The following is a 120713-nucleotide window of genomic DNA, read 5'->3' on the forward strand; positions in this document are numbered from 1 at the left end:
ATAAATTCTTTTTTCTAATGGTACAATTTATTCAAATAAAAAACTGATCTTTTTTATCTTAATTATATCAATATTCTTTGCTTATGAACAATTGAATGGTCGAATCCATCAGTATTTCCGCTACTACCCACAACGTCACTTGTGAAGCCAAACCCAGACTTTAATTACTAATTAAACTCTGGAGTCTTCTGTCATCTCTTGTTTACTTTTTATTAATGTTCGTATCATCCAACCACTTTGTCATCATTGCCCAATTTATATTTTTACTGAATTCAAATATGGCAGGCGGCCAAGAACGACATATTTGAATTCAGTAAAAAATATTTCATGACGAAGACAGAAGATTAAACTGATCTGCCTTCGTCTTCATCTCAATTCACAAGCTAAGCATCACCGAAGAAGCAAGATTCCATATCCGTCGCCGGCGTCCATCCAAAACAACGCCAATTGACTGTCATTCTACGATATATATCAGTTCACACACCGCGGAAGTTGGACGGCGGAACGATTAAATTCCATAGCGTGCGTGGCCATGGAAGCTTTTACCCTGAAGCTTCTCATCCTCTTCTTCGCCCCCCTCCTCCTGCTCGTCTTCCTCAGGCGTAGCCATGGCCGACGGCGAGGCCACGGCAAGCCCCTCCCTCCTGGCCCGTTCAACCTCCCCGTCATCGGCAGCCTGCACCACCTCCTCGGCCCGTTGCTGCACCAGACCCTCGCGTCCATGTCCCAGCGATACGGCCCCGCCATGTTCCTCAAGTTCGGCCATGTCCCCACCCTCGTCATCTCCTCCGTTGGGGCCGCCGCCGAGATCATGAAGACCCACGACGTCAGCTTCGCCACGCGCCCCGTCATCCATTCAGCCAAGTTGATCGCCTACGGAAGCGACGGCATTGTCTTCGCGCCCTACGGCATCTGCTGGCGCGAGCTCCGCAAAATGAGCATGGTGGAGCTCCTCAGCGCCAAGCGCGTCCAGTCCTTCCGCCACATCCGCGAGGATGAGGTGCTGAAATTTATGCACTCCATAATGTTGGCACCCCAAAGCGTGAATCTTAACAGCGGATTTAAGGTGCTCGCGAACGACATCGCGGCGAGGGCCATCATTGGGAGCAAGTGCAAGTATCAGCAGGAGTTCCTGCGGTTGATAACGAAGGGGCTCGAAGCATCGGGGGGATTCAACTTGGCCGACTTGTACCCGTCGTCGCTGCTCCTCGGGTTGCTCAACCGCTTGTTGTCGGCCAAGATGCAGCGGCTGCACCTCGAGGCGGATGCCATCTTGGATAGCATCGTCAAGGAGCACAGACAGAGGAGTAAAACGTCTGCAGAGCAGAGCGCAGAGGAGGACATGGTGGATACCCTGCTCAAGGTTCAAGCTGAAGGCAGCCTTCCGTTCCCTCTCACGGACTTGTCCATCAAAGCTATGATTTTTGTGAGTAATCATGTTTTTGAGATCATCAATTGCATCGAGGATACTAATCTTTGTATCAAAATAGGATCTTTTTGCAGCGGCGAGCGAAACTACCTCTACGATCATGGAATGGGCGATGTCGGAGCTGATGAAGAATCCGATAGCGATGAAGCAGGCGCAGGAGGAAGTGAGGCGGGTGGTGGGAGACAAGGGGACGGTAACCGAGGACGACGTCGGCGAGATGAGTTACCTCAAACTGGCGGTGAGGGAGACGATGAGGCTTCACCCTGCTCTACCTCTGTTGCTGCCGCGGGAGTGCCAGGAAGCGATGGAGGTGATGGGCTACTGGATTCCGGCGAAGACGAGGGTGCTGGTGAACGCGTGGGCGCTGGGGAGGGACCCGCGGTACTGGGACGACGCCACGGAGTTCAAGCCGGAGAGGTTCGCTGCCGGTGGGAGGAGCTGCGGGGTGGACCTGAAGGGGAACAACTTGGAGCTCATACCATTCGGGGCGGGTAGAAGGATGTGCCCCGGTAGCACGTTCGGAATGGCAAGCGTGGAGCTGGTTCTCGCTTGCCTTCTCTACTACTTCGACTGGGAGATGCCGGTCCAGGGCGACGGAGGACCGGCGAAGAAACCGACAGAGTTGGACATGGAGGAAGAGTTCATGCTGGCGTGTCATAAGAAGACGCAGCTTTGCTTGCGCGCCATCCCTCGTAAATCGTAATCCTCGTCCCCTGCCATACGACCACACGCGCAATCCAAAGAATCCGCAGCGATCTCGATCGAACAAAACACTCGCCATGGCCGTCAATATTATCTTCTTCTTCTTCTTCTTCACGTTGCTGTTCAAGTGTATCCCAGTAATACTATTACTGATACAAGCACCACTGCACTGACGGACTCTTAATAGTTCACATGCCATGATTTATCATAGATAAAGCTGTAATTGAGATGAAATATTCAGCAACATGATAACACTACCTACCAGAATTTACAAACAATTTCCTTTCTAAAATCGATCAAGATCAGCAGCATTATGAGAGGCTAATTTGCCCTGTTTCCCACTAGTACTCTAGATTCGGAGTGCCACATGCATGTTCTTTCTTTGTTTAGTTTGGTAAGCAAACAATGCCTTCAAAGTCATGCTGGGACTTGTGAGCTAGAGTTCTATGTATCATTAACACAAGTGAAAATTACCACATTATACCCTTTTTTTGTGAAAGTACCAACAATTAACCATAAGTCCAACTGTTCGTGCGCAACACAAAACTAAACATAGCACTGTTTACCTCGAGATCACATAAAGGAAGTTAAAATACATACATATATATTATATATATAATATAATATAGCAACTATATATGGCTAGCTAAAATAGACTTTTGGGTCTAAATCATCTTCCTTCTGCTTCATCAGTTGATTATCTTGAGACGCTTCGCCGATTTGATAAAAGCCCTGCAATGAGTGTGACAAAGATCATTAAGGATAAAAGAAGTAATTAAAGAGGATAATTAAATGGGAACACTTACTCCCATGGCACATCTCCAACCAGCATCCAATCCCCTTCTTCGTCCTCATAAGTCACTTTGTAATAATTATACGCTTCTTCATCGTCTTCCTCTGTAATACATCCATCTCATAATTAACAGCTTCTTCATATACAAATGCATGTCCCAATTAAGGAATTGCTTAAAGCATATATATGGCTACCATGTTGCTTCTTAGGGAACATCGTGTATAGTGTGCGGAAAAGAGCCTGGTAAGAATCATGGAGGGAGAGGTCCACCTTCCTCCCTATGGCAATCCCCTCCATGTTCACCTTCACGCAGCTCATCCTCCTCCTCGACAACTTCACCGGCGGCCAACCAACTATAACTCTACCTCCACCACTACATACACGCACACGCACAAAATTAACTCACCCAAATCATCTGATAATTAATTAGCTTGCACAATCAATCAATTTGTGGAAATTGAACTCACAAGTTAAGCTCCTCCGAAGAACGATCAAATCCCCTGTCACTGTCGCTGCTGCCATCGTCGTCTTCCTCCCTCTGCATGAAGAGAGGCAAAGTAACAGTGTTTTCGTCGAGCACCTCATCGAAGCGTCTTTTCTTGCAAAGGAGGTACTCTTCTCCATCATCAGATCAGAGCTGGGGAGTGCAAGGCCGAGCTCCAACTCCATTTTTTGCTTCGCCTAATTGATTAAAATGTGGAGAAAGGAAATCAAAGGAGCGAGATGAGATTGCCCTGCGAGTCTATATATATAGACACACACATGTAGAGATTATGAGAATCTAGAGGGGGGACAGGATGCAGGGCTCTGAGGGGACTGGAGGCTCTGTGCCCCACCGACACGGTCCTTTTCCTGTGCTGGTCCTGTCGCGGCATTAAAGTATGGGGGGACTTCTAAAAGCTGCCCTCCTCCGGTGACTTCTCTCTCCCTAACCTATTAGTTGCTGTCCATGACTTGAAGGCCAAGTTGTCTGCCCCGTCCCCATTGGAATGTTTCGCATCCAACAGCAAAAACACATAGTCGTGATCCGCTTGGAATGGTGGTTGACAATGGCTTCATCCGTGGCCACCCGATCAAAATGTGTTCCATGACTCTGATTCCATTGGATTGCGATGCCGGCCATCTATTCACCGTAATGTGCTACTCTGTTACGTTTGTACCTTCGACAGAAAAGTACGTACGTGCAAAATGAAATCCAATAAACTGAATTCGACATCAACAAACACTCCTCCGCACCGTAACAAAACGCTCGTAAGTCGCATCCACCATCGTTTCTCTTCCCCCAAAATATGCCACTTTTACCAGTTTTCTTCTTCCGTTACATACATTAAATTGAATTGTGTTCTCCCTGCAGATAGCACCGTGCCTGCATGCATCGGCGCCATCTATGCATGGGTCTCGAGAAAAGGAAACAAATTTTATACGTATGTGTATCAGTGCATGTAGTCCAGCTTCATCACTGTACTGCCACACTGGTACTACTATTCAGTCTAGTGTTAATTAATGGATTATTTGGTATAGCAGGATTAGGGCACAGCCCTATTGGGTTGGTTGGTTAGTTTAGTGGGAGGGTGAGGGAGACAGGGGCCAATGGTGCAATATCGGGGGTCCCAAAGGGGAAGGAATCCTGGGGAGCATGTAATTTAATACTAATGGCCTTGGTCCTAGAGACAGAGTGCAGGAGTACTGTCTCTCTCTCTCTCTCATGCTCTGGGTTTCTTGTGGGATTGCAACTGGCAGCAGCTGTGCCCAACTGTGCCGAGTAATTGGCTTATGTAATCTGACCACAGCAAGAATCCAGGGCAAGAACAGGTGCTAAGCACAAGGTTTATCAGTTAACTGATGAGTATTATAGTAGAAATATTGTCTTCGCATATATAGTCGATACTTATCATAATAGTTATTAGTTAAGATATGAAAATCTGTTTTTTCTTTCCCTATAAATTCGTCCAGACATCAGTTCTGAAATATTCCATTTTGATTATTTCAATGTTGTAATTGATTTGTCAATGATGGAATGTGAAATCATATAAGGCAAACAAACAGAAGAGCATGGCCTCCATTAATGAACAATGATCACTGCCTTTAATACTCGATGAGTTGGAACATTTTATAAGTAACTGTAAGGAAGTTGTGGCAGATCTGGTTGTGATTTGAACAGTGTGATGTGTACCTTTAAGCACCAATGGCAATATGGCATGCAGAGGATGTGCTTTGGCGCTGTTTTTTTAAAGCTTACTTCAAAATTATGTGGTATAGAAAATTAACTGAAAGTGATCGATTGCTTACATGCTCGTGATTTAATGATGTGATGAGGGGTCAAATCTTGTCCCAAATGGGTGTATAGATAGCCAACATCTGAACAAAATTGGACATGTGGGGATTTTAAGGAAGGGTCCTTGCCTCCTTGGTTAACTTTATGTATTAATGGAAGGAGGTACTCTGCCAGCAAAGAGACCACTCAGAAGAACACATTGAAAACTATTCACATGCCCTGCCACCTCAATAGTTGATATGCATTAATTTAAGGCTCCTCAAATCTGTGCGTATCTATTTATATAGCAGATCTACAAGTGGGCAAATGAATACTCGAGGAAAAGAAAAAGAGGATGGAAAGTGTAGGAATGGTCCATCAACCAACACTTGATTTTGGAATTCAAAAGCAGGGTCAATTAATTAATTCGAAAAGGATGATTCTGAAGTTTCACTCTTAAGCCAAATGGGAATACCTTAACTGATTTATAAAACACACTGGAAATACTGGCGAGTGGAACAGCAGATTTAGTGAATGCATCTTGAATTTGTGATTTCTATGTTAGCAAATTTAAAGAAAATTTTGAAGGAAGAGAAGTCTATAATTAGCTGCACAAGTGAAAGTGTAGATAAGAACTGTTAAATGTGTTGGAATAAAGGAGAATTTTGTCAGTTATTTCTGACAAGTACATTGAACAACTAAGTCCTTTCAAGCAGTAACGTTCTTCCACCTAATTCCCTCATCATTCAAAAGTAAGATGATAAAGTTTTTTCACATTATTTATGTTCTCTTCCTCCTTTTTTTTTCAATGTAAATAAATTAAGCAGCGAAGTCGGATGCTTGCAAGTTGAAAATTTTAAATTTACTGAATGGCAAATCTTTCTTTTTTTTTGGTTTATTTATAGTTACAATTTTCGCTTATAGTTACTGTGTGGTTCTTTTTTTTTCAGGATTAAAGAATTATCATGGAAGGTGACTCTACTAGTTGTCGTCGATTGAATTTTGAGTTAAGTGAAGATGATTCTGAAGAAAATGAAGGCGGTTTGGTTTTTGAAGCAGATGAAGAACGTCCCATTCATGTTCAAGGTATTAATAATTTTATTGGAATTATATTGAATAGTTTGATTGAATACATGCATTGGTGATTAGTGTGTTTCTATTATTTGATTGAATCTAAAGGATCGAACATTGGAGATAATACAGTGATTTCTCACTCAGTTATTCCAGAAGAATCAATGCCAAAATTGGGTATAGAATTCCTAACAAAAGAGGAAGCGTATGAATTTTACTTGAAATATGCTAAACAAGTTGGATTTGGCATAAGAAGGTGTAGAACACATACTGATCAATCCGGGAAATTACTTGATAGAGTGTTTTGTTGTAGTGCACAAGGTAAAAGGGGAAAGGACAAACGAGATATTTATGTGAAACAAAGTCGTCCTGAAACAAGGTTTGGTTGTAATGCTAAAATGAAGATTAGTTGTCGGAATACTACCAAGTTTTCTGTGGTTCAATTTGTTAAAGAGCATAATCATTATCTTTCAAGTCCAAACAAAACACATCTCTACAGATGTCATAGGAATATATCTTCTTCTGCTGCAATACAAATTGAGATGGCTAGTGATGTGGGAATCCCCCCAAAAGCATCTCATGATCTTATGGCTAGACAAGTAGGTGGGAGGGAGTATTTAGGTTTTATTCCTAATGATTATAAAAACTACTTGCGATCCAAAAGAACAAGAAATATGAGGGTAGGGGATACAGGAGGTGTACTTGAATATTTACAGAAAATGCAACTTGATGATCCTAATTTTTTTAATGCTATTCAAGTGGATGAAGATGATTTGATTACTAATATATTTTGGTCTGATGCTAAGATGAGAGCAAATTATGGCAATTTTGGAGATGTTGTTTGCTTTGACACCACCTACAGAAAGAACAATGAAGGTCGTCCGATTGCATTATTTGTAGGTGTTAATCATCATAAGCAATCCATAATTTTTGGTGCAGCATTATTATATGATGAAACTGCTTTAACATTTGAGTGGTTGTTTGATACATTTGTTAGAGCTATGTCTGGAAAAAAACCAACAACCATTCTTACAGATCAAGATGCAGCAATGGCAAGAGCTTTAGCTTCCAGATGGCCTGAAACACATCACCGTTTGTGTATTTGGCACATTTATCAAAATGCTGCAATACATTTGAGTGGTGTTTTTTCTGAGTTCAAAGAGTTTGCTAAAGATTTTGCCTCGTGTATATATGATTTTGATGAAGAGGAAGAATTTATTTCAGCTTGGAACATGATGTTAACTAAGTATACACTTGAAGATAATGATTGGTTGAGACGTTTGTTTCACATAAAGGAAAAATGGGCTTTAGTTTATGGACGACAAATGTTTTGTGCTGATATGACTACAACCCAAAGAAGTGAGAGCATGAATAGTATGGTGAAAAGGTATGTCACTTATCAGCATAAGTTTTTGGACTTTTTCAAGCACTTCCAAAGATTACTTGATGATCGCCGATATGATGAGTTAAAGGCCGATTTTAAATCAAATTCAAGTGTTCCATGCTTAATGTTTCCAATTGAAATATTAAAGCATGCGAGTCGTACTTATACTCCTGAGGTATACAAGTGTTTTGAACAAGAGTGGTGCAAATCTCATGATTCTATTGCAGAAATGTATGAGAATGTTGGATCACATGCAACATATAGAGTTACTTCACAAAAAAAAAGTACCATCATATAGTTACACTTGATTCATCAAATGAAAAAATTCAGTGTCATTGTAGCTGTAGAAAATATGAATTTGCTGGAATTTTGTGTGCTCATATTTTGAAAATATTCACACTTAACAATATCATGAATATCCCAAGTGAGTATATTTTGAAAAGGTGGACACGAAAAGCAAAAGGTGGATACTTTGAAGTTAATGATACAATTGTGAACAAAGATAGTTTGGATCCAAAACTCCTTCACAATATGCGATATAGAGATTTGTGTGGGTTATCTATTCAGTTGGTTACCAAGGCTGCAGAAAGGGATGACACTCATTTGTTTGTCAAAGATGCTATGTTGAGCTTATGTAAAATGGTGGATGATAAGCTACTAGTTAATGAATCAAATGTCCAAAAATCAAAAGTGAGCCAAGAAGCTGATCAATTGGTTCAATCTCTAGATGACTCAAGGCAATTGAATGAAACAGAGTATCCAATTGGCGCCCGAAACAATCCTGCAATCAAAGGAATTAAACCCAAGAAGAAAACAGTTTCAGGAAAGAGATTGAAACGGGGCCTAGAACATATTTCTAAGAAAAAGAAAGTGACAAGTAAAACAAAGCAAACTCCAGCGGTTCAGGTATCATCTTTACTAATACTTAAATTTTTTATTTGGTATAGCATCTAATAATCATACAGACTTTAATCAGTTCAGATTTTTTTTAATAGGGTATAGAAGAGCATTATGAAAGTTTATCTACCATGCCCAATGAAGAAGGTCAACGGATGATCAATAAAGTTAAGGATTATTTTTTGTATGTTAAACTAAATTAATTATGTTACACTATCTAAGATTATATTTTATTGTTTTAGCCTACAAATCATATGCAAACACTTGGTAGCTTTGTTGAAGATTTGAGAATGGTCGAAACTCAATTATCTCAGGTTCACTAATGTTATAACATTCACTCATGTTTTCACATTTTAAAATTATATATTTATTAATAAATTCAAGTAACTATCGCAAACTAATTTTGATATTGATTATTGTTAGGCAACTTCCTCAGCGACAGAATTTCAGGCAACTATCTCATCTTCGGACAACATATTAAGCAAAGAGCAAGTAAGATAATATGATGATCACTTGTAACATATTATAATATGCTTCTTCCTATTTACAATATCTTGCAAATGATTTTTGATTATAACTCTTTGTTTCTCACACTAAGTTATCACCTCCCTCTTTTTATAGGGAAGATATCCACCTGCCGGATACCACCCGTCGGATACCACCTGCTGGATGCCGCCTGCTGGATTTTTTCCTCCATCAGGATATCCACCTGCTGGATACCCACCGTCGGGATATCCCCCAGCAGGATATCCATTTATCGGATATCCCCCAGCTGGACATCCACTCTTTGGGTATCCTGGATACCACGGTGAGTCTCATTCCTTATAACCAGCATTCACATATCAAGTTTATAAGTGATATGATGTTTACATGTGAGTATATTGTATTTTGGATACAGGAGGATATCAGGGGCATGGAATGTATTCCCACGGAATCGGCCAAGGAAAGTTCAAGCACCACAAGCACTACAGCAAGTTCAAGCATGGAAAATTTATGGGGAAGCAATAAGTTTTTGAGGTAGTTCTTGAGGTCGATAAGCACATTCTCTTTATACTTAGAAGTAATTGTTTAATCTTTAATAAATTAGAAGTAATTGTTTTATGAGTAGCCTACTTGCTCATCAGTTCAGATCATTAGATTAAAGATTTCACAACAAACCATCAATTGCAAAGGAAAGTAAGTCACACATTTGCCTTTTATGTAGAATTGCAAGGATACTATAATCTCGCTTAACAAGTTTTATGTACCATCAATTTGCCCACTGTAGTTGACTTGGATAGGTTTGTTTGTTTCAGTTGAACTTAATCGCTCAAGTTCTAGTTTATCTATCTCTTCCATGATCAATGATCTTTTTTTTTGTAGATGCAGGTTGAATCGCGGAACTGGTAGATGCAAATTGTTGCAAGAATGTTTGAACAGAGGTGATTTCGGTACTGGAAGGTACCGAAACATAATGGATATGAATGCAGGATTGGGTAGTTTTGCAGCAACAATTGAATCTATAAATCATTATTGATCTACGAATCTACAAGCATTCTTTTGCTTTCACCTGGCAGTTAGCATCAATGACAGAGCTGTTAGAACTGAGAAAACAAAGACACTTGGAACATTTATGTTTCTAGATACGTTTTGTGGCAAAATTGTACAATAGGGTGAAATCTATTTGAAGCCAGATTGAGATTTATTTTGTTTTGTTTAAGAAACCACTAACATGTCAATACAACCTTTTTGTGGAATGTAAGATTATTTAAATTTATATCGATGTGTGATAAACTATAAGATTATTTGAAATAACTAATTTATTTCTTAATTAATTGTAGTTTACAATGAAACTCAATGCCAACCAAACTACACCCATATTTGTAACGACCCGGCCCCTGCCCCTGTGCTTGTAGGGCAGTGGACCTTATTAACTAATTTATTTCTTAATTAATTGTAGTTTACAATTTTATTTGTTTATAGGATTCAAGGGCTTGTCTGTTTGGCCCTTTCATTACTGACATTGAGTTGGTTGCTGTTCATATACTCAATGAATGCTTGCTACCTCTTAATGTCATTCAACAAAGCAGCCAGAAAGCAGCTGGCTTGTTGAATTCATTCATTTTGAAACTCAATGCCAACCAAACTACACCCATATTGATTCAGAGTTCCAGCATCTTGTGCTCATGTGCATTGAATAGGGCAGTGGACATTAGGTAGCTTGTCACAAAGATAATCAAACATCTTATTTCTTGCTTGATGAACCATTATTGACTTCTCTCAACCAGGAAATAAAGAAAATCTTTCTCATGTGTGGTGTGTTTTGTTGATGCAGTCTGGCCTGGTCAGACTTGAGTCTAGTCAGAGAATCTGTTTTGTTGTTTGACAAGTACAAAAGATTTAAGTTTAGTCTTACCCGGACTAATTGGGCTAGACAAGTTGAAGTTTAATGAAGTTAATCATATTAATGCATGCATGCTATTGATAGCAAATGGTGATAGCACATGCCTTACCATTAGAAATCTCATGCATGCATGCATGATGTTAGAAATCCAACGATGCATGCAAGAAGCCAACTTAATTGTACTTTGTCACATTAGAAATTCATGGTTTAAAAAACAACGTAATGTGCTGGTCGATCACTTGATCGACCAGCTTGCTTTGGTCGATCAGCTGATCGACCAGCGTGCTTTGGTCGATCACGCAATCGACCAGGTCCAACGTGCAGCGTTGGAAACCTTTCAGATATTTAAAATGGACAACGAGGCTGGTCGGGTGGGAGGCTCGGTTTGCGGTGGCGAAGAGAGGCGGAGGAGGCTCGGTTTTTTGGCGCCGAAGGTTTTTGGCGAAGACTCACGTGTGATCTGCGTGCAGGAGTTTGTCGTTTCTGAGTGGCACAGGGGCACAGAGGCTTTAGCGGCGCAGAGGATCCGAACTGCTTTCAAGATCCCACCAACGCCTGCGACGAACACTGATGCCACAATGCCATCCAGCACTGATGGCACAAGGTCCAGAGTACCATTCCATGGATGCTACCACATTCTCCCCTCCTAGTCAATGGCTTCGCTACATCTTGCATCGAGTGGATATTTACGGTTTATTAGATCATATCCTTAAACCTAAGAGGACATCAACTTCCTCGTTCACAGCAATTGGAAGATGCATTTCCAAAGTTTCGAGATACCATTCCTGGGACAGGAGTGTGTCAATGCCTACAGATTTATGTCAATCTTGTCAGTAATCTTGTGCCGGAGCTGCCATCAAATGGTCTATCTGCTTACTGGAACTTACAGAATCGAGTAGAACTGGATTTCGATCCCTTCTAAATACATTACGCCGAAAGCAATAAAATCCCAGAACGTGAAGGCTAAGAATTATATGGAGATGCAACTTCAAGACGTCCCGAGTTTTATGATAGTGTGGTTTAAGATAATCTTCTGAGTAATGAGGGATCGGCGAGCGTGTTAATCGATAAGGCCAAAAAGATATTCTTTGAGGTCATTGGTCGAGCACATAGCGGGCAAGCATCTGGATTATATATAAAGAAAACTTTTGATGAAGGTGTAAGAAGTCAAGGGTGTTTTGGTTTTATTTAAAAAATTATGAGAGGTAAAGCATAAATTTAAAATATTTAGGGGAAAATAAAAAGTTGGTGAAGTAAGGAGCAAAATGAAAATTTCTTAAAATAAGAGCGAGCAGGTCGAAAAATCTCAGGAAAAAGGAACAGGATACTGTGAGAATGGCGCCGCCAGCCTCCGCCTGCAGCCACGCCGTTCTGCGGCCTCATTCGACTTCCCTGCTGGCGCTGCTGCCTTCTCCGTTCTCTCATCCTCAGCGATGGGGTGTAAGCAAAGCCTATCCAACCCCACTGCGTCGCGCCTTCAGGAGCTCAACAAGAACCATCAGCACTCCCCGGGCTTCTTCACAACCCCCGCAAGGAGGAGGAAGAGGAGACGAAGATGAAGAAAGAAGCACGAGTCCTATCGATACTTCACTCATCCTGTCGGTCAGTCTTCTCCCACTTTCCCCTATTTCTTTAACGATTTCCCCTTTTTTATCTGTGCCAATCGGGATTAGACCCTTCTCCCTCTGGCCGATCTGGTCGTATTGACTCCCGCGTTGAGAAATTAAGGAAGTTTATCAGTACTGTGGTTTTGAATCATGAATGATCGCTAACATTGCCGTTTTCCATTTAGGAAATCTTTTGGTTAGATTTAAATGTTGTGAATTTATATGCGAAAACAGTTTAACTGTTTATTCCAGTATGTATCATGGAGGATATGAACAGTAACTTCCATCAGGTTGAAGTGTTATCTTGTAGGCCTGTAAGGTATTCGATGGAATGCGCCCAAGAGATATATGTTGGTTGTTAATGGAAAGATAATCATTCCCGATATGTTGGTAAGGATAGTAAAGTGTGATATTCGGTTGCTCCGATTGTCACTTTTGGTATATGGTTACTTTTTTTTGTGCTAGGTCATGTGGTTAAGCAAAATAAAAAGAGAAAATTCGCATTGCTAGTAGATATTTTGGGCCAGTATATGGTAGAAGATTGCACGAGCTACTTCCTATGTTAAAAGTTCAAGGAATGTGGTCATGCTGATGGAAGTAAAAGAGGAACAAAGCCTGTAGTGCTCAAGTCATGTCTCAGCAGGATTGGTAACAGAAGAAAATTATCGACAATACCACATACACAGATGGGACGAATTCTGTTAGCTCTAGAGGAAGATATCTTGTCGTGGTTAGGAATAGCAATTCCTTTATAACTGCTACCGTAGACAAGGGAGAAGATAATCAAAAAGGAAGATTATTTCCTCCTTTATAGGTTTGCTTTGTGACTATGCTCCTGAAATTCAAGAAGATGAAGTATGTTCTGCGACTAGAGATGAAAAGGGATCTTGGCATCATGCATTCCTACAGGAAGCAATTGTCTTTAAAAAGTTTAAAGTATAAGCTTTAATTCTAATTGCTTTGGCGTTCCATAGAAACCTGTAACTGATGATCCAAGTCACTAGTGCAATTCATCATGTAGGAGAGAGATACTTGTCACAACTCACTTAGATGAGAGAACCGACCCACCCAGTTAGTTGTCGGAACCAACCATTGTTCCAAAATGCTTAAGCCCAAGTTAATATTAAGTAACTTATCCAAGCTGATAGCAAAGGTCAAGCTGTTATATTTTATCCTTAGTTCAGAGTATTATGAATACATACATTTTGATATCTTCAATAGTAATTTATACGAACCTATATACACACACACATACTTGGCATATATTGCACGTTTCTACAATTAGGCTACTTTTGGTGCCTACTTTTTCCCTTAATGTATAAAAGTTTACTTTACATGCTCTTTACTATAGCTCACCAAATTTCACATCGTCCTTAGTTCTAACCTGAACACATGGTCAAATATTCAGTTCAGTTCACGGTTGGTTTCAGATTCAGAGTGAAATGCTTCCTCCCCTTCATGATGCTCAGATGTGAGTTTGAACTTCCAGAGTGCGATCTCTCATTAAAGCAATAGATTCATGTTCAGAACATGTTTTGGATGAGTTCGATGCTCTTTTCTACTGCCTCGTCTATCGTTCATTTATAGTAACTTCATGGGTGGTATTCTTGATTATGTTTTTGACCTGGTTCAATCATGATACAGGATGATTTAGGGTACCTGTGGAAACTAGCTGCTGGATCAGTTGGTGGTGCCTCTCTGATAAAGTACGGAAGCGTGTTTCTTCCTGATATAACCAGGCCCAACTTAACGCAAGCTCTTCTTATGATATCTCTACCTGTACTGGTGGCTGTTGCGATTTTAGTGAGAGAGAGCAGCACGGCAAGCGAAGACGAGGATTTGATCTAGATTCTTCTTGGCTCATTAATAACTTGAGATCCTTGTAATTGTTGCATAACCAAATCTACTTGGCCTTTTCCGATTTCAGGTCTTGGTTGATCACTCGTTAAGCTAGTGCACCATTTGGAGTTTCGCAGACAAATATCCACTGACATGTATGTGTTCATTAAACTGTGAAGAAATAATCTAACACGACCAAAAACTTTTCATAAGATGATTGGCAACATTCCTACTGCAGCAGTTTGCATTTAGTAATTTGTGATGCTACTTGTAGATCTGTCTCTAACCTTTTTATTTACTAATTCTAGGCTCTAATAACATTATCTATGATACGGTGAACTAATCTAATTTATGTAACGCTGTTTTTGAGATGGATAAGAGTTAGAATTTTGATGAAATTAAAGTAATATTTTTTTTTATCATAATTAATTATAATTTTTTGATTTATCTATTTATAGAGGATTGGAGAACGATTTTGTTTGAAAAATGATAAATAATTTGTTTTTGATCTAAGCACGTGAGTGTCACGCGCGTATCAAAATGCCACCCAATCAGGAAGTCCTAATCATCCTCACCATCTCCGCAGTTCCTTCACTTTCTTTTGTATGTACTCGCTCGCCGACTTCTCAACTCTTCCTCTTCCGGCCGTCGCAATCTCCCTCTCCGACGGTTCTCCGACGGTGATCTCCAAGCTCACTCCCTCACTACCTCTCAAATATTCTCCTGCGAGTTCATCTCGTCGCCCCTCCGTACCCTAACCCTAGCCCTCTTCTGCTCTTCAAAACCCTACAATTGCAACTGAAAGCCTTGCTCATCCGCTGCCCTAGCTCACACCCGAGTCCTCCCTTTCTCCCGATCCCTACTTCCCCTATTGTCGCTTTGCCGATATTATACGCTCAACTTGCTGCTACGGATCTGATCGAACGCGTCGATCTGTAGAATGGAAGCTAAGGATTCGCCAGCCTCTCCCTCGGCCGCGGCGGCTTTAGCCGGGATCACGGATGGGCCTGCCAACGACGAAGGGAATCTCTCCGATGCCAAAGGGCTTGCCAAGGAAGCTTCTTTCTTGTTCCAGAACCGGAGGTTCCAGGAGTGCGTTGAAGTATTGAACCAGATTTTTGATAAAAAGAGGGGCGATGCGAAGGTGCGTCCGATTTATCTTTCGTTATACTGTGATTTTGTTGTCTGGTCCATTTCTGATTAGGGGGATTCGGAATACTTTGATGCTTTTGTAAACTTCTCTGATTCTTCGTTACTTACGCCTTCCATGATCCTTGGGTGTTTTCTCCTCGCCTTTTATATTATTCAAGGGATGCGCTAATACGCAATTCCGATATAACTCCTGAAAGTTGGCATATGAACTTAAGGTTTTCGAACTTTAAATATATCAGTTGGTTCTCAAATTGTTTTCCCTTCAACTTCTATGTAAAACTTTATGAGTGGGAATTTACTTGGCTGGCGCAACAACATGAATTCTCAATGGAAAGTGCTGATTGAATGATGACTTAACAGTTTGAAGAATAGAGAACTGAAGATGACAAGTCTCTCTTAGTCCAATAATTGCTTCAAGCATTTATACCAATCTTCTAGCATATGCAGAGGATACTACATATCCAAGAGATGAGCAAACATGAGCAAACGAAAGGTTGCAGCTTTGTCACTAGGACAAGATCCTTTATGATGAAAAATATATAAGATTTTGGGGCTTAAAAATGGAGGAAAGATGAACAGAGTTTGCACATGGCCTAATGACCTAAGGATATCTTATATGATGCAGCAAATGCATGATGGATGTAATTCTTCTGTGAGAAGATTTGGCAGACCAACAACTAAGAACAACAAGATTTTAACTTTCTCTATGGTCAACCTTGCATAACGGACCTTGTAGATTCCTATTCTGTGTTGTTTGCTAGTGAATTTGCTATGAAGAAGTGTGTACTGCACTCATGTGTGAACTGTGGATATGGTAGATTTCAGAGTCAAAGTCATCAGCCAGCATTAATTTTAGTGTCCAAATGTTAGATGCGAAGTTGTTAAGATTAGACACCAAGGGGCTGTCCTGACCTTTTCTTTCACTTGACTTCCCATAAGACTTCAACTTGTAGCGTGTTTAGCATTTGCATTCCAGATTCATTACTTTTCATGTGTAGCAAACTTAGAGTCTTTACAACCCATAAATTCTTAGATTTAGTGTTTTTAGCATGTTTTAGGTTCTGTGAACTGTTGTGATAATGGAACCTGTTGTCTACTTGTTTTATTTCTACACTTTTATTATCATTTGTCATTTTTTAATCTGTATTTTAGTTGAAATAGAACTCGACTTCAACTCTTAAGGATTTTACACTGACTGTATTTTAGTTGGTTTTTCTCCATACCAAAGTCAATTGATCGGTTGTTATACAAATCAAGAATGTTAAATTCTCCAAATTTGTTCTATTTTAATTGAAATCTCATTGCTTCCCAAAGATGACGGTGATCCAATGTTTCTTTGTTGGGTTCGATATGAAAGAAGAAATTGCTTATTTGGTATCCACACTTCTACTTTTTGTGCGATGGCTTTTACACTGTTTGTCTTTAGCTCTCCCTAATAGTTGTGACTCAGGGTTTTGAACTTTGATGTTGTTTCTCCATGTTAAAATGCATTGATTGGCTGCTATATGAAGCAAGTCTATTTTTTCCTCGAATTATTTCTATTTTAACTAATAACTTACTCATTTTTAAATTACATGGTGATTTATTGTTGACTTGCATACAAAAGAAAAGAAAGTTTATTTACTATGGGTAGTTCTTGTTTGAGTGAACTCTTAATCATTTGCTATTTATTTCAGGTTCTTCATAACATTGCTGTTGCAGAATACTTTCAAGATGGTTGCACTGATCCTAGGAATCTCCTTGATGCATTAAACAAGGTTAAAGTAAGTTTACTGAATCACAGGTAATTGGTTTTTTGAATTAATTTTGGAAGAAAATTTCTCATCTTCATACTAACATTCTTGAGGAAACAAACTGTTAAACATTAAAGCTATAATCATATTAAACATATGACATTATATTATATGATTATACTTAACATGTTGTATAATAAGGTTAAACATTATTTTTAGAATCAACCATTCTGCTATAGTAGAAAAGGCTGCTGTTCCTTGGGAATCATGTCTTCTCCAAATCATGGTATTTTGAATATTGCTAATATTTTATTATCTATTATATGTAATTTCACCATTTTCTCTATCTTTTTTCAAAGTTGGAAAAGATAATTTAATCCATGTTTATCCATTCAGTCAACATTCTATGATTTCTTAAACTAACATTGTTCTTGCAACTGAAAAGATATTTTACATGCATTCTTTGATTAATAACTATATTGGTAATAGGAGCAGAGCGAAGAGCTTGCACATACTTTCGTGGACCAGATCGACTCTGAGAATAGCTACCTAGGCTATATGGTTTCAGGGTCTAAAGCTAATAGTGCTTCAATTCATCAAAGTTCTGCTATAAATAGCAGCAGAGTTGTCTGTGCCCAAGAGTTTGATGTTTCAATAACAATGCTGAATACTGTATGTAGTTCAATGCATATTAACTAAAATTTTCTTTCCATAATTAGTGAATGAGTTAATAAATGGCTCTCTTCTTAGTATTTTTGTTAATTTGGTTCTTCACAGGCAATCATTCTCTACCATATCCATGAGTATGCGCAGTCATTATCTGTTCTCGAAAAGCTGTTCCAGAATATCGAGCCAATTGAAGAGGTATGCCTTAATTTAATCATCTTATGAGTTATTGATAAGATGTTGCTTTTTACTCTGCCTTACTATTTTTTTCCTTTGCAGCAAATAGCTCTTCGTGTATGCCTTCTTCTACTGGATGTTTCATTAGCTTGTGAAGATATTTCACAAGCCTCAGTAAGTTTTTTTTGTAATTGACACCTTTTATTTTTTTCCCTCAATGATGCCTCTTTTTTTTATGCACAAAATGAAATTGCTGCAATATCTGTTTAGTTGCTCAATGTGATTTAGATTATTAAACTTGAACAGTCAAACACAATTCAGGGATTGTTATCAGTAGCTTTTACATATGGGTAATTTGGCTTTGCTTGTCAATTTCCTTGCATTTGTAAATATAATTGGATCTCATTTCTTTTGGTGTCCAAATGGCTTTTTGTGTATTTTGTGGTTTTGAAGCATAGTTTATTTAATATGCTTGGTATGCTATTTAAGCTTCTCTCTGATAAATTTCCTGAATTTTCAAGAGAGTTAGCTTGTCATTGGGATGTTACATGTATGATTTTAGCACTTTTCCTGAGGTTTACAGCATCATAGTTACATTAATGGCTTTTGTATACTTATTTGTATATCATTGCTTAGCCTGCTAGTTAAGTTTTTTCTTGTGGTATATTGTCCAATAACTTTAGCTGATTGCCTGATGTAGTCTTGCTTTGTAGATCTCTCGACATATTATCTTTTGGTTTAGAAAGATACTATCTGCATCCATTTTTTTTATGAATAGTTTCAATTGGGTATTGAAGATAGGATGCTCCATGTCCATAGTCCTTCATGCACATGTAGATGGTTTGTAGTGTCTATATATTTTGTGGTTGTCCCTCTCTTAGATGACTAGTCATTTCGGAATTTTATGGTTCAAGTCTACCTGCTAACTTTTGTTCTTCGCATAGGATTTCAACTTTGTTTATCGGAGCCATAAAACTTTCATTCATTGAGCAATCTTAAACTGGCAGCTTTTCAGAGTTGTGGGGAAAGTCTTTTTGTGATTAGTTACTGGCCTTGGCATGATGATTCTCTTTCTCCAAACCCAGTAAGAAATATCACGAAGCAAAAAATATCATAAAAATTAGCTTGTTTTCTTTGAAACTAATTAATGTCATTTTTGAAATCTAGGTCTAAAATGGATAATTTATGTAGTTCCATTTGCGAAATCTGTGCACAAAGAGACCTACCAACATTTAGAACTTTCTAATATTATCACACTTGTTTGTTATAACCTATCAGAATTATGTTAATGCATAATGGTCAGTGCTGAAAAGAATCACGATAGTAGTAGGCAAAGGTAATGTAAAAGCTAAATCCTGCCTGTATCTTTATTAACGTGAAGAAACTGTCATCTGTTTGGAATGAATTGCAGCGAACTTAATGTTAGCAAACAACCTAACTTGAAGGATGGAGAATATATAGACGATAAAATGGAAGAGTATAAAATGAATCCAATCACATCCCTATTTACATCTTGGATTTGTTGAGCTGATTTACCATGTGAAATGCAATGTCTGCTTTAAGATATTTTTTCTATCCTTTCTATGTTCAAACATTTTATGCTTTTATTTCAGGATGTCATTCAGTATCTGGAAAAATCTTTGGGTATTGCTCGTGCTGTTGGACAACTAGATAGTGGTAGCAGCGCTCAACAGCAGTCTAACCAAGTACTGAAATTTTCAATTACGAGCAATGCCACTGCTCCAGATGCCTCTACGGATTCAACTAATGGAAATGCTTCTGAAAATGCTTTGGGAAGAACTTTACCTGATGAGAGTTTGGAATATGAGACGTTATATTCGACACTGGATACTGGTAGCGAAAACATGGAGAGACCCATTTCAAATGACAATTTGAAGTTATCACCTGATCAAGAAGCTTCTGCTATCAACCTTAAGCTAAATTTGCATCTTTACAAGGTCCAATTGCTGCTTCTTGCAAGAAACTTGAAGGCTGCAAAGCGTGAAATCAAGCTTGCTATGAACATAGCACGGTTTAGAGATTCATCAACAACACTTCTTTTGAAGTCTCAATTGGAGTATGCTCGTGGCAACCATCGGAAAGCTATAAAACTTTTGACAACAACATCCAATAACAGGTCTGATCAAGGAATGCTTTGTATGTTCAACAACAATATGGGGTGCATTTATCAACAACTCGGCAAATATCACATTTCAAGTTTGTTTTTCTCAAAGGCTTTGAAATGTAATGCCGCTTTTCAATCTGAGAAGTCTCTGAAACTTTCCACCTTCTCTCAAGAAAAGTCACTATTGATATTGTATAATTGCGGTTTGCAATACCTACTTTGTGGTAGACCATTGGTTGCAGCTCAATGTTTTGATAAGTCCAAACCAATATTTTACACCAGACCCATTCTATGGCTTCGGTTTGCTGAATGCTGCTTGTCAGTGCTGGAGAAAGGTCTTCTAGGAAAGTGTCGTTCTTCATCATCAGAGGGCGAAGTGGTTAAAGTTCGTGTAGCTGGATCAGGCAAGTGGAGGCACTTGGTGATCGATGATCTGAGCTCCACAAACAGATATCTTAAGTGCTCGGGAGAGGATGGTGTAGTCGTTCCAGACGGAAAACTTAAACTTTCACTCCCTTTTGCTCGCCGTTGCTTACTCAATGCTCTGTATTTGTTGGATTGTGCTGGAAAGTCACATCCAACAGCATCTCTATCGAGTCAAGAAGAGTCCAATCAGCCAAGCTCTGCCAGTGCCAAGAACATGAGCCAGAAGAATGCAGTGACGAGTGATTCTAAGGCATCTAATGTAACATCTGCCTCCATACCCATGGCTAATGGTGAACTTAGAGAAAGTAAGGGGGGTACGCTCTCAAATATGACATTACAAAGCTCTATTTCTTTGCATGAGGAAATGTGTAGGAAGGAAAGAAACATGATAAGGCAGGCTGTCCTGGCCAACTTAGCATATGTGGAGCTAAGTTTAGGAAATCCAGTGAGAGCATTATCTGCTACAAAAGAAATTCTGCAACTGCCAGATTGCTCCAAAATGTACATATTTCTAGGCCATGTATATGCTGCAGAAGCACTTTGCTGTTTGAATCGAGTCAGAGAAGCAGTTGAGCATTTGTCCATTTATGTTTCAGAAAAGAATGAAGTTCAGTTGCCTTACAGTGAAGAAGACACGGAGAAGTGGAGAATAGATAAGAGTGGGGATGCATATGAGTTTGCTGGTACTCAAAATGCGAAAAGTGGTGAAGTCCAAGGCATGATCTTTCTGAAGCCTGAAGCAGCTCGTGGAGCACTCTATGTAAATCTGGCTGCATTGGCTGCAATACAGGGAAACGCTGAGCAAGCTGATTTGTTTGTGAACAAAGCCCTGAGTGCACTGCCTGATAATCATAGAGCTGTGCTAGGCGCCATCTATGTTGACCTCCTACTGAGGAGAACGCAAAATGCTGTAGTTAAGTTGAGACAGTGTAGGCATGTCAGATTCTTTCCTGCTCATCTAACGAGCAGCTCATGATTGTACCAATCCTTAGTTTGATTATGTTACCCTAATCCTAATGGAACTTTTGCTAGATGAGAATTTTGGGTTATATGATACAACTATACAAACATTACTTTGTAGAATAAGCTTTGCTGTTTAGAATTTGGTAGCCCACCACAGTTTTCTGTTCCTAATCACATTCAATTTTTTTTAAGTTTTTTCTGACATGAAGGGTTATTCCGGTGCTAGAACTGATATTTTGGTTCCTCTACAGACTATTGTATGAAGCCCGGTGTGAACTTGTGGGCAAGAAATTAGTTTTGTACTATGTCATGAGTAATCTATCTAGCATTATTTTTTAAGTGGCAAATGTGGTGCTTTACATTTCTCTATTTGTTTCTCTTTTGTGTGGAAATTAGGATTCTGATAGGAATTGGCATATGAACGAGATCCTTTGCATCATGGAGGAGCATTCAAAGCACCAACACGGTTATGGAAGAAAAAGAACACATGGATATCTCGAAGCTTTGGTCACTAAAGAATGCATGGTAGAATGAGCGTAAATTCACAAAAATAGCCTTGGTTCATAAGATCCAAGCATGGTCTGCAGACTCAAAGGGATGGAGCAAGAGACCCAATTGTTTCAGGTCGACACGTAAATGCCGACTAATTAAATAACTAATCGAAGAACGGCTTGACTTAAATGCCCACAAACTTTGACCCTTCTTCCCAGATTCTCGCGAACTTTCAGTCAAAGACTGCCACTTGGCAACTGGGAAGAATCCATGCAATTTAAAAGCATCTGTTGACTCATCACTGGAATAGACTTTTAGTTGCCTCATCCTACTCACGGTTTGACTCGTCTTCATTCGAGTCACGTCAAGTTGATGATGATGTCTATAAACTTTAATTATGTTAGACACAAAATTAAAATTAGTATGATTTTTATAATTAGGAGGTTTAATAGGCATGAATTATCCAACACCAGCTGTTAATTATCAAGAAGGTTATTTTAGGGACGAAAACAGCTCCTCGATGGCCTCGTGTCAACGTTACTTTAAGCCAAATAGCGGCTGGTCCGTTAAAATTTCCTTTCATTTCGCTCAGTGTTATCCTGCGAAATGACAGAGATGCCCTTCTAATTTTCCTTTATAAATGCAGCGCTCTGGAGACGCAAATGGGGTTGCACGATCATCCACAGCAATTATCCAGATGGCGAGCTCTTCCCGGAGAACCACCGCCCGAGTCCTCCTGTCGGCCTCCGCCGCTGCGGACTCCTCTCCCTTGTCCGCATCCCTTTCCCATCGCCGATCCAGTTCTCCCACCCGCCTCCACCTCGCCGGATCCGCTCCTTCCGCGAAGACCCCTTCCTTCCGCTTCGCCCTTGAGCGATCAAGCTCCCCCCGCCGCTCCCTCGCGGCCGTCGACCGCCGGCCTGCCCCCGTTCGCCGCACCTGCATGTGCTCCCCCACCACCCACCCCGGCTCCTTCCGCTGCAGCCTCCACAAGGGCCTCCGCTTATCGCACCACCGCTCTTCGGCCTCGGCGGCCGCGGCGTCGAATCGCCTCAACGCCCGCCGATCCGCGATGACGAATTCGCTGGTCCGGATCGGTGCCGTGGAGGGCGAGTGGGTTAGGCGCGCACTCGCCGCCCTCATCCGGCCGTCCTCGCACCAACAGAGGCGAAGGGAGGACTTCCGACCGCGCCCCACCCGCCTCTCCGTCATGTCCACGGCCGACGACCGCTAGATTTCCACCGATCTGGACTCAGGTTTTTGCTGAAATCCGATCCCTTCTTACTCTCCAGGCGCATAATCTCCATGACGGAATCCGATCATTTTAGAAATCAGATTCTTCTGTATCCCTGTTTCCTTTTTTTTTTTTGGGTATATAATAGATGGGAAATCAAAGAAATTGAGGCAAAGACGTGTTCTTGTTCTTGGGACTCGTATCAATTCTTCCTCCATGATCTTAAAATTGAATAAAAAGGAAGCAAATACATCTCAAAACCCATCGATCTGTAAATCTCACAAAAGCCCTAAACGGATCGATCTATTATTTTCTTGCTTTTTTTATTGTTCATGGTATTTTTGAGTGCAGAGTAACGTGTTGTCCTCGCCCGTTACGAGTTGCGTGTTGCCTTTAACGCCGCACGCCGCCGTTATAAATTCACTTAATTGGAGGTAATTAATTTCATTAAACATTAATACTCACGGCTCATTTTTCAACACTTAGGGAAAAAAAATTATTGGGCTAGACATTTTTTTCAATCGAAGTGAAGCGAGAGCATTTTAATTAAAACTAACAAGAACAATGAACGAATTAAATAATTTTTTCAAGGAAAAAAACACAGTTGTGGGATTGAGTTTGAAGTCCAGCGGTGGAAGTGCACGATGAAAGATATTTGAGAAAATAAAATAAGATAATAACAATTTAGGTATATAAATCAATGTCGTGTTTACTTTAATATAATTAAAAGAAAAGCATTTTTCAATGACAATGATCGTATTCTTACAATTAGTAGCTAGTATATTAATATCTTATACACAGTTGGATCCCATTGTATATATATTTGTCAAATTCACCACTTGTTTTCAAACAATTAAATGCTGAATCGATGGCCTTTAGAACTTACCTTCAGCAAACAAGCAGCCAAAGGAAGAATTAAAGCGAGGAAAGCTGCCAGGCTTGTTCCAGTAAGAGGATGAGTCAGTAGTGAGGAGACATGAGTCACTTGGGGTGTTTTATTTAATATCACTCCTTAATTTGACTGTGGATTTGTGTGCCATTGCTTGCTAGATTTTAATTTTATCTAAATAAAGTAAAAAATCAATGGGAACTTCTTTATGATGATAAATTATACTATCACAACAATTTCTCCGAATATAAATCAAAATATAAAAAAATATCAAAGATCTAAAATAAGGAAGGCCCTTTAATGATTTCTGGTAATTGGGGCGCTATCTTAATAATTTTCTTAAAGTGAGGATTTTAACCTGATTTTTTTCTTAATTCTTTCATTTTTTTCTACATTTTTTTATTAAATGAAATTAAAAAATCGATTCGATTTAGTGGAGAGATTTTGATTGAATGAGAATTTTGATCAGACAACTTGGGAGCATAAATGAAAAACCAAGCTAATCGGTTTAGCCACCGGATTCGGCTTTGGAAACACTGATCAGGTGCTTTAAGGCAAATGAAACAGGAAGAAAGGGAAGAAGAGATGAAATGGAGACAATAAAGAGTTATTTACATGGACAAAGAGAGCAACAAGAGGAAAAGGAGATGAAAGATACACTACACATTCACGAGATTTGCTTGGATAAAGAGAAAAGCAAGAAGAGAAAAAAGGACGCACATTGAAGATATGGAAGGGACCATCCTCTCCCCATCCCACATGGTGTCAATCTGAGTCGCCTCCTTCTCGTTCCTCGCTTCTAGCATTGCCGATCTAAAAAAAAAAATCAAAGTTAATGAATGGGATTGGATAGTCTCAAGAACTAAGAACTATAAACAAATTAAATACCAAAAATCATCAATAAGATTGGCCAAATACAGCCACCCGCGTTTAGCAGAATACTGTCCATCTGATTACATAAATGTGTTTAACGTACTGTATTTGATAAGATACAGTGTGAGAATAAAAATAAAAACAAAACTAATTAAAGACTTTTCCATAAATAAACTATTACTGTTCAAAATTATGAATCCTCTGGGGCTCTGACACTCGTTGAGTTTCAATAATGACCACAAAAACTCAATGAGCTTTAACAAATATTAAAGGTTATATTAGACATCATTGATAATTTGGAACACTGCAAGGGAGAAGGATGGAATCAACCTAACCATAACTCCAAGAAACACTAAGTATGCTGGCTCCAATGGTCCAGTGGTATACGATCGAGGTAAATACAACCTATCAGGAACAACGAAGGACAGCTACGCTCCTAGTAAGCCAAAGAATTGGAATACAGATAACATGAGAATATTTTTTTAGTATACTTCACTATCTTTGATCTATCACGTTCCGCTCGTTATTCTCTCACTCATCTTGTTACTAACTTCAGCTTTAGCAAGGTGTATCAGAAAGGTAATTGCAAGAGAAGTCGAGCAGATCAGCATCAGAAAGACATTGTTCCAGCCTCTAGTTGAAATATATCCTGTAAGCAAGGGCCCCAATGCCGCCCCGACAGAGCCAGTACCATCAATAATTGCCGTGACAGTAGCCAATGCTCGCGAGTTACCCTTAATCATATCTTGCGTACCCAACTCTGCCGAAACTGCAGTCGTTATCAGTGAGTAGGGGCCGTTAACAAAGTATCCAGACAGAAACATTAAACCGATGTTGAGTTGCATTGATATGCTTCCATATGATCTGTAAGCAATCAGTGTCGGGATGGAGAAAAATAGGAAAAATATAGATGTACTGGCACGAGCATTCAGCCGATCTGACATAATTCCTGCTGATACTCCACCGAGTACACCTCCAACATCAAATATTGTTGAAAGAATCCCAGCAGTTTTATGTGATACATGCTTGCCGGCCACATCTACAATGACAAAAACAACCACATCAATGTCCATCGTGCCATGTTCACTTGGAGGGGAAAGAGAGAAATACAGTCGATTTCAATATCACTGGATAAGTAGTATATTTTTTTCCCCATGCTATTTGGTCCAATAAAACATGATAAGTAAAATTTGGCCAAGCACATTGCAATCTGCAGCCATGATATACTTACCAAGTATTATATGCCAATAGTTTACAAGTAAAACATTGTGACATTTACATAAAACCTGATTAAGGCCTAACAGGATGGGCAAGTTAGGATGGCTTGCCCAGATGTTTGATTTGGGTTAGAACATTGAACAAGAGCATGGCTAGAAAAAACTAGTCTCCTAGAGTTTGAGGGGTTGAATAGAAAGATACTTATTGATAGTGAAGTTTCCATCAGAATAAACTCGACTTCCTGGCAAATGATGATTTAGATTTGTGAGTTAAATGTTGGGTCCTAAAAAGGATGTCAAGTTTATAGTGGCATTTGCATATGGTTAAATCATTAACTTTGGTTTATAGATCTAGATATGTCTATTGATATTCACTTGAGTTTGAGCATTTTAGCCATGCACTTAGGCGTACCCAGTCTACTATTAGGTCATCAATCTCAAGTGTGCCCATGACAATTTAACATGAAGTCATGCTCTTGTTCTAAACAAATACACAACCCAAAACTCTTCCAAGTCTACTATTTTGGGCGCTAACAAAGAACACACACTTTCACTATCAAACATTTGTATGTTCTTAAGGAAATGTGGATTTGCAGGTGTATAGAATCTATGAAGATCTTTGAAATCAAAGTTCATTTGCATCCAAATCTACACTCGTGAAGTGTCATTGATTTGTTCATCTAAACTTTCATTTTAAGAAAATTCCAAGTCATTTATCCCCTAATTTGATAAAGGATTAGAGAAGAAGTGCAATACTAGGACTATGGTCTATGAATAGAAAAAAAAAAATGCTTGGCATACCAGTATGGCGAATGTAGAATGGCAACCAGTAGAGGAAAGTGAATGCCACGAGCTTAGAGAAGAATAGGCAGAATGCAAACGGCGCCACGCCAGGCAATCTCCACGCCTCTAAGAATCCAATTGCCGTCACTGAATCCACCTCAGGTGTTTGCTCAGATCCAAGAAGACCCATCTCCTCCCCATTTACCAGATCCAAAACTTCCACAGGTTCAACGCCAGGTTCATTCATCTCGACCTCCTTGGCGGCGGTTTCAAACCCTAGATCTCTTGGATCGGAGACCAAGAACGCCCAAACTAAGACACCGACGGCGGCGATTAGGAACCCCGGCAAAAGGAAGGACCAACCCCACCCAAATTCGAGCACCGAGGAAGCGATGATCGATCCCAAGATGTTGCCAACGGAAGTATTGGAGTTCCAGACGCCCATGATGAGTCCACGCCGGGGCGACTTCCCGAACCAGTTGCCGACGACGGCGATGACGCAGGGCCAGCCGATGGACTGGACGATCCCATTGGCTACCTGGACGGCGACGAAGAACCCTAGGCTGTGGACGTCCCACCAATAGGCAGCGCCGAACGCGGCCGTGGCGATGCCGCTGGCAAGCATCCCGAAGGCGAGAAAGCGGCGAAGGTCGACGCGGTCGGCAACATGGCCGGCGAGGTACATGCCGAGAGAATAGAAGAAAAGGAAGGCGAGATCGAGCTCGCCGAGACGGTGGGGGCCGCTGGGGCCGTCGAAGGGCGGCCATCCTCCGCCACCAATGCCGGAGGAGAGCGCCTCGGGGCCGAGGACGCTCTTGACGATGCTGGGGGGCTTGCGGGAGGCGTGGAAGGCGGTGTAGGCGGAGAAGGTGAGGAGGAGGACGGAGATCTGGTGGAAGAGGAGTGGGTGGCGCCGCGGGAGGGCTCCGTGGCTCGCCGCGTCCATGGCGGAACTAACCCGACCCAAATCAGATCGGGTTATGTGGTTCAGGCATATGAGACCGTGTGGCGAAGGCGAGGGTTTTTCGACATAAAAAAGGAAAGAGAAATAAGAAAAACAAAAAAACCTAATTACACAGCAGTTGGAAATGATTTTTAAAAAAACGTTTTATAATGAGTTAAATGTATAATATTTTAGATATGCTATAAAATTAAATATCAAATTTAAAATTCATATTAAATATAGTTAAAACATTGATATTAAATTTAGTTTTTTCTTTACCCACTCATTAAACTTCGACGTTTTTTTAAAACCCAAGACTCAACCCAACTCGCCAGCCGTTGATCTGTTGTGTGGGAGCCATAAAAACTATAGGCGAAAAATAGCAAGAAATAGTCAGCAGTGGTCACGATTAACGCCTACCCTTACGCTTTCGTTCGCCTCCTCATCTCGCTTCCTCTCTCTTTCTCAGACTTCTCCAACTGGTCTGGGGCGCGGCCTCACCCTCCTCGCTCCCTGCATGGCCGCCTCCCCCGTCCTCGCCACTGCAATGCCACCGCATTTCGGTCCGAGCAGAGGCGCCTCTGGGGCCGGGCTACCCAAGCAATCGACGCTCTCCCTCGTCGCGCCCTCCGCTCGCCACCGCCGCCGGCCCGCCCGCGTCCTCCGCGTCTTCCGCTCCATCTGCCGTACCCTCCCCATATTCACACCGAAATGCAAGATCCTCAATGGCGGCGCCACCCTCGGCGCCTGCTCCGCCTTCGTATCGCCACTCTCGGGCACCGAATCGCGGAGGCGGCACCATGAGCTCGTCACGGGAACCCTCTTCGGCTGCCGCAAGGGGCGCGTCTCCTTCTCCATCCAGGAGGACCCGCGATGCCTGCCCTCCCTCGTCGTCGAGTTCTCCTTGCAGACCCACGTTCTGCTTCGGGAGATGAGCACCGGCATGCTGCGCATCGCTCTGGAGTGCGAGAAGAACGGCGGCGGAAAGGCGGTGTCTTCATCGTCGAGGACGCTTCTGGAGGAACCGATGTGGGCTCTGTTCTGCAACGGCAAGAAGAGCGGATACGGGGTGCGGCGGGAGGCGACGGAGGAGGACCTGGGGGTGATGGAGACGCTGCGGGCGGTGTCCATGGGCGCCGGCGTGATGCCGGCGAAGGAGGAGGGGGAGGAAGAAATCGCCTACGTCAGGGCCGCCTTCGACCACGTCATCGCGTCGAAGGACACTGAGATTTTGTACATGATGAGCCCCGAAGACGGCAGCGGCCCGGATCTTACCATCTTCTTCATCAGATTGTGACGGCTATGAAATTATGCGTCAGTGAACAGACTGGCATGCTATTTTGATTGCATTTACGGGTGATTCGTTCAATTACTTAAATAATTAATTAATCCGGGGCGACATTGTTAATTTTCAGGGAGTTGGATTAATCTTGGTTGAGTTATATTAATTATTAGCATACATCTTCGACAATTAATTTACGTATGGTAGTTAGTTTTCTCAGTTTGTTTGAGTAATACGTTGGGAAAGATATATACAGAAAGATCATGCAATGGATGCAAGATGAACTAGTTTGTTTTCTTCATCGATATACATCAGCATCAAAAACAACATAACAATCATCAGAATATCACATTTAAGATGCAGCTGTCTTAGAAAAGAATAAGAGTTTAAATCTTGACGAAATCAGACAATACCTCTGATTAATTAATGATTTAATTATGAAACAGATGCAAGGAGACATTGCTAAGTCAACTCAAACTTTTCTTATTGAACAAGAAGGTTGTCGCAATGCTGGATTATATTGTACAAAGACTGCTAGAATATTAAAATTAAAAAAAGATTATGAATTCTGAAATCAAAATTTAACATGCTTATGTAAATTATAGAATGGAAGATGCTGGACTTTTCCTCAAGCATCTAATTTGTTAGAACTAGTGCAGCATTGAAATCTTGCTCTTATTTATCAATTAAATGGAAAAAAATTCATTACAGTTGGAAATTTTCAAAATGGTATAAAGAGAAGGCAGAAAAGAACCATGTATGAGATACTCTCCAAACCCTAAATAAACTGACCCTTTCTGATGGCAGCATCTTCGGTTAGAAAGTGTTCGATCATTACAAGTGCCTGCAAAACAGAACAAAAATACTTCACATATCCTTTGAACGAATACAAGCTACAGGAACAAAAAAAAAAAACACACACACAACTAAACGTGAGATGGTAAAACATGCCTCTAGTGAAATATCAGTTGGTGTAAGTGCAGAAACATCTCCATGCCCTTTTCTTAATGCAATATCTGCAAGGTATTGATTAAACCGCATGTGTTAATAAAATGGGGGGAAAACTTTTTCCTAGTTTGCAAAGTATTGTTAACAAAGTCATGCCTTCAAGGCGTACTCTTGCATGAGCATTGGCATATGCCTTGCCTCTTTGCTCTGAAAGTGCAGTGAGCTTCTTAAAAGCCTACAATGGCAACAATAAGATGATCAATAAAAATCACTATGATCAAGTAGTAATAGTTTTAATTTTAACTATTTGATAACAACTACCTAGATCTAGATTTACCATTAAATTCCATGCAAAATTTTATCATAAAATAATATCCATATGTCATAAATTATTTTGATTCTGTGCAAGTTTTCTTTAGACTTATCTTGGACTAAAGTCTATTTATATGAAATGAAACTATAGAATCCATTGGTCATATCTAAAATTCATGCATACGATCTTAATTTTTTTTTCTTAAATTCTTTTGGAAGTATACATAATTTTTTAAGGATAATAAATTAATAATACTTGTAGATATAATTTCCTAATTGCTCATACTGATTTTTAAAAGTATGACATACATATACAGTGCTATGATCATTTCAACGCAAAGAGACTCTAGAAGTTCCTTTGTTTTAGATAATACATCCATCAATCCCTTTCTTGTTGACAGATATTAAAGATATCTACAACTCTACTTATGAATTTCATATATGTCCATCTAACTAAAATTCTTGTAAATAATGAAATTTGATTTTATATATTCAGGCTTATATATTCAGGCTTAATCTAGTTAACTACATAGCTTAAATTTTCAATTTCTAAAATTTCTTTACAAAATTCAAATCTAATCTATTTATACTCATCGTTCCACAGTCTTTGGCTCGCCATTAGTTGTTGACTTTTCCACTTAAACCGACCTTTTAACAGTAAAATTTCTCATTTAATTTCAGAGAAGTATCTGAAATTTGGGACTAATTTCGAAGGTATTTAGTTAAGATAATGTCAAAACTAACAATAATATTGCTTCTGAGGACAAATGAATATGAACAAAGAGCCCTACTGGATAAATTACTGCTAAGCCAGTTTAAAGATTCATAAGGTGATAGTCTTCAGTTAATAATACAAGTTTCTTTTAACCAAAAATAAAAGAGAGAGAGAGGAAGCTAAGACACTATGTCTCACAGCAAAAAATTCATTTAATGAACTAAGACCATTACATGCAACAAAAACTGAGAATTAACATCAACTTACATTCATAACCTACTATCAACAACTTTTTATGCGAATAAAAGTTTTCTGGGTGGTGCAAGAATACCTTAGTGTAGGGATCACCAGGTTCTTGATGCAGGAGAGGGCGAGAAGCAGTACCAACAGCTGCAATTCGCTTGGCTAGAGCTTCCAAAGGAACATCCAACCAAGCTGTGACTCCGTGTTTCATGTGTTTCCTGGAATTACAAAAGTTAATATTTCATGTTGATTTCAAGATATTGGTACGCAACTATCACATGCATCCATCTCCTACCAGTTGATTGGCCGTATCACAGCACCACCACCAGTAGCAACAACTAACCGACTCATAGAAGACAGATCCTTCAACACTTTACTCTGAGAAGGTGACAGTGAAAATAAGATGATCTAGCTAGTTTAACAACTTGCTTTCTTGTAGCATCACTATTTCACGGGACAGCTTTCCAATTTTGTAGAGGTCCATTTAATGAGATGGGAAACCGAAAATTTTATAATGTAGTGAGCAATAATAAAAAATTCAGTAAGCCATTTTCCGACAAGGTAACTTGAACTTGCCTCATTATCCCGGAAGAAAGTTTCACTATGCTGTTCAAATATCTGAGCAACAGAAGATATGCCAACTGCTTGCTCGACCAATTTGTCACTGGAAAATCAACAAATATTCGTAGTCTGTCACAGTAGCATACATGACCGATTGTGAAATTTTATAGAGCAATAATATGCAGCATGAAAAAATACAGCATGAAAGTAACATGACACATTGCATGCAGTGGGTCCCACATCCATGCAGTGGGACCCATAGTCATGCAGTTGAGTGTGTTATGTTGATTTCATGCTACATATCATTTCTCAATTTTATATATACATGTTCACCAAGATAATGCATATTTTACTTATATATAGGAACAAACCTGTCAAAAAAAGAATAACCTAGTGCTTCAGACAAGATCTTTCCTACTGTGCTCTTCCCAGATCCCATCATTCCTGTCATAAAAATTGTAGAATAATTGATAACAGGAGATGAAGGAGCAAACAAGTTAAATAAAATAATAAAATTGCTGTAATGCCTTCCTAAATAAATAACTGACCAACAAGAAAGATACATCGTCCATTTAGGTAGGGGAGGACATCTTCGGACTTTTTCTGCAATTAAAAAACATCCGATGAGATGTGAAGTACTAATTTGCACTTCTTGTTCTCTCTTTCAGAATAGACTACTCCACAGCATGTATCCAAGCATCATTGCCTACCTTGAGTATCAATGCTGCATCAACCGAATGATGTAAACCCTCTGATCCTTCATTACAAGAAAAAAAGATGTCAATTAAAAACCTATAAAGAATATGAGATGGAACTATCAACTTGGAGAAACAAAGTAAGAACTATCTGAAATTCTTTGAAACCAAATTTTTAGCATAGAAAACATATTGGTAAATGAGAAAATTGGTCATCTAAAGGTTTCTACAAGGTCTTCATCAAACAGAACAATAAAGATCACAATGAATGAAGAATATGTCCTTTAAATTGGAAGGCCAATGCATACACACATTGGATTGTAATGCAATAACCAAACAGTGTAAACCACATTGGAGTAAATGGCACTCTACTTCCCCTCCTTTAGGTTCAAGCTATATTAAGAATAATACAGATGGAAGGGATCCTTAGATACGCAGTTTTGCAGCATTAAATAACTTCACAGTCTATAATTCACCCAAAACATTTTGCTAATACTACCAGAAAAACATGAAAATATTTAGCAGAATATTTCCTAATATCGTTGAATATAAAAATGCAAAATCTAGCATGTCTAACCATTAGTTTGATGAATGCCATAAAGTTCTTCAACCAATAATGCTTATGAGAAACTAATCATACAAAAACAGCACTTACTGAGAACTATATCAATGGATAGAACATAACAAATTAGATACGAACACTAAAGTTACGCCATGAAAATGTACAATAGGTCTGAAACTCATCTACCAAGCACTGGCATTCAGTGATCTCAAATGTTGAAAACAAGTCTTTCACATTCCAGCAACAATCATAATTTTTCAGAGCCGATCATAAGCACGCCTACCAGTTAAGGCAGATGTCTTCGGAGAACAAACAAAGGGATAAAGCAAAAGACAGATATTTCAACCAGCTCCCATTATTTCCAATTTTCCTGCTCCATTTTTTCTGAAGATTCAAATGAATCGTTTCTTTTATTCTTTGCGTCAAGCTACGTTAATGCAAAATTGGAATTTTATGATTGTGGAATTTCTTTTCATGAACCCTTTTTTCCTATCTTTACGCCCAAAAAGGCATTTTTCCCCTCAAACATAAAAATCTTTGAAGCCATACTTTTAGCAACATGGATAAATCGACAACCTCAACCAAACGAACTCACCAGAATTTTTCTTAAAACAACACGAAATCTTCAACTCCGCCCGACCGGACCGGATCGAAGCATCAAGTTTCTCTCGCCTCCGAAACCTAATGGCCGGAACCTTCCCCTGATCCAAGAATCCCTCTGTAAAACTCAAGGAGCCACCGTTTCCGCTTCCGGTCTTATCCAAACCGACGAACGAACACGAAGGCAAGCTCGACGCAGCGGCCACCGCCGCCATTGCAAACAAAAAGCCTTCACCCACTACAGATCGCCAGAAGCAGAGATCGGCCTCCCTAGGAGATCAGCGGTCGGCGACTGCACCAGGCCGTGGTCGACGGAAGGCGGAAGCGAGGGTTTGAAAGAGGGAACCCAACGGGAAGCAGTCAGGGCAGGGGTAGGTACACGCCGGCAATCAATAAGCAGCCGACAGGTGGCGCTGGATATCCTCCGGTTTTGTAAAGAAACGAAAGGGGTTGGTGTGGCTGCACAGGTGGAGCCGGTAATCATGTTAATTTACCATATCACCCCAACTGAGTCAATATATTTTCTCGTTTAGTAAATATTTAAGAGCCCAATGAATAATTGGAAACCTTCCGATCTTTATTTTATTTTTATCAATCGAACTAGGAATTTAGTAATTTTGAAATTGAAACTTTATTTTAAATTTAGCAGAAATTGAAGAGGGGTGTTTTGGGAAATTAATATTGAGAAGGTGGGATGAACTTGATCACGTGTCCCACCCACCATGGCGCGTGCAGCGAGGGTTGCTGAATTGACCGTGGAAGAAATCCAAAAGAAACCCTTACATTACCAATAAATACATAAAACTCCAATTGAAAGTCGGTTTCCCAACCTTGGAATGCTAACCATCAAGATTATTTATGCGTTATTAATTGTTTAATTGGTAATACGTGTTGCCACGTCGGATTGATTTAGTCTTATCCATAATATAATATGGAGAGACACTTTAAAATTAAATTTAAATAAGCTCTCGAGGATGAAAGTGAAAAATTCTGTATTATAAATGAATACTTCTTTCGTAAATGATCTGTTAACTTAAGATAGTTGATGGAACCCTTCTCTTTAGATGGGAAGAAATCCATTTAATTAGTTGGCATAATTATGTTTAGGATATTTAAGGTTCTATGCTATTATTATGTTCATTTGGACGGTCTTCCCTAATTCTTTACCATTGACAATGTTGACCACACCGACAATGTCTATATTTTTAAGGTTGACTTTTTTTACATTGATTACAAACATCAATTTGACGAAAGGAGATCCATGAAGGTTGCTCGACGTTGACTTACGTATGGCCTTCTCCGTGCACTATATAAAGTTTATCATGGCTCACACCTCTCGTCAGCGACCGCCCCAATCATTAGGAGCCTCGGCTCCCACTCTTCCAATCCTCTCTTTAATTCCTCAGTAAATCATCAAACGCAGAGGATAATAAGGTCGCAAATTTAGTTTGTTAGTTGATCAATAAAAGGAATATTAAAAAAAAATGGCGAAGAAGGTTGTGTTTGGCGCCTTCGCCACGGTCCTGTTGGTGGCCGCGGTGATCGGCGTGATCGCGACGGTGGTGAACAGCAACCACAAGTCGGAGGAGGAGGTGGACACATTGCCGTCCACGTCCATAAAATCGCTCTGCGCCCAGACTGACTACAGCGATGTGTGTATACGCACCGTCGGCGCCGTCAACTCCTCTGCCTCCGACCCCAAGGCGTTCATCCAGGCCGCCTTCCAGGCAGCCATAGACGAGGTCAACGGCGCCGTCCACCTCACCAACAATGTCAGCGCCGGTGCCACCGACGAGTTCAACAAGAACGCCTTCGCCGACTGCAAGTCGCTGCTGGAGTACGCCACCGAGGAGCTGCAGGCCGCCATGACTGAGTCGCACGACGTCGATGGCTTAGCGCGGCGCACCGACGACATCAAGTCCTGGCTCTCCGCCGTCATCAGCTACCAGGAGACCTGCATCGACGGCATCACCCAGCCGGACCTGCAGGACTCGATGCGGAAGGGCTTGACTACGGCGCAGCAAGTCACCAGCAACGCCATCGCCTTCGTCGACGCCCTCAGCTCGCTCTTCAAGTCCTTCGACTTGAACAGCATCAATATCACGACCTCAGGGCGGCGACTTCTGTCGGACGACGGCAAGTATCCGACGTGGTTCTCGGCGCACGACAGGAATCTTTTGGCCGCGCAATCGAGGGGGCAATTGAAGCCCAACGTGGTGGTGGCGCAGGATGGGAGCGGTCAATTCAAGACCATTTCCGCTGCGCTCAACGCCATGCCGAAGAGGTACACCGGGAGGTACGTGATCTACGTGAAGACCGGCGTCTACAAGGAGTACGTCATGGTGACCAAGGACATGAACCAAGTCTTCATGTACGGAGATGGGCCAAGAAAAACGATCGTGACAGGGAGCAAGAACTTCGTCGACGGCGTCGGCACTATGAACACGGCCACATTTGGTACAAATTAATTACTCCTCGATCGATCTTCTTCCTCGATTTGATGCTGATTAATTAAGTCATGATTAATTTCCCCTTTGGCATATCTCCTGCAGCTGTGGTGGGACAGGGCTTTATCGCCAAGTCGATGGGATTCAGCAACACCGCCGGCGCCATAAAGCATCAAGCGGTGGCGCTCCGCGTGCAGTCCGACATGGCGGCCTTCTTCAACTGCCGAATGGACGGGTACCAGGACACGCTCTACGTGCACGCCCACCGCCAGTTCTACCGCAACTGCATCATCTCCGGCACCATCGACTTCATTTTCGGCTACTTCACTACAAAAATACACTGATTTTGCGACGAAATTTTGGGACGAATTATATTCGTCGCAAATTGGCAACGTATTTTGGGACGAAAATAATTTTCGTCGCCAATCTGCAACAAAATTGGCGACGAAAACAATATTAGTTGCAATTTTAGCAACTAAAGTAATTCGTCGCTAAATTCGTCGCCAAAATCTATTCGTCGCAAAATTCGTCGCTATTTTGCGACGAATATATTATTCGTTGCAAAATAGCGACGAATAATGAATTTGTTGCAAAAAAAGACAGTATCCCGAATTATCGCTGAAATTTGGCGACGAAAATGAAGTTCGTCGCCGAATTGGCGACGAATACACTGTTTCGTCGCCAATTCGGCGACGAATAATCTGTTTCGTCGCCAAATTGGCGACGAATAGGATTTTTGTCGCCAAATTCGGCGACGAATTTTATTTTCGTCGCCAAATTGGCGACGAATATGATATTTGTCGCCAAATTCGGCGACGAATTTTACTTTCGTCGCCAAATTGGCGACGAATACACTGTTTCGTCGCCAAATTGGCGACGAAAATCTTATTCGTCGCCAATTCGGCGACGAAACAGATTATTCGTCGCCGAATTGGCGACGAATTTTGCGACGAAAAGATTTTCGTCGCAAAAAACTTAATAACCCTAGGTCCCGAATCCCCTTTTCCTTTACGCGCGCCGACTTCTCTCCTTCGCCGATCTCCTTCGCCGACTTCGCCGCCGAGCTCGCCGATCTCGCCGAATCTCGCCGGATCTCTCCTCTTGAACTCGCCGGAAACCCCTGGTAAGCTTCGTCCTCCTTTCTTTTCCTCGTGTGTTGTTTTTCGCCGTCGCGGGGAGGTGCTGGGCCATCGCCGCCGCCGCCGGAGCGCGTGCGGGCGCAGCCGTGCCCTGGCCTGGCGCGGGCCTGCCGGCGGAGCCCTGCCGGGCGCTGGAGGGTTCAGGCGGCCCCTGCTTGGCCGTGGCTGGCCGCGGGACACCGCCGGTGGGCTGGCGGCCGCTGCCGGTGCGCTGGCGGCCGCTGCCGGCCCCTGGCTGGCCCTGGTCGGGCTCGGGCCGCCGGAGGGAGAGGTGTGGGAGAGGTGGCTGGCTGCGGGAGGCGCCGGTCCGGGCAGGGAGGTGGTGGGCAGCGCGGGGAAGTGCTGGCCGGCCGCAGGGAGCACTGGCGTGCGCGGGGAGGCGCTGGTCGGCGCAGGAAAGGTGCTGCCCGGCACGGGGAGGTGCTGGCCGGCACGGGGAGGTGCTGTCCGGGCGCGGGGAGGTGCTGGCCGGCACGGGGAGGTGCTGTCCGGGCGCGGGGAGGTGCTGGTCGGCACGGGGAGGTGCTGTCCGGGCGCGGGGAGGTGCTGTCCGGGCGCGGGGAGGCACCGGTCGGCGCGGGGAGGTGCTGGCGGGGCCTAGCCGGTGCTTGCATTGGTGTAGGATACATGATGTTAATTTAGTTTAGTGTGTTGTATAAATATTACATAATTTTTAAGATACATGATGTGAATTTAGTGTTGATTAATTTTTGAATATTATTTTTGCAGGTTTACACGTTTCGTGAATTCCAGCATACTCCTGCTTTGAGGGCACGCGGTCCTACGTATACTTCTGCTTTCACTTGTTGTAAGTATAATTTTGTTATTGTTAATTGATATATATACATGATTACTACATTTTCTATTTCACTTGTTGTAGTTAAACCCTTAAATTTGGTTAACTTTAAACCTGAAAACCTAAACCATAAACCTAAATCCTAAATCGTAATCTTAAACCCTAAATCCAAAAACTAAATTCCCACTAAACCCTAAATCTTAAACCCTATGAAACCGAAACCCTAACCCTAAACCCTAAACCCTAAACCCTAAACCATAAACCACTAAATCCTAAACCCTAAACCCTAAACTCTAAATTTGTAAATTTGATTGTGCAGGTCCTACTTAGAGGTGTCCATGATTACCACCTTTTCTATTTAAATATAGTGATCGGAAGTACAAGGCATTTTTTATTTTGGAATAAAAAATGCCATGTAGCTTCCGATCACTGTAGTTAAATAGATCAAGTAATGGCCTGCCAGATAAATCCTAAATTCTAAACTCTAAACTCTAAACCACTAAACTCTAAACACTAAACCCTAAACCCTAAACCCAAAAATCTTAAACCGTAAACCCTAAAACCCTAAACCCTTAAACCATAAACCCGTAAACTCCTAAAACCCTAAACCCTAAATCACTAAACCATTAACCTTAAACCCTAAACCCTAAACCCTAAACCCTAAAAAAAGACACTAGAATTTATATACAAATTCATTTTAAATTTATTCACAAATAAAAGGCACGTCTTCTTCTTTGTGTGATATATGATATAAGATATAAGAAGGGCACATTCATACCAATTTTATCTCTAAGGTAAATGTCCACTCATCGATATCCTAATACTAAAATTAATTATTTTTATGTTACTCGTTAAATCTACAACAGATTATTAAAATTTTAATAAATTTATCACAAGTGTCACCATGTTAATGTTAGATAATTAATTAACATGACTATGTTGTTATATTCAAATATTAGGAAAAGAAATCGTTCATTTTTTAACATTAAGAAGTTTTTTTAATAACTTTAAAAGAATATTTCATCATATTTTACCATTTAATTTTGGTCAAATTTATAATCTTTTAGTTATTTAAAAGCATTAGTGAATTTCATATATATATTTAGAATCAAAATTTAAATAGAAAAAATATACTGTAGTTTTAGAATGAGATTGTTTATTCCACAGGAAAAAAAATGAGATTGAAATTAGAATACAGTATGTCAAAGAAAAATGACTGTTAACATAATTAAAATTGTTCCGCCAGTTAATCACAGAAAAATGACTGTTAGCATAACATTCCAGAACTCTGCCTCTTTACCATTGTTCTAATCCTTCTCTTCCTCTTCTGATTAACAAAAAAGCGGCAACCGACCAATTGTTTCAAGCTTCAGTTGCTGTTCTCTGTCGTGGCTTCGAATCGGTGGAGTTGAGTTCAGTATTTGAGGCCCGGGAAGTAAGTAATGCCTGTGTACTTGATCCACTGGCTGCCTTGGATGAAGGGCTCGACGGTGAACTTCTGAGCAGTTTGCTTGTCAATGACATGGAATCCTTTCCAGTTGACGCGGCCGCTGGTGCCGGCGCCCGGGCCGCGGTTGCCGTACTCGGCGTAGTACAGGGTGTTAAGGTATAGATTCCCGTCCCATGGCATCCACCCTTCTGGGCGGATCAGATCGCCGATGGTGGACTCCATCACGACGGTGAGGGAGTAGGCCTTCCATGGGCGGCCGAGGTAGCTGGGGATCTTGAACCGGTCGGGGAAGAGCTTCTGGTCGGGGACGATGCGGCAGTTCTGGATGACGATGCCGGTGGCTTCCTTGGCTTGCGTGCGGCCGTGCGCCGTCACGGTGTTCTGCTGGTTGTCCAAGGGGCGGCGCACGACGATGAGGCAGTTCTGGAAGACGGCGGCGGAGTAGCCGAAGATGAAGTCGATGGTGCCGGAGATGATGCAGTTGCGGTAGAACTGGCGGTGGGCGTGCACGTAGAGCGTGTCCTGGTACCCGTCCATTCGGCAGTTGAAGAACGCCGCCATGTCGGACTGCACGCGGAGCGCCACCGCTTGGTGCTTTATGGCGCCGGCGGTGTTGCTGAATCCCATCGACTTGGCGATAAAGCCCTGTCCCACGACAGCTGCAGGATATATGCCAAAGGGGAAATTAATCACGACTTAATTAATCAGCATCAAATCGAGGAAGAAGATCGATCGAAGAGTAATTAATTTGTACCAAATGTGGCCGTGTTCATAGTGCCGACGCCGTCGACGAAGTTCTTGCTCCCTGTCACGATCGTATTTCTTGGCCCATCTCCGTACATGAAGACTTGGTTCATGTCCTTGGTCACCATGACGTACTCCTTGTAGACGCCGGCCTTCACGTAGATCACGTACCTCCCGGTGTTCTTCTTCGGCATGGCGTTGAGCGCAGAGTTAATGGTCTTGAAGTTGCCGCTCCCATCCTGCGCCACCACTGCATTGGGAGTCAATTGCCCCTTCGACTGAGCCGCCAACAACTTCCTGTCGTGGGCCGAGAACCATGAAGGGTACTTTTCGTCTTCTTCTAGAAGCCGTCGCCCTGAGGAGCTTGTCATGTTGATGTCCAAGTTGAAGGCCTTGAACAAGGAGCTGAGGGCGTCGACGAAGGCGATGGCGTTGCTGGTGACTTGCTGCGCCGTAGTCAAGCCCTTCCGCATCGAGTCCTGCAGATCCGGCTGGGTGATGCCGTCGATGCAGGTCTCCTGGTAGCTGATGACGGCGGAGAGCCAGGACTTGATGTCGTCGGTGCGCCGCGCTAAGCCATCGACGTCGTGCGACTCAGTCATGGCTGCCTGCAGCTCCTCGGTGGCGTACTCCAGCAGCGACTTGCAGTCGGCGAACGCGTTCTTGTTGAATTCGTCGGTGGCACCGGCGCTGACATTGTTGGTGAGATGGACGGCGCCGTTGACCTCGTCCACGGCGGCCTGGAAGGCAGCCTGGATGAACGCCTTGGGGTCGGAGGCAGAGGAGTTGACGGCGCCGACGGTGCGCATGCACACATCGCTGTAGTCGGTCTGGGCGCAGAGGGCTTTTATGGACATGGGCGCCATGGACGGCGAGGAATGCTCCTCCTCCTGCTGCGACGACGACGACGACGACGACGGCGACGGCGACTTGTGGTTGGTGTTCACGACCGTCGCGATCACGCCGATCACCGCGGCCACCAGTAGGATGGCGGTGAAAGCTCCTAACATCGCTTGATTTGCCATACCTCTTTAATTATTATTATTATTTTAATTTATAAAATTATAAATTTATTAAAGAGGATTGGTACCGATGGGAGCCGGAGCTCCTGGTTTTATTGGTGGCTTTTGTGGAGTAGAATGGAACGATCGACAGTCGTTCGTTTATATAGTAGCGATCAAATGGAAGAGATGGCTACAGACACAAGGCATTTCTCGTCCTCACGTGTCCTGATTGGAAGGCCGGAGAAAACGGTACAGATTCGGAATTATTTCCCCATTTTAACATTTTGATTATCTAAGTAATTTACAATTTACTAAATAGTTAAGGCCCAATTACGGGTGCATTTAGAGCCTCACAAGAGATATAATTAAGATCACCATATATATGACGATGAACTCAACTCTTAACTGCACATGCACTTGAAATATTACAGAGACATGCACGATTACGTTAAGTAACTAACGTAACTGGCAGATACTCAACTCATACATACGTACATACATACATATACATACATACATCATCAACTGCATGCTTTAATTCATACACCAACTGCATCGCCATCGTCGTTCACAGGGAGAGGGCTGTCCTGCCTCTGCATGCGGCGCGTCTTGATGGAAGGCGACTTCTGGCTGCCTTTCTGCGACGGCTCTGACAGGTTTGGGCCGCGCAGTCGTATGAAGTTGTAGGCCAGCGCGCCTGCGACGGTGCCGATTGGAGGGCCGATGAGGTACACCCACACGGAGCTATAAATGTCGCTTGCAAACGCAGGTCCCAGAGTCCTCGCAGGGTTCATAGATCCTCCGGATATGGGCCTGCATGCACAACAACTCAATCTCTCTTCTCAGTTCGCATGCAGTCTCATCCTCCTTAGACCTTAATTGATTCTATATCTTAATTAGTTAGGTTTTTTACCCTGCAAATATTGAGGTAATGCAGACTGCAGAACCTACTGCTAAGCCAGCCAACTCTCCTACCTGCGACAAGAATCACCAATCAATATTATACACTAGTAATTGGGATTCAGCTGCTAGTAATTAATTAAATTGTATTGGGGATTAAACTCACAGCTCTCGTGTCGGTCGCCACCGCAAGAGTGACGAACATCATGTTGAAGGTGACGACGATCTCGGCCACCAAGGCCTTTCCGGCGTTGCCGGACGGCGTCGTCGTCCCGAGATCGGTGATCGGGTGGAGCAGCTCACGCAGGATGAAAGAGGCGATCGTAGAGCCGGTTATTTGAGCTCCCCAGTAGAAAGGAACCTACACATCGATCGAACATATCTCAGAGAACAGTTGTATGATCCCCTTAATTATATAGCAATTGTTAAAGTAATTAAAGTTTCTTAATTACAACTTAATAAGTACTTGGTGCTAATTCATCTCAATCATTGCGTCAACCAACTCATTACAGAAGTGTACTTGCACCGTTCTATTATGATAGAAAGAGTTCATATACGTCGTTATATATCGAATTGAGCTGGAATTAATTTTAGATATTCCGATTTTGATATCTAGCTAGTTTTCTTAATGAACGGACCTGAATCCACGGGAAATGCCTGGCGACGGCGAAGGCCAAGGTGACGGCGGGGTTCATGTGCGCCCCTGAAATGTGGCCGACGGCGTAGATCATCACCGTGACGATCAGACCGCCGGCGACAGATGCCCCCAGCTGCGACACCTGAGACGGATTGTGCTTGCTGAGTGCACCGCTGCCGCAGGTCACGAACACCAGCAGAAACGTAGATATCACCTCCGAAACAACCTGTAATATATATAATCACACTTACGCATTATCAAACACTTTGAATTCATCGTTAAAATCAACAAACGAATGAGATGAGCAGAACCTTTTTGAGAAGAAATGGTGGGAAGATGTCCATGAAGGACCTGCGCCGGGGGGGCAACGGGAGGTAGAAGGTGTCTTGAGCAGTGTTCTGCGCTTTGGCGACGTCGATGTCATGGATTTCATTGAGAAGCCATGTCGATGGATCAACTCGGTTTCTGTGTGTTCTTGATCATCAAGATCGAAATATCTCAGGTATTTATAAGGGACAACGCAAGATGATGACGATCGAGGTGGTGCTGGGAAAAAGGTCAGAGGATTCGTCCATTTGCATGCCTGAACTCTTTGAACAAATTAAGCAGAAGGAAAATGAGTTAAAATATGCAAGCATGATATATATCCTCATCCAATTAATAATAAAACACAATTTAATGCACTATTATTTAATTTATTCACTAAAAAGAATTAATAATCAAATTAACAAAACATGCATGTTTCAATTTATAAGTAATTAAGGATGTCAGCTAACTTAATTAGTTGGCAATATAATGATCGAGCTTACCCACTTGTTGCAGATTCACACAGATTCATGTTGACAATGCTTCCCCGTCAACAACTGATTCCCCTTTCTTTGTTTTGGATCCATCTCCTTCTTCTGCAGGTCCCGAGCTCACACAGATTCCTGTTGACACTGTCAAGATTTTTAATTCAAAATAAAGATTTAAAAATTTTTATATGTGACATCCAAATAACTAGGGTATATATACTTTTGAGAGGGTTGCCGTTGTTATAAACAAGCATATCATTATGATGTATGTAATCCTACTACTTCCTTTTTAATATTTAGTCAACTCTTTATGCTTAATTTAATTTGATATCCTTAATCAAGTGCATCAGGCATTGAACCAGTCTCAAAAGCTACATTAGCTAATTAATTAATCTCGCATAATGATGCTGCTGCATAATTAATTATGGTATATTTGTCTCGTGCGAGTCATGTTGTAATTACATAATTTGCTGTTGTCGTGCTTGTTTTCTTATGGAATTAATATTAGTAGATTTTTTCGTTTTTCTATTCCAAAATTTCACTCTCAAAAGTCAACACATCTGTCAACCTTCGATAGAGTTCTTTTCCACCGGCATTTCATCACATGCACTATTCTATTTACTTAATTAACAATCAAAATTTCACCATTTGTATGAGGTGGCAATGTTTTTGAACAATTTTTTTATTCACATGATCTAATTAGATGTTAATTTTAGATTTAGATCTTGTCAAATTTGTTAGTTAAACTGATGTGAGTCCACTAGTTTAAACTACAAATCTATCAATTTATTCATAAATCATGCATTTATATAAGATGATAATAAATTGATAAATTTGAAGTGGACAACATCCAATGATATGAACAAAGAGGACAGATGCCCGGGGGCAATGGTGTGGTAGAACGTCGTCTTAGTTTATCAAGCATATAAGGAACTAATTATCTTAAGATTAATCGATGTCAATTGGATGCTTGATGCCAATTAAAAATAAAATAAAACATCTGAAACTATAAACATGCAACAAAACAACCATGAGAATAGAAATTTTCTTTGGACGACTTATCCATTGAAAATTTGCTTACGGAAGAAGGTTGTTGAAGCATCAAATTCACTAAACAAACACAAACATGTATGATGTAACATGACACAGCCATAACAATTGACAATACCAACTTATTTCACTTACAAACTCTACTGATCAAAGTGACTCGCCATGATACAAGATATACTTTGACCAGGTGCAACATTTATGAACTCATAGATCCATTTTCACACTTGCAAAACATGATGTTTTTCACTTTTGATTTCCATGTTTGGCTAAATCTGCTGCAGCCTTTGCAGCTCGGCTGAGAACATCTGAAACTAACAAAGCTCCTGCAGAGAAATAGCTGCTGCTCACGACAGTGTTTGTGACAGCAGCTGCCGTTCTGCCTGTTGCACTTACAACTGTCCTCGTTGCCTCGGATACGCGGTACCTTTCGTCAACAGATCGAACAGCATCCACACCAGCATAAATCGTGTCAGTTAGTCCAACTCTTTTGCTCAGATCAGCAACTTTCGCTGCTGCAGTGGCTGAAACCTGATGAGATTCATCGAAAGCTCTGGCCCTAGCTAAGGCATCTTTGCTTAGTTGGTAACCCGTTGACAGCATTCTTACAACAACGTCCTGAGCCATAGTCACAGCTTCCCTTGGAGTAGTCCTGAAGTGATCCCCACGAGCTGTCTGAAGATTAAATTTTTAGCATCAATAAAATAAAGCTACGGCCAAAAAGATTAAATTATATTATTATCAAGACATACTAAATAGCAAAATCTTGTTTATAATGTCAAACAACCACCCTTACATTTTCACTCTAAAGATTTCCTGGAAATTTATCTGTTGTTCCATCCAAATTTGATGTTCCATTAAACAAAATTGAAATTAACTGTTAATCCTAATCTAAAATTTCAAATCCTCATAATGATAAGGATCCTCCTTTTAAGTGTTAAACTTCCACAGCAACAGGTACTGAAAGGAAGAAGTCTACATATCAAGGGTGCATTTTAAACTATAGAATTGACATGCTGCATTCACCTAAAGTCAAATATTTCTTTCACATCAAGATCTCAAGTTTAATGGTAGCTGAATTTCTGTTTCTTGCAAAATGGTAGATGGAACTATTCTGTGACATTCCAAGTTCATACCTATGGGAACTAAAACTTTAAAAGGCACATACATAAAAACTTCACCAAAACCAGTTCTAAGATTCATACCGAGAACTCAGTATCATCTTCCACTTTCCAAGATGGCTGGTCCCAGAAACTACATGCTTCATCATAATGTCCCAGGCTTGTTATACATACAGGGTGATCAATGATTGTAGCGCCCTAAGAGAATACAAGTAGTTTTAGGCAAGTTATAATTAAACAAATCAGGCAGAAGGCAGCCGGAATGTATAATTTCATCTTTCAACGTTAGCAATAATTTTAGCAGTTAAGACAAACTTAATGACGAAATTTGAAGAAAAAATAAATAAATCAAAATCTATCAGTTAATCTAACAAAACAAAATATTGACAAGAATGAGAAGATTAATACCTATGATCTTAAGATACAGTCATAAGTTTACATGTATAAAATATAAATACACACTGAACGATAAAACAGAAAGATAAGAAATCATGAACAAATTATTGCATGACAAACACCAAAGCTAATTAAAAAAAAATGTAAGAGTGAGTTAAAAATACAAAAAAATTTGGCAGCAAAGTTTCGAAAGCCAAATGCACAAGCCAAAGAGGTCATGAAATCCATATGTAAAGAACATATAGAAATAAAGGAGAATCATTTATGCATAAGGAATTAATGTCAATAACAATTGTAATCATCTATATAAACTTTTCCATAAGGAAATTACAACTTACACTTAGAAGGACAGCAGTTTGCAAGGCGTGAATCTCCTTGAAAGTTACATGTGCAGTAGAAGGATGATCCTCACATCTGTCAACAGGTTTCCAAAGTTCAAAATCTACCACCATTAGTTCAATAAGTAGAAAAGTAGCAGAAAAAACACAAAACCATGGAATCAAACTCCATTAACACTGAACTCTTCAATGTGAAAAAGATATTTTAAGCAAATCAACAAAATTGCATCAGGAAGGAATTACTACAAACAATTTTGAGTTTAACATGCATAGTATTAGTGAACGGCCACCAAGGACTTATACTTTGTTTGGCATAGTGCATGTGAGAAAACAACTATGGACAGCTATAATATGTTGATAAAACTACAGCATAAGTATTCTTTTTAGAGATTGAAGAGAGGTTTGACATAGCTATGATAAAACCGCACTGCAAATAAAAACACTAAAGGTCATGACTTAAAATGTCGATTTACAAAACTATTTATTATATTATTTATTTTCATTATACTATTAGTTTCTTTAAACTAACTTATTTTAAATGTTAGAAACTGAATATTATCATAATTAAAAATATTTAAGCTTAGATAAATAAAATTTATCATACTATTAAAATGCCATAGGTACCATCGATGTAATTTCAACTCACACAAATGGTGAAATACATCAATGAACATAATGTAAATGTAAAATAATATACACATTAACTCAAGAAAAAATCTAATGCAAACACTTAGAAATTATTAGAAGCATTATTATGGTTGAAGAAATAAATAAAAAAGGAGTAATGTACAGAAATGAGATATGAAAATATCAAAATTGAAGGGCAAAAATGTCCTATGAATGATAAAAGATTTTACAATGAATTAATAGTTCGTTAATGGTTTAAACTTTTTGAAATTTTCATTATTGTTTAAGAAAACTGGTTTCTTAACGTCATTAAACAAAATTAACAAAATAAGCTTTTGCAGGAACAGTCATTGACTCAATATTGATGAAAAAGCATGTTTCCATCTCTCTATCAAACAAGACTTGTAAATCTCCAGCATGATTAAGATAGAGTATACAAAAATGAATTGTATTAGAAGATTCAAAAAAAATAAAATAAAATTCTTGTCTGAAGGATTTTTTTTTAAAAGAAGATTTTTTCTAAAAAGAAAACGAATATTGCAAAATAAGAACATACACTAACAGATTCATAAATAAATTATCAAAAAGTTCCAAGAAAGAATAGGGATGGATATTTTAAATAAGAAATATTAATCAACCCAAGATCACAACAATCTATTATAACCTTATGATCTCAATGTGTTCAACAGCACCCGAAAAAGAAAAGAAATCATATAAATCTCTTTCAGTTGCAGCAGGAGAGAGGTTTATGACTTGCACTGTATAACCGCCAACACTCATGATTCTGCAAATGACCAACTGTCACTCATATTAACTATTGCAACAAATTATTGTTAGCAGCAATTGAATTAAAAAATTATAATGAAAAATCTTAAGTTGAGCTTAAAAATGAACTCTTATCTCAGAAAAGAAATGAAACAAGTCATTGTCATTGTCCTCATCACTCATTCATCTTAGCATTTTCATCTCAATTACATAAATTTATTGTATAAACCAACATTCCAATGTATAAAATTTGATGGGTTATAACACCCCGCCATAGACTTGTAAAATTTTCCTTTAGTCAAAGGGAGGCATGACTATCACAGAAGATTCCACAATCTCCTCTTCGTTTTAACCATTCATTCTTTATCCTATGATTATATCTTCATCCCCTTCTTGTTGAATAATAGACTTGAGATGTAGAAAACTCTTTGATGGATTTTATATTCATCCATCTAAACTATTCCGTCAATGAATGACATTGCATCTATGAAGTTTTTCTTCTACTTATCTTAAACCCTTTAGTTTCTATAGTTTTCCTCAACAAATCATATTTGAACTTAATCTAATTATACTATCACCAATTAACACAATTTCATCTACAAATAGAATATACCAATGAGGTTTATCTTAAAATACACCAAGGAACCAAGGAGGTCATTTAATTATCATTGATTAGTTCATCTATTATTAATGTGCAAAGATAATGACTTAAATCTAGCACCTGGTGCAATCTGAGTTCTATGAAGGAAATTTTTTTTTGTACAATTTCAGTAGATCTTAAACTAGTAATAACACTATAATTCATATCTTTTATCACATCAATATAATTACTAGAAACAAATGGAAATAAATGATGAAATTGAAATGAAAGAATATTATCTTGCAATTGATGAATTCTAAAACCTCATCTATAAACCCTCAGAATATATATTAGTTAGCCTAAATATCAGTTTTATGTTCAATCAGCTATAGAAAGATGAATAAATCAATTTTGCTTGAATCCATAAATAAGATGCATACTAAGGTTTGTGGACCTGCACATCAACCATTTGAATCTGCAGGATCAAGTGGCTGCTAACTAAATCATTGATATAGTGGCAACTAAAGAGCAATGATCCCAACCAGATGTCTACTTAGTTACTAGCTTTGGCACAACATTTGAAGTTATGGAGCAGTCAACCATTCAAAGAATCATCTTGGTATCCTATGCTAGTAAAATTGAAATTTTGATGACGTGCTAATATCTACTCTTGGCTACCTCTGTCAGAAGATGCTGATAAAAAGGTAATAACTTATGACGTGCTAATATCTACTCTGGCTACCTCTGTCAGAAGATGCTGATAAAAAGGTAAGAACTTTCATAAGTACATCATAAACTCTTCCACTGTCTAGAATTATTTTGGACCCGAAATTTCTTAACCCATAGCCAAATGCTCTTTATTATCTGTTTAAAAAGCACTTGAAGAAAACGCATGCATGTCAGAAATATGGAATTAGTCCATAAAAATCAAGCATCAAAACTAAATAAAAAATTAAACACTACATCATGCGACATAAGAGTGAATACTACAGCTCAAATAATAAGCACAGGGCATAACCACAGTCCCGATAGCGGAGAATCAAACCTGATGCTAAATTGGTACAGTACAAATAAGAAAGCAACCCCATTTCTACGCCAGATAGAACTCCAAAACTATAAATAGCTCACAAGATCCCAATTTTTTTCAACTATTTATGAGGAATTCTCGCAGGAGCAAGAGAACAAGATAATTTTTAGAAACAAGTCCCCAAACGTTGATCTGTTCAAGGAACCCACGACTGAAGCTTTCTCCACCCAGAAATCGATGAATCGAAGCACGAACCCTAAACCCTACACGATAAAAGGATGGAGAACACGGATGGCATACCTCTGAACTTTAGCAAACGAGATACAAGATCGGAGATCTAGGATTTAGATTCAACCTTCCGTTTCCATAGAAAACAAGCATATGCCCTGAAATTACTCGACGAAATGTTTAGGAAAAAGGCTGATTACATCGAAGCAGACGCCACACCAAGCGTGTTAAGTAACCGTCAAGGCACTATCTGAATACAAACAAAAATGTTTTAGGCGCAAAAATAAAAAGGTAGATCATTTATCATCGAAAAAACGTCCTATTCACTTTATATTTATTTTTCAAAAAATAATTTATTGTTAACGTTGGTGTAGTAAACAATAACTACTACATAATTATAATAATTATAATAGATATTTCAATTTAGTGTATGACTATTCATCTCTAACAGGTTGATTAATATTATATTATAATTATATTTTAACTCTTATTAATACTCATAATATTGTACAACTATCACAATATAATACAACGAATATTGAAAACAATTTTTTACAATTTATTGAAGAATATCAAAAAATAAACAATCAAATTCATTATTTAAAAAAAATAACATGATCATAAATTCTTATCAATAAAAAATTATTTCAAAAATAATTAAATAAAAAATTTAATTATTAAAAATATTTTTAAAATTCTATCTAAATGAAATAGTAAAAATGATTAAAATTAGTTTTATTCTCATGACATTATTCTTTAAGATGGAGAAAATTTATTTTAGGATTGCTATCTTAAGATCTCTCTCTTCTTTTGGATAAAAGTTGCAGGAACAGCAGCAGCAGCAGTAGCAGCTATTGCTACCGATAAAACTGTCAGTAGCTTAGCGGTGGCAGACGGAGATTTTATCTCCTTAATCGACTTCACAATTGAAGCTAGCTACTGGCGCATCTTTTGGCAGAAGGGTTTCCACTATTTGAAGCACTTAATTTACTGATAAACTGGACAATTAAGGCTGTCCCTTTCAAACGGCCGGTGGGATGTTCGTCTGTTTGTCTTGAGAGTTACTTGTTGAACTTTCTTGCTTCGTAGGTTGCAGCTTAGGAGAAGCAACAGCTGGTTGTGTCTTCCTTCTGCGTCGATTGTGTCCTGCAAGTCGCCTTCTACAACTTCTTTTTCCCTCGTCAACTCTTCCGCCGACAGTGCCTTCACGGGGGAATTCTCAATGTTTCAAATGTGCATCAACAACTTCTTCTATTTCATCATCACCGTATATATTACATCACCGACTATTTCTATTTTATATTTTCCAATGTCTTTCTTATAAATAAAAACTCCTTCCTCAATTTGAAAGTCCATACCAACTTCATCCACCTCATCAAAAATTCAATAGTAGTACAACATACTAAAAAATTTGAGAAGTTCAATTGAAAATTCGATATCTATGTACAATTAATCTTGACTGTGATTCTTATGATTGTGATGAATTTTGTAAAAATAGAATCTAAATTAAGATAAGAGAATTTATGATCTTTAAAATTTTACATCGTTGGATGCTGAAATGATTTCGCGACATGTCTTTGTAAATATTAAATATCTCGTTTCGAGTGCTATGATCATACTATACTGTGATAGTGTGATGCTTCCTCGGCCAAAACATACCTGTCACATTTTCTAAAATGTTTATTAAAATATTCAAACTGAATTGTGAAAAGGCCCAATCTGATTCGGTCCACGACGTTTTCTGAGCATTAATTTCCTTCTGGTATCAGTAAACCACGTCAAGAGCAGAATACAATGCATATCCAACCGACAACAGTTGAGAGTCACGCATGCATGCATCAGCATGAGTCCATTATATTCCTAACAGATCTGTTTGCAGTTGATTCTGTCATACACATATATAAATTTTTATCACACATTGATTTCTAACGGCCTTGTAAGGTAGGTACGTAGTTGTAAGTATGAATCTATATATATCATTAACAAAAAATTATATATTTAAATGATTTCTTGCCTACCTGCTGCAGCATTAATTACCTTGTCTCTCTTATGAAAGCCAGTTGGTCTCATTTAGAAACCCAAAAAAAAAATTAAAGAAACAGAAATATATATGCACATAACTTATACTAAAGAGTGGCTGCATATGTATTATGATATCGGCTATACAGCTTGATGATGATTTTTAGTTGTATAATTTTTTTAGTGACGACCACAAGTAGGTACCACGTAACAGATGCCCTGAACTTTTGTCCATGATTTTGATTATAAAAGACTTTGAATTTTTCTAAATTTTGAACAGGCCGGAATGCCAATTCAGTAAACAAAACCTGCACGTAAATTAATTATAGATAGGAACATCTAGAAAAACTTATTTTGCTCATGTACAAGCATGATTCCCATATAATCTCATACATGATCGATGCGTGTTGAACTTCTACGCGCGAGGATGATAGTGACTTATATGAAATTAACCATGCATGCTAGCTAGCTAGATCATTTGAAATGCAACTCCTTTTGCGACCCATCGCATGAAAAGTTGTAAACTGACATATTCAATTCTGGTGTCCAATACGGGAATGTAATGAGCAGAGCAATAGCTTTAATTAATTTCTACAGATCTACTATATATCATTAATTTAATTGCCCCCATGTGTAATTCATTTCTGTGTTAATTCGTCAAATGTTCCATTCCATGCCCGCAAATCACGGCCAGGCTGCAAACAATTGGAGCCCATAATATAATTCCTGAACGCAACTCACCACAGGATTTTATACGGAAGCCCGCTAGCTAGCTAGCTAGCTAGATTTGACCAGAATGATCTAATCTAATCCCAAGTTGATCATAGCTAGAGTACGTAATCATTAGCTGCATAACCAAATCATGCAGATGGCTACAAAAAAGCATTCTCGATCCATAAGAAGAAGTTCTCTGAAAAAACTCTTCTTGATTTATTGTTTTTTTTAAACGTGTGAAGAATAGAATAATCCTTCCATAAAATTTGCATTTGCAGCCCCTACAAAACACGGCGCCGGTACCTAGGTAATTGGCAAAACATGTACAGTGAGTTAATTAATGCATGCACATGGATGTGATATGGTAGCTAGGATTGCACCCGGGCCATGTATGATTGTATATGTATATGGATAGAAGGCAGTAGTACTCGGTGTACGTCTCGCTTCATCACATGGCAGCTGCGAATTAATGTGATGGCCACTGCATGCCCATGTGAGCGCATACAGAGAATTTATATCGCATGAATTAACGGTATAGATATGTTAAGGTAAGCCAACTTGAAGACTTAATTATGAATATAATACTTGAGGGTTCGTGATTAATTAATTAACTACCGATCGAGCTGACAGTTTAGTTAATAGGCCCTCTTTAATTTGATTTGCATGGCTTGATATTATATATATAGGTGATCCATATTAATTAACTAGCTATCTAGTAGATATGCCTTAATTTCCAACCAAAATTAAAGCTTCATGGAGATATGGATTAACATAGATCTCTAGCTCAACGTGGTATTGTATTATGCCCTCGAACGCATATCACATGCTCGACTTCAGTAGCCAATGTCCCACCACACTCATCAAACGCATATCACATGATCGCTCTCACGCGATGGAATCCAAGTGCCGCAAACCAGAGTTTCCCTTCCATATGGTTCTCGATCTTCATAAAGTTAATTTAGGTGAATTAGAATTGCACGGAGTTACTAGCTAGCTAGCTAGCTAGCTATTAATTATTCATCGATCATTTGTCCTCTCATGTACTGTACATAACTTGTGATCTTTGGCCTCTCTAGCTACTTCTCGATCAGTTTAAGCGTAGGCCTGCCCATCCCCTTCATGATCTCCTATAAATTAAGCTTTCGCCAGACTCAATCTTCTCCTCAGTCTTGACACTTAGTTCACCACTTTGGTCGCCATTTGCTGTTGTCAAAGGCCAAGATGTCCAGCAGAAGATCCAGGATCTCAGAGGAGGAGATCAACGAGATCGTCTCCAAGCTCCAGATTCTTCTTCCTGACACCCATCGTCATCGTCAAGGCTCGAGCATAGTAAGTATATATATATATATATATGAACTAATGAATAATCAACGTAACTGTAAAAGAGAAGAGTGCCATAAGGCTTAATTACTTGCATCGTTGCTGCCTGCTGTAGGCTTCAGCAGCAAGCCTGCTGAAGGAGACATGCAACTACATCAGGAGCCTCCACCAGGAAGTAGATGACCTCAGCGGTCGGCTGTCTGAACTGATGGCGGCGACAGATTTCAATGGCGCCCAGGCCAAGCTTCTGCAGAGCCTCTTCCGCTCCTGATGAACCGTAGTTTATTGTTACTCAAACCAGCAAAAGATCTGAATACATTAATTCATTATGTACCATGCAGATTGATGATCATATACAAGGGCTCTCTGTAGTTAATTAATTCGTAAAGCTAGCTATTTAATGTAGGAGCTCATGCAGTAATTTGCTGCTGTTTAAATTTCGTGTACAATTTCTCGAGGTCTGATCTGGCTCGAGTTGCTTGAGTATAGGCAACCGACCGGCCACAGCTTAATTAGAATTAAAGCAATTCTTCGTTTTGTCATGTTTAATGCTTTAATTGTGATCGTACGTATATGTTATTGAACATCTTAGGGAGAATCATTAATAAAGTACTGAAGCCATTTTTCAATAATATATATAACCTGTTCCTTCTGAACTTACACCCAATCTATGATCAATCTATGAATCAAACAAAGAAGAGGCTTCAACAACCACCCATATCTGGTGTAACTAGCTAGCCACGCAATGCAATAAAGTAGTGTTAAGTGGCAATTCCATTCAACAGTACTATTTCCAAGTCGACCATATAAATGGAAACAAATGGCAAGCTGATGAACTGCTAGCTGGGTATTTGCTACAGGAAGGGATCATAAATTCGAACACCATCAAATTATTAACACCAAAAAAGACACAAGTGACATGAAAGAACACCAAATTATATTCAGACTCATGATAAATGGAAACAATGAAGACGATAATATATAAAAGAGAAAAGCAAATTAAAGTCCACGCGCGGCTAGCTCATGATAAATTCTTCTGTGATCTGAAGGGAAAAGCTGGTTTGGATCTCCAAGAAACTGAAGTATAATTACATTCAGACTTGTACGTACGTAGTACTGGTAGTCCAATAAAATAAAATAAGCAGAGAAAATCCTTAAGTGGGAAGAAAAGGAAGAATAGAAAAATACATGAGCTAAAGTAATTGTGCAAGAGATTTGTACGTTCCACGTAAAGCAATAAATGCTAGTAACTAAGCAAGAAATTTACACATCCCACATAAATTCTACCACAGCTTAAAAAAAAAAAGGTTTTTTAATCATTTACCACAGCAGCTAAATTAAATGCTATGAACAAGACTTGTAGAAGGTTGTATCACAGTGAGATGGATGCCATGCATCACAGTTGCATTGTGACACAGGTGATATCAGACAAAACGATATCTGACTAATAAGCATTCAAAGCATACAGGCTACTCTGAGATCTACTATTCATTGCATGGAATCTTGAGAAAAAACAAAAAGTTAGTGACGTGACATGAAGTGATGGAATGCCATGATTGAAGAAAACTCAAAGATGAACACGCTAGAAGGCCTGAAAATTAACTGTCGAAGTCTTACAAGGAAAAAGATATACACGTACCCACATACTCAGTGTATGTGGTACAGGCCCAGTAGTATGAGGAGAAACGGATTTTATACGTGACCACAAAACATATTGAACTACTCGATGTCTGCTAAATATACCATGTGCCCGCATGAATACTCATCCAAGCCCAAGTATTGTATTTAATTATTTACGTACATATTTTATTTTAGAATACACAGTTTATTATTAACTTACCTAATAATTAATAATTTATTTGTATACTTATTAGTTTCTAATCCATCCAACGTAAATTAAAAGGATTGGTCGTCTGTCGGCCGACGACTTCACTGACCCGCCCACCTTCTTCCCGCCTCTCACTTCCTTCGCTTTTAAAATACACAGAAGAACCAGGAGCAGAGTTTGCTCCTCCATGGTAGATACAGATTTGTTCTTCGATCTCAATTATCTCGTTTGCAAAGAGCTTCTCTGGTAAATTTCTCACCGTTTCTTTCTATGTTCTGTTTCTTTATTTTCTGCATACAATTAATCTAATTGTTTCAATTTTGCCTCCTTTTTTTCTTCCTCTATCTCTCTTTCTCTTTAGTTCTTGCTTTTTTAGGTCAGCGGATCTAGTTGTTGCTTAATTTTATAAAATTGTGCATCTACTTTCCAAATCTCCCGGCCAAACAGAAAGATCTCTCCGGGTAGATTAGAATTTAGTACTCTGCGATTGTCTACCCCGTAGTTCTATGTTTCTTAATTACGCGTGCTCTTTCTCGAGCAGATTTCGTACTCTGTTCCTGTAGAATTAAATAAGGTTTATTTGCAGAATTCGACTGGATACCTGTCGTTTATGTATCTGTTGCATTTCAATAGTGATTAATCTAACTTTTCTCAATTGTCTTTTTTTAGGAGGGAGGGATTATTCCCAGCAACTGTTCTATAATTAATGGCCTTCGCCGTTTTGTGATTTGTGATTTGGGACAAGTTCATGGGGACGTACATGCCTTATCAGTCCCTTATCAGAGAACTCTAACACTGACTTCAATTTCTGTAGAAAACTAACGATCTGGATGAATGATGATTAATAGTTAAAAATATTTATTTGTAATTAGGATCATAAGTGAATCAAACGTTTGTGAACAAATTTGATATTCGACTTAATAAAAAATTTTAATTTATATTCATTCAATATACACTATATCAATTAAATAAATAAGTTTGAATAATTTATTAAACTAAATAAATAAACTTAAACACATATGTGTCTAACTTGTTAATATTTATAAACAATATTCATAAATAATATTTGTGAACAGTATTCATGAATAATATTTATAAACCATGTTAATCAATAAAATACTACTTATCAATTTGTTAAATAAAAAAATAATAAATTTATATTATCAAACTTAATAACCAATCAAACACATTTAAAATGTAAAAAGTTTTAAACAATAAAATAGTTTGAATTAAGAATTTGATAACTTCTAAATAAATTAAGCTTGAACAAAACTCATGTTCATAAAAAGGAAATCAATCAAATTAAACAATCATTTTAAAATTTTGATTCATTTTAAATTCGACTTAACTTCAGTTATCTTATCAAAGAAATAAATGTAAATATCATAAAATTTAATTCAGCTTAACTTATTTACCATCCTATTTGTAATTAAGTTTGCTGATAAATTTTATTTTTAAATTGAAGTAAAAATAAATAAAACTTTTTAAAACATAAAAAAATCAGAGAAATATTTTAAAAACTTAAAACAATTTTAAAGCAATGTATGGCTCTTAAGCATACCATATCAACAGGCGAATACAAGAAATTAAAAAGGGCGAGCGGGAGAAAGAGGCAATATAATTTGTCTGCTCCAATTGCTGAGTTTTTCAATTCTCGGACAAAAGCCCCCGTATAGCCATAGGATTCCACTAACTTAATCTCCATCTCCTGGATGGATACTGCAGCTACTAGCAAAGGACCTTAATTTCTTTGTTTGTTCAATTCGTTCTTGTGATACTTCCAGCAGGAGTACTGTAGGAGAACAGTAGCAACATCGTTAATTGGGCGTGGTGGTAAATGGAACAGTAATAGAGCTGAGATCACCATGAAACAGTCGATAGGACGTATATGATCTTGTAAAGAGATTACATAAACCCATGCATTGGAAGTACGACCCAATAAAATAAAACTGCTAACTCGATATATCGATATCGATCCATGGATATGGATGATCACGATCGAAACAGGAAGCAGAAGCAAATCGATTCTTGCTGAGTAAGTTGGAGGTCTGTGCCGTCCTGAGCTGACATGCCCCGATGGGAATGTTTCTGACGCCCTGTCGGTTGACAGGTGTGTATGTGGATGAGTTTTAAAGATTTGTCCCACAGCGTCAATCATGAGAATATCATATATGCACGTAAACCACTTAGTAATTAATATTAATCTCCAGACCAAGCATTAATTAAGCACATATATATAAATTGCCGGAGCACGGACAATTCTGGAATTCAGATCATGGTGTGAGATCGATCGATGAGTTTAATTTAGAGGCCAGTACTTACATAAATAAAGTTTATATATCATTATCATATTTTTTTTATTATATAGACTACTGCAGAGCTATTACAATGATTGCTAAATTTGCTGAGAGTTGCTACAATAACAGATATTAACATAAGAAGCAAAGAGTGCAATTCAAAACAAAAGCAAGACTATTCTCCTTGTCAAACATATTCATTCTCAATGAGCAATGCCAACCTTATCACAGTCAGTAAGATCAGCACTGTGATACGCTTTGGAAGAATACTGAATATAATCACACCTAACTCGAAAAGATGGATGATCATCTCAACTTTCAGCCGCAAAATTCTCATTCCAAAATTAAAAACTCTGATTGAAGATGGTGAATTCTAACAATACAATTAAAAAAGATAGATATGAGCAGTACTAGTTGATCTTCAATCGTAGCTGACTTATGGCATGCATGTCCATATGGATTTTGCAAGCAGCTAGCCTGCGAACGTTTCTATAATATATATAATGATTACATGTTACCACGTAATTAATTAACTTAATTGTTACTGCTCGCTCATATTTATAAATATTGAAATATTGATATTGCAGGCGTCCACACGTCAACACACAAGTTGTTAGTGGGTCCAAATCCATCGCTGGCTGCTTTGCTGCAGATCGTACCAAACTACACGTCTTTATAATCGACGCCATCGTCTTTCGTGCTCCATCGATCCATATCATATCATGATCGTGTATCATTAGTTCAGAGATCCAACACAGCACGCCAATTAAGAGCTAGCTAGCTAGCGATCGAGCTAGCATGGATCACCTCCCGCCTGGCTTCCGCTTCCAACCCACCGACGAAGAGCTCATCACCCATTACCTCGACCACAAAGTCGCCGACGCCGCCTTCCACTCCCTCGTCATCGGCGAAGTCGACCTCAACAAGTGCGAGCCATGGGATTTGCCGCGTACGCCCTCGTCTCGTCCTGAATCCTCCGTTTTTGTATCTATTTCTCTGCTGTGCTCATGCAGTTCGACGATTTGCTTGTGCAACATGCAGTGAGAACCAAGATGGGGGAGAGGGAGTGGTACTTTTTCTGCGTCAGGGATAGGAAGTACCCCACCGGTCTGAGGACCAACAGGGCCACCCGAGCCGGCTACTGGAAGGCCACTGGAAAAGACAACGCCATCTACCGTGGTCGAAGCCTCGTCGGCATGAAGAAGACTCTGGTTTTCTACCGTGGCAGAGCTCCAAAGGGCGAGAAGAGCAACTGGGTCATGCACGAGTACAGGTTGGAAGGCAAGTTCTCCCTCCACCGCCATCATCATCTCGACAAAGTAATTCTATCGTTAATCTTTCTCCATCGATCATTCGCTCAAGTTAATGATTACAAAATCACTTTCGGCGCATTAATTTTGCTGCAAATATTGTAGAACGAGTGGGTGGTGTGCAGGGTGTTCCACAAGATTCCGACGAGCATCAAGAAGCCACCGGTCACGATCAAAGCGGCCGACGTGTCGTCTCCTCCGTCTCCTCCGTCTCCAGTACCAGTGATCCACGCTAACACCAGCAACAACGCATTCGACGCGATCGACGTGACCTGCTTCTCCACCGCCCCGGCGGGGACTTTCGACGATCACTTGGACGACGACGACTACTTCGCTGCATGTCCGGCGCCTCTGTTCCTCTCCACCACAGCTGCGGCGTCGGGGTTAAACGGAGGAGGCGATCAGCAGCTGGCCGCCGCTTCTGCCTCGGCTGCCGGAGGCGGCGGTCACATTCTGGCGCTTCTCGATCACACCGTTTGGAATTGTTAATAAAGCTTGTTTTAGTTAATTAACTACTGTCTTGTAGTAATTAAGCGGCCTGCATGCAATTGCTTCATTTAATCGGACGCTGTTGGATTGGTGAAGAATGTTATCAGTGGATTAATTAGCTCGTAATTTGCCTTTGGATCATCTGATTAAAATTAAACTTGGATTTTTAGGGCGCATGATTCATCAACTTGTCGGGTCACGAGAGTTTCATATAGATTTTGTCGTTAATTTGGAGTGGCAGGGATTAAGGGGCCCTCAGAATTGCATCATATATGCATGATTTGATGCAATTATTTTAGTTGGTGTTTTGCAGAGGCAGATGCAGAGGCAGAGGCAGAGGCAGAGCTCAATAATTTAAGTCTTTGATGATTACATTTGTAGATCTCTATAAGCTTCTCCATTAATCAATCACAAGTTGGCACCTGTTTAATTAATTCTTCAGAGTCGTAGCCTCACAAGTCTTTGGTGGTTTAGTGACTTAAACCCAAATTTGTTTGAATTATTAATTGGCCATGGAGTGTCTTTTTCTTGGCTTTTCAGTAAATAATTGCCTTTTGGCCATGCAATTAATGTTTTTTGTTGTATGCAAATTAATTATGTAATGCGTAGTTGCTTGCTACAAGGCACAGAGTACTTTTGGGTGTGATCGAATTGTTAACTAACTAAGTCATGAATTAAAAGAATCATAGTTAGTCATTTATACACTATTGGATTGTATATATATACATGTAAGAATTCAATGAATTATTAATTTATCTATATTTTAATGGAATAAATTTGACATATGAGAACAAAACAAGTGGCATATGCCCACATCAATATGAGACTATAGATTTGATAAATTATTGAAAACATGTTTCATGATCAAAGACAATTTTCACAGTAACATAAGGACTAGCCTTCCTTGGTGGACCTTCATGCCTATAAAGTTCTAATTAAAAAAAAAAAAAAATCTACGATGGTTTTCAGGTTGGTGATGAGTTGATAAGATCTCTCATCCTAATTGAGATTTTAAAATATAAAGAATCAAACCTAAGTCATGCAAGGTAGATTTAATCCTAATCATTTAATTTATTCTCAAATGATTGAGAGTTAGTGAGCATAATAAATGGTTTACTTAATTAGATACACGTGATCTAATTAATTACTTGCTAATATGTGGAATTGCAAATTCAATTAACAGTAATAGTTGGCTTGTATCTAATTAATAATGTCTTATCTAATAATTAATGCCTTGCCTCTCTTGTTTTCTTCGAAAATTTTAGGATCCACTTTGTTCATCGACACTCACATCTATCCAAAACTCCAAGTCCAAGTGAAAACAAATCATCCAACTCAACCGGTTAAAGAAAAACAAGAAAAGAAAAGAAAAGAAAAGAGAAAAGAAAAGTGACTTCTGTCAAACTGATCAACTTTGGTGAAATCCCTGAGACTTTATGCTGGAGAATCTACTTTGCTTCTGGTCCAATATTTTCAAGCCACAGAGAATTAAGCTACTGCAAGAAGTACAATAACTAGCTAGCTATAGGAAAAAAGTACTACTACATTTTGGTTCCATTATAAAGGGAATATTCAATGATAGGGTACTCTTTAACTCCATGCATGTTTTTTTTTCTAGAGAGAAATGATTTCAATTTAAAGTGAATTCAAGAAAGTTATCTTCTTCTAGCATTCACAACTCTCTAACACATCCAGTAGCAGATTGTTGTCAACTCTGAAACGTACCTTGATTCCTCCATCAGCAGATGAGTCCAAGCACAAATTTCCACATCTAACGAGAGATTTGGTTTCCCTTCATTCCAAAACCAGTTGGCCTAATTCCTTCTACTTCGGCTCAATTGCACCACCTGTAATACAATTAATGTGGCACAATAAAGTTGAGTGTATTACTTTCCTCCTTGATAAAAGTAGCTCATCGATTAGTCTCCGAGGTGGGGCTCTCTTCAATGGAGAGAATCCAGCAAAGTGGAAATAGATGTGGAATAACATCAACACAGAAAAAAAAACACATCCTTTTTCTTTTCTTTGTTTTTTCTATTCTTTTGAGACTCTAATTTGAACTGTTTTTGTTTTTTGTTTTTTAAATTTCCCCGTGCTTATTGCATTTGGATTCCCTGTCTTTATAGTCAAAGAGGTTTTTAGAAAGATGATGAGCCACAGCTCATCATCCTCCTCGAGCATATATTCCTCCATCCACCAGCCAGAAATGTGTGTGTTGAGTAGGCCAGTACTACTTGTACCATAATTAGATGCTCCTCGATCGAATGCAGTTTATTCCTGTTCAAACAAGCAGCATCTTGTCCTGCTGTTCCCGATGGATTCAGAGGAAGTTCCTGAACGAGCAAGTAGCGAAGGAATTGTTGCGAAACATAGACTGAAGTGGACTCGACAGCTTCATGAAATGTTTGTCGTGGCGGTCTCTCAGCTTGGAGGAGCTGACAGTAAGCTAATCGATTCAACTCTCCTTTTGTAGTAGAAATTTCCTCGGATTCTAGTGTTTGATTCTTGGAGCACACAGAAGCAACGCCGAAATCTGTGATGCGCAAAATGGAAGTTCCTGGGCTCACACTGCACCACCTGAAGAGCCATCTGCAGGTGATTTAATTTGTAGCCCAATTCATCTTTTTCTTTCTTTTTTTACTTTCTCAGCAGCTGAATTTAAGCGTCATCACTACCTGATGGAAAGAATCTCTTAATTCAGAAGTATAGGTTAGCAAAAGATCTAGATTCAAAGATGCTACATCAAAACAGGCGACAACTAGGTTAGTAATATCTTGTTGCAGAATGTCCCTTTGGTCAGTTAAGCATCTGCATGCATTTAAATGATCGATTTAACAGATGAGTTAAGAAGCCATGATCAGGAGAATGGAGCTCAACCGGAGTGCGAGTAGGAAAACCTTGTGATGCTCATTTATGCTCGCCCCCCCTTTTTTTTTCTTTAACAAGAATAGCGTTGTTTGTGTTGCAGAACTATGCTAAGAATGCAGATGGAGATGCGGAACAAGCTCCAACAACAGATCGAGGTGAGCTTGAATCCTATTAAAGTAGTAGAAATTGAGTAGTTGATGGAGATGTTCTGTTTCCATCAGGTGCAGAAGCACTTGCAGCTCCGAATCGAAGCTCAGGGAAAGTACTTGCAATCAGTACTGAAGAAGGCACAGGAAACGCTTGCAGGATACAGTGCCAACAACACCACTGCACTCGAAGCTGCGAAAACAGAGCTCGCGGAGCTGGTCTCAGCTGTGGAAACAGGGAACCTGCGGTACCTTCACGGCGAGAGCTCCAACGAGAGTTGCCTGACTAGTGTGTCGAATTTGAGTGGGGAATCTGATGAACTCAATTCCAAGAGCATGAAAAGAATGCGGAGGGAGTGGAGCAATGAGCTCTTTGCAGTGAAAAGAAGCTGTAGAAATGCTGATGGTGAAGAAGAAGCCGAGCAGCATAGCATGCAGGAGCTGGACCTCAATCTATAGCGAGCTCATGAGTTTCAAGCAAGGCAAATGAAGCAATTCTCTTGATTGAGAGCTCATGTGGAATAACTACTATGCATTCTGCTAGTTATTGCATCTATGCAGTTTTATGAAATTTACAAGAACTTTGGGTGGATATATGCCACACAAATTAACTGATTAGGAAATGATACCATAAAATAGAAACAAAACAAATCTCTGTCTCTTCCATTAATTTGAGCTGTGGGTACAAAGAGAAGGAAGAAGATTAGAAGCATGCCTACAGACAGTCAAGAAAACAATCATGAACTCTATGAGAAAGTAGTAGAAGATCAACATGGAGAACATGAAATTCAAACAATCATTAATCCTCCTAGCTACCTCTTACTGATCATTAATACGTATATATTCACATGATCTATAAATTGCGATTCAATATAAACATCTTTATTGTTATGAATCTTTCAATATCAGACTATATATTAATTAACCCATCCAACCAATTCTCATCCATTTTATTTCAGTTTTGCAACAGTTAAGTTGTGAGCCCAAAACCAAACGGGAACAAGGGGTCGTAATTCGGGTCGCCGACGTTCATCGGCAGCTGGGCGACCGTCTTGAACCAGGTGCGTGGAAGCTTCCCAGTAAAGCCAAAGTTTCCGAAGAGGACATCGGCCACCCCTTGGCCTTCGGAGCCTGGGAGCCAAGCGGCCACAAGCGCGTCCATCGCCGGAAGGTACGACTCGATGACGAGGGGCCGGCCAGAGATGAGGACCACAACACACTTGACGGCGCCGCAAACCGTTTGGATTATGTTCGGTCCAGGTGCGGGAATGGTGAGGTTGAGGTTGTCCCCGGACGTCTCGGCGTAGGGTACCTCCCCGACCACAACAATGGCGTAAGAGAATCCTTGGCTCTGCACAAAGTTGACGTCAGGGTTCTCCGAGAAGACCACCTGTGTCGAGGGATCAACTGTGGATTTAATGCCTTGAAGGATCGTGGTACCTGTGCATGAAAAAAATAAGCTTTCAGTTATGTTTTAATCGATCACTGCTCTGCTGCTATAATCTCCCATGCTCGATGCTCGATCGGACACAGGGTCGATACTCGAAACGACCGTATCAGATCGTACGTAGGTCACGAGCTATTAATATAGATTATAAAAACAGCACGTTCTCAGTCCTGAGAGAATGAGGGCACGAGCCTCAAAAGTTCTAAAGCAAAAACAAAGCGAAAACATATAGATATGGGAATCATACACGTACCAACAGTGGTTTGTCCACTGCTCCCTTGCCAACTAATTGTCCAACCACCGCACTGGAAACCCAGGTTATCAGCATGAGTTCCGGCAACGAGGATTTTGGGGGCGTTCTTTTGTAAGGGCAGTAGAGGTGGGGAACCAGGCTTTCCATTTTTCAGCAGCACGAGTGATTTCCTCACGGCTTCTCTAGCTAAGTCTCTGTGCTCCTGTGCGCACTTAGTTAAACATGTCTGTAATGAAGCTGATGAACAGAAAGATAGAATCAAGATACCTGGGATCCAAGCTGATCAGCTAAGCTCCGATCAGGAAGAGGGTTCTCGAACAAGCCCATGATGAACTTTACCCGCAAGATCCTTTTTACTGCATCTCTAATCCTTTTCATGGGAATGACATTGGCATTAACAAGGGACTTCACGGTGTTAAAGAACCCTGAATAATTATATGGAACCATCACCTGCAAATCAATCACAGTGCAAGTGCAACATAAAAATTTGGACTCATAATTAAGAGGATACATCATACAACTAACTAGATTTGTTCGGGATGTAGGAACATATTCTCGTAGTCTATGAAATGAATATGTCAATCACTTTGATTCTTCAACACTTATATGCAAACAATCTATTAAGAGAATAGTAAATGTGTTGTCGCTACTCACCATGTCCAGACCAGCATTTATTGAAGCTTGAACTGAGTAAGTGTAATTTGCACCAGGAGGATAGGTGATCTTATCAATCCCCTGCCAGTCTGAGATTACGAATCCCTAGTAATAGATCATAGAATCATAGTCAGTAAATAAGGCAGGTAAAATCAGTTAAAATATTATAAAAACTGACTATGCTCATTGTATTTTACCTTGAAACCAAGCTTCTCTTTGAGGTAGCCAATGATAAGGTGACGGTTGGCATGCATTTTTTTCCCATTAAAACTTGAATAAGAAACCATGACGCTAGCCACACCCTTGGCAATGCTATCAACGAATGGAGGCATATGGATGCCCATAAGACCTTCATAATCAATAATAGTATTATTCTCATTAATTCCTTTTTGCGTACCACCATCACCAACATAATGTTTGGCGCAAGCTGCTACATTGTTCCTGAAGATAAGATGGCATTAAGAAAGCAATCGGCGTTGATGCAGTGCGAGAAAACTTACAAAATCAACCAAACAATCAAAGTCCAGTCCTACAATCTCAGGCTCATTTACATATCTTTTAACAGTTTCTTTTCAGCTTCTTTCACCCCCTCATACCAATAATCTCAATTCATGAAGACTTTCAAGCCTCTAAATTTTGTGTCATCTTTGAGTATGTTATGTCAATATCCTTAACCTATTTACCTCATTATTTCATATATGGACTGTGACTACTTGTTTGTGAATGAATAAGTCCAACATTGTTAAAAAAAAAAAAGGAGTGGATGCGAGAGAAGAGGATAAACTCCACACTTCAATTCACATTTCAAAAAGAGGGTTCTCAAAATAGACTTGAATACTATGAGATCTTCAACCTAATTATAGTGGTATTCTGGGTTTGATTGGAAACTCTCGTAGTCTCACATTCAAAAGGAGTGTTCTTAAAATATGATTAAATGCTAGGATATATCCCACTTAATTGCCTTTGCATTTTGGGATGGATTGGGCTCTCTCTTGAACTTCAACAAATATGACATTCTTATTTGATTGGATAACTGATTGGATTTGCAATACTTACTTTCCAGCAACATAAGGAAAGTTCCTTGGGTAGTCTCCAGGGATATCTCCTTGTAAACCAAGGACACTGTCTGTCATTGCCTGTACAACACTGTGATCCTCACTATAGCTCTCATAGCACCGTCCCCACCTTGGATCTCTGCAAACCTGAATTTGGATCAACTAATAACAAGAGAAGAGAAATTGTCCTTGTGTTTTTGAAAATGAGTTTTACATTGAAATTTTAAGACAGGAATCTGTCTTATATTTTCTTAAGATAGGGATTCCGCCTTCCTTTGCTCTCAAAATAGAAAAAAATGTATCTGCAAGCAAGTGTTCTAGATCTACTTACTGCAATACAGGGTGCAAAAGCATAAGGAAAGCCTGTAGCTCTCATTTCAAGTGCCGTTGCAGCACCAATCCTCTTTACGAGATAAGGATCCCTGCAGATTAAGATATAAGGTAACAAAAATAAGAGGTTGAATCTGCAGAAACTATATGTTTATGTTCGTAAAAAAGTATTACAACTTGCAAAAATATTTAAAAGCGATGGAGTAAAAGGTAAACAAAATAAAATCTATGACAAATGAAGGAAAAAGTGTCCGAAAACTAGAGTGAATGTACATTAAGTATTACATTTAAAGGGAATATAACCATGAAGATATCTAAATGGAAAACCAAATTTCAAATTGATGTCGCAATATGCATACCTTGTGGCCCCAAGACCAATGTTGTGTGGAAACATAGTTGCGCCATAGGCATTATTGTTTCCGTGAACAGCATCAACCCCATAAATCATGGGAATCCCCAAGCGTGTTGACAAACTAGCCTTCTGGAAATTGGTTACCATATCTATCCAAGCCTGTGCAGAGGCATTCGGAGCAGGAGCACTTCCACCACCACTTAATATGCTACCTGTAATGTAAGATGTTGATTTTATAAATTAAGTTGGCCACAGGCATGCATACTTTCTTATTGCTGTTCATAGAGATACAATCAATTCTAATACTGTTTGACTGGGATGGATTTGAATAGTCTCGATTGAGAGGAACGAACTGGTTCTAGGGAAACAACTACTCACCAACTGACCCCAAGTTGGCTAAGCTTCCTAACGTTGTGGACAGGAATAGGATGGGTTCCACCAGCCAAGCAAACCAAATATGCCAATGCAATTGGAAATCTGAATTCCATCTGTTCCCTGAATGATAAGTGTTGCTTTTGTTCTTTTCACTCTTAACGGCCCGATTACTTGGTTGGATGGAAGATATGAGAGAGAGATAAATGATAAATTTTCATATGTAATTTTGTTCTCTCCCTTATATTTTTCATCCGGGTAATCAAAAAAGCCTGAGGCATTACTGCTTAATTGTTAGACTATACATAATTCAACATTGGCACTTGGACTAATTGTAAACTCTTAATAGGAGAATTAATAGCTCTGTTCTTTGTGTTCATGTTTCTAATGTGAATACTGCTGGGTGGGTAATCTCACCTATCTTTTCCTTTTAAAAAAAATAAAATAAATAATGAATAATGTAAGAATGCATTTGTTAGCAACTTACCAATGAAATAGTCTTGCAAGACCTGAGGTGTGGCTACTGTCCTCTCAATTTGTGTCATTTGGCCTATCTTTTCCTCAAGAGTCATGAGCTTATATAGTTCTTTCACTCGAATATTCACTGGTTGACTGGGATCTTTGTATGCCATATACAAAGATGAACGTGCTTGTATGGTTATTGCCCAGGACATTAGTAGTAGCACACCCAACAATTGCATTTCGCATGTTCCCATTTTCTGAATTCTATTCTAACCTTCTTCAATTGTTGCAATAAATTATAAACCTGGCTCAACATTCACAAACTGATAAAAAGTCTGGATTTGAGGGTTTAAAACTAAAGAATGTAAGAAACATTTGAAGATAGATATACATCAAAACTAGGTAACTTCCAGCACATGCATCGCTAATTCACTTGATAAAGCAATGTGTCTACAATTACCATGCAAATAGGAGGGAAAATGTAGTTTCATAAAGAGATTAGGCAGGAAAAAGTAATAATAAAAAGAAAACAACCGAATTAGAAACACTAGTGGATTAGTAATTTGTTTCAGAAACAACAATAACAACAAAAAGGGGGACTTCCAGTGAGGTAGAAGAAATGTGCAGGTGAGCTGCGCAGAATACACATTTATAAAAAGGAGTTTAAGATAGAGATAATATCAGTATGGAATTATCCCTTCTGGCAATTGCTCATTTGTTCGGGGAAAGCACAATGTCGCTCAATACTTGTTCATCCAAATTATTGAATTAGGTTTAGATTGAGGCTAGAAATCTTTGGTAGAAAGGAGCATTGTTAAATGTAAAAAAAAGCACGAAAATCTCACGAAAAAGGAAAATGAGACTTTTTTTTTTGGCAATTGTTAGTAACATTAAATATCTAATCTTTTCAATTTTTTGCTATATACAAAGAAAAAGCAGTTTGATTAAACAACTAGGGAACAATATGAAGTCCAATAAAAGCCCTAACGCCCAATTGTCTGCTCAGAAATATCGAAATCTTCTGCCCAACAAGGAAAATGCAATCAATCACAGCGAAGATGCAGAAGTAAATATGTCGTCTTACAAACCCGCGTAAAACTCAAATCTTGCTACCAAATTCCTGAAGAATGAGACCATAAACACATGCCGTGGGAGGAGATGTAGGAGGAAGACAACTCACATGGAAATTAAAATGGCGGATTCATTATGCAAGGGAGTCCTTGCCAGGCTTGCGATCGATCATGGGGGAAGTCGAAGCTTTATATAATGGCGGAAACGACCGATATTTAGAAATTGAGAGCTTCCGAGGATGGAGGAGTCCATCAACTTTCAAGAGCGAATGAGACGGAGATGGCGTTTAGGAAATGTGTGAGAATGGAAGGTAGCGATGAGAGTCGACAGGTGGTGTTGAGTGGGAGGCGGCGGAAGAGGCGGAGGCGGAGGCGGAGGCGGAGGAGCGAGGAGACCAGAAATCTTGCAATTACCGCGCAATTTGCAATTTTGCAGCGCACAAAAATTTTCATTTCGCCTACCAAAAACTTCTGTTCGAAATTTTAAAATTATCACAGTGAATGAGAACTGAGAACGGTATTGATAATTGAAATAAAATGGCATAAACTTATTACTTGGGAAGCTAATTTGAAACTTTAGAAAATAATTTTAAAAATATGTAAATTTTGGATGGTGAAATTTTTTTTTATCTTTGTAATCTGACTGAGTGGATAATCAATCCGGTTGTTGTGGTTTGACTTGTTAAACAATCTCAAGAGTCAAGAAGCATAGATTATGCTCCCGGGGCATAGCTGAGTTGGTTACGACGCAACAGAGTTGCAGAAGAGGATAAGAGTTCGAATCCTGATGAAGTCAGGCAATACCCTCCTGCGTCGTGGCCAACTACAGTTTCCCGATTTACCTCCTCACAAATGGTCGTGTGATCGATCGTGTGGGGCCGCTAAGGTGACGGATTCCATATTTTGCCGAAGAAGCGTAGATTATAGTATTTTCTATTAAAGTAAATGTATGATATTGTATATCTATATTTTTATAGTTCAGATCTTTATTTTCCACAGGTTTCATAATCCATTGCAACTATATTGATTATCCAGCTTTCAGAAGCAGTCTGAGAACACATGCTACTGATATTGACAATGTTATTCCCCTGCAAACGATTGATGCATTAAAGAAGAACAGATTCAAAGATCTAGAGAGAACAGATTCAGAAGAATGTTTAACTGGATGTTGTACGAGCCAATGTCTAAACAATTTTAATAGTATGTAATAATTTTATTGAAAGTGAATAATTAATTTTTCACATTATAACAATTACTCTTTTACATGTTATAATCCTAAATCCTAAATTTTAAAATTTTAAACTCTAAATATTAATCTATCAAAATACCCTTTATCGATTTGATAAAAATTATTTAAACATCATTCAAATTATTTTAAAGTAATTGTAACAATTAGTTGCATGAGCTAGAACTAACTATTATAATAGCATTGGAAGTAATGAATAATATGGTAAGAATTATTTGATAATTTCTATATGTTATAATAATTATCAAATAGTTTGTATACATTGTAGTTATGGATAAGAGATATTTTGAGAATACAATTTGTAATGAGTGCTCTTTCGATTTTTTAAAAAAAAAAGAGATGTCTTTTTTATTATTTACATAATTTGGGAGCCTTTGCCCTTTCAAAAACGTTAATAGAGATATATATTTTTTGAAAATTAGTTATATTTATTATCTGATCTTAAAACTTATCTTCGGGGTTTTTTATTTTAAAAATTAAGTCTTCCCGGAACCGCTAAACCCTAACTTGGGACTTTTTCTCTTTCCGCTGTCAATTTTCCGACTGGCGTTCCGGCAGCGTTGGGGTTGGTTGCCATGCCCTCATGAAATAATGCATCGTGGAATAGGGTATGGTGTCGGTTTAGGGCGCAAGTCTGGAGCTTTATCTTTCCTATTACGGCGCTCAACCTGCGCGAGGGCTGGTGGTGTTACTTCTCGATGTTGCATTAGATGGGATAGGGGTTTCTGCGGCTATGCAGTGGAGCAGTTCTCAGACGACGAATATGAGTGCGAATTCGATAGCCAAAAGGTAAAAAATTGCTGTGATCCCAAGTAGTCTTTGAGGCACATAAGCAAGTTTAAATTTTTAGGAAATTCTGGTTGATTTTGGTTAATTTATATGCTTTGAGTATTGGCATAGTTGACAAGTTTGCCTGTCTAAAATCCTTTTCTGATGGAATTTAGGGAGTATAACATCGATGGGCACTTAAATTTTGTACTTGTTTAATTTATTTAGTAGTGAATACTAAATATTTTTTTTATTAAAAAGCTGCCCAGTGTTAATCTAGCTACTAAGAGACCACACTTATCTACAGCCTTCTTCAATGGCTAACATTGATGAATGGAGATGGAAACTTAGTTTTCTTTTACGTAACCCGGAAGAGCAAGAGATCATTTCCAGAGACAAAAGAGACAGGCGAGATTATGAACAAATATCCAATCTTGCAAAAAGAATGGGTCTCTACAGGTTAGAAATGTTACACATGAATTCTCGTGCTAGTATTCTTTGTATGTTTGCTGTTGCTAATACATTTTTATCATATGCTTAGTGAACTTTATGGAAAGGTGGTGGTTGCCAGCAAGGTCCCTCTACCTAATTACAGACCTGATATCGACGATAAGCGGCCACAAAAAGAAGTAGGTGCTGCACATTCTATAGAAACAGATATTCTTGTCTCTGAACTATCTAGCACAGTGTTTCAAGTGACATCTGTGCTTGTAATGCAGGTGGTGATTCCTCTTAGCTTGCAGAGGAGGGTTGAGGGCCTGCTGCAAGAACATGTTGATAGGATGCTGTTAAAATCTAACAAGATCAACAGTGAATTGGAAAACAACTCTTCCAGCAAGGTGGTGGAAGATGTTGAACCATATGAAAGCCAAGAACCTTTGGTGGATAGGTCAGTTATGGAAAAAATTCTACAGAGAAAGAGCAACCGAATGAGGAACTTGCAGATAACTTGGCAGGTTTATCATTTCTTCTTAGTGTGCCTATCAAATAAAATTGTTCCTTTATATGACAAGTCTCTTCTACCATTGTGTTTATCCAGTGTTTGTCCAGTACATCAGAATATTCTTGCCCAGTATAGTTGGTATATAGCTTATCTCTAGCACGATTAAGTGTTCACTTCTTTAGGAGCCTATATTATTAATTGCTTAACTTAAAATAGAAGTGTATTATTATATGGGTTGTTGGGAAGATGGCAATATGAGATATCTATGTTTCTCTTGAGCTGTGTAAAGTTTTAAAAAGTGTATGCGGGTGTTATGTAGTTGAGCCACTACATAACATATATGCAATATGCTGATGCATATTCAAGTGCACATGCAATCCACTTTTTTTTGAAAAATATACCTTTAGTTATTTTGAAATAATGTATAAAATCCTGTGCTGAGTTTGCATCTGCTGTATAATGCATCACTTCAAGTTAATCAACTTAAATAATCATTATACAAAAATTCCATCTGTCATTTAATAATGAAATCAATCATTCTAACAATGCAAGTCAGCGAACATTCAGAAAATTGACATGCTGACTTAAGAAATGCATATAAATTGTAGTCTATTTGGCAAAATTGGTTTAACCTAAACAATATTAACTTAAATACGAGTTGGTTTTTACAAGCTAGAGAGACTGGTTTATTGATATGATCTTGTGCAATCATTAGCGAATATCATGTGGTCCTTCATTGCATAAGCTTATGCCATAGTTTTCTAAAATAATGAGGTGTGTAATTAAGCTGCAATTTTATTGAATCTTTAAATTTTCTTTTGTTTAATTTATTTCATAATTCATAGAAATTAATTTTATATGGATATGAGAAATGATGTAATGACCAACCTTTGACAGGAATCACCTGAAGGTGTAAAGATGCTGAATTTTAGAAAATCCCTCCCGTCATTCAAGGAGAAGGACAGATTACTGTCTGCTATCGCCCACAATCAGGTTTGAATTTTTGGTTAGTGTGCATAATAGAAAGCATTCTCATCATAATATTTTGCAGTTCTATATTATTTTTAGTTTCTTATGTGTGGGTTCCGTGAAAAAAACTTTGTACTGTAGATGATTTCTCATTGTAGATTTTCTTTCAAACATAACCAAATTTTACTTGGACAAGACATATTGTTCTACTTCCTTTTGAATATATAGTGGATTCAAAATGGTATCATGCCCTCATATATATATATATATATATATATATATATATATATATATATATGATTTTGTATATGTTTATTAACTGGTAGCTGTTAATATGATAGTGGTATTCTTTTCAATTGAAATTATTATATTCCACATTTGAATGAGATATTAGGAGCATTTGGCTGCATTAGTTAGTTAGTAATGCCTTTGTGTTTGCAATTGACAATTGCACGTGAATACAAACATTGCCAAATCAAATGACAGCTGTAGCTAGGGTGCGTTGTAGCCCGCAATGTAATTATTATTTGCAAGAATGTTTTCAAGAATTGGGTGTGTGTACCAATTTTTTGGTGCTTATCTATCAGGTGATTGTCATATCTGGGGAAACCGGCTGTGGTAAAACCACTCAACTTCCTCAATATGTACTAGAATCTGAGATAGAATCTGGCCGTGGAGCATTTTGTAATATCATTTGCACTCAACCACGAAGGATATCTGCTATGGCTGTTGCAGAAAGAGTTTCAACTGAAAGAGGGGAGAATCTTGGTGAGACAGTAAGTTTCTCCGTGCTTCCCTGATATGCTTTGGCAAGAGATGTTTAATGATTAGTGTGCTTATTTTGAAAATACCTTTACAATCTTTGTTCTAGATGTTGGTTTTTGTGATAGGTTGGTTACAAAGTTCGATTAGAGGGAATTAAAGGAAAAAATACACATCTGCTTTTTTGTACCAGTGGCATTTTGCTAAGAAGATTGTTGGGGGACCCAAATTTGAATGGTGTAACTCATGTTTTTGTTGATGAAATTCATGAACGAGGCATGAATGAAGGTGTGCTCTCCACATTGCTTTCATCTTTTGCACAAGCTATTTGTACAATATTGCATTTACATATTTGACTTGTGCAGATTTTTTGTTGATTGTGTTAAAGGACCTTCTTCCACATCGTCGTGATTTGAGGTTGATTTTGATGAGTGCAACTCTGAATGCTGAATTATTTTCAAGTTACTTTGGTGGAGCTCCAACAATCCATATTCCAGTAAGCTTTGTTGTGTGTTAATCTTTGGTTTCTGAATGTCCATCATTCTTATATCATTTTGAAAAACTGCAAAATATTCATACTACCGAAACTTTCTTGGTCTCCCTTACTCTGATTGTGATTCATTCTGAACTACGATTTAAGATCTGTTGTGGGTGAAAAAGGAAAAAAATCAGCCTTATATTGCATATTCAACTTTCAGCACCATAAAGACTAGATAGATTATTTATAATTGCATTGTCCATGGGATTGATTTTATTAGTATTCCAGAAGCATTGAAAATATAAGCAAAACGATTTCAAACTAATTTTTGTTTTATCCCAATGAAATAAAAAAAAATCATGGTCATTCATGGCACTTTCCTTCTATTTTTGTGGAAAAACTTCAAGAAGTATGCCAGAACATCCATGTATTGTAATTTGTGCAATTTTGTAATTTTCAATTTGTGAATTGAAAATAATCGAACTTTTAGGATTGTTACTTGAAACCTATCCTTTTCTGAATGTAAATATTCATCCTCTTTTGGCATATGGTACCAATTAATTTCTACTTCATAAGTTCACCAGTTGTGGGCAAATACTTCTTCTTAACATACTTCTGTTGACATTTTTAAGAAATGCTTGCTTGATTTCGTGTTTTTTTAAAAATCATATTCTGCTTAGGGCTTCACCTACCCTGTTAGGGTACACTTTCTTGAAGATATTCTTGAGAAGACTGGATACAAGCTGACTTCTTTCAACCAAATTGATGATTATGGCCAAGAGAAATTGTGGAAGACACAGAGGCAGCTAATGCCACGGAAAAGGAAAAATCAGATTACTTCTCTTGTTGAGGTACTAGTACTGTTTGCAAGAATTTTATGCGACTGCAGTTCTTAAATGTTGCTACATTCTGTATGCAGGATGCTCTTAAAAATTCAAATTTTGAAGGCTACAGTTCGAGAGCACGTGATTCTTTGGCCTCCTGGACACCAGATTGTATAGGTTTTAATCTTATTGAGGCTGTTCTATGTTATATATGCCGGAAGGAGATGGCAGGTGCTGTGCTTGTTTTTATGACTGGCTGGGATGATATTAGTTCGTTGAGGGATCAGCTAAGGGCTCATCCTCTTTTAGGAGATCCAAACAGAGTGTTGGTACTTGCATGTCATGGTTCGATGGCTACTTCTGAACAGGTGAATTTTGTGATCATAATTTTGCCTGTTTCTTAATTTGTTTTTTAGTTGTACTTCTTCGATTGTAAATTGTGTACACAATTTTCATCCTGCCTTATCTGAGTAATTGTTTACTTCATTGTTGGGAGTTAAGAATGCAAATGTATTATGTGTAGAGAACAAGCTTTTGTATAGATCAATCACATTTAACATGGTATCATAGCAGAGTTCTTATGTTTAGATTGTGCTGTGCTAGTAATAGATCTCCAATTTAAGTTGAGTTAGTTGACATGTTGGGCCTGCCCAATTCACTCGGGGCTATCAACCTGGACCTGAGGTGAGCATTAATATTATAAATGTAGTCTTCTAAGTGATCAATAGTCAGTCAGTGGAATTCAGAATCAGTCATGTTGGACTTTTTGATTTTTTTTCTCGAAAAATTATCTGAACATTACTATGATTTAATTTCTCTTTCTGCAATGTCTCTCTCTGTGTGTGTATTTTTATAGTATCTCGGCTGTTGGATCAGAAGTTGGTTGGACACACAGGAAAATCTGGTTGGGTTGAAATATCTCAGTGAGTCTCTTAGCAAACACCCATGTTGTTGTTTATCAGAGATCCTTATAGGCTTCTCTTGGCCTCCTGAACTACAATAGTTTTCCAATAAAAAAAAAGATCATATTACACCATTTGTGAAGATTGACTGATCAATCAGTTCCATACATGTTTGCAATTCCTTTCCTATTGATTGGTGTTTTTAAATTAATAGGATATCCCATTTGCTCATTTTGATGCTCTGCATTTTCTTTTTCTAGTTTCTTATTCTACATTGATATTTGTAGAAACTTATCTTTGAAAAGCCACCACCAAATGTACGGAAGATAGTTCTGGCTACAAACATGGCAGAAGCAAGTATTACAATAAATGATATTGTCTTTGTTGTAGACTGTGGCAAAGCAAAGGAGACTACATATGATGCTTTGAACAATACACCTTGCTTGCTGCCATCCTGGATTTCTAAAGCTTCTGCTCGTCAAGTGAGATATTTTTCCTGCAAAATTTGATATTTTACATCCCTTGTCTATGTTTCATTTAATTTTTTGATGGGTTTGATTATGTTCATGATGATTTCCAACCTTATCTTGGACAATTTAAATTATTTATCTATCAGCAATATTTGGGTTTAGAATGACATGTTCTACTTGGACCTGGATTTCCATGCCTGTCAAGTGAGAAATTCCTCCAATTTTATATCTCTTATCTGTGTTCTATTTTTTTCGATGTTTAGATATGATTTTCAAGTTCCAACCTAATCTTGAATATTAAATTTCTTGCTTATCAACAACATTTGGGTTTAGTATGATAGCGTTGAATATTCCACTTGAACCTGGGTTAAAAAATGATAGCGTAGAACCATGTTTGTAAAATCGCAATCTTGGATCGTATTATCACATGATCCTACAATACGCACAATCCTATTATCCACAAGCACAAATCAATCCTGGATCATGCAGAATCGATTTTCACGGTAGAATCAGAGCAGGATGGTAGGATCGGTATGATCAGAACATGATCAGAATAGGAATGGAGCAGGATCGGTAGGATCAGAACATGATCAGAACAGGATCGAAGCAGGATCAGTGGAAGCTTTGAGAGGTCATAACTTTTGATTCGGGTTAATCCACAGAACCTATAATATCTCAAATCGACGCTCGTTCAGAGATCTACAGTTAGTTAAATCAAAAACGTTGTTTAAAGCCCTTAACCACCCAGTTAACCACCCAAGATCAAAAACGTTGTTTAAAGCCTTTTTTGAGACTTGGAATATTGTCTTTTTTATTATTTTTTTCGTCTTTGCAGAGTTAGGGTTTTCAAACTATTTAAACATCTATTTAGTTGTTTTTGAGTTAGTTTTTTATCAATAATATTCTACCGTTTCTTTTCCCAAAACGACGAGTTTACCTATTGCTTGATATTATGCGGAATCAATGGAATCAACGGGTCTTTAGAAGATTATTTTCAGCATTTGTGTTTGAATCTGTTACCAAAATAACTTAAGAAATCTTATTCCAATTGCAACATATAAGGCCCTATTTATAGTTAGAGTATAGGGCCTATTCGAGAAAATATCTATAAAAAAATAACAGATTTTTAACAGATAATTAACAGATAATTAACAGATATTTATAACCAACACTCCCCCTCAAGTTGGAGCATAAATGTTAATCATGCCCAACTTGTTACAAAGATAATCAACTCGAATCCCATAACCTTGTTGAATTTTCTCACGAACAAAATGACAATCAATTTCAATGTGCTTAGTCCTCTCATGGAACACGGGATTCGATGCAATATGAATAGCAGCTTGATTATCACACCATAGTTTTGCTGGTATTGAAATTTTAAGTCCTACTTCAGTCAACAATTGATATATCCACATTATTTCACACACAGATTGTGCCATAGCCCTGTATTCTGATTCTGCACTGGATCGCGACACAACCTTTTGCTTTTTACTTTTCCATGATACTAAATTTCCTCCAACAAAGATACAATAACCTGAAGTAGACCTCCTATCCATTTTGGAGCTGCCCAATCTGCATCTGAGAAACATTCAATATGAGTGTGCCCATGATTTTTATATACAATACCTCGTCCAGGTGCACCCCTCAAGTAACGCAAAATTTGCTCTAATGCTGCCCAATGATGAACCATTGGAGATGACATATACTGAGCTAACAACACTAACCGAATATGCAATATCTGGAAGAATCTTACAAATCTTGGTATGAAGTAAATGATGTCATCTTGAGATTATTTGGATTTCATATCTCTTGAAGTTTGGTTTTGCCATTTTGTAACATGTAGGTCAATATCTTTCAATGCTTCCAGTTGATCCAAAGCTAGGAAAGATGCTTATTATGGGTGCCATTTTTCGGTGTACAGACCCAATTCTTACAGTTGTAGCTGGTCTAAGTGTTAGAGACCCTTTTTTATTACCGCAGGACAAGAAGGATGTAAGTTCACTTCCCTAGTGGGACAACCAAGGATTATTGCTTAGTTTCATGAGTTATATTTTACCTTTTTTTAATTAAAAAACAAATAACTAATCCATAAAGCTTTTTTTTTTGTCAAACCTTATCATTTCTCAATCATTCTACAAGAGCATATGGATTGGCTTTTCTTTTTCTAATTTTTAGGATTGTTATCTCCTCTTATGCGCAGTGGGAAACTATTTAGTCTTATTTTCAATGGCTTTTTTTTTTTTGAGTACGCATGGAAGATGGATTTTGAATACTTGTAGCATTTCATGAGTAATGACCATTTAGCTTCTTTTCTTCAGTTGGCAGGAACTGCAAAATCACGATTCTCAGCAAAGGATTACAGTGATCATATGGCTCTCATCCGTGCATACGAGGGATGGAAAGATGCAGAGAGAGAAGGATCAGCATATGAGTACTGTTGGAGGAACTTTCTTTCAGCACAAACTCTTCAAGCAATTCATTCTCTTAGGAAGCAATTTAGCTTTATTTTAAAAGATGCTGGTTTAGTAGATGCAGACTCTGGCGTCAATAACAGCTTGAGTTATAACCAGTCACTGGTTCGAGCTATTATATGCTCCGGGCTCTATCCAGGGATAGCGTCAGTTGTGGTAAAAAGATGGTTACTTCTTTAATCTATATTTGTTCAGCTTTTTCCTATTTAAACTTCATATCCTTTGTTCTTTGTCCCTATGCTTGTGCAGCACAGAGAGAAGTCCATGTCTTTCAAAACAATGGATGATGGCCAGGTTTTACTTTATGCTGTAAGTACAGAGCATTCATTATAAACCAGTTTGGCTTTTCACGTATTCTAGGAACTCACGCTTTCAGATATTAACTGAAAAGCACAGCCAATGTTTATCATCGGTGACTGTAAATAAGTGGATCTGTGGATGTTTTTAGGATGAATCTTGTTCTATTGACCTTCGCCATCTTTTTTGCTTTTGGCATGTGCTTTCTTATGGAAACTGAAACTGTTACACAGAACTCTGTGAATGCAAATTACCAAACAATCCCATATCCCTGGTTGGTCTTTGGTGAGAAGGTGAAAGTCAACACTGTATTTATTCGCGACTCAACAGGTGTATCTGACTCAATACTGATCTTATTTGGTGGCTCTCTTGTGAGAGGAGAAGTGGTATTACTCTTCACTGATTTTTTTTTTCTTTTTTACTGTGACCGTTTTGTTTGGCTGATTTGAACTTTATGACTAGTCTGGGCATTTAAAAATGTTGGATGGCTACATCGATTTTTTTATGGATCCAAGTTTAGTTGACTACTACTGTAGTCTCAAGATGGAACTTGATAAGCTGGTCCTTAGAAAGGTAAAATAATTCAAATTTAACTTATCTCTAGTTGTTGCTTATAATCACTGTTAATTCCATTATTGAATTTTATTAGTTCATACAAAAAAAATCACCGGTATATCTTCTGATACATGCCTAAAATCTTTGATTCAATTCATCAGCTTGAAGATCCAAAAGTGGATATCCACAAAGAAGGCAAGTACCTAATGCTTGCTGTTCAGGAGCTTGTTTCGGGAGATTTGTGTGAAGGAAGATTTGTATTTGGAAGAGAAACGAGAAGGGCCAGGTTTAGTAGCAATGAGAGTGACAAGCATGATTTCGTGAAGAACGGCACCAACCCAAAGTGCTTGCTGCAGACTTTACTGATGAGGGCTGGGCACACTCCTCCGAGGTACAAGACGAAGCACCTGAAGACCAATGAATTTCGGGCGATAGTGGAATTTAAGGGGATGCAATTTGTTGGAAAGCCAAAGAAGAGCAAGCAGTTTGCAGAAAGGGATGCTGCCATAGAAGCTCTGGCATGGCTGACCCACACTTCTGATAAGAGACACCAGGATGAAGGTGATGAAGACTCCCAGATCGATCTCACGAACAATATGCTGAAGCTTTTAAGCAAACCAAGGCGAAAGAAGAGGCGCCGTTAAGGCTGATCAATCTTGATGGGTTGTGTTGTACTGCATAACCAAGGCAATGCATAAGGTAAATTTTGCCAAGTTCTATCGCCTCTGGGTGTCCTAGCATTATTTGTTTAGGTCAGTTGGATTAATCAATCCCAAACTGGCTGGCCTTTGAGCAGGACGTTTGGATGGTTCCTTTGAGACTCAGCAGTGGAGAGGGAATGGGATTGCAATTGGATTAATCTTGTATTTGGTATAGATATATATATTCATGTTTTTTTCCCATTATAATGCCTTAGTTTTCAAGGCAAACCAGTAATTTTGTCTTGATACTCAATTAAATTGTAATACCGCAATTTAGTATTGTACATCTTTGAGAACAAGATTTTATCTTCGTAGAGAATCATGATTGAGTATACAAATTATACTTTTGATTTTGCAACATACTTGTTAGTGAACATTTTTTATTTTTCTTGAAAAGTAAATTTAAAATTTTCAAAAACAAAAAACATTTGTTTAGACATTTTTATTTTAGTTTTTCCAAGTGGATGGTGTCAAAGCTGATGATAAAAATATTTTTTTTAAAAATAAATATTCAAAATAGAAAATATGTATACGAGGCTCTAGACCCATCTCAAGTCTACGTTAGTCGACTTGGAGACACGACGATCTATACATACAAAAAACGAACGGATCTACAGGATGAATTGAATCTCAGATCTCCACCAATTAATACTTTTACTAAGTATCGTACTAAACGTCACATTTATGAAAAGTGAATTTATAAATGGATCATATACTTTGGGCCGACCTTAGGTTAACGATCCCTTCACATTTATAATAATGATCTACTCAACAAGTTCCCGGAGCACGCACTTAATGGAAATACCAAATATTATCGTTGACATTGTTTGCAGTTATGTTCATGATTACTGATTACTAAAAGCAAGATACGTTGTCCAAATGAATGAATTGAAGGTCCAACAACAGTAGTGAAGTTTCAGTCTGTAAGTCTGTTTGATCACAAGTTCATATGAAAACCAACCCACATCGGCCTAAAAATTATCAGGGACAATTTCTGCAAGCAACTGAAGTAGACAGAGTATTTGGAAATAACTATATGCCACAAGCGCAGCCTCAAATCACTTGCTTCGTACGGAACTCTGCTCGACAAATTGTAGACCTTAGTAAGAGTCTTCTGTGGCTTGATCATCTGATAACTCCAAGAAGATTAGCGCCTCCCAGCTTAGCTCCATCAAGTTGCTGTTTCAAGATAAAAGATGTGTCGAAACATCACTGCTGGTGTTGTTAGAATGAGAGACAAGAAATCTCAGCAATAATACAAAATGACGCAATCATATTAGGGTCTACAAAATAAGAGAAGAAAAGAACATATTGACATAGTCATGTATTTTGCACCAAAATTTCAAGCCATCTGTAACATTCTTGTAGGTAGAATGAAAAGAAACTTGGATAAGAAAACTTACAGAATCACGCAAATCAACTTCTCGAAGGTAAGCCCGTTGAAGATTTGCATCCTGCAAATTTGCATTATTCAACTTGGCACCCTGTAAATAAACAAATAACATTCACATATTCCTAATGTCATTCAAATTTTGGTCTACAACTAACAGAAGAAAATATCTTAAGCATTCCACGCAGTTTAGGATTTTATTTTATTTCAGTTATTTTGAAATAAAAAATTGTTTATATTTATTAGGAAGCTGTTATAATTTTTATAAAACAAAGTTATATCTTTACAGACAATAATTTCTATTTTGAGTAAGGGTTAGAATCCCACGTATTGAAATATCTTAGCTTAATAATATTTTCCTCTTCATGAGTTGTGAGTTTTTTTAGCAGTACATTTACTTCAAGCTACAGCAGTTGGTATTATAGCCAAATCGCTGATTCGATCTCGGTATGAATCCTGCATTATATTCTGACCTAATTCGTTATGTACAAATCTCCTCTGAATCTTGGATATGATCAAACTCCGCTTCCTCCAACCTCCATTAAGTTAAGGCTCCCCATGCTCCTGATTACACAAAGAAGTCTTCCACACCCATCATCCTAAAACATCAAGCAACCTACCTCCTGAATTGAAACACGCATCTCTGCTCCTGAATTGCTAACAAGTCACTTGGAATAAAATTCTCCTTAGTAAACTAAGGCAGAGTGATGTGGTATAAGGTTTATTTTATTTCCTTTCTTTTAAATAAAATCATTTATATTTATTAGAGAGTTATCAAAATTGTTAAGATAACCAAGTAATATTTTTACCTAGAAGAGTTCCTATTTCAAGTTTATAAAATGGGTTAGGACCTCACATACCAAGATATTTGCCCTTGAATAATATTTCCCTCCATATGAGTTATGAGTTTTTTTGGGTCACAATTAGTTCGTACTGTGACAGCTTTTTTGCTAGACATTCTAGTCAATACTATTTCAAAATAACCGCCGCAGAAATGATAAAATCGGTTCATTGTTTTTCGGCAATAAATAGTTTCATGATGAAAGTATTTAGCAATGTTTACCTTCAGATTTGCTCCTTCCAGATTAGCACCTTGGAGATTTGCACCACTAAGTTTTGCACTCTGAAAATAAGTTAAATGCAAGTGAACATGGTGACTAATTAATAAGGAAAGGGTCATTGATTAAACAACAAAATAAATGGCAAAGTATTAGTATGGCAAGACAATATCTCAAGAGTCACCATTGTTTTATTTTTTTCAAACTTTAAGAAAAAGGCCGTTACTTAAGCAAAGTTATAAAAATGTTTTTCAACAGAACTCCAAAAGGTTAGATTTAAACAATGGGCAGTTTCCATTGAGATTTCATAGAAATAAATAAGCTTGGGTGCACAAAAACAAGGGAGTAAGACGGAAGAAAAATAAATATTCATTTAATATGGAGTCACAGCTACAATTTTGTCAGTAGTATGACTAGAAGGAAGAAAAATAAATATTCATTTAATATGGAGTCACAGCTACATTTTGTCAGTAGTATGACTAGAGTTATTGTGGAAGGATTCATGCTGTCATTCCTGTCAACGAGATGATCTTTGAGTAGTAAGCAACTTTAATTGATAATATCCTAAAATGCAAGATCAATTTCCCATCTGTAGCTAAACAAAAATACTCCGTGCTTTCAAGAAACTTCAACATGAGGTGAATTATTTACTGAAGCTATTCATTATAGAGACACTTGCTAACTAGAAATAACTTGAAAACTAATATTTAAGATGAATAATCAGCAAACCCTCTCATGAGAACACATTGATTAAGGTAACAAAGTTAACCAACCTGTAAATGTGCTGAACGAAGGTCTGCTTCACAGAGACTACATTCAGTTAAGCATGCATCTGTTGAATCATAAATTTACATCATTTGTTAGTAACACCAAATGACTATTTGCAAGAATTTCCTTTTTTCCAAAGAAAAAGAACCTACAAGTCAATCATTTTTTCATCAGGCATAAGTTCCAAAAGAATTAGGAAAAGGAATTATAAACCAAAAATCCTAGAAGACCCAATTTGCAGCAATATTGTGTTAGTAACTATAGGCTTTTATTTTCATAGGAAGATAATTTTGTTGATTGTATAACTCCACATCAACTAGGGAAAGTTCAGGATGCATCAAAAGCACAAAAAAGAGGTGCACATATTGACAGAGAGGAGATTTTTGTCTACAACACAAATTGATAAAGAAAAACAAAAGTACTTACAACCTTGGAGATTTGCACTTTGAAGATTAGCTCTATCCAATTTAGCTTTATGAAGGTCCGCTCCAATAAGCTCACATCTATGGAAGATAAGTCAGATAATATGAAGACAGCTCTTATACAGGCCCATAAATGAAATTTTTTTACTTCACCAAGATGAGAAAAATCCTGATGGCACTCAATGACCTCAATCTTAGACATTAACCTTTGCACTATCCAAGTATTAAAAATTAAAAGAAATTAATTTTTGTTACTTCTAGTGTTATTACATAACAAACTCTAAGAAGAATTGTAATTATTTCCTACAATATATGCCAACCTTTTTCGAAGACATCCTCTGGTTTTGTTGGTTAGAAATGACAATGCAAGGGGGACTAACAAATAATCTTACAATGAGAATTATAAACTTATTCAGACATGCACAATATGGTTAAAATTGTAACACACAAATCTAGAGTGTGAAACCAATTCAGTGCTCAAGAAATAAGCACACAGGTTAAAGAGTATTTTACACAACAATGATAAAATCCAGCCAGAAAGATTTTAAGTCTAAAACTAAACGATCTACAAGTTAATAAACTTCAACTATTAAATAAATAAATAAATAAGCAACACAAGTGTGATGCTTGGATTAAAAATTGTCTAGCCTAATTCAGACAAAGTGGTGAAAAAGAGCAGCACAGTCCATGATTTCAAATGTTGATATGGATCAGTCAACATGGCTAAAACATATTTGTTCCAGCCACCAATCAATATTAATGCTATGTTGGTATGACATTGTTGGCTCTTCTGTTAAATAAATAAATAAGCAACACAAGTGTGATGCTTGGAGTTAAAAATTGTCTAGCCTAATTCAGACAAAGTGGTGAAAAAGAGCAGCACAGTCCATGACTTCAAATGTTGATATGGATCAGTCAACATGGCTAAAACATATTTGTTCCAGCCACCAATCAATATTAATGCTATGTTGGTGTGACATTGTTGGCTGTTCTGATAAAATCATGGTGGTACTAATTGAAACTATGAATCACTTCAATCAGAAGGATAGAGTTTTGGCCACCTAGCCTCATAATAATTTTGGGTCTATCTTGGGCAATACAATTTGGAACCAATGAGATAGGATGATTCTCTTCTGACATTATTTGATTTTGTTGCCAACATGGAGTGGAAAATGAAACACCATAAAAAGAGGGGGAAGGTGAAACACCAATAAGAACACCTGCATCAACAACAAGAAGTGACACCAAAGCCCTAGAAACTGAGATATATCTATATCCTATAGTATGCCTATTCTAGTTCTAGTTGTCCCAATTCTAATCTAATTCTTAGGGTGTAAATCTCTTTATAATGAATGATCAGGAAAATAGTTAACTAAATTCTGCATGTAGAAATCACTTGAAGGGATTTAAGAAGAACAAAACAAAATGTTTGAATTTTGTTGACAAAGTCTTACTCACGCAAGTTTGCATCTTCAAAGATTGAACCCCCTGCTTCAGCATCCTATCAAGAAGAAAATATACGTCAACTGAAAGAGAGTGAAACTATTTGGCTATGAATAGAAAAAATCACAAAGACTTTTATAAGAACTAATATCCACAATCAAATATCTCTTAAAAATTACAATGTCTATGTACAACTAACAGAAAGTAACAGTGATTTGTGAAAAAACAATAAACCTACATCTCAAGTTGACAAGTGAAGAATCCTACCCCAAACTTAGCCTTATTGAGATTAGCTCTTGAAAAATTTGTTTTCTGGATGCAGGCACAACTGAAATCAACATATGATAGATCCTGCAAAGAACCAAAAGTGCAATAACTGCATTCAAAGAAACCAATTGACATGGCAAATTGATATTCTTGATTTATTTATCAGCTCTTAAGTAAGATGAAATGGACCAACATTCAACTTAAAGTTTCAGATATATAGAATGAGTTATTCGACAAAGAAGGAAATTGAAAAAGAAAACATTAATAGGATAAATAGCAGGTTGTTGAAATATAAAGAAACTTCTAGTGTCTTGTGTGATCATGATGTGCTCATTAGGGGTAAAGGAAGAATTTTGCAAGCTATAGTACACTCAATCATACTTCTAGGTCAAAGAGTTGGATAGATAGTGTACAAGAGATCATAACTAACATTACAGTAATTAGGCATAGCATTGAAAAATGATAAACGAAAGTAAATATATTAAGATGAAATGAATATGTTCAAAATCAACCAATAAATTCTACAGTTAGATAAGTTGAATTAATTAAAGACAAAATGAAAGGAATAGAGGGGCTAAAGAAAATTATTTAAGTAATTTTAACATATTTGAATATTGCTAGATTAAATGGATCTATAAGATCCATGTACCCTACCCTGCTGTCAACTATAACTTATTCTATAAAAGGGACACGTCATCTATAGACCAAAAGATAAAGATCGAACAGGTCCCTGTTTCAGTATTTTTCAACACAGAAGCACAAAGGAGCACTTTGAAGTCTTACCAATTTAGAGAGATCAAGACCAGAAAGGTTCACGCCTCGAAACCTCACTTTTTCAGATTGAATGATTTGGATGACTTCTTTACGTGTTAATTCTGTTAATTCAACCACTGGGGTATCTTCATCTTTTCTATTACACAGACTTGCGTTAATATTTTCAACCAATCCCTGCAGTGTCAATGATGCAAAATTTTGTAGATGCTTTTAAGCTCCAAAAGAAACAAAATACATTAGTTAATAGAATAACAAACCTATAAATATAAAAAGTAAAAGAGCTACTGCTGAATGCAAAATGAAGCACCATGCTCAATGTATTGTGTTTTAGCATGAGAATCTGGATATGAAACACTGTCAAGGGTCACTCAAAAGTAGTAGATACTTGTTTTGATTTTGAAACTCCCAATGAATGCAAGGCACCAACTTCAACCATACTGCATTTAACTTCATTTTTCACGTTCACATCACATGCATTATATGCAACAAAAATTTCATTAAAAAACAAGGAAAAATATTTCCAACTATACGCAAAGACTAAGCCTTGTTTAATAGGACAACAAATCTTTAAAATGTCACAGAGATAACAACTAGTGCAGTATGGTTCTGATATTTATGGAGTTGCATGTATTAACAGAAAGGAGGCACAATTGAACTACTAGATAATAGAACAAAAATCTAATTGAGAGAATAATCTAACTAAAACATTACTTTGCAGACTAAGATAATGTCACATCAAATATGTTTGGAGGTTGTATGTTTCTGTACTTTCAGTTGCCACAAGGATTCAATAAACTTAGAAAAAGTTGATGCATTGCATGATATTAAGAATGGTCAATTGGCTTATTCAAGGGGATGCTCTCACTTTAGAAGCAAAAGATAGTACTGTGCTATGGATGGAGTTATCTGATTTGCACTTGATGCTGGCTCATCGTTTCTAAAGTATCACTAAATGACTTTCTAGTAGTTTAAGGAAAACTAATAGGTGCATCTTTATAGTATCATCTGTCAACCTTCCAGACTAAGTACTGATAGAACAGAAAGGTCATCATCACTTACTAGTAACTGATAGTATTCTGCCTCTCGTATCAGCTCTTGGTAGTCAGAGTCTTGGAGCATCGGAATGACACCATCCCTTAACCAATTTAGTATATGCCTAAAATGCTTCCCATCTCTATCAATGAATATCATTCCCTGCAAAAAACAGAGCATTGTACAACATCAGAAAAACCTTAAATTAATTTTGTCAAAACAAACAAAAGCAACACTGTGTAATCCCAATTGTTTGTGGTTGGCTAGATAGATTTGACCTGATATTGCAAATCATGTAAAGCTACATAGATGGTAATAACTAGATAAACCTTAGGCTAATTTTAAACAACTACACTAGGTGTAACCCAATTGATTGAGGTTGGCTAGGTAGATCTGTTCTGATATTGCAAACCATGTAAGACTACATTGCTGGTAATAGCAAGATAAAATAAATCACAGTCGACAAACATTTAAAGATTTTCAGAATATGCCTATCAAATTATGTTTTACACTTTATAGATCGTGCCAATCATGTAAACAGCAAGATAGATCTAAGAAAAGCATAATGTAAACATTGGTAGACCACAAGTTTTCCTTTAAAAGACAAAAAAGTGATAGGCAAGCAACTGGATTAGCTTGGCATAATTTTTACAAGATGCCACAAATGGCATCAAATGAAAAAAGGGAAGTAAAACCGTGCAGAAGGCAAGTTTCTCTATAGCGCAAACAGTCATCTAGGACCAGTTATAAAGAAGAAAAATATAATATAATAATATTACCATTAAAATGATAAGAAATCAAGAAAAAATGTATAAAAACAAAAACGTACGCATAACATAAAGTTGGACGTGAAAGGGAGTATTGATCATTAAAAGCATTAAAAGAAAGAAAATTCTATAATAAGTTCTCTCAGCAGATAACTCAGATGCTAGCTTTCAAATTATTATTTCCAAGTTTTTTTATTATCTCTTTTAGCTTACAAATAAGGATAGAAACAACAAATAAACTAATAAATAGCGGAGTAAAATACATTTATCCAACTTCAAATAGTTGGGAAAAACAGTTTGTTGTTACCATTTTTTAACTTCCATTTTGCAATTAAGTGATAAGTTACCAATCCTAAAACATTAAATAGCAGAGCAATAAGATTCAGGCAGGAAACATACAAGTATAGTACAAACAAGAAACCAAGCCATAAGGCTAGCGTACTAACAATACCGTTTTATCATCAGTAGAAACTGTATGCCGCCCACTAAACATTGCTGCTAACATGGAATCAGGCTCACGCTGCGTGAGTGTATCAATTGTTGTGGCATATTTCTTACCCCCTGAAAAAAATGGTCTTAGAATGAAGGATCAGTGCGACACACAAGAGAATGAATTGTGCATCAGAAATTAAGATGGTAATTTGTTTTATTTGTCAAGCCAACTCTTAAGATAATCAAAGAATGACTAATCTAGAGAGTTATATAATAGCTAACTCTTGAATAAGTCATTGCTGACTTGTCTGAATGAACCAGCAAAGGGTTAAATTGAATTAAGGTTTTTCTGCTGAACACCAATGCCCTTCCAATTACCTTCCGAGTTATTGAATAGCCTATTAAATACACACTTTTTTTTTTACCGAAATACTGCAACTCGTTTGTAAATATAAAACTAGATGAAGCTAATAGTCATCTACCAAAAGAAAGAAATCCAATCCAAATTATCACTATGGTCAGGTTCTCCCTCGGATAACTCTTCAAGAAACATCAACGAGTAACTAATCCCACGTAGACTTGAGAATCCTTTCATGGAAATATAAGATCTCCCGTTAAAAAAACGCATTCAGTAAAAGAAAAATCCTCCCCCATCAATGTCCAAGCATATTCTCAAAAACCCTAATTAGGTAGAGCCGTCTCGGACCCCGAATAAGCCATAGAGATGGAAGAAGAAAGCAGCCAAACAAGAAAACCTGGAATGATCGACCGACCTACGTTGAGGAAGACTTGCGACGGAGGCCATGGAGTGCCGGGCTCCATTGTCGCCGGCCTCCTGCTCGCCTCCGGCCGATTTGATGCCCTGCTCTGACACCCGTACGACAAGATTCACCTTCGTCACTCGATTCACGAATTGGTATGGCCTGCTGCTGCACTTTAACCCAATTTACTCGTCTTCATAATGCCCCTAGAAATCAGCTGACGGTCAGATTCCGTCGCAAGACGGCAGGAGGCAACGGACGGTGGATGCATTACCCGCACTATGCTAACTGCTCAAGCCGCACGAACAATTAGCTGCCTGGTCAGATACAGAGAACAGCATTTGAATGATTTCGATTGCAAAGAAAGCCATAACGGTTGTGGGTCCCGCGGCTCAAAGCCAGTCGATATTATAGCCCTGTCTGAGCTAGACATCTCGACCGGCAATTTGAGTGCCGGAGAAGGTGATCGGTGCGATCATTATGTTACGTGGCGTAACTGAAAAGAACCACGTCATCGAACGGAGTTTAAATGCCACGACGTGCCTATGTGCCCTCTACGGGCGTTTTTTTTTCTGTAAAAGTGGAATCCATCATTTTAACGGCTTCATACGATCGATCCTACGATTATTTATGAGAAGGTAAATTGAAAAACTGCAGTTGATCACGACGCAAGAGGAATTCGAATCCTTGTCCTCTTCTGAAGTCTGCTACATCATAACCAACTCAGTTATGTTTTAGGAACTCTCTACAGACGTTTCTGCCGCAGAGGAAGTGGAGATGATGACGAAACATCTCTAATCTCATTCCTTGTAATAGTCGACACTTTTGGACATTCCTTAGTAGATATTATTATAATAGACAAGCGTCGATCAGTTTGATGATGACCAAAAGCCAGGAACAGACTCTGAGAATTGCTTCCAGTCACTCGACCACAGCAGAAACTTGCAACAGAAACCTAAATCATCTTAAGCCCAAGGCTGGTGAAGAAGGCAAAGTGGAAACTGAACAAACTTACAGTGAGTCCAGGCAGGGCAAGGCTCGAATGGAAGAAAGATCAAGAAAATCGAATAGATTTTTGTTGAAGCAAAAACTTTCTTGACTTCCTATTATTTCTTAAGGTGGAGTCTAGCTTTAAAAGTGGTTGGATGTTTTCGATTCTATCACATCATTATAACAATTTTCTTCTTCTTCTTCTTGATGAGTCCAAAGCGCAAAGGTGAAGATGGTGCTTCACTTTCTGGTGAAGCATCCTTCTCAGAAGAAGTAGGTATTGAAAAATTAGCACAACAATTCAGTATTTAACAATTTACTGTAGATATCTTTTCTCTGAGTTATCCATCTTCTTCAATAAAGAAGGTGTTAAATTTACTATGGATTAATTGATTAAACTTTTAAAAATAATATCGTGTTAAATTCATACTTGATTATAAATTTATACATTAATTTAGGATATTGTGTTTTGTTACTTTAGTAATTGAATAAGTTATACATTAATATCTTACTTTATTATAAATTTTTAGTTATATCTTGAATTTAAAATATGTGTATAAATTTTTAAAATAAAAAAGCATACTAAATTTAGTTATGTAAAATTTGTTAATTAATTATTTTAAAAAATCAGAAAACATTTATTTATTTATTTATTGTCATTTTTAGTAAACATTTACCAAAGCGAAGGGTCGGCGTGCCTCAGTATACCTAGCCAGATTTATTACGCCTCTTCCCCCGCCGCCAACTTCGCTCCTCCTCCCTTCGCTTCTTCTTCCTCCCTCGCACTTCGCACTTCGCACTTCGCACTTCGCAGATCTCTCTCGCTCCCTCCTGCTGCGATGGCTGCCTCCTCCTCTTCCCACGCTCTCCTCGTCCAGCAACCCCTACGCCCTTCCTCCCCTCTCCCTTGCAAGCGGACGCACCTCGTCGCGCCCCTCCGCCTCAAAACTCGACTTGCCACCATTTCCTGCACTGCCATCCAATCTCCCCTGGTCTCGCCCTCCGTTGCCACCGGACGGATCTTCAACTTCGCCGCCGGCCCTGCCACTCTCCCGGAGTCCGTCATCCTCAAGGCTCAGGCCGAACTCTACAACTACCATGGATCCGGCATGAGCATCATGGAGATGAGCCATCGAGGGAAGGAGTTTGACGCCGTCATCAAGAAGGCCGAGTCCGATCTCCGCCTCCTCCTAGGGATATCCGACGACTACGCCGTTCTCTTCCTCCAAGGCGGCGCCACCACCCAGTTCGCCGCTGTCCCTCTCAACCTCTGTGCTCCCGGCGACAGCGCGGATTTCGTCGTCACCGGATCGTGGGGTGACAAGGCCTTCAAGGAGGCGCAGAAGTTCTGCAAGGCCAACCTGATCTGGTCCGGCAAATCTGAAAAGTACACCAAGATCCCCGCGTTTGATGGCCTCGAGCAAAACCCGGACGCGAAATTTTTACACATCTGCGCCAACGAGACGATCCACGGAGTGGAGTTCAAGAATTACCCCAGTCCTAGCAATAAAAATAAGATTTTGGTCGCTGATATGTCGTCCAACTTCTGCTCGAAGCCTGTTGATGTTTCAAAATTTGGCTTGATCTATGCTGGGGCACAGAAGAACGTTGGTCCCTCCGGCGTCACGATCGTGATAGTGCGCAAGGATCTCATTGGCAATGCCCAGCCGATCACGCCTGTGATGCTGGACTACAAGATCCATGCTGACAGTGCTTCCCTCTACAATACTCCGCCTTGTTTTGCTCTCTATATCTGTGCTCTAGTATTTGAGGACCTATTGGAGCAAGGTGGGTTGGCAGGGGTTGAGAAGAAAAACCAAAAGAAGGCTGGAATTCTTTATGATACCATTGATGAGAGCAATGGGTATTATGTATGCCCTGTTGAGAAGTCAGTTAGATCCCTGATGAATGTTCCTTTTACTCTGAAAAAATCTGATCTTGAGAAGAAATTCATCGAGGAGGCTGCAAAGGAAGGCATGGTTCAGCTGAAGGGACATCGATCAGTGGGCGGTGTTCGGGCTTCCATTTACAACGCTATGCCGTTTGCAGGAGTTGAGAAGCTCGTTGCCTTCATGAAAGATTTCCAGGCCAGGCACCCTTGATTTTGGTATTTCCTATTCTCGGTTGCAACTTGAGGCTTTCTTGTTTTTCTTGTGGTTCGTCTTCTTATGGATCAAATTCAAACCTTTGCTTCATATGTGCTGACTTCTAGAAATAAGGCCACTTGTTTGTCTCGGCATCAGAAAGATCAATTTTCTGTCAGATGTAGATCATGCCTTCCTTGATCTGATATAATTCTATAACTTTCGATATGAGATTTCTTTCAGGAATCAGAAGATCCTTTTGTCTGCTAAGTAACTGATCTCCTGCAATATTTTTTTCTTGCACTTTCTTTGTGCTTTATGCTTTATGCTTTGATGATTTCAGCCAGTGACTTGTCGCTGTTCATTATTTTAGTTCACATTCAACATCAAGGAGTAGATGACATGAGCGTAAACGTAAAGATTATTCATCTTTTATTTTTTTTATAAGACCTGTTCAGCTCACCTACTTCTTGTGATTATTCATTGGGTTTCAACTTATACCTACCATTTCAAGATTTTGAATATGTATGAACCATGTTTTTCTATGAAAAGTTGGAGTAGTGCAATCCATGTTTCACTATTTTTTTTTAAAAATCTGTGATGCATTTGTTTTAGTATTCAAATGCATGGAGCTACAAGTAGATGAGCTTTAGCCTGGGGTTGAGCATGAATGGGTGCCACAAACATTTCTGATTTGAGTAAATGCAAATTGTTTGTGTAGTACATAAGTCTATGAAACCTTGGCAAGAAGTTTGTCTCAGTGACAATTATATATATATATATATATATCAACATTTTTATTGGTTCATGCGTGTGTCGATTGAAACATCTTCCCACTCTTAGCAGAGTTTGGTGATTAGAGTTTGTTCTTACAGTATATTTCATTGTATGGTGATCTTATGGATTTGATTGCTGATTGTGGAATATTCTCAACACTGATTCAGTCGGTTTCTTTATATTCTTATTTGGTTTGAGTAACTCACTGATTGCCTCGTCCCGTGGCATAAGCTTCTCTCTTGCTGTCGGAGCTATTCAATCAGTTGAACCGACCGAATTGATTAAATCAAAATCAAACAATAAATTTTTTTTTGATTAATCGAACCGAATTGATTGATCTTTTCAACAAAAATTGATAAAATTTTAATCAAAAATTAAATTAATTAAATTATAATATTGATTTTTAAAATTAACATAATTGTGATGTTGATTTTTAAAATGGTTAGTTTTTAAAAATTATAATATTGATTTTCAAAATTAACAGTAGTGTTAGTTTTTTAAAATTAAATAAATTTAATTGATAAAATATTAATTAAATTCATAAAAATATAATTAATTATATTGTGATGTGATTTTCACTTAGTAGTAGTTGTGTTGATCTTAAAATCAACAGTGATGTTAATTTCCAAAATTAGTATCATTTGGATGTTGATTTTCAAAATCAATAGTGGTGCAGCTCGTTTCGATTCAATTCGAGTGAAAATTTTGATTTTTTCTGTTTAACAAATTTTAAAACTGATTAAAAGATTTTTTTAATTAAAATTTTAAAATAATGAAATTAAAATTTTAAATTCGTCAAATTGATCGATTAATTCAATTTGATCGATCACCCCTACTTTATACTTTATAAACCGGCCGTGTAAGAAATATATTGTTTATTATTTTAGAGTATTAACACACGGTGTCTTTAATTCATCATTTGTGTGTTTCAACACTATTTATCGTTTTTATTATTTTCAACAAAATGTTTGATTTGTATAGAATTAGAATTGATGGGGCAAAATTGAAGGGGAAATTTCATTTTACTTTCCAATGTTTGTTTTCTTTTTAAAATGCCTTTTTAGATTTTTAAAATCCTAAAAAAGCTTAAAATTTTCTTTCTCATCTCACCCTTTAACAAAATAAATAATAACTTAACTTAATAGAAAATAATAACAACTCAAAACTTCTAAATGATATCTCGATGATTCAAAACATTTAATGATGAAATCATTTTTTTAAAATCCAAATCTATTAATGATCGAATATGGCTTCCTCAACTTTCAAATCCATTGAATTGAGAATATTTTGAAATAATATTATATAATATAAATATTTTTTCAACCTAATCTGCTATGTTTCAGGAAAACTTAACAGTAAAACTAAACGAACAAGTTATTGAATAAAATCAAGAACAGATAATTATGGTTGGGATCTTTGACTAAATTTAGTTTGATTTATCAACGTAGAAACCGTATATTGATTGCTTTCAGTCTTACCAGTTGACCAAAAATTTTTCTTCGTTGACAAAGTCAGCTTTTGCTCTCACTCGATCTTTGTTCCTTCTTATTATTACTATTCATCTCTCTTCTCATCTAAATTATGCTTGCTCTGTGATTTGATATTGTATATTCTTAAGTTTAATAAGTCATCAAAATTAATAGTACTTTTTGAACCTTTTCTATCAATTATTTAGTTATTCAACCACATAAAATAAACTGAATTATAATATGTTTTAATTTATTGATAATAAATAAACAATTTAAAAGATTTGTTTAGCTAATCACGAGATTATGCCGAGCTCATTTAACTTCCTCTTCTGTTTTACTGGCAAAGCAACCATTTTTTGTTGTTCATTGAAATTGACACACGAGCTAATCCTGTTAAAATAAAACCGTCTACAAATTTTCTTCTTTTTTTGTTTCTTGTTTTTAAAAGTTTCTGGCAATACGAAAGTGGTGATTTCTTTTCTTTTTTCCTGACCAATAATATAGGTGGATTTTTTAATGGAAGAAATGGGGTGTGATAATCAAGCGCAAACTCCATTATTAGGATCTGCAAGCTCTATTTGTATTTCTTCATTCATTGATCACCTAATTAACTTTACTGGTTCAGCCATCAGTTATATCAGTGGTTGGTTAGTCTGATGGACGATTTAGACGGCAAAGATTTCAAATGCATGCATACTGAGGATTCGAAGTTTGAACAATAAGAAGTTAGAAAGTCTATCATTCAATATAAATGAATTATTTGTTTAAGAAAGTGGTAATATTAAAACATATTAATTCTGCGGGCCAATTGATTTACTTTTCTTCTTTCTTTTACTATCATTATTGACTCTACTCAGTCTTCCCCTTTGGTGAGTGGTGAGACGTTGATTCTTACAATGACATTCCATCCACATCTTTTCTGAAATGTTATAGGGACTTAAAGCACCTCCGAAATGCCACAACTACAGCTCTACTTCTCCTCTCCAAGAACACTTGTGGTTTCATTTTGCACTGAGACAAGCGACCTAGTCAGAGGGGCAGTCATGGTCTCAAGTTTCACCTCTTTTCTTTAAATCATTCACCTCAAAATAATTTAGAGGAAGGTAGACCAAGTCTTTACTCGGGCAATCCATAGCGTGTAGATGGTTTACTGATCACTTCAACTCTTTATATATCTTGTTACCTTCTCTTTGAAGAAGCCAAAGCTCATATACTCTTGCAGTAACATGCAATCTTGGTGAATAGTTCTGCTGGTATTCATGGGAAATTGCTGGTTTACGATAAACCCCTCCATCAGGAGAGTCTCTTCCTCTTTAAAGATAGGTGAGTGTGTTTTCAGTTATAATTCTGAATATGTTAATCGATTTTCTTGATTCACAATCAGTTCTTTCTATCAGAATCTCCGCAAGTTCAAAGTCCAAGAGAGGAAAAAGAGAAGGAGATTAGCAAGTTGCCGTCGAACGCCAAGGAGGTAGAGGACCTGAGGAAGGAAGCTGCAGGAAATCCTCTGGAAACTTTCACTTACAGTGAACTCAAGCTTATTACTGCAAATTTCAAGAACAGCGTGGGAATTGGGGGATTTGGGCGCGTGTACGGAGGGTACATCACTGAGAACCTCAAGAAGGATCTTCAACCTCAGCGAGTGGCTGTGAAGGTCCATGATGCTAATAACAGTTTCCAGGGTCACAGAGAGTGGCTGGTAAATATATAGGAACTCTTCCTAGTTATTTTAAGCTTGATTCCTGAGATAGTTTGAATTGTTTCGATCGATGTTAGTCGGCTTTAAGGCTGGTTTTTGATGTGTTTAGGCTGAGGTTATATTCCTTGGGCAACTTTCACATCCGAATTTGGTGAAATTGATTGGATACTGCTGCGAAGACGAGCACCGAGTTCTGGTATACGAGTTCATGGACAAGGGGAATGTGGAATCTCTTCTCTTCTCGAGTAATCTTTTGCTTTTCAAAATTTCCAACTTCTCTTCGTCTTTTAGTAGACATGCTTGCTTCTACTTGGTGCAGGAATCATCATCCTCCCCAAATATCAACTTCCTTATCCAATTGGTTTATCTTGCTGAATAATCGTTATTTGTTCTTTATCCAATTTGACAATTCTGATTGATACCTGTTCTGTTTTTACAGTGTTCATTTAGTATCATCTAATCTGACTTAAGAAAGGACTGTTGGTTTAGGAAAACAAAAACAAAAAACTTCTACACAATCTGTTTTTTTTTCATTTCAATCCTTAATCATATTTTTCTTCTATATATTCTTTGTTTTTCTGTTGAAATAGATGGAACAGAAATTATTTACATGAGCAATAATTTTCTATCTTTTGATATTGAAAAGAAAGTTCACCAGCTAACTAAGTATCATAGTTGAAATTACTTTTAACCAACAAAAGATAGATAGGAAATTAACAATGTTATCATGCTTCCCAATCATAGTAGAATAATTGTTTTTTTTTCAACAAAACTTAATGCGATCTTTCATATTGATTTTGCATTTTAAATATGATAAAATATGATGAAATTGAATTATGTTCCATGTGACAGGAGGGCTTGGCGTCCTTCCTTGGGGTATCAGAATGAAGATTGCATTTGATGCTGCAAAAGGGCTTGCTTTCCTCCATGAGGCTGAAAAACCAATCATATACCGCGATTTTAAAACATCAAATATACTTTTAGACAATGTTAGCCATCTAAAATTCTTTCTTGTCATTGTTGCATCTTCTCAATGAAACATGTTATAGATATTAATGTTAAACTTTTTTTTTCTCTCATCATTTCTACACTTAGGATTACAATTCAAAGCTTTCAGACTTTGGTCTCGCAAAGAATGGTCCAGTAGGGGACGTATCTCATGTTTCGACTAGAATAATGGGGACTTGTGGATATGCAGCACCAGAATATTTGAGGACAGGTACATGAAACTTCAGTTTGAAACTCTCAATCACTGTTTATTCATATCAAAATAGATCATTTTGCTTAGGCCAAGTAGAACTGAAGTAGTTGATGATGATGCTTTTGATCAAACTCTTGGTGTTTGTAGGCCATCTGACGGCGATGAGCGATGTGTACAGCTTCGGAGTCGTGCTGCTCGAGTTCCTCACAGGGAAGAGGTCGCTGGATAAGTCCCGGCCGGCGGGCGAGCAGACACTAGTGGATTGGGCGAGGCCATACCTGACCGAGAAGAAGAGAGTGCTTGCCATTGTGGATCCCCGGCTAGGGAAAAATTACCCTGAGAAAGCTGCTCAGAGGGTGGCATGGTTGGCCAGCCACTGCCTCAATCACAACCTCAAGGCAAGGCCTCTGATGAGGGATGTTGTGGACTCCTTGGAATCTCTTCAGGTAGCTGTTTGATCATCACTGCCAAGTAGCAATCATTTCATTTCTTATGCAAGGCTTGCAATTTGATAGGGAGGAAGGATAGTGATACTGATATGAATGTAGATTTTGTCTGAAGAACAACAATGGCTATTGATGTGGCTGTGGTTCCTCGCACTTTTGTTATCTTCCTCTACAGGGAATTGACAATAACAACTCAATTAGAATTTGATAATAATAATAATAATAATAATAATAAAACTATGATCCTTGTTCGGTTGTTTTGTAAAAAGAAATTCTATGGGTGGTTGTGATTTGGACAAACTAACATCTAAATATGAATTGGTTGAACTTAGAATAAAAACAAGGAAAGATAAGAATGAAAAATGCCAAAAAAGAATAATAGTTTTCCTGAGGCCAAAAGTCTGTATTGAATCATCACGCTGACAAGGTATTTTGTTCTTACATGGTGCTTAAGCAATATTATATACGTATTTTAATTTAGTTTAGTCAAAAATGACGGCAGAATTGGAGCACATCTTCTAGATACATAAACAGCAAGCAGCCCACTGTCTGGTTTTCTAAATTGTTAAAACGGCAAAAATAAGAAAGACATCCCTCATTTTCGTTTTCATCGTATAAACGCTCCATTTATAATGATGAACACCTCCATTTAACTTGAACTTTCTAAAGTACCTTAGAAACTAGTCGCTAACTTCTATGATATATAAAAATTAATAGATAGCTACTATAAAAGAATAAAAATAAAAATAAAAATAAAAATAATTTAGACAGTTCATATTGAATAGGATGTTCAAATGGACTTTAATTGAAAATGACATTAATCTGACTTTAATTGAAATGAAAAATGGAACTCCATCTTGATTTTTGCGCCGGTTAAAATGCAGTGCAATATGAATTTTTTCACAAGTTGTAAAATATGATAGGATTGAATTAGACCTACTTGAGTTAAACCTTGAGAAAATGTTTCAGAATCCAATTGCGAGAATTCAGGCTGGAAATTCTATTTGAAGTGCATGGAACAACGTTAATCTCTAATATTCTATGCCAAGTGAATCAGATGAGGTTCAAATTCACTTATTTATATCATGGGAATTGTTCGAGTTTATTCATTAAATAACTTAAAGTTTCTGACAAGGACAATTGCAGTAGGGTGGAGCCTTCCGGCTGCTTTCGTCGAATTGCTTGGATGCCGATTCTTCGCGCACAAAAAAGCTTCATGGCTCAAAAACCATGTTCTCAGCTTCCTTCTTGATTGACTGGTAGAGCACAGAAGAAAGGTAACGTTCGCCGAAGCTGGGGAAGATGACCTGCACCAAAGAAGATAAGCTATTAAAATGAAAGTTCCTTTACTTTCCTTGAAGTTAAGTGCGGGGAAAAAACTAATTTTCCACCACTTGTGCATGTTTAAAATATACAAGACTAAAAGTATCAACTTCCATTTAGTTCTTTAGTATCTCCCATCATTCATCCTTATCTCCTTTCTATTCATTCAGGTAAACATAGTGCCGAGAGTGCTCGCTAGCTAGCTAGCTTAGTTGGTAAGGTGCTTAGAAATTGTTACTAAGGGAAACTTTCCTTCACCAACGTAATTATGTCAATTTGATATTGATCGGTCAGAGACAGAAATGGCTGGATGAGCATGCAAGATCATTGATGATGAAATGGTATATACCGTAGTGGGAGCTGTTTTTGAATAAATAGTAAATACCTCATAATCAAGTGATGATTCTTTTTAATTCAAACACATGTCTGTTATATAGAAAGGAATGAAAATTATACAGACATTGAAGGGAAAAAAATGACATGGGACATACCACAATGAGTTTTCCTTCATTTTCTGGCCTCTGCGCAATCTTAATTGCAGCAGCCGCGGCGGCACCAGATGATATTCCTACCTGCAACGCATATTGCACTTACATGCATCAGTATAAGAAAAGCACTGATGTGAGTTTCATTAAAGTAGAATTGTGAAAACTTGAATCTAGAAGGACGTTTAAGCAAAACGTTACCCACCAGCAGGCCTTCTTTGAGTGCAAGAAGCTTTGCCATTTCAATGGATTCATCACTTGTGACCTGGTCATCAGCACGTGAAATGTAATACACTGTTGTTCTTTCTCAACATTACAAAATAATTTGTGGACTCGAAAAAAGAAGAGATAAAAGCCATACGGCTACTGGAAACCTAAAGATTTGTCACCGAGTCTGAAGGTCTGATGAAATTATTTTAGCATCTTGAACACTTTTCAGTACTGGAACTCACATGGCGTGTTAACAATGACAGTAAACAAGTTTCTCGGACTTACTTGAATAACTTCATCAACGAGATCAACATCCAAAACACCAGGGACAAAACCAGCTCCAATCCCCTGGATTTTATGGGGACCTGAAATTATTTTTTTAAAAAAGAAATCCACATTGGTGAAGCAAGCAAAAAAGCCAATAACAGAAGTAAATACTCAAAGTTACAGATTATTGATTTTTTTTATTGTTTCCCTTGAAATAGAAATGCCTAGCTGCATCAGATTGAAAAATTCAAAATCATCTCCCGCTGCATCAAAGCAGAATGGGTGATTCAAAGAGGATTCTTATTGACCGAGACATGAAAACCAAGCTTTCTCTATTGGTAAGTTCATTGACATGGCATATAAAGCTACTTATGTTTGGCACATATTATGTGTAACAAAGGATGAGAGGACTAATAAAGGTACACATTCTTTTGAGTAAGCTATGTTACCAATTTCGAAAACTGAACAAAAAGGGAAACACTTGATTAAGTTTTAGCTCACCAGGCTTTCCTCCAGATAACACAGGACTTTCAACTGGCTCCACGCCATAAAGCTACAAATAGAAAAGAATAAACCATGTAAAAGAGGGGAAAAGGAAATTGTCCAAGGACTGTACAAGATGATAACAGTAGTTAGTATTTTTCTGTTGTACTACCTTAATGTTGGGATTTTTTTCCTTGAGATACCTTCCTGTACCAGTAATTGTGCCTCCTGTTCCAATACCAGAAACTAACATATCCACCTTTCCACCAGTTCCTTTCCAGATCTCTGGTCCAGTTGTCTCATAATGAATCTACACACAAAAACCAAACATAAATTATAACTACTTTTGCATGTAAAAAATTTCAAAAATAACCTCGCATAATATATACCTTGGGGTTAGCAGCATTTTCAAACTGCTGAAGAATATAAGAATTAGGTGTCTTTGCAGCAAGGTCTTCAGCCTTTTGAACCGCACCTTTCATTCCCAAAACTGGATCAGTGAGAACCAATTCCGCACCAAAAGCTTTAAGAATGATCCTTCGCTCAAGACTCATTGAGGCTGGCATTGTAAGAATGAGCTTGTAACCCTTGGCAGCAGCCATGAAAGCCAGTCCAATACCAGTGTTACCGCTAGTTGGCTCAATCAGGACACTCTTCACAGAGAGGAAAAAAATGTCAAATGCTTATTTAATTAAAACATTTGGAGACTTAACAGGATAGTAAGTAATGAACAAAAAAACAATTCATTGTTTACACAATGATTTACCAACGGAAGTTCTTTTCAGCACTATAATATCCTTTACTATTACTTGGAAACAGAAAGCATAATCTCGGAAGACATCTTTATTGTTGTGTTTTCTGATGAAATTAGTGGAAAAGAAAGGAAAACACAATTTTCAATGCATTCCATTTCCCTACTAAAATTTTCAAAGGAAAGAAAATCACCTCAATATTATGGATCTAATTTGGAGCCAAAATCCCTCTTCTTTCCTCTCTATTGAAGAAGAAAGAATAAACTAGGAAATGAAATTCTTTTTCCTTTCTTTTCTTTCCTTTCCTTTCTTCTATTGAGGAATTTAAAGGTTTATATAGATATACTTTTTTAAAGGACCACTAAAGATGGACTAAACATTGTTTGAGAGGATAATTGATGAAAAATGTGAGATGCTAGTGCAGATTACCAATGTGAAGATAACCTAATTAGATGAGTTTTTTCTTCAAAAGAAAAAAATATTTATTTCATGGCCAAAATAAGCATTTGCCTTGAATTCTTTTAGACAGAAATAAGCAACTGAAGAACTGATTTACCAGTCCTGGTGTGATAAGACCCTTCTCCTCTGCATCAGCAATCATGCTGTATCCAATCCTGCCAGTAAAAATTATCAATTCATTAATTGAAATCACTGAAAACTCTGAAGTGAAGAAATGTTAAAGGTTCACGTGGGAAAAAATCACTGATTTTCTATGTACCACGAACATAGAAAATCCTTACCTATCCTTGACGCTGGAGCAAGGTTCCATCATCTCAAGCTTCGCAGCAATCCGGGCTCCACAGCCATTTATTACCTTATTGAGATACACCAATGGGGTTTTTCCAATCAACTGAAAATTTAGACGATTAAAAAATAAGCATGATAAGTAATAGTTAATGTTTTGCAGTGAGAAAAAAAACACGTGAGAGATTAAGAGGAATCAAAAAGAGAAGAGAATTACTTCAGTTACATCCTTTGCTATTTCTGCACTGGATTCTCCCATTTGTAGTTCAGCTGCAAAGTTCCGAACAGAAGTTACATATTTCTGTCACGAGATCGGGAAAAAATCCTATCTTTATTCCAAAAGGTCCGAGATAATTGGTCACGTCATGAATTCTCAATCCTCACAATGCAGAAAATGAAAAACATTATTTTGCATCAAGAGATCTACTACTATCGCCAAAATCCCAATCTAGGTTTTGGATATCTAAACAACAACCCTAGATCGCCATAAAAATACACAAAAGCCGCATATTTCGAGTCTAGAACAGACAACGCGCTGAAGATTATACCCAGACAAACTATAATCTCAGTATCAGCCAACTAAACCGTCAGATTCACAACCGGAAGCAGAAATTACAAAAGCAATCAAATCATATTAAAAAAAAAAAAAGAGGAACATTTATGATCACCGTGATCTAACGAAGAGAAAGGAGGTCCAGGTTCCCTTCTTTCCGAGGAAAATCTCAGATTCAAAACTCGCCTTTACTACCGATCGGCCTCCGGTCTCCGCAAATATGGCTCTTATCTATTGATATATATCCCAATATTCCATCGTTTATTATTTGATTTTGGGAGGATATGCTGCTGTACAGTACGGTAAGACAGGTCTTGACGCATACTCCTTTCGACGCAACCCAAAATGGTATCGGAACTAAAATTACACACGGCTACGTGACCCCACGCTACTGCAAATAGCGTGTCACTTCACGAGTGGTTTAAACGTGGGTACGAGTAACTTTCGTAAACACCGTTTAATGTTTTAACTAATATTACGGATCATTTAAAAGATAGATATTTTATTCCAAAAGAAGAATAAATTCATAGCCGTCATCCATGGATTAGATTTGCAGTGTTTTTTTTACTGTTCTTCCTGTTTTTATATTTGCAGCGCTCTGCACACGCACTTCACTTCTGCAACAAATTTACAGAGTGTATTTGAGTGAACAGCCTTGTTATTTTTCTGGAAAGATAAACAAAAAGACAGTAGTTAAAGTCTTCGGCATCTTTGATTCAGTGCCCTGAGATGCATTGGCCGACTTGTGACAGCTTTTCCAGCGTCCACCATCGCCGACACTACTTCGATCTGACTCCACCATTGATCTCATCTTTATGTCAATTCAATCAAGAGGAGTTTATTTGACCAGAGAAAGCTTAGAGAAACTGTCCTCGTCCACACACAGTGACACAGAGAGAAGATTAAGATGATACTTCGTGGTAGAATTAGTAATAATCTCGTCTACATGTCGAGTAAGCATGCCGTGTATGTTAGCAGATATGATACGTCGAGGATCTGACAGAAAATAATTCTTTAGCAGATATGCCGTACATACGTCGAGTTAACAATCTACAGCAGGGAGGAGGCAGTGCCGAATCAAGCGGTGGAGTTATTATCCTCGGTTGTGGTGGTGGTGGTGGCGGCGGCGGCAGCTAAGGCGAGGAGGAGATCGAAGAAAGCGCTGACAATGTACTTGTGAGCGTGCTTCCGATTAAGTGTGAGGTAGCAGAGCAGGAGCTCGTGGAGACGGCGGGCGCGGTGGTCGCCGGCGGCGTCGAGGCCGAGCGCAGCCACCATCTCCTCCATCGACCGGCGGAAGTCGCCGTAGGGGTCAGGCGAGTAGGTGGGCACGGCGGCGGCGACGATGCCCCTGATTCCGAAGGCGACTGGCGCTGCAGAGGAGTCCACGATGGAGTTGGACCGCCCCGGGGACGCCGGCAGCAGGCGGCGGGAGGCGATGGCGGTGGAGAGGTCACGCTCAGAGGGGCAGCTAGAGCCCTCGTCTCCGTCGAGGTCGTCGCGGGAACATGACGAGGAGGAGAAAAAGGTGGCGCCTTTGCCAGCGGGGGAGGTGGAGCTGCAGGGTGGAAGCATGGCCGGCGTCGTGTCAGGATCGAACACGCAATTGAAGTGCTTGAAGACGACGGAGGAGGAAGAAGAGGAACAAGAGGCGGCGGGCGCAGGAAGAGGAGGGCAACGGGAGGAACGGCGATGGCCGGAGAAGCACTGGTACAAGTTTTCTCCAAACATTTCGCTTTCCTTGTAGCGGAGCAGAGAAGCGAATGGAGCTACTCTAGTAATTTATAGTCCCGGTTAAAGAATTAATAAATAAATAAATAAAATTATTTTTTGAAGAAAGAAAAAACTTAAAGACGTTTGTTTAACAGAAGGGAACAAATCTTTTTCGACTAATTAAAAATCGCACTGAATAAGGAAATATTTGTGATGCAGTAACTGCGATGCATTCACAGTGCAATCAATGTAGATATAAATGAATTTTATTGTGCACCAAACTGTGGGTGTTGAATGGCCATGTTATATAAAATAGTTGGTGAACTTTGTCAAGGTCTATGAAATGAATTTGAATGCTCATTCACTAGATTTTCCTCGTGTGTTAAGAAGGATGAACACAATTTTTTTTTCCAACAAAGTTGAATTGATGATTTAAGTATGACTATAAAAACAACATTTGTCAAGACGCAGACCTCAAAGTGCAGAACATAATGGATAAGAGAGGACAGAGTAGAATTCCTTATGCATGTCCTACTCAGCTGAAGTGGGACAAGAGATGTCATGATGAAAACATTATTGAAAAATACAATAAAAATCTAAATAGATAAGGAAAAAAAAGGAGTTTGTTTTAATTTTAATTGTATTAGCATTGAATTAATTTACGATATTGGAATATTGGACAAGATCCGAGATTCCCGGCTTAGCCGCCTAATCAAATCCAGCATAACTCTTAGCCATGCGCACCGTCTCGTACGCGGAGAGATTCCGTTCGCGGCCAATTTTAAGGGTGCCATCGTAGACAGCGCCCAGCGGCACGCATTGAGAGGATCTACGCTTGCGTTAATATAATTAATTTTATTTAATTGTAGAACGTGATGTTGGCAGCTAGCTAGTTGATTCATTGATTATTAATGCACACACTTTTTTGGTACGTAGTGGAGCCAGACCGGTGTTTTGCTGCGATAAAGCCACGCTAACTTAATTTTAAATCCGATATACGTGCTTGCTTGTCTCGGGCAGTGCTCCTAGCTGTTCAAATTGCAAATAATTAATGGAAAATTAAAGACGAAGAATTTTTTTAATAGTTATTAAGTGTTGTTCAAAAGAAGCCGCTGGCGTTAGGAACTTTTATTAGCATCAGAAGCTAGCACACTATATATAAAGGAAAGCATCGGAGAAGTATATATATATATAGCAAAGTCAACGGTCTTGATTGAGCTTCGCGGCGGCGAGAATGGAAGCCCCGACGCCGCCGGGATAAGTTCGTAGATCGGGGTTGTTCCTCATCTCCGCCGCCGCCACCCGTTCGGCGTCCTCCCTCGTCGCCTTTTTGTCCATCAGCCTCATACTCGCATCCTAATGAATTGATTGATTGATTAATTATACTGATTAATTAATAGGTTAGGATTTGTATGATTACCGCGACGACTTGGCCGAGCTTGGTCTTGTCCTCGTCGCGGTCAACCGACGCATTAGCCGCAGCTGCAGCCGAGGCTGTGGCGGCGACCCCGCCCGAGATGGCGTTAATGCCCGTGGCTATCGCCTCGGCTGCTTGGATGGCGGCCGCGTCGCTGGCGTCCACCGGCTTGTTGCCGGCCGTCGCTGCGGTCGCCTCTAGTGCCTCTCCTATTGCGACCTTCTTGCCGTCGCCGCCCCAGTCATGGCGCCTCGGTTGTCCCTGCTGGTTCATATTACTAATCGAGTGATTTAAGGGATCGATCGCACAACGAAGAAAGAGGAGACATGCAATTAGCTAGCTAGTGTATTGGGGCGCATCGCATGGCGCATCGCGTTTCTGCATGTGGATTTTTAAAATGACGGAGCTAAAACATGCATTAGGAGGAGATGGCACGTTGCAACTGAGAGATGGAAGGCGTGGCGAAGACTGCATGTAACATCGACTCGCAGCATATTGCTGGTTGGGCCACGTGGTGTTGGGTATAGAGTTGGTGGTGCCCTAAAATAATATATTTTAATTCTGAGCTTTCCATATTCTGCCCTAAAATAATTTTACACGATACAAATCAAATATCCAAAAAGGCACGGAATTAATAACAATCAGTAAACAAATAGATGCAATTATATATCTTATATTAATAAGTGAATTATCACTTATGAAATTGTGGACTTAATCCATCGATATATAATCACAATATAATAACAACGACCGATGAGCGTCATGAGCTCCTACACATCGTAATGCAACTATTTAATTTCTCGCTGATCTATCTCTCTCTTCTCCGCTTGCTGGCAGCACGGTAGTGGCCGTGATCCCTCCCGCCCCGCTCGTGAGACTCGCGCTCACGGGAGCGGCTCCATGTCCTGGTTGCCCCCTGCTCAACGTCCGCCGTCGCCTCCCTCCTCGACGACAAGGGCCTCCGCTTAAAGTGGTAGTCCCCCTCGCTAGACTCGTGGTCGTGCCCACTGCTCTCCCTCCTCGCAGTCACCGGTGAGCTTCTCCTGGCACGCTTGGCCTCGTCGCGGTGCCCGTCGGAGCCTGACTTGTGAATCGCCGGAATCTCCTTCAGCCCGTTCCTCGGCGCGGCATCGGACGAGGAGGAAGCCTTTCTCTTCTTGCCCTCGCCGGGCTCGGGGAACCTGATGCGGGAGAAGACGCTAGCATTCTGTTTCCTGTCCGCCTCGGCGGCCGCAGCAGCTGCCACTGCTTCGGAAGGCAGCTCGTGGTCGGCGACTTTCCTCTTGCAAGGGCGAGGAGGCGAGTGCCGAGTGGGTTCGCGTACCAATCCATGCCGATCAATGCTTGATGACTTCTCAGACCGATCAGGCAGGGACGTTGGCCTCTGCAATCAAAATCATAGGATCATAACGTGAAAAAACCAAATTACCATTTTGACCACTAGCTGCACCACTAAAGTTTAGTGGGGACCACGAGGTGGGTCCACTAGCCTGCATGTGAAACTCTAGAGGCGGGACCACTAAAGTTTGCGATAAATTTTGGGCTCGTTCGCGGCCCTTTAGACTCGAACACTGTAGGCCTTGACGCTTCTTATCACCCTTTAACTAATTATGACAATCAATTAATGATTTACTTCCTAATGAATCTGTTGTTCGATCAGTAAAATGCTTAATTGTTGAACAAATTGAAGCATGATAAGAATTAACGGCTATATACTCTAGAAAAACACTGAAATGACTACTATTTTCCACCCTCAAAATGGATCATTTCACGAGGAGACACTGCCCCTTTTAGATCCACGATGTTACAACTTGGATGGTGCGTAACTGGCTGCGTCAGTTGTCATTCGCAGAGATGCATACAGTGGGATAAATGAATACAGGATAAGCATGCCGATCTCAACAAACGGCCAACTTAAAGAAGGATCGGTCCACTGTAAGCATGGATTTTTATCATGCTCGGTTGTTGCCATCTTGCTTACGTTCAACGCGGGTAAAGTAGCAGAACCAACAATACAAAATTGAGTAAGAACAATGATCGACAAAAAGAAACATACATGCTTTGGTTTCATTGAAGAAGCATCATTAATGCAGCTAGACTCCCTTCTTGGCTCCTTGTCTCTGGCATGCTCCCTCTCCCTGCGACCAACCAGAGGATCATTTAAGTGACAAAGGTAGCAAAACTAGATGGAAAAGGTAGTTCGCAGCGTGTATTCAAGAAGCTAGTTTAATGTAACCAAAGAAATTCATGTTCTGTTAAATGAAGCACTGCACAAAATCACAGCTGCAGCTTCAACAGAAAAGGAACACAGTAAAAAAGGTTATTCTCCATCCCCTCCCACTTGATAGACCTATTTGACTCGCTTAATCCACACAGCCCAACTGCACTGATTTGTTCGCTAGCTCAATACAATCAGCTTAACCATCCACCCACTCAGACAGGTAGGAAGAGCCTGACCAATCCACATGCTTCCTCCAAAAAGTTTGCCTAGTTCAATTGATTCATCGATTCAGTATAATCAACTTGATTGAGTGGACTAACTCATCCAACCTACCAAGCTTCAATGGCTTTTTGGTTTGTTCGAACTACCTTGACTTGACCTGATGGTCCCCAAGGCTTGCTCCACCCAACCAGCACCTTCAACCCAATTGGTCCCTCTGACCCATTTGATCCACATAACTAGAACGGCCTCACCAAGCAATCTGATCCCTCTGGCTTTTCCAAACGAGCCGATGTATTATTTGAAGAACACGACAGATAAGGAATTATTACTACTGAAATAGAGCAAGCAATAGCTATTCCTTACCAATTAAGGATAAAAAATCAATGTGTCCCCCCCCCCCAAACAGATATAGGAATATCAAAATCCATACAGGATAGAATATTTTTCCTATTAACTAAAGGCACTGTCATATAATTTAATGACAAGCGGGTCTATCCCGACGTGCCTAACCCAACCCAAACCATAGGAGGATAGTTTGAGATACTTTGTGTGAGTTAAATTAGGATGGATATAGGCAGATATGAGAAACAGTGATTTAAAGCAATTAAAAGCATAGGGAATAATACAATGAATTTAACCAATTCCATGAACTAATAAATTTCTAATCACCATAAGGAAGAAAGATGGCAAATACTGGTCACACACCTTTCATTGAGTTGGTCCATCCCTCGCTTGTGCCTTATATCAGCCTTCCGGGCCTCAATCTCTTCTCTGTTCATGCCTGGAGGCCTCTGACCCATGCCCATGCTACCAACGCCAAACTGGGATAGATCCCTACAGAACATATCAAACAAGCATCAACAATATGCTGGCGAACACCAAAGTTAAACCGGTATACCAATTCCACCATCTTATTAAATCCATTAATGGAACACACAAGAGGATAAGAGTTAAATAATAAACTATGCAGGCAATCAAATAGAACTTCAAACAGATGCACCCTTCTAGCTGAAGCATTCCAAGCATTCTAGATCTAAAACAGAAGAATACTAGCAACCATTAAATCAACCATCAACTTTCAATAGCACACCTTGGAACTGCTGGCATCATATGAGCTTGTGCTGCAAATGGATCTTGTGAAAACATTCCTCCACCAAAAGAAACATCAAAGGGGCCAGGTGGATAACCCATATATGGCATTGGAGCACCAAAAGGTGTCACATAGGAGGCATCAACTCCTAATGGCATCCCACTGCCCCAGTAAGGGTTATAGCCTGAAGCTGCGAAAGGCATGCCAAAATTTTCAGCCCCAAGGTCCTGGTAGCCTCTCCATTGCATATCAGAAACTGCAGTTTAGTGAAAGAACAATGGAGTTGAGAAAATATGTAGGAGGTTTTGCAAGCTGAACTGCAGTACATTTCAAGTTGTCACACTTGAAGTAAAAGCAATATGTAATTAAATCTAATTCAAGTGAACCAACCTGTGGCAGGAACTCGAGCTTTCTTCTTCTTTTTCTTCTTTGCTGCAAAAATCACATGTTAGAAAATACAGCAGAAAACAAATCAAAAGCTAATTCTGCAATGCAACTTAAGTATAAACAAAAGGCCCGATAATACAATTGGATAGCAAGGGATAAGATCCATTTAGCCACTCCAAAAGAAGCACTTAGGTGATTACAGACTAGAACAACATTGAATCTAAAAGAACAAATATAGCATGATTAAGCATCAGCAAAATATTTTTTTACCTTGTTCTCCAACAGGCTGCATTTCATGGACATCCTCAGTCACTATTGGAGCATTTTCTGGTGACTTTTGCCCCTTGCTAAGAGATTCTGGTGTTGCCTCAGATACATTTGCAGTTCCAGCAGCCTTCTTGTCTAAAGAAATTAATTCGTTATTTTCTGTAGTAATTTCACTAGCAACTTCCCCATCCTTCATGTGGGAAGACTGATCCATGGTAGGGTGCTTAGCTTCATCTTTTGAAGCAGCAGAAAGGGTAGGAGATGGAACTTTTGGCTGTGCTGGAAGAGCTGATTCCATATCTGCAAATGCAATTCTTATGTCATTCTGCTTGATACTACAAAATCAGTGTGAATAATCCAACAATTGAATAAGTTTATACTACATACCTTGGACCTGAACCAGGCTTCCAGCATTTTCTGTGCTACTGGTTGCTGATTCCAATATCCGATTAATTGTTTCTCTGAGTGTTTTATTTGGAAGGAGGTCATCTGCCAATATATTAGTAGCTCCACAGTTGCACATCAACTTTGAAATAATATAATCTCTGATGCCTGATTACAAACCAAATAACTCAACTTAATGAAATACTGACAGGCTAAAATATCTCAACTAAAAATTTTAATACAAGAAAATGGACATGCAATGAGACTTACATTTATCACAGAAACTCCTGAAACAGCATTTGCTAGTTAGCACTGCATCTTTCATTACCTCTTTACATAATGGGCACCGCAATTCTGGAGGAATATCACTAACAAGACGAGTAGTCGGTAAACCCTCAATCTCTTTCTCAAATGCAGCTCTAGATAACAAAAAAACAAAACAAAAATCATGAGTCCTGCAGTATATTCTGTCAGACTACAGACACTGTAAAAAGAATTCCTTACTCGTTTGGCTTTAGAACAGCAACTGCACCACTTGGCAAAGCATAGAATCCATCAGGAGTAGCCATTAGCATTGATTTTGGAATCCCTGTTGGAGGTTTCACCCTCTTGATATTGTAGTTAGGGTCTCCATTTGTAGGGCAATGCTGAATAAAATGGCCTACAGAAAAGTGCCATTGGCTTACTTTCAAAGCGTACTTTAAGTGTCAAAAAAACCTAGATACCAGGAGATCCTATTATACCTGGCACTTTGCATCTATGACAGACATACCCAGCTGGAGGTGTCTTCCGTTCGAGCATACCACGTCCTTCATTTTCCAAAGAAACAATTCTTCAGCAGACATCTTAATCAACTAGTTAAACCAATAATTTAGCATACATGAAAATTTGAATTGCTCTGTTACAAACAAATGAGCACACCAGGAAGAGACTCATGATAGAGTTTTGTCATTGGAGATTCCTATCTTAATTTGATGCAATTCATAATCATGAACATACCAAACAACCTCTCAAGGTTAAAGGAAATGATAAGCAAAACTTACCAAAACCACGACCACCCATTCCCCTGCCACCAATGCCTCTTCCGTGATGTCTTCCAGAACCATATGGCTCTTGAGTTTGACTAAAGACAAGCAATCAAGTAAATTAGAATGGGAAGTTCTGAATAGTAATTATGAACAAATAAAGGATGTAAGTGTGATTTACTATTTTATATTTGAAGGTTTATCTATTATAAAAAATATATATTTTAAGAAAATTGTATGAATATGACTCACTGATTCCAGTCAAGGGCAGGTGTATCGACTAAAGCTTTGATCTTGCTTTCCTCGTCAACATTGTTTGCAGTAGGAACTTCGACAACAGGAATACTGATTTGTGAATGATTTAGTTCTGGAATAGCATACAGATCATTTCCAAACTCATCCCATTCATATTCTTCATCCTGCAAAATTCCCATATTGTGTTATACTCTTCTTACTACCTTGAGGCTAAACATAGTTCAATTGAGTTCTCCCCAACCATGACAAGTAAGCCGTATGAAACAAAAGCTAAAAGTCCATTTTGCTAAAGTTAGAAATACTACAGTGACCTATTTCGTCTATCAGGAAAAATATAAAACTTACATATCTGTTAGTAGACGAATCCCCAACCAACATGCTGCTGGAAGGTGGAAGCTCTTCTATCTTATCCTCTACAACTTTAGGCCTGCAGATTAATATATTATATTCTTAGCATCTCAAAGTAAACACGAAAAGATCCTCATGGGTTAAACACTTGTAGTGAATCTAAATGTAGAAACTTCTGAGTTTCTACTGTCATCACTAGTGTCCAGCTAGAAAAACAGAGACACTGCAGGGTAAATGCTTCACCCACCAATCAATTTTGAAACTGATAGTCACAACATTCTTATCGTAAAATATTCAATGTTGATTAACACAATTAAGTAAAAACTAAGAGAATGCACTTGAAGAATTAAGGTCCAAGGAAGTACTCGTCTCTTTGAATAACAATAGGCTTCCGAGGTTGTCCTGGAAGTCGACGAACCAAAACGGATGTGCTTTTCGGTATCATTGCTCCTTCGTCTACGTATTCTGAAACCAAAAAAGAGAGGAACAAAAAGTCTATAAAATTCCAAAGAAATTATTTCAACTTCCACACACCAAAAAAAAAATATCCAACACGAACATATCCACTAAACTGAATATGACTAGCTGAGAACAGTCACTCCCACATCACCCATATGATAATGTTTCGTAAGCCAAAAAAATGGTCTCCTAATCTATTAACTGCTACTTACGGAAACGAAATACTCAAACCAGATTCAACAGTATTTATCTAGGAAAAGAACCAACCTTCGTCAGTCTGCGCATTAGAGATCGTGACGTCGAAATCAGTGCCCTTTCCAAATAGCTTGGTTTCAAAAATTCTTTCTTTCAAATTGGCAACAGATATAAATTGACCCTCGATGGGCATTGAGTGATAATCTTTGGCACTTTTAAACTTATAATACACAGCCATTACTCTTTTTTTTTCTGTATTTTTCTCTCTAGTCCAATATCAAAGGAAAATAATTCACAAAATAACAAAACTCTTTGCAATAAAAATGAGCCGCAAACTGATTTAGGCCAGATTCAAGAAGTAGGCCTGAGTTTAAACTAGAACAACAGAAATCATAGACTTGAATACAATAGATTTATCTCCTTTCTAATGCCTCCTTTAGGGAGGGCGGGAGGGGTCTGTCTCGATGAATATCTCGAACGCCGCGTGAAAATAGCACAAAAGATCTCTTTCTTGTACGAGCAGAACGGTGGACGCAGCAGAATCAGCTATCCGCAGACCGCAGAAGATGATAAAGTGCCTTAGATCACCGCTTGGAAGACGCAAGCTCCACTTGACGCTGCTCGAAAAAAAGCTTCCTTAAGCTAAAGCCCCTTCACTCGAGTGGATAGCACCAACAAACCAAAATCTGACTGCAGGAGGAGGTAGCGTGGTACTGGAAAAAAAATCCCTACGAATCGGAAGAAGATCGCAACGGACGGGGGCACCTTCCGGGTCTAAGTAACCCCAAATCGACCGGAAACGAAACCCTAGGTCGATCCCTTCGAGAGGCGAATCCGAGGACGAATTGAAGGCGGCGGGCAGATCCCTCGTTCGGAATCGGAGAGGCGAATCCGAGGACGAATTGAAGGCGGCGCGCAGATCTCCAAGGACGAATTGAAGGCGGCGCGCAGATCCCTCGTTCGGAATCTGGGCACGGTAGAGGTGTCGAAGGGGCAGACGGAAGAGCGATGTGAGGGAAAGCTTACGGATTCGAGGGCTTTTATAGGGGTATGGAATGAGAATTTGCGGTGGCTAAACCGGCACCAAAAAAGTCGTATTCCGTTAAAATTAAACTGAATTAGTTAAAAATTAAATAAATTGATTTTTTTTAAATCAATCAAATTTTTTAATAAAAACTGAATAAACTGAATTGATATTTTATCGATTAATTTAATTTTTGATCAAATTAACTGAATTTTTAAAATATTATAAAAATTTTACTAATTAATTAAGGAGTTATAAATTTATTTATTTAACATTTATAAATTATTTTTCTAGTTTCATTAATTTGGTTTATTATATTTAATCAAATAAAGAATTTTAAAATCGAAACCAAATTGAATTAATTGATTTTTTTAGAAAAATAATTAAAATTGTGAAATAACCTAATTAAATTTTTTAATTTAGTCGATTCGGTCGATTTATTCAATTTAACTGAATTTTTACTTATTCCTATTTTTAAAGAAGCAATGGGCCCACCAAAAGGATGTCACGTCTGCGATTGTATCCGTGGGTTGTAACGGAATTGTGTGCATGTGTATTTGGTAGATATGATCGTGGCAACCTTCGAGAGACGAATCCTAGGTCCTGGAGAGCAGTTCTGCAATTTGGGACAGATAAAAGGAGGAAAAAAGAGGCAGAGGAGGAGAAAGCGTCGAAAGAGCGCAGACGGAAGAGATTCGGATGTGAGGGGAAGGCTTAGGGATTCGGGGGCTTTTATAGGGTATGGAATGAGAATTTGCAGTGGCTAAACGGAAAAATTAAACTGAATTAATCGAAAACTGAGTAAATTAATTTTTTTTAATCTATCAAAACCATCAAATTTTTTAATAAAAATTGAATAAACTGAATCGATATTTTATCGATTAATTCAGCTTTCAACTGAATTAACTGAATTTTTTAAATATTATAAAAATTTTACTAATTAATTAAGGATTTATAAATTTATTTACTTAGAATTTATAAATTATTTTTTTTTAATTTCATTAATTCGATTTATTTAGTTTAATCGAATAAAGAATTTTAAAATGAAACCGAACCGAATTAATCGAATTAATTAAATTTTTTAAAAAAATAATTAAAATTCTGAAATAACTGAACTGAATTTTTTAATTCGATCGGTTTGATCGATTTATTCAGTTTAATTAAATTTTTACTCACCTCTATTCTTAAAGAAGCAATGGGCCCACCAAAAGGATGTCATGTCTGAGATTGTATTCGTGGGTTGTAACGGAATCGTGTGCGTGTGTATTTGGTAGATATAACTATGGCAACCGGTTGAGTCCCGCAGAAAGCCAGAACTAATCACAGCATCTTTAAAATAAAAAATAAATAAATTATTTAAATTTTTTATTAAAAAAATACTGTTTTGGCTAGTGATTTTTTTCCATATATGAATTCTATTTTTATCCATAATTGTGTTATGAAGAATCCGTTATACGAATTGAACGCGAATTGTGTTTTCAAACTTAATCATAATTATTGATGAAACTCAATTATTTTCGTTTGAATTAGTATAATTATTTGTAATTGGCGACATCACATCAACTAAATACGATGAAAATGCTGTTATTGCATTTAATTTGCAAGTTTTAACTAAACTTCTTTTTAGGTAATCCAACAAGAACAAGACCAACAACAAACAAGTTGTATGTCCCAACTATTTGGGATTTGCTAATGATCTTATTCGAAATTTATTTATCATACGGAGTGCCTTCTAGATTGTTTTATGGATTTAATAGTGTTAAGCTTCTAACATTATTTAAATAACAATGTTACTACATTCAATGTTAAATATATTTTTAATAATATTCCTTGTGCATATGCATAATGCATATGTGATGCTCCAATAATTCTGCTTGCATCCATGTTTTGTTTTAAAAACATTGTGTAATAGATGAATGCATATATACCATTTACCATGCCTAGTTCACTTTGATCTCTTTTTCTTTGATATCACTTTATCACATGGTTTTTCCCTAATTGATTCAACTTATGTAACTCTGAATCACAGATTGTTTTTGGATATATCCATACCATCCCATTTATCATCTACTCGACCAATCTAATTCTTCTAATGAAAAAACCTTTTTTTTTTGAGGAAATGAAAGGTCTTTGTAATGCAAATCTTTTATTGTTATCTCGAGGACAAAATCATTCTTCGGATTAGTCACTGAATATAGCCCCTGAATGGAAATATTTTGTAGTTAAGAACACTTTCTGTCTATGTTGCCCCGAACTAAAGGGTTTCTATTCTATTTTATCTGTCTATTGTGCTAGTTTGTGATTTGCATTGAACTGCTTCGATTGGAGCTGTCATTCTTTCGTGGTTTCATAATTCTGCATGGATTGAAGTATATGGTTACTGGGAAATTTTAAGGAAGTTCATTGAGATAGAATAATAGATTGGACGTTCTACTTGAAGAAATTTTCATAACCCTTCATAGATTGATTGCTTCAGAAAAGCAGCTGTGCCTGTTTGATAAATAGCCAGAGAAGGTTTGAAATCGTAAACATCTTGTGTGCTTCTTGTGCATGGAAGGTTGAGAATGTAAAGGCACCACTTTTTGTTCTCCATGATGGAATCTAGAACACAGTTGTTTATTTGTTTGTTGGTGATCGGTGGTGGCTACAAAAAGTCGGAGACAAAGGCGAAAGGAGTTGGAAGGTTGGTTAGTTTAGACTGGGGGTAGTCCATGTGGAGATAGGTCCTAAAGTTATCTTGTGCCTACTTAGTTTTTCCTGTTAAGACTCCTTTTCACTGCTATTCAACAAGGTGTTTGTTGAGACCTCCAAGATTGTCGACATGGGAGGCAGCTCTAAGATTGAACAAAGCAAATGCTCATTGTATCCTGACTACTGGGCAAGAAAGGAAGGAGATTGAGGGTGCCAGGCACATGCCTGACTGTTGAAATAACTGGCAAGAAAGGAAGGAGATTGATTGTGCCAGGCACAGCTCTGCTAGGTGCATTTGAGAATCCCTTTGCTTTTAAAAGGTTCATAAAAGAGGCTAACAAAATTGTGTTACAATATTTGCCTTCTCCTAGAGTTGTTGGCACAGCTCTATTATTTTATATTGCTGTTGATATTTTGATCCTGTTCTGATCCCTTTGCTTTTGTTAAACCATAAAACTATAAGTTTGGCCCATTTTCTTATTTTCATATGGCATCAAAGCACGAGATATAAGTTGGCTTGACTTCTCTTGGATCACGAGCTGTCTATTTTTGGATGGCTTATGCTAACATGCAACAACCTTTTTTATCAATTAGATGAAATATCTTTCCTGGTTTAAAAAATAGTAATAAATTTGGTCCTTTTTCATATTTGGTCCTTTTTCATATTTTCGTATGGCATCAAAGCACAAGATATAAGTTGGCTTGACTTCTCATGGATCACGAGCTGTCTCTTTTTGGATGGCTTGTGCTAACATGCAACAAGCTTTTTATCAATTAGATGAAATATCTTTCCTGGTTTAAAAAATAGTATGTCATCCAAGTATTTTCTCCTTATTGACTCTTCGACATATTTGGGTCGAGAACAAAATCATAGACAGTCCAATCGTTTTTCTTTTAGGTCGAAGCAGCCATTAAAAGAATGACAGAGAAACAAATTCACAAAAAGAAAAACTCCTTTAAAGCTGCTTCTTTATCCTTTGGTACTGAAAGGGTTTGCCAGATGCTCCTTAAAGTTTCTACCCATACGATCACTGGTCATGTAGTTGAATGGTCACATCCTTCAGTTCCGCTGGGATACTGCCAACTTTGTAGTGCCAGTAGCCATGCTCTGTTACTAAGACTTCTGGGAAGCAGTCATTATCTAGATTGTTTAGAGAGTTCATTACTTTGTTAGAAATACCTCTTTATTTTTATCTTGTCTAAGTTTTTCACCAAGGATTCAATTCCAGTGAATCTGTCACTGTGTAGAGTATTATGACAGGCATGGGGGAGCAACGCCTGGTGGTGGACCAGAGGAGCGAGCAAGGAAAGAAAAGGGGAAGTGAGCCATGTGAATTGCACATGTAAGGTCACAAAGATCTCTGTCTCTTGTGAGGAAAAGAAAAAGGTGACTTTTTGATTGGTTCAACCACCTACTCAATAAATGAATTCTCATCCAGCATTTATGTAAAACTAGGAGACAGTGCTCCCAATTCAAACACTCTCAATTTAATTTATGTAAACTCATGTTATCTCTTTTGATGAGATCAAATTTGACTATATTCTTTATCTAGTGAGTCAGTCTATAATACAATTGTCAGAGCATCCATCTCTTGTATACAGCTGGAAAAGCACTTGCATATGTTTTAGTGCATCTATCCTGACATGTTCACTGTTATCCCCCCACTCTGGAGCGTGGACTGAGAGTCAGTCCTTCACAGATGAGGTTGCTTGCACCTGCAAAACAGTAAAAGTATGCGAAGGTGTTCGTATTCATGCACTGTGCATATTATCGATGTTGCTGAAAGCTTAGTCCAGAGGGAAATGATCCTGTTATGGGTCTTCAATTTCCAGATAGTCACCTGCAATCACGCTTGACCTTCTAAGGGCAATTTGCCATTGATCCCTAACTCAATTTCTTCCGTGTCCTGAGTGGGGGCATTCCAGATGCTAGTCACGCTTGACCTTCTAACATTATCCCTACCTCAGTTTTTGGGCTAGACAAGCATTTCATTATTGGTCTTCTCTTTTCCAGAAAAATTTGAACCGACAGGGACTAATCGTCCAGTGGACTCAACTTGTTGCCATGTTTTTTTCCTCACGGAAATGACGTGGTTGGCCGGAGATATGACGTGCACAGGGATCTTATTTATTATCAGGAAACGTCAGCTTGTGACTGGTTTTATATTATCGCCACCGCTTGGCGACGGCGGCGGAACCCCAACCTTTCTACTGCTGACTGCTATTCCATAGTCCGTTGTTGTCTCCGGCGAAAATGCCATCCACAACTCTTTTAAATAACGAATGTTAATGCTTTAGTTTACATATTTATGTGTGTAGTCAATTTGAGAATGTTTACTTTTTAGTAAGTAAATTTATTCGTTGTGAAGATTAAGTGGGGATACTAATAAACTAACTAAAGTAGAGAAAAATCCTTAAGACACTCTTGTTTCAATTATTGTTATTCTCCTCCTCTCTTTTTATCAGAGATTTTACTTAAACGTTGGAGTGATTGAGAGGTTCATCTCAACCTTCATTCTAATTCTCATTGAATTTTATAGGAATTCAGGCAGCCTACAGCCTCTTCTTTGTCGAATCCTTGAAGACCAATAAAGCTTGAAAGTAACTCACCGATGGCTCACCCTTACAGGTCTCACACAGAAAAATTTAACAGTTCTCTTATATATTCCAATTGCGAGCCTTAATTATGACCAAAAGGTTTGTTTACTTAACATTTATACTATAGAAATTAACCACCAACGCCTTTCCGAGTACAGTGCGATCGTAAGTTTAAAAATAGCACGAAGTACGATTATCTGAGCGAATCTGACGGATTACCACTTAACAAAGCGGTTATGTTGCGACCCACGATTCTAATACTCAAACGGTGCATAACGCTCAATGAATTGATCATGACGGTCGGCTTTAAATGATCTCAATATGAGTATTTTTTAGATTTATTCTAATGATCAGTGAAATTATTTTATAAGATTGAATCGATTATCTTTAAAATTAATCAGATCGAAAAATTACAAACTGAGTTATCAAAAAAAAAATTAGTCGGCCAATTGAGAACATCCATGATTACAAACATACCTTTTTTATTTATGGTGCATTAGATATACAAGATTTCTTCACATTTAATGTGATCGGCCATATCATATTCAATGTCTACGATGACGGAGAGATGCTCCTTGTCCAGACAAAAAGAAAAAGAAATATGAATTGTACATGTTGGCTAATAAATATAGTTTATACTCTCTAAGCGTGTATGTTGGCTAAAAGGCTAAACTTGATCTCGTCAATTCTTAATCCTGTTAATTAGCAAATTATTCTCCCTATTTCCTTGTAAAATTAATCAATATTGTTTATGGAATTAATATGATTCCATTTCCATAAGCTAGAGCCACCCTTCGGACCACCTCGTGATTCGTGAAATGCCCGCCGAAACCAGTGGCATTCTTGTAAATTTTGCTTCGATTTTGGGCTATCGCACTTCCTCTCTGCTTGTGCAGAAGAACCCTATTTCCTGGTGTTTCCATCTCTTTGGAATCCTGGACGATGTCTCGGCTCTAAAGTGCAGCAGAATGACAGATATGCCAAACGGGTGGATCGGCACCGGGGCCCGCATATCATCCGAGCTACGAAGCCTGTTGCGTGTCGGATCTCTGGCAGGCGAACAGCCTCACGAACAGAGAAAACCCAGGGACAAAATTCAAGAAAACGCTCAATGTATTCGAGAATAATAAATCGGTACTTTTTTTATAATAATATTTTATTAAAAATTATTTGAATCAAAATTGTTTACCAAAAATTACTACAAAAATTCAAGTGCAAGAGTGAGATATGACGTTTTTTGTATTTTTTTAAAAATATTCGGACTGTGATTCGATTTTTAAAAAATTAATTATATAATGGGGCAAGAGAAAATGGGCATTTGTGAAAATATGGGATGCCTTTTTGAATTTGTTAAAAAAGTGGGGCGTTTTCTTGAATTGTGCCCAACACGATAGGACTTAGGAGCAAAAAGAGCATTACATTAAATTAAGAGCTATCAGAGTATGGAAAGAAGATCAC

At 38.5% G+C, this 120713-nt stretch overlaps 24 protein-coding genes and 1 pseudogene across 32 annotated transcripts; 13 read left to right on the forward strand and 12 right to left on the reverse strand.

Annotated features, from left to right (window-relative positions):
• The first annotated feature begins 706 nt into the window (after positions 1 to 706).
• On the forward strand, positions 707 to 2237 carry LOC141811866 (desmethyl-deoxy-podophyllotoxin synthase-like). Its single transcript, XM_074699941.1, has 2 exons — positions 707 to 1426; positions 1491 to 2237. The coding sequence occupies exons 1-2, from the start codon at positions 722 to 724 to the stop codon at positions 2130 to 2132; spliced, it is 1347 nt and encodes a 448-aa protein (XP_074556042.1). The 5' UTR covers positions 707 to 721; the 3' UTR covers positions 2133 to 2237.
• A 373-nt stretch (positions 2238 to 2610) lies between these two features.
• Positions 2611 to 3634, reverse strand: LOC141847685 (auxin-responsive protein IAA20-like). Its single transcript, XM_074735751.1, is given in 5 exon segments — positions 2611 to 2863; positions 2938 to 3028; positions 3119 to 3297; positions 3392 to 3533; positions 3536 to 3634. Coding segments are annotated over 5 exon segments (513 nt in total). The 5' UTR covers positions 3594 to 3634; the 3' UTR covers positions 2611 to 2820.
• Positions 3635 to 6129: 2495 nt separating this feature from the next.
• Positions 6130 to 9538, forward strand: LOC141824601 (protein FAR1-RELATED SEQUENCE 5-like; annotated as a pseudogene).
• A 2687-nt stretch (positions 9539 to 12225) lies between these two features.
• On the forward strand, positions 12226 to 14555 carry LOC141812345 (uncharacterized). Its single transcript, XM_074700384.1, has 2 exons — positions 12226 to 12515; positions 14165 to 14555. Exons 1-2 carry the CDS (start codon positions 12249 to 12251, stop codon positions 14366 to 14368), a joined length of 471 nt encoding a protein of 156 aa, XP_074556485.1. The 5' UTR covers positions 12226 to 12248; the 3' UTR covers positions 14369 to 14555.
• A 481-nt stretch (positions 14556 to 15036) lies between these two features.
• Positions 15037 to 21677, forward strand: LOC141811702 (uncharacterized). The gene is made up of 6 exons (XM_074699742.1): positions 15037 to 15503; positions 17188 to 17274; positions 17734 to 17916; positions 18022 to 18108; positions 18190 to 18261; positions 19701 to 21677. The coding sequence occupies exons 1-6, from the start codon at positions 15300 to 15302 to the stop codon at positions 21612 to 21614; spliced, it is 2547 nt and encodes an 848-aa protein (XP_074555843.1). The 5' UTR covers positions 15037 to 15299; the 3' UTR covers positions 21615 to 21677.
• Positions 21678 to 22770: 1093 nt separating this feature from the next.
• LOC141844819 (uncharacterized) lies at positions 22771 to 23518 on the forward strand. The gene has a single exon (XM_074732813.1). It carries the CDS (start codon positions 22791 to 22793, stop codon positions 23325 to 23327), a length of 537 nt encoding a protein of 178 aa, XP_074588914.1. The 5' UTR covers positions 22771 to 22790; the 3' UTR covers positions 23328 to 23518.
• A 1627-nt stretch (positions 23519 to 25145) lies between these two features.
• LOC141833797 (putative glycerol-3-phosphate transporter 5) lies at positions 25146 to 28062 on the reverse strand. Its single transcript, XM_074721298.1, has 2 exons — positions 27108 to 28062; positions 25146 to 26128 (listed from the first exon to the last, which is right to left on the reverse strand). The coding sequence occupies exons 1-2, from the start codon at positions 28033 to 28035 to the stop codon at positions 25599 to 25601; spliced, it is 1458 nt and encodes a 485-aa protein (XP_074577399.1). The 5' UTR covers positions 28036 to 28062; the 3' UTR covers positions 25146 to 25598.
• A 487-nt stretch (positions 28063 to 28549) lies between these two features.
• On the forward strand, positions 28550 to 29329 carry LOC141832621 (protein MIZU-KUSSEI 1-like). Its single transcript, XM_074720095.1, has one exon. It carries the CDS (start codon positions 28550 to 28552, stop codon positions 29327 to 29329), a length of 780 nt encoding a protein of 259 aa, XP_074576196.1.
• Positions 29330 to 29976: 647 nt separating this feature from the next.
• LOC141832606 (shikimate kinase 3, chloroplastic-like) lies at positions 29977 to 34327 on the reverse strand. 2 transcript variants are annotated; one of them, XM_074720088.1, is made up of 10 exons: positions 33946 to 34327; positions 32804 to 32844; positions 32642 to 32696; positions 32465 to 32537; positions 32109 to 32196; positions 31828 to 31910; positions 31621 to 31750; positions 30426 to 30497; positions 30266 to 30337; positions 29977 to 30158 (listed from the first exon to the last, which is right to left on the reverse strand). In XM_074720088.1, the coding sequence occupies exons 1-10, from the start codon at positions 34163 to 34165 to the stop codon at positions 30093 to 30095; spliced, it is 900 nt and encodes a 299-aa protein (XP_074576189.1). In that variant the 5' UTR covers positions 34166 to 34327; the 3' UTR covers positions 29977 to 30092. The 2 variants fall into 2 exon arrangements, with proteins under 2 accessions (XP_074576189.1, XP_074576185.1); XM_074720084.1 differs by having other exon boundaries at positions 32804 to 32850.
• A 1107-nt stretch (positions 34328 to 35434) lies between these two features.
• On the forward strand, positions 35435 to 36741 carry LOC141824610 (putative pectinesterase/pectinesterase inhibitor 28). Its single transcript, XM_074711930.1, has 2 exons — positions 35435 to 36407; positions 36503 to 36741. The coding sequence occupies exons 1-2, from the start codon at positions 35435 to 35437 to the stop codon at positions 36739 to 36741; spliced, it is 1212 nt and encodes a 403-aa protein (XP_074568031.1).
• Positions 36742 to 39746: 3005 nt separating this feature from the next.
• Positions 39747 to 41551, reverse strand: LOC141813675 (pectinesterase/pectinesterase inhibitor-like). Its single transcript, XM_074701647.1, has 2 exons — positions 40537 to 41551; positions 39747 to 40441 (listed from the first exon to the last, which is right to left on the reverse strand). Exons 1-2 carry the CDS (start codon positions 41549 to 41551, stop codon positions 39747 to 39749), a joined length of 1710 nt encoding a protein of 569 aa, XP_074557748.1.
• Positions 41552 to 42051: 500 nt separating this feature from the next.
• Positions 42052 to 43905, reverse strand: LOC141824620 (aquaporin NIP2-1-like). Its single transcript, XM_074711942.1, has 6 exons — positions 43877 to 43905; positions 43379 to 43541; positions 43069 to 43293; positions 42597 to 42791; positions 42444 to 42505; positions 42052 to 42343 (listed from the first exon to the last, which is right to left on the reverse strand). Exons 1-6 carry the CDS (start codon positions 43903 to 43905, stop codon positions 42070 to 42072), a joined length of 948 nt encoding a protein of 315 aa, XP_074568043.1. The 3' UTR covers positions 42052 to 42069.
• A 1085-nt stretch (positions 43906 to 44990) lies between these two features.
• LOC141847341 (binding partner of ACD11 1-like) lies at positions 44991 to 50232 on the reverse strand. 5 transcript variants are annotated; one of them, XM_074735396.1, is made up of 5 exons: positions 50191 to 50232; positions 48055 to 48174; positions 46764 to 46839; positions 46114 to 46227; positions 44991 to 45583 (listed from the first exon to the last, which is right to left on the reverse strand). In XM_074735396.1, the coding sequence occupies exons 2-5, from the start codon at positions 48168 to 48170 to the stop codon at positions 45155 to 45157; spliced, it is 735 nt and encodes a 244-aa protein (XP_074591497.1). In that variant the 5' UTR covers positions 48171 to 48174; positions 50191 to 50232; the 3' UTR covers positions 44991 to 45154. The 5 variants fall into 5 exon arrangements, with proteins under 5 accessions (XP_074591497.1, XP_074591479.1, XP_074591472.1 ...); XM_074735378.1 differs by having other exon boundaries at positions 48055 to 48188; positions 50063 to 50202; XM_074735371.1 differs by having other exon boundaries at positions 50063 to 50197.
• A 3712-nt stretch (positions 50233 to 53944) lies between these two features.
• Positions 53945 to 54314, forward strand: LOC141845729 (transcription factor ILI5-like). The gene is made up of 2 exons (XM_074733738.1): positions 53945 to 54052; positions 54159 to 54314. Exons 1-2 carry the CDS (start codon positions 53945 to 53947, stop codon positions 54312 to 54314), a joined length of 264 nt encoding a protein of 87 aa, XP_074589839.1.
• A 4585-nt stretch (positions 54315 to 58899) lies between these two features.
• On the forward strand, positions 58900 to 60084 carry LOC141845566 (NAC domain-containing protein 100-like). The gene is made up of 3 exons (XM_074733629.1): positions 58900 to 59117; positions 59210 to 59487; positions 59584 to 60084. Exons 1-3 carry the CDS (start codon positions 58967 to 58969, stop codon positions 59965 to 59967), a joined length of 813 nt encoding a protein of 270 aa, XP_074589730.1. The 5' UTR covers positions 58900 to 58966; the 3' UTR covers positions 59968 to 60084.
• A 2023-nt stretch (positions 60085 to 62107) lies between these two features.
• Positions 62108 to 63573, forward strand: LOC141831130 (myb-related protein 1-like). The gene is made up of 6 exons (XM_074718559.1): positions 62108 to 62408; positions 62486 to 62562; positions 62669 to 62729; positions 62806 to 62854; positions 62936 to 62990; positions 63057 to 63573. The coding sequence occupies exons 1-6, from the start codon at positions 62282 to 62284 to the stop codon at positions 63438 to 63440; spliced, it is 753 nt and encodes a 250-aa protein (XP_074574660.1). The 5' UTR covers positions 62108 to 62281; the 3' UTR covers positions 63441 to 63573.
• Positions 63574 to 63631: 58 nt separating this feature from the next.
• On the reverse strand, positions 63632 to 68160 carry LOC141814062 (uncharacterized). The gene is made up of 9 exons (XM_074702085.1): positions 67932 to 68160; positions 67080 to 67284; positions 66722 to 66812; positions 66392 to 66537; positions 65533 to 65776; positions 65336 to 65440; positions 64949 to 65131; positions 64682 to 64883; positions 63632 to 64421 (listed from the first exon to the last, which is right to left on the reverse strand). Exons 1-9 carry the CDS (start codon positions 68158 to 68160, stop codon positions 63952 to 63954), a joined length of 1875 nt encoding a protein of 624 aa, XP_074558186.1. The 3' UTR covers positions 63632 to 63951.
• A 2653-nt stretch (positions 68161 to 70813) lies between these two features.
• Positions 70814 to 80556, forward strand: LOC141824630 (DExH-box ATP-dependent RNA helicase DExH3-like). The gene is made up of 18 exons (XM_074711954.1): positions 70814 to 71011; positions 71298 to 71449; positions 71532 to 71619; positions 71710 to 71946; positions 72831 to 72926; positions 73490 to 73678; positions 73793 to 73952; positions 74030 to 74160; positions 74823 to 74993; positions 75062 to 75334; positions 76156 to 76350; positions 78084 to 78099; positions 78182 to 78330; positions 78657 to 78965; positions 79059 to 79118; positions 79340 to 79492; positions 79569 to 79679; positions 79823 to 80556. Exons 1-18 carry the CDS (start codon positions 70814 to 70816, stop codon positions 80303 to 80305), a joined length of 3171 nt encoding a protein of 1056 aa, XP_074568055.1. The 3' UTR covers positions 80306 to 80556.
• A 655-nt stretch (positions 80557 to 81211) lies between these two features.
• LOC141834410 (uncharacterized) lies at positions 81212 to 89628 on the reverse strand. 3 transcript variants are annotated; one of them, XM_074721764.1, is made up of 11 exons: positions 89493 to 89628; positions 88735 to 88844; positions 87544 to 87678; positions 86494 to 86658; positions 85711 to 85794; positions 85455 to 85501; positions 84008 to 84081; positions 83584 to 83642; positions 82816 to 82875; positions 81766 to 81846; positions 81212 to 81541 (listed from the first exon to the last, which is right to left on the reverse strand). In XM_074721764.1, exons 1-11 carry the CDS (start codon positions 89518 to 89520, stop codon positions 81488 to 81490), a joined length of 897 nt encoding a protein of 298 aa, XP_074577865.1. In that variant the 5' UTR covers positions 89521 to 89628; the 3' UTR covers positions 81212 to 81487. The 3 variants fall into 3 exon arrangements, with proteins under 3 accessions (XP_074577865.1, XP_074577868.1, XP_074577861.1); XM_074721767.1 differs by having other exon boundaries at positions 81766 to 81816; positions 89489 to 89628; XM_074721760.1 differs by having other exon boundaries at positions 89489 to 89628.
• Positions 89629 to 91179: 1551 nt separating this feature from the next.
• Positions 91180 to 92820, forward strand: LOC141827531 (phosphoserine aminotransferase 1, chloroplastic-like). The gene has a single exon (XM_074714837.1). The coding sequence runs from the start codon at positions 91306 to 91308 to the stop codon at positions 92566 to 92568; it is 1263 nt and encodes a 420-aa protein (XP_074570938.1). The 5' UTR covers positions 91180 to 91305; the 3' UTR covers positions 92569 to 92820.
• A 2981-nt stretch (positions 92821 to 95801) lies between these two features.
• LOC141829828 (putative serine/threonine-protein kinase PBL16) lies at positions 95802 to 98295 on the forward strand. The gene is made up of 6 exons (XM_074717330.1): positions 95802 to 96119; positions 96194 to 96495; positions 96605 to 96740; positions 97348 to 97484; positions 97591 to 97714; positions 97844 to 98295. The coding sequence occupies exons 1-6, from the start codon at positions 96056 to 96058 to the stop codon at positions 98152 to 98154; spliced, it is 1074 nt and encodes a 357-aa protein (XP_074573431.1). The 5' UTR covers positions 95802 to 96055; the 3' UTR covers positions 98155 to 98295.
• A 905-nt stretch (positions 98296 to 99200) lies between these two features.
• LOC141822528 (cysteine synthase) lies at positions 99201 to 103240 on the reverse strand. Of its 2 annotated transcripts, none has more exons than XM_074709976.1 (11): positions 103075 to 103240; positions 102624 to 102676; positions 102403 to 102512; positions 102219 to 102276; positions 101300 to 101563; positions 101083 to 101220; positions 100929 to 100980; positions 100446 to 100525; positions 100156 to 100215; positions 99957 to 100037; positions 99201 to 99449 (listed from the first exon to the last, which is right to left on the reverse strand). In XM_074709976.1, exons 2-11 carry the CDS (start codon positions 102663 to 102665, stop codon positions 99357 to 99359), a joined length of 978 nt encoding a protein of 325 aa, XP_074566077.1. In that variant the 5' UTR covers positions 102666 to 102676; positions 103075 to 103240; the 3' UTR covers positions 99201 to 99356. The 2 variants fall into 2 exon arrangements, with proteins under 2 accessions (XP_074566077.1, XP_074566078.1); XM_074709977.1 differs by having other exon boundaries at positions 102624 to 102686; positions 103074 to 103209.
• A 796-nt stretch (positions 103241 to 104036) lies between these two features.
• On the reverse strand, positions 104037 to 104690 carry LOC141829839 (uncharacterized). Its single transcript, XM_074717336.1, has one exon. It carries the CDS (start codon positions 104688 to 104690, stop codon positions 104037 to 104039), a length of 654 nt encoding a protein of 217 aa, XP_074573437.1.
• A 1182-nt stretch (positions 104691 to 105872) lies between these two features.
• Positions 105873 to 106362, reverse strand: LOC141824639 (late embryogenesis abundant protein D-34-like). The gene is made up of 2 exons (XM_074711965.1): positions 106093 to 106362; positions 105873 to 106028 (listed from the first exon to the last, which is right to left on the reverse strand). The coding sequence occupies exons 1-2, from the start codon at positions 106360 to 106362 to the stop codon at positions 105873 to 105875; spliced, it is 426 nt and encodes a 141-aa protein (XP_074568066.1).
• Positions 106363 to 106846: 484 nt separating this feature from the next.
• On the reverse strand, positions 106847 to 113946 carry LOC141835934 (E3 ubiquitin ligase PARAQUAT TOLERANCE 3-like). The gene is made up of 15 exons (XM_074723343.1): positions 113015 to 113946; positions 112654 to 112753; positions 112286 to 112367; positions 111938 to 112104; positions 111704 to 111783; positions 111404 to 111469; positions 111165 to 111321; positions 110931 to 111079; positions 110664 to 110828; positions 110280 to 110576; positions 110013 to 110054; positions 109623 to 109878; positions 109238 to 109366; positions 108146 to 108227; positions 106847 to 107473 (listed from the first exon to the last, which is right to left on the reverse strand). Exons 1-15 carry the CDS (start codon positions 113178 to 113180, stop codon positions 106898 to 106900), a joined length of 2514 nt encoding a protein of 837 aa, XP_074579444.1. The 5' UTR covers positions 113181 to 113946; the 3' UTR covers positions 106847 to 106897.
• Between the last annotated feature and the right edge of the window lie 6767 nt (positions 113947 to 120713).

Source organism: Curcuma longa, chromosome 1, assembly GCF_044706935.1.
Source record: "Curcuma longa cultivar G26 ecotype Majalengka, Jawa Barat chromosome 1, ITB_CL_G26_1.1, whole genome shotgun sequence".
In the NCBI taxonomy this organism is placed as follows: domain Eukaryota; kingdom Viridiplantae; phylum Streptophyta; class Magnoliopsida; order Zingiberales; family Zingiberaceae; genus Curcuma; species Curcuma longa.

Bases quoted from the DNA above. Each gene is read 5' to 3' on its own strand.
- LOC141811866 (XM_074699941.1), top strand. From the start codon at position 722: ATGTCCCAGCGATACGGCCCCGCCATGTTCCTCAAGTTCGGCCATGTC. The intron at 1,427-1,490 runs GTGAGTAATCAT...GTATCAAAATAG, and splicing joins CCATCAAAGCTATGATTTTT to GATCTTTTTGCAGCGGCGAG.
- LOC141812345 (XM_074700384.1), top strand. From the start codon at position 12,249: ATGGCGCCGCCAGCCTCCGCCTGCAGCCACGCCGTTCTGCGGCCTCAT. The intron at 12,516-14,164 runs GTCAGTCTTCTC...ATCATGATACAG, and splicing joins ATACTTCACTCATCCTGTCG to GATGATTTAGGGTACCTGTG.
- LOC141811702 (XM_074699742.1), top strand. From the start codon at position 15,300: ATGGAAGCTAAGGATTCGCCAGCCTCTCCCTCGGCCGCGGCGGCTTTA. The intron at 17,275-17,733 runs GTAAGTTTACTG...TATTGGTAATAG, and splicing joins ATGCATTAAACAAGGTTAAA to GAGCAGAGCGAAGAGCTTGC. The intron at 17,917-18,021 runs GTATGTAGTTCA...GGTTCTTCACAG, and splicing joins CAATAACAATGCTGAATACT to GCAATCATTCTCTACCATAT.
- LOC141844819 (XM_074732813.1), top strand. From the start codon at position 22,791: ATGGCGAGCTCTTCCCGGAGAACCACCGCCCGAGTCCTCCTGTCGGCC.
- LOC141833797 (XM_074721298.1), bottom strand. From the start codon at position 28,035: ATGGACGCGGCGAGCCACGGAGCCCTCCCGCGGCGCCACCCACTCCTC. The intron at 26,129-27,107 runs GTATGCCAAGCA...TTGTCATTGTAG, and splicing joins ATTCTACATTCGCCATACTG to ATGTGGCCGGCAAGCATGTA.
- LOC141832621 (XM_074720095.1), top strand. From the start codon at position 28,550: ATGGCCGCCTCCCCCGTCCTCGCCACTGCAATGCCACCGCATTTCGGT.
- LOC141832606 (XM_074720084.1), bottom strand. From the start codon at position 34,165: ATGGCGGCGGTGGCCGCTGCGTCGAGCTTGCCTTCGTGTTCGTTCGTC. The intron at 31,911-32,108 runs GCAAGTTCAAGT...TCACCTTCTCAG, and splicing joins CTTTCTTCCGGGATAATGAG to AGTAAAGTGTTGAAGGATCT. The intron at 31,751-31,827 runs GTAGGAGATGGA...TTGTAATTCCAG, and splicing joins GTGATACGGCCAATCAACTG to GAAACACATGAAACACGGAG.
- LOC141824610 (XM_074711930.1), top strand. From the start codon at position 35,435: ATGGCGAAGAAGGTTGTGTTTGGCGCCTTCGCCACGGTCCTGTTGGTG. The intron at 36,408-36,502 runs GTACAAATTAAT...TATCTCCTGCAG, and splicing joins TATGAACACGGCCACATTTG to CTGTGGTGGGACAGGGCTTT.
- LOC141813675 (XM_074701647.1), bottom strand. From the start codon at position 41,551: ATGGCAAATCAAGCGATGTTAGGAGCTTTCACCGCCATCCTACTGGTG. The intron at 40,442-40,536 runs GTACAAATTAAT...TATATCCTGCAG, and splicing joins TATGAACACGGCCACATTTG to CTGTCGTGGGACAGGGCTTT.
- LOC141824620 (XM_074711942.1), bottom strand. From the start codon at position 43,905: ATGAATCTGTGTGAATCTGCAACAAGTGG. The intron at 43,294-43,378 runs GTTCTGCTCATC...TATATATTACAG, and splicing joins CACCATTTCTTCTCAAAAAG to GTTGTTTCGGAGGTGATATC. The intron at 42,792-43,068 runs GTCCGTTCATTA...ATCGATGTGTAG, and splicing joins GGCATTTCCCGTGGATTCAG to GTTCCTTTCTACTGGGGAGC.
- LOC141847341 (XM_074735396.1), bottom strand. From the start codon at position 48,170: ATGAGTGTTGGCGGTTATACAGTGCAAGTCATAAACCTCTCTCCTGCT. The intron at 46,228-46,763 runs GTAAGTTGTAAT...GTATTCTCTTAG, and splicing joins AAACTGCTGTCCTTCTAAGT to GGCGCTACAATCATTGATCA. The intron at 45,584-46,113 runs GTATGAATCTTA...TTTAATCTTCAG, and splicing joins AAGATGATACTGAGTTCTCG to ACAGCTCGTGGGGATCACTT.
- LOC141845729 (XM_074733738.1), top strand. From the start codon at position 53,945: ATGTCCAGCAGAAGATCCAGGATCTCAGAGGAGGAGATCAACGAGATC. The intron at 54,053-54,158 runs GTAAGTATATAT...TGCCTGCTGTAG, and splicing joins ATCGTCAAGGCTCGAGCATA to GCTTCAGCAGCAAGCCTGCT.
- LOC141845566 (XM_074733629.1), top strand. From the start codon at position 58,967: ATGGATCACCTCCCGCCTGGCTTCCGCTTCCAACCCACCGACGAAGAG. The intron at 59,118-59,209 runs GTACGCCCTCGT...TGCAACATGCAG, and splicing joins CGAGCCATGGGATTTGCCGC to TGAGAACCAAGATGGGGGAG. The intron at 59,488-59,583 runs GTAATTCTATCG...CAAATATTGTAG, and splicing joins GCCATCATCATCTCGACAAA to AACGAGTGGGTGGTGTGCAG.
- LOC141831130 (XM_074718559.1), top strand. From the start codon at position 62,282: ATGGATTCAGAGGAAGTTCCTGAACGAGCAAGTAGCGAAGGAATTGTT. The intron at 62,409-62,485 runs GTAAGCTAATCG...TGGAGCACACAG, and splicing joins TCAGCTTGGAGGAGCTGACA to AAGCAACGCCGAAATCTGTG. The intron at 62,730-62,805 runs GTTAGTAATATC...TCGATTTAACAG, and splicing joins TCAAAACAGGCGACAACTAG to ATGAGTTAAGAAGCCATGAT.
- LOC141814062 (XM_074702085.1), bottom strand. From the start codon at position 68,160: ATGGGAACATGCGAAATGCAATTGTTGGGTGTGCTACTACTAATGTCC. The intron at 66,538-66,721 runs GTAAGTAGATCT...ATCCAAATTCAG, and splicing joins CTTTTGCACCCTGTATTGCA to GTTTGCAGAGATCCAAGGTG. The intron at 65,441-65,532 runs GTAAAATACAAT...ATCTATTACTAG, and splicing joins AAGAGAAGCTTGGTTTCAAG to GGATTCGTAATCTCAGACTG.
- LOC141824630 (XM_074711954.1), top strand. From the start codon at position 70,814: ATGCATCGTGGAATAGGGTATGGTGTCGGTTTAGGGCGCAAGTCTGGA. The intron at 74,161-74,822 runs GTAAGCTTTGTT...TATTCTGCTTAG, and splicing joins CTCCAACAATCCATATTCCA to GGCTTCACCTACCCTGTTAG. The intron at 74,994-75,061 runs GTACTAGTACTG...TTCTGTATGCAG, and splicing joins AGATTACTTCTCTTGTTGAG to GATGCTCTTAAAAATTCAAA.
- LOC141834410 (XM_074721760.1), bottom strand. From the start codon at position 89,537: ATGGAGCCCGGCACTCCATGGCCTCCGTCGCAAGTCTTCCTCAACGTA. The intron at 88,845-89,488 runs GTCGGTCGATCA...CATTTTTTTCAG, and splicing joins GCAAGTCTTCCTCAACGTAG to GGGGTAAGAAATATGCCACA. The intron at 81,847-82,815 runs GTAAACATTGCT...GTTTATTTACAG, and splicing joins TGGAAGGAGCAAATCTGAAG to GGTGCCAAGTTGAATAATGC.
- LOC141827531 (XM_074714837.1), top strand. From the start codon at position 91,306: ATGGCTGCCTCCTCCTCTTCCCACGCTCTCCTCGTCCAGCAACCCCTA.
- LOC141829828 (XM_074717330.1), top strand. From the start codon at position 96,056: ATGGGAAATTGCTGGTTTACGATAAACCCCTCCATCAGGAGAGTCTCT. The intron at 96,496-96,604 runs GTAAATATATAG...TGATGTGTTTAG, and splicing joins AGGGTCACAGAGAGTGGCTG to GCTGAGGTTATATTCCTTGG. The intron at 96,741-97,347 runs GTAATCTTTTGC...TCCATGTGACAG, and splicing joins GGAATCTCTTCTCTTCTCGA to GAGGGCTTGGCGTCCTTCCT.
- LOC141822528 (XM_074709976.1), bottom strand. From the start codon at position 102,665: ATGGGAGAATCCAGTGCAGAAATAGCAAAGGATGTAACTGAA. The intron at 101,221-101,299 runs GTATATATTATG...TTTTGTGTGTAG, and splicing joins AAAATGCTGCTAACCCCAAG to ATTCATTATGAGACAACTGG. The intron at 99,450-99,956 runs GTATGTCCCATG...TCTTTGGTGCAG, and splicing joins ATGAAGGAAAACTCATTGTG to GTCATCTTCCCCAGCTTCGG.
- LOC141829839 (XM_074717336.1), bottom strand. From the start codon at position 104,690: ATGTTTGGAGAAAACTTGTACCAGTGCTTCTCCGGCCATCGCCGTTCC.
- LOC141824639 (XM_074711965.1), bottom strand. From the start codon at position 106,362: ATGAACCAGCAGGGACAACCGAGGCGCCATGACTGGGGCGGCGACGGC. The intron at 106,029-106,092 runs GTAATCATACAA...TCAATTCATTAG, and splicing joins AGCTCGGCCAAGTCGTCGCG to GATGCGAGTATGAGGCTGAT.
- LOC141835934 (XM_074723343.1), bottom strand. From the start codon at position 113,180: ATGGCTGTGTATTATAAGTTTAAAAGTGCCAAAGATTATCACTCAATG. The intron at 112,754-113,014 runs GTTGGTTCTTTT...TTTTGGTTTCAG, and splicing joins TAATGCGCAGACTGACGAAG to AATACGTAGACGAAGGAGCA. The intron at 108,228-109,237 runs GTGTGTGACCAG...GGTTGGTCGCAG, and splicing joins ATGGACCAACTCAATGAAAG to GGAGAGGGAGCATGCCAGAG.